We start from the raw sequence: 136,609 nt of genomic DNA, 5'->3' as shown, positions 1-136,609 counted from the left end.
CAATGTGCTGCCTCTGACTACAGCAGCTGCAGTTCTTACTATCTCTGAGTGAGCTAGAACAGGATAAAAGCCCAAAGTCAGGCATTAGCTGTTGAAGGATTTAAATATCCTATAATTCACATAGAAATATAAAAGATAGGAGCTGAGCCGATTTATCCCTCAAATTATCTCTCCATTCAATTCGATCCTGGGTGATCATCAAATTCAATACTCTAATCCCACACTCCGCCCATATCATTTTTAGCCACAAGAGCTATGTTTACTTCTTCCTTACAACAGTGTATGGACTCCAGTGGTTCAAGAAGGCAGATCATCACCATCTCCTCAAGGGCAGCTAGGGATAAGTGCTGGCCCTGCCAGTGATGCCAAATCCCACAAGTGAGGAGAAAAATGAGGATGCAGCAAAACAATTAGAGAAAGCAGTTCTGGACTTAGCTTTCAAAAATAACCTGGGCAGGGGAATGAGTGGTAGAACATTGTGGTGATAAGGATCCGAATTCAATTTGACTTAGCTTGGATTGGGAAATGGACAGAAATAGATCAAGAGGAAAGTTATCAATTGAGAAAAGCCTAATGTTACTGAACGAATACAAATTGGCAAAAATACATTGAAAACCATTACTTGAAGGTGAATCGGTGTCAGATCAATGGGAGGCATTCAAGGAGAGGATGGAAAAGACTCAGAATCTAATAGCTTTCCACAAACAAAAGGATGGAACTCTCAAACAAAGATGGGAGTAGGCCATTCAGCCCATCAAGATTGTTCTGTCAGTCAGTTAGGTCAAGCCTGATTGTCTGCTTCAATACTTTTCCCAAAGAATATTGATATCCATGTCTCTTGACCATTACCCTCAATGATTAATCTTTTGCAGCTCTATAGGGTAGGTAATTCCAAAGTTGCACCATTCACGGAATGAGGAAATTCTTCCTCATCTCATATGTACATGGCCTATCTCTTATCCTGGGAGTATGTTCCCTAGTTTTAGACTCTAGATTTGCCAGCTGAGGATACAGCCTACCTGCACCCACCCAGTCTTGCCTTGTAAGAATGTTATAAGCTTCAACAGGATCATCTCTCATTCCTTACAGAGAATACAAGCTCTATTTCTTCAATCTCTCCTCATAAATAATACCAGAATGCAAATGATTAAGCTAGTGAACATCTGTTATCTTTTTCTATTGCAAATATATCCTTCCGTAGATAAAAAAGACAAAAACTATACACAATGCTCCGGTGGCAATCTCACCAAGTTTCCATATACAACTGTAGCAAGATATCTTCACTTCTCTACTCAAATCCCCTTGTGATAAAGTTCAACATACCATTTTCCATGCTTAATAGTTGGCTGCTGGCTTTCAGCAGCTGCTGAACAGGGAGAGCAAGGTCCCTTTGGACCCTAAAGGGAGGGTTCCCTAGATGACAAGGAGAGTACAATAAGACAAAAAGGAAGCCGATGTTAGATGCCAAGGGCTCTAGGGACAGGCAACAAATGCTGGCCCAGCAAGCAGTGCCCATTTTCCACAAGTAAATTAAAAAAAACCTTAGAAACCCTTGAGAAGTCTTAAAAGTACAGGGGTGAAATTTAAAACAAGGCGAAGCAAAGAAAGAGAATGGGGAAAAATTGCCATGTAAAATCATTGAAAACCCAAGGACGTTATATAAATATTTTACAAGCAAGAGAATAACAAAGCTATCAGCTATCCCATCAGTTGCTGTAAACTGTTGCCTTGAATCAGTAACTAAGTGACTTTGTAGTAAGTGTACCAGCTGCCCTGTGCCTCCTGCAAAGATGTGAAAGAACATGGAGAAAGGAAATTGAAGAACAGCAAGTCCGGGCGAACCAAAACGAACATCACATCAAATCCTGCAGCCAGAGCTTTCTGTTTGTCTGACTGTATGTGTGTCAGTGGAGTTTAAAATAAAGGAGGGAGACTAGTAAAGCATAGGTTGCTTGTTCAAAACTGTTCACTTGTGATTAGAATTTATTTATTTGCTATAAACAATAGCCCTAGTGAAATGAAGTTATCATAATCCCAGAGGGCTGCAGTCTCATTAGAGACAGAGAATTGGTAGCAGATTTAATTTGAGGTTCACAACACCTCAGGATAGTGGTGAAGGGGTGAGATTGAGAAAGCAGGAGCTTCACGGTGACTTTAGCCAGTATAGGAATAGAACCCATGCTGTTACCTTCCAAATTGTCATGCAGTCAACTGAGCTAAATGACACCCTGACTTGTTCAGTATAGGAACCTGTTCAGTGTTTTCTGTAAATTTGTTTCCAACAGACGTGTACATCAGGGACTTTGCCTGTCTTGCTTTGATTGGTGACCCTGGGAGTGGTGGATCTTGAGAATCAGCGCACTTTCCCATTTGGGCTGTAACAATGCTGAGGTCCATCTGTCAGCACATAATGCTCTCAAGGCCCTGCGGAGACAAGAAATGAGAGACCCTGTTGGATTGTTGGCTTGGAAGACAATAAAATTATTTTGCAGAATGTCTCCACCAGAATTTTCAAGAAATACCAAGCTGTAGCTTGGCTAATAGAAAGAAAATCCTTCCCCATTAGATCCTACACACTCACTTGGAGTCTCACTGCCCCACAGCCCTTGAAACAGCTGCAGTGGATGTAACCATAGTTATTAATGATCATTCTTTATTAATTATCATTACCTTCATCTACAGCTAAAGAACCACCAATTCAATGGAAGAGAAGGTTTAGTTTACCTGAGACTTGTTGGTCTTCCAATGTAGCATTGTCATGACTGGATGTTTCAGTCTGGTACATTTTAAGGATCAGGACTCACGCTGAGGAATATTCTGAAAGAAAGGGCAGCCATTGCAGAGACACAGTTGGGAAAGATCACTATCCAAGTCCTAGCGTTCTGATGAAGAGTCAACAGAGTTGAAATGTAAACTCTACTTTCTTCCCATGGATATTGCCAGACTTGCTGAGTTTCTCCAACAATTTCTGTTTTTGTTTCAAATCACCAGCATCTGCAGTTCTTTGTTTTATTTTACAATCTAAGGTTTTTCAGCAACAGCATAGTCAGAGGCTGGAAACTGCTTAGAATCTCCTAAGCTGTATGTTTGACATGGAATATGAATTGTAAATATCAATAATGTTATAAATGTATTGTAGCACCTCAGGGTGAAACATGGAGAAGAGTTAAATTGTAATGATCTTTTGATAATATTCAAAATCAAATATTTTGAAATATAATTTCACTATTTTTATGAAAAAATATATTTTTGAAAATAATGTTATATTGGTGTCATAGTCATTTTCTGAGTAAATTAATGCATTTGTTTTCAAAGCATGCCTATTCGTGGCCATTGATCTAAAAAACGCAGCTTAATTTTAAGAGACAGATAGCAAGAATTGCAGGTGCTGGAGTCAGAGATAACACAGTATGGAGCTGGAGGAACACAGCAGGCCAGGCAGCATCAAAGGAGCTGGAAAGTTGACATTTCAAGTCAGGACCCTTCTTCAGAACCTGAGGAATAGTCACCAGACCAGAAACGTTAACTTTGATTTCTCTTCACAGATGCTGCCCGACCTGCTGAGCTTTTCCAGCAACTTTGTTTTTGTTCCTAGTTTACAGCATCCACCATTCTTTTAGTTTTTGTTCAGATTTTCATGCACATCTGTGTTTATTTGGCTAATTTCAGGCAATATGACATGAAAAGACGAAAGGAATCTCCAGGGACTTCTTAAGACATTCACCAATGTTTGAAATCAGACTGGATAAAACCCAACATTGAACAATGTATTCACTACCAGATTTAACTGAATACGCTATTCCACAGACACAGGTGTATTTTCTGTTTAAAATTCAGGCCATTCCCAATCTCAGGAGAGCCACAGATCGATCCTCCTGATAGTATCAGCAAGAAGACCCTTGATACTTGCAAGATGGAGTGGCCAGGGATTATCATAGGATCCCTACACTGTGGAAACAGGCTATTTGGCCAATCAAGTCCACACTGACCTTCCAAAGAGCATCTCACCAACATCCTCTACCCTAACCCCTGTAACACTGTATTTCCCATGGCTAACCCACTTAGCCTGCACATCCCTGGACCCTATGGTGCTATTTAGCACAGCCAATCCCACCCTAACTTGCACATCTTTGTGCTGTGGGAGGAAACCGGAGCACCCGGATGAAACCCACACAGACACAGGGAGAACGTGCAAACCCCACGCAGTTGCCCAAGGGTGGAATTGAACCCACGCCCCTAGCACTGTGAGGCTGCAGTGCTAACCGCTGTGCTACTATGTCACCCTAGTGTGGGCCAGTGAGTTTCATGTGTGTTTAAGATTTTCCACTTTCCAGAGTCATATCGTATTGAACAATAACTCTGTTCTCTCTCAACAGACTTGCCAGACTTGCCGAGAGTCTCCAGTATTTTCTGTTGTTAATAAATAGTTCCTGGACTATTCCTGCAGCAAAGACTTTATTTTGCATTTTCTGAGAATTGACTGTGGTTAGAATTAGAACCTGAAATCTTCTTAAAGAAAACAGTGAAGTGAGAAACACTTTGTTATGGTAAAGATACTGCCAGGTACTTGGCTTCAAAAGCTGATCCTCTTCAGTAATCTGCTGGCTGCGGCCATGGAGATAATGCAAATTACAGGGCACCATTACTAGGCATGACCTCCATACGGCTAATAACATATTATTAAAAAGCAGACACTGTACATGTGAGGTTAAAAGTGGAGATTAAGGACCAGAAGAATCAGCAAAAGGAAGAGATAATCTGTTATGTCTTTCGACTGCTTTTAAAATTGTAAGGGTGGTTAGAAACTTTGGGGGAAACCTACATTCATAAATGAATATCTGTCGTTTAATTAGGACACCTTAATTGAACTTAATCCAATTGATCTCACAATACGCAGTTGTTTCCTTGACTCATACTGTCAGTGTTTCCCAGTTCTTAAAATCTGAAAGAACTGCAGGTGCTGTGAATCAGGAGCAAAAACTGAAGTTGCTGGCAAAGCTCAGCAGGTCTGGCAGCATCTGTGGAGAAAAAGATCAGTTAACGTTTCAGGTCCGATGACAGTTCTGAGGAAGGGTGCCTTTCATCACCATCAGCTGCTCTCAGCACAATTAACACATTTTCACCATTAATGGTCCCTTGTAGCTGTTTTGCTTTCTCCAAGCTCACCATTATCTATTCCTTTGTCTGCCCAACTTTTGTTCTATCCCTCTGGGCTCCAATTACATCTATCCTTCACTCCCATCCCCTCATTCTCCATCCCCAGCTTCAGCATAAGTATCAGCTTTTCCTAGCTGCTTGTCAGTTCTGAAGAAGGGGCACTAGACCTGAAATGTTAACACTGTTTTGCTCTCCATTAATGCTGCCAGACCTGCTGAATTTCTTTTAGCAATTTCTGTTTTTGTTGTGCAGTTGTCCAGTAGCTGGACAGCTTCAGTTACAAGTTGGTCAGTAAGCACAGGTCATAGTCACCACGTCTTAGTGTTATATGGCATAGAGACAGACTCTTCAATCTAACTCGTCCGTGCTGACCAGACCTTCAAATCTGACCTAGTCTCATTTGCCAGCATCTAGCTCATATCCCTCTAAACCCTTCCTATTCATATACCCTCCCAAATGCCTTTGAAATGTTGTAACTGAACTAGCCTCCCCCACCCCCTCTGGCAGGTTCCATACACACACTACCCTCTATATCTAAAAGTTGCCCCTCAAGTCCCTTTTAAACCTTTCCCCTGTCACCTTAAGTCTATGGTTTTGAACCCGGGTACCAGGGAATAAAGACCTCGGCTATTCTCTCTATCCATGCCCCCCCATGATTTTATAAGCCTCTATAAGGTCACCCCTCAGCCTCTGATACTCCAGGGAAAATAACCCCAGCCTATTCAGCCTCTCCCTATAAAGCAAACCCTCCAGTTCTGGCAATATCCTTGTAAATATTTCCTAAACCCCTTCAAGTTTTTGTTTTATTCATTCAGAGGAAGAGGCATCACTGGCTAGGCAACATTTACTGCCCATCCCTAATTGCCCAGAGGGCAGTTAAGAGTCAACCACGTTGCTGTTGATCTGGAGTCACATGTAGCCCAGAACATGTAAGGATGGCCATTTCCTTCCCTAAAGGGCATTAGTGAACCAGATGGGTTTTCCCAAAAATCATCAATGGATTCATGGTCATCATTAGAGTCTTAATTCCAGATATTTATTGAAATCAAATTCTACCATCTGCCTTGGTGGGATTTGAACCCAGGTCCCCAGAACATTATCTGGGTTTCTGGATTAATGGTCCAGAGATAATACCTTTAAGCTATTGCCTCCCCTACAACAAAATCTTTACTACAGCAGAGAGAAGAGAATTGAATGCAATATTCCAAAAGTGGCCTAACCAATATCCTGTACAGCTACAACATGACCTACCAATGAAGGTAAGTGTACCAAATACATTGTTCACCATTTTATCTACACACAACTCCATTTTCAAGAAACTGTGCACGTGCACCCCTGGGTCTCTTTGTTCAGCAACACTCCCCAGGAGTTCCAACCTGACTTGTCTTTCCAAAGTGCAACACCTCGTATTTATCTAAATTAAACTCCATCCGCCACTCCTTGGCCCGTTGGCCTAATTATGTTGCACAGTCATCCCTCTTCTCAGGATTTGATTGTTCTATCAGACTTTGCTGGTGATTCATCTGAAGATTCTTCAGTGCTGGCAGAAATTCCACCTTTTCCACTCATCCTGTAAAACCAGTGTCTTATTTTCTGTTTGTTTTATGAAACGGTTCTCTTTCACCAACACAGGTAACCTCACAGATACTTTCTTCTTTTGATGAAACAGATTTCTGACAAGTCTATAGTCGCAGGTCAGTTTTTGATTCAGTCATTAATCTTTGGAATGACATTGAAGTCTTCTACTGATTGCCTTTTTTGGTTTGTCAGTTGCAGCTTTTGTGAACCAGTTTTGCTCTTGGAACCAATTGAACTGCCTCTGCTACATTCAGGATATTGAGGTCAGGGCACGTATGCACCTTTACAGTAACTTTTGATTATAAATGACACTCTCACCCTTTGTATTACAGCGTTATTTGCAGCTTCACTTCAGCATTGGAAGTTGTTTTACATGCACCGTGCAGTTTTGTCTGTAGAGGCTGACCTTCCTTCCATCATAAGGCCAGAAGTGGGGATGGTCACTGATGATTGCATAATGTTCAATACCACTTGTGACTCCTCAGATAATGATGCAGTCCATGTTCAAATGCAACAAGGTCTGGACAATATCCACATTTGGACTGACAGATGGCAAATAATGTTTGTGCCATGGGTACCAGTCAATGACCATCTCAAATAAGAGATCATTGATCCATCACTCCCTTGACATTCAATGGCATTATCGTCACTGAATCCTATACTTTCACATCCTGGGAGTTATCATTGGCCAGAAACTGTGCTAGTCCTATAAATAAAGTGGCTACAAAACCATGCCAGAGGCTGGGAATTCTGTGATATATAGTAATAGAGTTGTACAGCAGGGAAACAGGCCGTTTGGTCCAGGTATCCATGTTGACCAGGTAAGCTATATTAATCTAGTCCCATTTGCCAGCATTTGGCCCATATCCCACTAAACCCTTCCTATTCATATACTCATCCAGATGTCTTTTAAATGTTGTAATTGTACCAGCCTCCACCACTTCCTCTGGCAGCTCATTCCATACACGCACGACCTTCAGTATGAAAAATTTCTCCCTTAGGTCCCTTTTATATCTTTCCCCTCTCAACTTAAATGAATGACCTCTAGTTTTGGACTCCGCTACCCTGGGAAGAAGACCTTGGTTATTCACCCCTCATGATTTTATAAACCTCTATAAGGTTGCTTCATTCATCTCCTATGTCTTCAAAGCCTGATCATCTAAAGGGATGAAGCAGGACTGTGAATGAGTACTCCCCCCATGACTGGATGAGTTTAACTCCAACAACACTCTAGCAGCTCAATGTCATCCAAGGCAATGCATTTTTTCAACTGGTGCCCCATCCAGCAGCTTAAAAGTTCTCATCCTCCACCACAGATACATATTGGCAACAACAAACTACAAAATGCACTGCATTAACTCACCAAAACTCCTTAGTCAGCACCTCCCAAACCAGTGACCTCCACCACCTGGAGGGACGATGGCAGCAGAAACATGGGAACACCACACCCTGCAAGTTCCCTCAGTGCTGCTCACCATCCTGACTTGGAAATAGATCGCCGTTCCTTCAATAATGCTGGGTTGAAATCCAAACTGCACTGCGGAGATGTCTTCCCCATAAGAACTGGGGCACAGTGGCTCAGTGGCTAGCGCTGCTGCCTCACAGCACCAGGAATGGGTTTGATTCCACCCTCAGGTGACTGCCTCTGTGGAGTTTACACATTCTCGCCGTGTCTATATGGGTTTCCTCCCACAGTCCAAAGGTGTACAGGTTAGGTGGATTGGCCATGCTAAATTTCCCATGATGCTCAGAGATGTGTAGATAGGTAGGTTACAAGGCCATTTTGTTGGGTGAGATACTCTGAGGTTCAGCATGGACTTGTTCCGCTGAAGGGCCTGTTTCCATACTGTAGGGATTCTATGATCAATGAACTGCAGCAGTTCAAGAAGGAAGCTCACCATCATCTTCTGAGTTCCTCTCTCTGATCAGTTTCATGACTGCTCTACTCCTCCTCCCTCAATGAGTGTGATGGCAATAATGGATGTAGAGTATTTGAAGAGAGCAACAGTCATTGATTTCCTATGAGGGTAAAGGTGAAGGCAGAGGTAACAGGCGGTTTAGGTGAGGTGATGGCCTAGTGGTATTATTACTGGACTGTTAATCCAGAGGTGTGGGCAATGTTCTGAGAATCTGAGTTTTGATCCCACCATTGCAGAAGAGTCTAAAGATGACCACGAATCAAAAATTCAGCTGGCTCACTAATGTCCTTTAGGGAAGGAAATTGCCATTCTTACTTGGCCTACATGTGACTTCAGACCCACAGCAATGTGTTGACTCTTAACTGTCCTCTGGGAAATTAGAGAGGGTAATAAATGCTGGTCTCGCCAGCAGTGCCCACATCCCATGAATTAATAAAAACAAGCTGGTAGAGGAATTAATAACCAGAAGGATTTCTGGAATTTACTTTTCATTCAGAGGATGGTGAGTATCTGGACCTCACTGTCTTCAAGAAATACATTTCAATGAGCACTTGAAATAGCATACAAGACTATGGGCCAAGTGTCGAAAAATGGAAGGACAGCAGATATGTTCTTGATAGCTGGCATGGGCACGCTAGGCCGAAGGGTCTTTTGCCTTACTGTAAAACTCTATGTCCATACAGTCCACAGAAATGCGGTCGCACTCCTCCTGCACCCCAGTCTCCACTCATGCTGCATGTATAAGCAGGCCACCCAATCCACCGAGAGTGAACAACCGTCCATCCAGTTGCTTCATACACTGATCATCACTAGCCAAAACCTCATTACTAACCATCAACCCAACAGCTCCAACATCCAGTAGTCCAGTATTTGTACAATAAGAGCTGTTCCATTTGGCAGCCTGGTTATGAACAGCATCAGCTTAAGCGAATGCCATCCATGGAGGTTTAGCTGTAGGAACTGACAATATGAACTGACCCATACTCAAAGAACTTGAAAAGGCTATCAGTCAATCCAGGTAACACCCCACATACGATGCAGGAATTGCTTTTCACTTAAAAGCAAAGTTTGGTTTTGGACAGTGTTGGCAGTTATTTGAGCAAGGTAGTTCTTAACTTATTTCTAAAAATCTGATCACTGTTTGTATTTCCTATTGAATTTCTAATATACCATTTAAATTCTAAATTTTATCCAGGCTTGAACAGAATTAAAGAAACTTTCTCTTCACAGCAGCTGAGGATAGTGACATGTGGAAATCTGCTGAAATGCTGTACCTGAGCTGAGCTGACTGAGGGCATATAAACAGAAGTGTCTCAGTGTGACTTAGCACCAAATGCAATTTTGAACAGAGTGCTGGAAACTTGATAAATAAGGAAGTTAGGTGAAGAGGTGCTCCTTTGTTCTTTGCAATGTTTCTACCCTGTAGGAATTGGTCTTAACTTTACACTGGGGAAAGAAGGTAAATGTTTTGTCAGTATTTGGCACAGGGTTAAAATCTGTTCTATTCTGAAGGTTTAAAACAATACTGGAGCATGTGGTAAGGTTAAAAAAATTACATGAAAAGGAGACAATAGTTGTATAAAGTAAGTAAGTAGTTAATTAAAACACATTAAAGGCGGCAAGATTGGTGATCCATTGTAACTGTCCAATGTGGGAATAGAACATAGGACATAGCTGCAGTTAGTGTTTGCAGTTGAATAGTTTGGGCTCGGAGTTTATGATCTGAAGGCTGAATCACAGAAATTGCTGCACATCTGAAGGGGGGAAAATTCCACAGATATTTTACTCCAAGAGGTTATCACACTCTTAGTTCAAGGTCTTCTGATTCAGTCTCTGGGCAGAGACAGAAGAGTACAACTGCAGGTGAGGTAGTTAAGCAGCTCCACAGAGGTAGGAGTACAGGACCTCTGCCTCTGCAATCATCAAACACATTCCAATTTCTTCCACCTTGTTTTGATGAGAGTGAGGGTTGGATAACAGGGATTGAGACCTGAGTATTGAATTGTACATGACACAGAGCAAGAATAGGTAGTTATGAAAAGGTAGAGAGGTAGCTCTGTTAATTAATGACGGTATCAGAGCAACACAGAATGATGACTTAATTCATGAAACCAGAGGTAGATGTGGTTTGCTAGAGATGAAAAGGAAATTGGCAAGAAATCATTGTCAGAGTGGTTTTCAGGCACCCTAACTGCAATCATGTGATAGCATAGAATACTGCGTAAAAAATAATGGGAGCTTGTGAATGAGGCAGTGTCATTATCATGGAAGGTTTTACTCTACATGTAGACTGGAAAAATCAGATGGAGAAAGATAATCTGGATGAGGAGTTCATAGAATGATTCTAGGTTCGTTTTTTTTTTCAGAAAAACATGCTCTGGACCTAAGCAAAGAGAAGGTTATACTAGACCTGGTATTGTTCACCAAGAAAGGATTAATATATGCCCTTATAATGAAAGTGCCCCGTTATATTCAGTTTGAGGAAGAGGAATATGGGTCGAAGGCTAGAACTTTAAATTTAAATAAGTGCAGTTATGAAACTATAAAAGCAGAACAGGCTGAAGTAAACTAGAAAAAATATTTTGAAGAACCAACCAACAGAGGTACTGTGCAAAACTTCTAGGGGATATTTCAAATTACACAAAATTGATACATTCCAACAAAGAATAGAAAACATGTAAGGGGCAGCCTCCTCTCATCTCTGTGATTAACTAATGAAGATGTATCAAACATACAATTCTGCAAAGATAGGTGAGATAAGGACAAAATATGTTAAAAATGAACATGTTAAAAGGCAAAGATTGAAGTGATAGAAAACTATTTAGAAATATGAAAGCAGCCAGTTAGATTAGATTCCGCATAGTGTGGAAACAGGCCCTTCGGCCCAACAAGTCCACACTGCCCCTTGAAGCATCCCACCCAGACCCATCCCCTATAACCCACGGGCAATTTAGCATGGCTAATCCACCTAGCCTGCACATCTTTGGACTGTGGGAGCATGTGCAAACTCCGTACAGACAGTACCTGAGACTGGAATTGAACCCAGGTCCCTTGTGCTGTGAGGCTGCAGTGCTAACCACTGAGCCACTGTTTCTGCCCAAAATCGTAGTGAGAATGATTATCAATATTCAACTTTCATCGATGACTTTAATACCTGAGACTTTTATGCACAAAAACTAGTTTGAAGGGAAACAGTGCTGACCTAAAATAAATGTAGCGATCACCTGTCAAGCTCAGACAGCCCGCATTGCATATACAAAACTAGCTGCCTCAGGATTATCAGTTTAATCAAGAGCCTCTGAAACTCAGAGAGGCATCAAGAAATTCAATTTTCCGATTTTACTCACATCTTGTGATGATTGCCCAGGAGTGAAAGTTTACCTCTGACTATCCAACTTGAAGTGAAATGATGACACATATACCAGAATCTTCTAAGAAATGGTGTATCAGTAGCAGACTTTGAATGAAAAGAGAAGGAAGGAACATAGGATCATAGAATCAGGAGTAGGCCATTCAGACTCTCGAACCTGCTCCACCATTCAATATGATCAGAGATTATATGTGGCCTAACTCCGTATGCCTGCCTTGGGCCAGTGTCCCTTGCCTAATAAAGATTTGCCCATCTCAAATTTAAATTTAACAATTGAATTATTATTGACAGCCATTTGAGGAAAAGAGTTCCAAACCCCCATCACTCCTTGTGTGTAGAAGAGCTTTCTAATATCTCTCCCGAATCGCCTAGCCCTCATTCTTAGAATATGCTCCCAACTGGTGGAATATCCTCAACCAGTGGAAATAGTTTACCTTTCCAGCATTGGCAACATTGACAGATAACAGCAAGCCCTTAGATCGCTCGCTCAATTCCGGTTCAAAGGAGTCTCATCTTCCTTTTGGGTCAGCGCGGTGTCTCAGTGGTTAGCACTGCTGCCTCACTGCGCCAGGGACCTGGGTTCAATTCCACCTTTGGGCAATTGTCTGAGTGGAGTTTGCATGTTCTGTCTGCGTGGGTTTCCTCCAGGTGCTCTGGTTTCCTCCCACAGTCCAACGATGTGCAGGCTAGGTGGATTGGCCGTGCTAAATTGCTCATTGCGTTCAGGGATGTGTAGATTAGGTGGATTGTAGGGATTCTATATAGTGTCTCAATCTGAGAATGCATTAGTTTAGTCTTTACAGTAATTTTTGGCTATTAATCTATGAAAAAAAAACTGTAAGAAGCGTTCTTCAATTCCTATTAAATAGAACTAAGGTACTTGACAATTAGCTGTGTATGTCATAAGTTTAGAATACTAATTGGGGTGCAATAGTACATACAGTTTAAAGGAGTGAATAGGATTTAAACAAGTTATTTCCTTACTGTTGAATAATTAAATGCAAAATCCGTTAATTTCTTAAAGTTCCCATATCTGCTAAAATAGTTTCCTCTGTCAGTAATTTCATGAACTAATTAATTATTTTGATATGGTATTACTGGCTAATATTCCTATGGATGATTCAGAAGGAAATTATTAAATTGGAAACAGTTCAGAAAGATTTACAAGGATTCTTCTTGGACTGGAGGGTTTGATTAAAAGGAGAGGCTGGGACTTTTCTTCTCTGGAGTGTAGGATGTTGAGGAGTTTACAAAATCATGGGAGGCATAGATAGGGTGACCAGCATCGGTATTTTCCCTGAGGGGCAATCTTTTTGCACTGAGGTTTGTTGTTATGTGAAATGAACTACCAGAGAAAGTAGTAGATGCAGCTACATGGACAGTTATAACATTTAAAAAGATTCGGACAGGTACATGGAGAGGAAAGGTTTAGAGGAGTATGGGTCAAATGCTGGCAAGTGGGACTAGTTTAGTTTGGGGTCATGGATGAGTTGGACCAAAAAGTCTGCTTCCAGGCTGTCTGACTCTATGATGGTGTTGGCAATAAAGCGGTTTGGAGAAACCACTGGTGATTGAGAAATCAAGGTTTACCCTCAAGTCCTTACCCGAAACATCAATTTTCCTGCTCCACTGATGCTGCCTGGCCTGCTGTGTCCCTCCAGCTCCACACTGTGCTGTCTCTGTCTCTAGCATCAACAATTCTTGCTACCCTCAAGTTTTGTCACCTCTGAGGATAACAGTTAAACAGTGGAGACTCACGTTTCACTCTCAGACTCTGAAAAATCCATAAACCAAAGTTACCTTTACCTCTCTGTCTGTACCAGGTGCCACTCCTTCCCCACTTTGCGCACTCATTAACTGTGTCTTTGTGAATGTGTTAGCGAAACACCACTCTTTCGCTCAAGAAAACTTCAGAATTGGCTCACTCAATTTTATTGGTCTTACTAAGTTTATTTGAATTGAGAAAGCTGTGAGCTAATAAAAACACAACAATAAAAAAGTATTTAAACAGTGGGGAGGTGGCACCCTCCTCCCAAGCCCATAACAAATTTAGGAGCACAGTTTGTGATTAACCTGATGATTAACAATCAGAAAAGGAACTGAATTGAACCTTCAAAAACTTTTTAAAGCAAAATTACTAAAAGCTTTTTTTGAGTCCTTAATATTTAAGGTGATAGAATGTCTACGTACAATGTTAAAGCTTTCATTGAGTAAGATGAAATAACTTATGAAAAGTTGAAATGTTCTTTCTTCTGTCATGATTCCAGCTGATGGTATTACTGAACAGGTCAGAGTGAAGCCTGATTAGGATTTACATTTTGCAATTTGGTTCCTGTTGTGACTGAACAAGGCTGACGATGCCTTTTTATCAAAAGACCTTATCTTTATGACAAAGAAAATCAAAAGAGTACAAAACAAAGCTATATCTAAAAAACTTGAAAAGGCCTTCTCATAAACAGCAAAAATGAAAGTGGCTTAGTGGTTAGCACTGCTGCCCCACAGTGCCAGGGCCCAGGTTCAATCCCACCCTCGGGAGAATGCCTGCGTGGAGTTTGCACGTTCTCCCCATGTTGGTGTGGACTTCCTCCAAGTGGTCTGGTTTCCTCCCACAGTCCTAAAATATTCAGATTAGGTGGATTCGCCATGCTAAATTACCCATAGTATCCAGGAATGTTCAGATTAGGAGGGTCAGCCATGGAAAATTTGGCATTTTATGGATAAGGTGGGGAGAATGGGTCTCGGCGGGATGTCCTTCAGAGAGTTGGTGTGGACATGTTGGGCTGAATGGCCTGTTTTAATACTATAGGTATTGTATGTAAGTTCTTATTATTCCAGCAATATCTTTTACAGACACTCAATCCCAGTGAAGTATCCTCCTATCTTCACATTCTAATTTCTTACTCAACCAAAGTGCTCACAAATATTTTCTTTTGGTGATGTTTGGCACATTCACCAGAAATGATTTTCTCTATGTCTCCCTGAGACACACAGATACAGGCACGCTCACTGGTTTCTTTAACTGAACTCAAGGAAAAATGTCAGAGACTTTTCCAATGGTTTTGACTATTTTGTGGCTTTGAAACAGCACATATGCTAGTATGGGTTTTATTTTCTTCCGAACTAAACCTGCTTCTGGACACTGGTCATTCTTTCTCTGGATCCTAAAAGCTCAGCCTGGAAACTATTTTCATCAATTTCACCTGGAATCTTGTTTAGTCGTTTAGCTTATATCATACAACTTCTTGCAGAGACTGCTCTAATAACCAACTGAAAAGTAAAGTTCCGACTCCTAAAAAAAAATTGATCTTTACAGAACTGACAGCCAAGCTCTCAAATCATTACAAAATATTTTAAGTCTTCATCACACCTACAAGAATGAAAAGGGACAGTTAAGCATTTCGACATTGGATTCTTCATAAAATTACAAAATATCAAGAGGTAGAATTTTTTTAAAATTCAGTTACAGGATGAGGAAGCCACTTTCTAGGCCAGCATTTACTGTCCAACCCTAGCCGCCCAGGAGTCAACCACATTGCTGTGGGCCTGGAGTCATATGTAGACTGGACCAGGCTAGAATGGCAATTTCCTTCCCTAAAGGAAGGACATTAATACTCTGAAGGGCAGAAGTAAAACAGATGGGTCTTTCCCCAACAATTAGCAACTCTTTTATGGTCATCATTAGACCATTAATTCCAGAGTTCAGACTCCACCATTTACTCTGGTTGGAGTTGAACCTTGGTTCCCAGAATGTCACCTGGGTCTCTGGATTAACAGTCCAGTGATATTTGCACGAGACCATCATTTTACCCTAGAACTGAAAAAAAATGAAACAGATAAATTGTAACTGGAGCTGCAGTGATTAGAATTAACATTCCCACAGGGAAAAGATGGAAGAGAATTCCAGAAATGAAAAGGAAAAAGGCAGGAAAAAGAAAAAGTGAGAGGGAGGTAGGAAAGGGAAAGAGAGAATTAAAAAGGAAGGAAAATAGAAATTTAGGCAGCTGGGGCCGAGAAGGGAGACTGAAAGCAACTACAGTGAGAGAACTATCGTCAAACTAGACTTAATGACTCAGGTAATGACTGTTTTTGTAATGAAGGTCTAGGCCCGAAACGTCAGCTTTAGTGCTCCTAAGATGCTGCTTGGCCTGCTGTGTTCATCCAGCCCCACATTTCGTTATCTTGGATTCTCCAGCATCTTCAGTTCCCATTCTCTTTAATGACTGAGGTATTCAGGTTTATCGACATTATCTCTAGGTTCAGCAGGGAAGACCTGGGCACGTTCCTGATCTTTTTAGAAAGATTACTGTGGCAATTAGAAGCTAGTCCATTGTCAGATGCAGCTGTTACAGAGCAGGCTGTGAGGAAAAGCTCATGAAGTTTAGTCCTTCTTACTTAAGGAGACTGACACAAACATTGAGCCAGCAAAAAGGATTATTTTGAGTTAATGTCAGAGACAAATAGGCAGAAACTCCCACCGTGAACAGACATACCTGGAATATGACGAGTTTAAGCAGATGACTTTGGAGCAATTCATGCAGGCACTTAAAATTGAAGCAAGCTGTGAAAACCTTTGTGAGGTAGTTTTCTTTGAGGAGTTAAAAACTGCATACCATTTCAAATTCAGATTCATGTTGAGGGTGGAGTTGGTTAGCTCGGTTGGCTGAATGGCTGGTTTGTGATGCAGAGTGATGCCAACAGTGTTACCAGAAAGGACTCTCAATCTCCAACCTCTCCCCTCACCTGAGGCATGGTGACTCTCAGGAGAGAGCAGCCTTATACGCTGGTAGAATTATGGCAACTTGATTTTACTTTTCTCTTCAAGGAACAGAGGCTATCAGGGCTTAGGCAAGCAGAAATTCCTGCTGATGCCAATGAGCTAATACAGTAGATCCATAAACTCAGGGAAGCTAACACCTGGAGACCCTCTTTCTCTAATGCCTGTGCCCAAAACCGTTGCCCACTCCCATAGACTCCAGCATCCCGCTTCCCTGCCTTGACCTAGTAGTTACCTTTCTGTAGCAGCTGTCCATCTCCTTTCTGCTCATTGCTACTGTCCCAAAAGAGGGCTAGGACTCCTGGCCTGAAGAGAGTCACCCTCCTAATGAGGGGCAGAACTCCCGCTGCAGCCTATAATCACTGCAGATCAGGCTACTTCAGGGTGTGTCAAATTCCAGTTTCCTCTCTTTTAGACAATATCATAGATATGTGAAAAATGGAATTACAAATCAACTGGGGGAGGGCGGAGCAGAGGAAATGTGCAAGAGACAGTGTAAATAAAGCTTCATAGAAAATCCTACAGAGACAGAGAGAAATATGGGGAAGTACAAATACCCAAAGATGAACAGGGTTAAAAAAAAGGGAGGACAGGCAGGGATGACAGAAAAGAAAAAAGGAGAGAAACAGTTGGGACACAAGTAAGAAACTGTCCCAAGTGTTCCACTGAGTGAAATTAGTACATCTAAGGGAAAGCTATTGCTCCCATACCTTTAAAGTTGGTAAGTGTCTCCTTGGACATGACCAGTTGACCTGAAAAACAGTCATAAATTTGTACTAAATGAATAGTGATGTCTAAATGCTTTAAACTTGAGAGAGAAATCAGCATTCTCTGAGAAACTGGATACACAGTGACCTTGTTATTTGGGAAAATAAAAGCCTTTTTCCATCTGGATGCAAACTAAATTCAAGTATGCTGATAAAACAGCTCATAGGAAAAAGTGTAGACCGGTCACTGGCTGGTTTATTTAGAGAGTGAGCTTGTTACAGGTCCAGGAACAGTGGGAGGCATCCCAGGCTTGCCAATTATGCGTATCGATTTTTATTGGGAATTAATTGACTGGTAGCAAGCTGTAGCCTGTAAACAGAAAAGGAGCCCCAGAGAGGCTGGAGAAAATGAGGAAACTGAAGGAATTTCAGATGCCTTTCAGGGAGCAGTAAACTATGTCAGGATTGAAGAGGTTAAACAATGGACATGCGAATTAAACCAGCAGTAGTTGACACAGAGGCTGGGAACTAAGAGAGAGGTTCTGAGGCTCAATGGGGGGTCAATAAAACCTGTAAAGGTTTGAGATAGTCCATGAAAGGTAACTCAATTTAACAAGAACTAAATTCAAGCCAGAAGTTTCACAAAGGGTCAAACTAGAAATGGAAGGAGGGAAAAGGACCAAGAGGCCAGAAAGAACCAGTGAAGGTAACAGTGTAGAACTTGTGATCTGGTTAACAGATACATTCATGGTAAAACTACAAGAAGGTTGCTCAAATATTCCAGGAGGAAGAGAAGGTGAAGCCTCATTTAGTGGAAGGGTATATCAAATGCTTACTGTTGTGACTGTAACAAGGTCAGGCAGGTGGACCTCATAGAATATGAGTTGCCTGATTGGGGCTATTAAATTGGTCCAATCAGGGAGACCTGGCTGACAGATAAAAACAGGAATGTTGGGGGCCCTGTTCACTCTAAGGGCTGGCTCTAAGGGAGCTGGATCAGTGAGAAGGACTCTCCACATGTAAATAAAGGGTAACTGGTGATGGGAGGCCAGACTCTGGAATGATTTGACTTACTATACACCTGATGGCACTAGATCTGTGAAAATTCATTCCCTAAATGAAGGAAAGAAGGAAGGGAACACAATCCATTGCGCACATCAACGGGGAACACCAAGGACACACAGGGAGTGAAAACACAGAATTACACACAGGAAATTCCAAGGCACCGAACCAAGTCTCAAGCCTCAACCAGTCAAATCAGGTTGATGCAAAGTTATGTGAAGGTGAGGTGCAGGATGCAAGTCTAGAGATCCTTACAGGCGGCTAATCTCAAAATACCACGCAGCAAAAAACTCTGAGATTAAATTTGTGAAAGTGCCTGAATTTAGCATATGGATTATAAAATGGGCAGTGAAGGATTAAGGAAATGTGGCACAGCTAACAAACCTGGTTGCTGGATCCAAACCAGCTGAGGACAAAGAGAAAGAATGTCGAAAGTATGTTTGTTCTTGAATGGTTCTTTTAAATTGAATGTGTAACAGACTACTCACCAGACATAAAATGGAGAAATATTGGTGTGTTCTGCTCTTTGTTGTGAGGAGATGTTGAAAATGGGCTGTCCAATATTCAGTTTTCATTATTGATTATAATACATGGCTTTCATGGACTAAAAATGCTTTTTAAATAGGGATGAAGGGTCCAGGCCCGAAACGACAGCTTTTGTGCTCCTGAGATGCTGCTGTGCCTGCTGTGTTCATCCAGCCTCACATTTTATTATCTTGGGTTCTCCAGCATCTGCAGTTCCCATTATCACTTTAAAATAACACTGTTGACCTAAGATGGCTGCTGTGAGCACCAGTGCAGTACCATTGCAATTACCATTTTAAACAGGAGGCTCAGAATTTCATTGAAACAACAAGCAAATTGCATTTCTTGTTTTATTCCCCAACCCCCCCACCCCAATAATAACTGCACACATTGCAGATAAGTGGCTGCCTATGACAATCCAGCTTGAAATGAAGCAATAATAGGCACCAAAATCTGCAAAGGAATGGAACCTCAACATCAGTCTTTGCAAAAGCCAACATTTACTGATAACAGATAACACGGTGTAGAGCTGGATGAATGCAGCTGGCCAAGCAGCATCAGAGGAGCAGGAAAGCAGACATTTTGAGCCTAGACCCTTCTTCAGAAATAGCCAGAGATTACAAGAGAGTTGCAGTGGGAGAGAGATCCCCTGAGGTTTTTCTGGAGGGAGGAGGGAACTTCTTCAGGGTAGGCATCCTTAGAGGCTTCGCAGTGGGGTTAAAATCGTTTCAGAGATAGTAGGAACTTCAGATGCTGGCGAATTTGAGAAAACACGGTGTAGAGCTAGATGAACACAGCAGGCCAAACGACATCAGAGGAGCAGGAAGGCTGACGTTTCGGGCCTAGACCCTTAATAACCTCGCTTTGACATTGTTGTGAAGGCATCCACTTTGTTCAGAGAAGTAGATATACAGAGTATATCTTAAATGCTAAGGTGAAAATTTACAAAAGGACCCAGGCATTTTTGTTGAAAAGTCACTGAAGGCAAACATGTAGGAGCAGCAAGCAATTAGGAAACTGAATAGAATGTTATGCTTTATTACAAGAGCTTTGGAATATTGGAAGAATGAAGGCGAGCTTCAATTGTATAAGGGCTTGGGTTAGATCACACTTGGAGGGGTGTGTAGCTTCAGTCTCAAATAGTTATTTCTAATAAACCTGTTGGACTATAATCTGGAGTCGTGTGATTCCAGCCCAGCCCAACACCAGCACCTCCACATCATTACTATCCAGCCTGTGATGAGGCTGTGCACTCTCCTGGGCCACCCTTCGGGTTTCCTTCATTGCCTTTAATAATCCCACAGGTTTCGCATCTTTTACCACATCCTTATTCCCAGTGCCTTTCGTAAACCACCAGCGCTGTGACATTGTTTAAAGTTATTGAGAAGGTTTGTAGCTTGGCTGGGTGAGATTGGAGACTTGCTCACTGAGTCAGTAGGTTTGATTGTAAATGTTCTGTCTCCCTGCACAGCAACATTGTCAGTGTGCCTCTGGTGAAGCGTCTGTGTTCTGTCCCAATTGTTATTTATTTGCCGGGTGTTGGTATTACTTCCGATTCTGTTTCTTGGTGGTTTGTACACAGGTTCTAATTAGATGTAATAAAATGTGCGGCTGGATGAACACAGCAGGCCAAGCAGCATCTCAGGAGCACAAAAGCTGACGTTTCGGGCCTGGACCCTTCATCAGAGAGGGGGATGGGGAGAGGGAACTGGAATAAATAGGGAGAGAGGGGGAGGCGGACCGAAGATGGAGAGTAAAGAAGATAGGTGGAGAGAGTATATGTGGGGAGGTAGGGAGGGGATAGGTCAGTCCAGGGAAGACGGACAGGTCAAGGAGGTGGGATGAGGTTAGTAGGTAGATGGGGGTGCGGCTTGGGGTGGGAGGAAGCTCAAAATGTCTGCCTTCCTGCTCCTCTGATGCTGCTTGGCCTGCTGCATTCATCCAGCTCTACACCGTGTTATCTGTTATCAGTAAATGTTGGCTTTTGCAAAGACTGATGTTGAGGTTCCATTCCTTTCTCTCACCCATCCCTTCCTCCCACCCCAAGCCGTACCCCCAGCTACCTACTAACCTCATCCCACCTCCTTGACCTGTCCGTCTTCCCTGGACTGACCTATCCCCTCCCTACCTCCCCACATATACTCTCTCCACCTATCTTCTTTACTCTCCATCTTCGGTCCGCCTCCCCCTCTCTCCCTATTTATTCCAGTTCCCTCTCCCCATCCCCCTCTCTGATGAAGGGTCCAGGCCCGAAACATCAGCTTTTGTGCTCCTGAGATGCTGCTTGGCCTGCTGTGTTCATCCAGCCGCACATTTTATTATCTCGGAATTCTCCAGCATCTGCAGTTCCCATTATTTCTAATTAGATGTGTTTGTTGAAGTGAATGGTTATGGAAACGGGGTTATTAATAAGTATTGAAGCATCAACCAGCCATGATCATTGAATGGAAGGGCAGGCTCGGCAGAGTAATTCAGCAGGGGGATGGGCACAAATTGTAGTTCGACTATAGAAAAGGTTGAGAGTAGGGTAGTCTGAAATAAAGTTTCAGGGAAGGAAGATGGCACCGGCAAGCAAGAAGTTGGTTTGAAGTGTGTCTACTTCAATGCCAGGAATGTCTGGAATAAGGTGGGTGAACTTGCAGCATGGGTTAGTACCTGGGACTTCGATATTGTGGCCATTTCGGAGACATGGATAGAGCAGAGACAGGAATGGTCGCAGGTTCTGGGATTTAGATGTTTCAGTCAGAACAGAGAAGATGGTAAAAGGGGCGAGGGGTGGCATGGTTGGTCAAGGACAATATTACAGTTGCAGAAAGGATGTTTGGGGACCCGTCAACTGAGGTAGTATGGGCTGAGGTTAGAAACAGGAAAGGAGAGGTCATCCTGTTGGGAGTTTTCTATAGGCCTCCGAATAGTTCCAGATATGTAGAGGAAAGTATAGGAAAGATGATTCTCAATAGGAGTGAGAGACAGGGTAGTTGTCATGGGGGACTTCAACTCAGCAAATATTGACTGGGAACACTATAGTTTGAGTACTATAGATGTGTCAGTTTTTGTACAGTGTGTAGGAGGGCTTCCTGACACAGTATGTAGATAGGCCAACAAGGGGCGAAGCCACATTAGATTTGGTACTGGGTAATGAGCCCGGCCAGGTATTAGATTTGGAAGTAGGCGAGCACTTTGGTGATAGCGATCACAATTCTGTTATGTTTAATTTAGTGATGGAAAGGGATAGGTGTATACCACTGGGCAAGAGTTATAGCTGGGGGAAAGGCAATTACAATGAAATTAAGCAAGATTTAAGGAGCATAGGATGGGGAAGGAAACTGCAGGGGATGGCACATTAGAAATGTGGAGCCTAATCAAGGAAAAGGTCCTGTGTGTCCTAGATAAGTATGTACCTGTCAGGCAGGGAGGAAGCTGTAGAGTGCGGGAGCAGTGGTTTACAAAGGAAGTGGAATCTCTGGTCAAGAGGAAGAAGGCGGCTTATGTTAGGATGAGGTGCGAAGGCTCAGTTAGGGTGCTTCAGGGCTACGAGGTAGCCAAGAAAGACCTAAGAGAGCTCAGAAGAGCCAGGAGGAGACATGAGAAGTTGTTGGTGGATAGGATCAGGATAAACACTAAGGCTTTCTATAGGTATTTAAGGAATAAAAGAATGATGAAATTAAGATTAGGGCCAATCAAGGATAGTAGTGGAAAATTGTGTGTGGAGTCAGATGAGATAGGGGAAGTGCTAAATGAATATTTTTCGACGGTATTCACTCTAGAAAACAACAATGTTGTTGAGGAGAATACTGAGATACAGGCTACTAGACTAGGTGGGATTGAGGTTCACAAGGAAGAGGTATTGGAAATCCTTCAGAGGGTGAAGATAGATAAGTCTCCTGGGCCGGATGGGATTTATCCTCTGATCCTCTGGGAAGCCAGGAAGGAGATTGCTGAGCCTTTGACATTGATCTTTAACTTGTCATTGTCTATAGGAATGGTGCCAGACGACTGGAGGATAGCACATGTGGTTCCCCTGTTCAAGAAGGGGAGTAGGGACAACCCTGGTAATTATAGACCAGTGAGCCTTACCTCAGTTGTTGGTAAAGTGTTGGAAAAGGCTAGAAGGGATAGGATTTATAATCATCTAGAAAAGAATAAATTGATTAGGGATAGTCAGCATAGTTTTGTGAAGGGAAGGTCGTGCCTCACAAACCTTATTGAGTTCTTTGAGAAGGTGACCAAACAGGTAGATGAGAGTAAACCGGTTGATGTGGTGTATATGGATTTCAACAAGGCGTTTGATAAGGTTCCCCACAGTGGGCTATTGTACAAAATGCGGAGGAATGGAATTGTGGGAGATATAGCAGTTTGGATCAGAAATTGACTTGCTGAAAGAAGACAGAGGGTGGTAGTTGATGGGAAATGTTCATCCCTGGAGACCAGTTACTAGTGGTGTACCGCAAGGGTCGGTGTTGGGTCCACTGCTGTTTGTCATTTTTACAAATGACCTGGATGAGGGCGTAGAAGGATGGGTTAGTAAATTTGCAGACGACACTAAGGTTGGTGGAGTTGTGGATAGTGACGAAGGATGCTGTAGGTTGCAGAGAGACATAGATAAGCTGCAGAGCTGGGCTGAGAGGTGGCAAATGGAGTTTAATGCAGATAAGTGTGAGGTGATGCACTTTGGTAGGAGTAACCGGAAGGCAAAGTACTGGGCTAATGGTAAGATTCTTAGTGGTGTAGATGAGCAGAGAAATCTCTGTGTCCATTAACACAGATCCTTGAAAGTTGCCACCCAGGTTGACAGGGCTGTTAAGAAGGCATACAGTGTTTTAGCTTTTATTAATAGAGCGATCGAGTTCCGGAACCAAGAGGTTATGCTGCAGCTGTACAAAACTCTGGTGCGGCCGCACTTGGAGCATTGCGTACAGTTCTGGTCACCACATTATAAGAAGGATGTGGAAGCTTTGGAAAGCGTGCAGAGGAGATTTATTGGGATGTTGCCTGGTATGGAGGGAAGGTCTTACGAGGAAAGGCTGAGGGACTTGAGGCTGTTTTCGTTAGAGAGAAGAAGGTTGAGAGGTGACTTAATTGAAACATATAAAATAATCAGAGGGTTAGATAGGGTGGATAGGGAGAGCCTTTTTCCGAGGATGGTGACAGCGAGCACAAGGGGGCATAGCTTTAAATTGAGGGGTGAAAGATATAGGACAGATGTCAGAGGTAGTTTCTTTACTCAGAGTAGTAAGGGAATGGAGTGCTTTGCCTGCAACGGTAGTAGATTCTCCAACTTGAGGTACATTTAAGTCATCATTGGATAAGCATATGGATGCACATGGAATAGTGTAGGTTAGATGGGCTTGAGGTCGGTATGACAGGTCGGCACAACATTGAGGGCCGAAGGGCCTGTACTGTGCTGTAATGCTCTATGTTCTATGTTCTAGTCGCACGGCCTAATCCTGCTCCAGTGTTTCCTGCTTTAGAAAGTGTTTGAGTGCAATCTTTACACTTTTAAACAATAACTTTCTTCCCCAGCAGCTGCTGTCTTCTTGGAAATGCTAGTTTTATAAGGTGTAATTTTTTTTGTCCTCCTTTCCTTCCCTCTATCTCTCGTGCTCTGATTTTCTCTCCCTGCCTTATGGACCAGACAAACCTTCTCAAAATATTCAGAAGATAATCTAGGCCCTAATGTTCTCTTATTTTGAATGTAAATGTCAGGCATTGTGTTCTAAATGTAATTTGAATAGTCAAACCACTGGATTTAAAGAAAAACACACTTTGTTCATCCAATATCGTTAAAATACAAAAGAACAAGAAGGAATAAATTAACTCTATTGGAAAACTTATTAGAATAACAGATACAGTAACTATTATTAATAATCTGTTCCAATATACTAACATGCCATAAACACATCCTTGGCAAAAGACAAATTTCAGAAAACAGATTGTCTCATATACACCTCCAGTCGCACAAAGAGAACCCCCAGGTCTTGGTTGAAACAGAGAGGGATAAAAATAGCATCACTTCTTCAAGATCCCAGCAGCAACTGTTAAAAATTGAACTATAAATTCTGGTTCTGTGAGAGCTTGAGCAACCCATTCAGGCTGCTTCTATTTTTCCAATCTAAAAAACACTCCAAGGCCTACAAGCTCTTTACTCCAGTGGCCCTCGAGACAGTAAGGACCATAACTGCTGGAAGCTAGAGTCAATAAATGTGGAGCTGGAAAAGCTCCCCATCACCTCTGCCTTAAAACCTCTCTTCAGAAAAGGACAAAATACACCTCTTAAAGCCACATTATCATCACTGTCTCAACTTTTGATTTTCTCTCTCCTTACTCTAGCTGTACTTCTATGTTCTCTCTATTTCTTCCGATGTCTTTTTCTCTCCAGTGTCATGAGGGAGATACTGCAGTGAGAGTCTACTGTTGCTAATACAGTGCTCTTCCCCTCAATGCTGAATATCCAAATACAAACTACAGCACTTGACAATTGAGCCAATTTCTAACTGATATCAGTCCTTGTAACCAGAATGATCCAGTCTGGTAAAATGGGAATACATTCCCTTCTGCGAATAATGATCGCATTACAGAACAAAAATGATTTTTCTGATGCGTGAAGTATAATACACAATGTACACTAACAAGCTATTAATAGGATAATGGAGGATGTCACAGGATGTGATGTCAGGTCACATTACACTCACAATACAGAGGACTTTCTCCACGATAGTCATGCAGGAAGAGGTACATCGACCGATGAACCATTCTGGTTACGAGAGGCTGCTCTGCAGCCATCTCTTAATTCACTTATAACATTGTAATGCCTCCATGATTTGAGGAATGAAATTAAAACAATATTAAAATGCCGGTAGCAAGATGGCATCTTTCTGGTTTTAGTAATTAAGAATGTGTTTTAAATACATGAGACTGAATAGAACATTAGCTGGTTCTCCATTTATCACTTGGTCTCAGTGATGCCTAAGCAACTGTTTTGCACCATTGTGTGTTTTGGGATCATTGGCACAGTTCCCTTCTCAAACAATTATAGAAATTGGAACAGATTGTAGCTTTCACGTGAAATGATTTTGTTACGTGTGAGATTGGGTTGGACTTTCCTAATGTTTGCTGGGGCTGAGTAAGGCTGGCATGGTTAGAGTCAGTTATCAGGAGAAAGTTTGGCGGCGTGAAGCCTTTGTGGAGTTACGCAGTTGGCAGATGTTAAAAAGGTGCTATGTGTTGGCAGTGACATCTGATTTTAATTTGAGAAGATTTTGCCATATGAAGTAAGCAGCCAGAAACAGATCTATTTTTCCAAAGTTGTAATCAAATATTTCACATTCCTTTTGAACGTACAAAGCAAGAATTCCTGCTTTTGTATCCAGCTGAAACATCAGGAACATTTGAAGAAATAGTTATGATTCATCAATACAAACTAAGCTGGACTAATTACTAAAAGCTAAACGAGACAACAGATCCGAAGATACAATACTGTAACTTCTAAAACAAGTCTAAAGAGTCAGGAAACAGGCATGACAGCTCAATTGATATTGTTGCCTAAGAAAATTAACTTAAGGCTATGTTTCCTCTTGGGAATTTTGTTTTTGTCCCCTGGCTCAGTTCCAGCCTTCTGCCAGCTGCTAACATGTAGCTGCAAATTTTCTGTCTCCCTGCATCAAATCTAATGTTTCCAATTTGTTCAAACACAGTGCATTCATGTGGATCGGTGTCAGAGCGGGCGACCCCTTAGAATACAATTACAACATCCTATTGTGATAGCAGCTTGTGTTGGTGCTGCTATACCATGTTCCAGACTGAAATCTGGCTTGATAAATCAAAGTTTGTTTGACTTTGGGTTTTAACAACATGACCTTTCACTGGAAAACAAAAACACATTATTTGATTTTAACAATAGAACAGAAATACATCATTCAAGAGACATGCAAATAAAAAAGAATGAATCAAAGTATTTGTATATAACATGTTTACAGATTTCACAACACACAGGATTAATTGAATTGTATTTTACTTACGGTAGCCTTTTCCAGTAGACAAACGCCAGGGAGAATTTCCTTACTCCATCACAACTGTAGGATTGAGCTTAAATAAACTGCCTCAGCTTCAAGTGACGCATTTAGAATTTTAATCAAACAACCCTGGTCTGGAACTTGCAAATTAAACTCCTTTCACTGAGGTTACCTATTTCTTAATGGTTTTAAAACAGCTTCTTCTTCAGGAGAAATTATTTTAAACACAGTTTCAACAAGGAATCTCTCAAAACAGAAAATGAATCTGAAAGGCCTTACTGAGCTATGTGTGGTTCCTTCATGCCAAAGAAAGACTCTGGATCTTTTGAAGTAAATCCTAATGTGCTACACTGTTTACTTTGTTCACTCATAAAATCTCTCTCCCAATGAAAACAAAACTTATTAGCCTCTAAGAACTATCTCCCAGCTTATGTTTTCTAAAGAAATCATCATGGTTATGGCAATGCTTACAAATTAACCATTAACTCCCTTCATAAACACAAACCATGCCACTAATTCTAAATCCAAACTCTAAAATAAATTAAAATACATATAAAACACATCCCACATCACGATGTTGATTGTAAAGAGATGGAAACTGTTCATAGTCTCTTAGGGTGGAAACAGGCCATTTGGCTCTGCCCCTCCAAAGAGCACCCCACGCAGACCCATTCCCCTACATCTAACCCACTTAACCTAAACATCCCTGGACACTACAGATAATTTTAGCGTGGCCAATCTATCTACCCTACACATCTTTGAATTTGGGAGGAAACTGGAGCACCCAGAGGAAACCCACACAAACACATTACCCAAGGGTGGAATTGAATCTGGATCCCTGCTGCTGTGAGGCAGCAGTGTTAACTGCTGAGCCCCTGGTGCTGCCTATCTGTAGCTGCTCCTCCAATAACTATACGATAGTTAGTTTCCACTCTCGACAATTGTCTGAAACTAACGAAACAGGAGTTGCTGTTTCTGATACTTGGTGGGTTTCCAACCAGATTGCATTTTTTTTTAAAGGTAGTGAATTGTAACCCCATTTCCTCAAACTGTGACTCGAGGTAACTTGTTTGCCCATTGGCCGAACCAATTTTGAGAGAAAGTCATTAATGAAGCAACTGAAGATGGTTGGCCCTAAGACATCACTCTCTTGCAGTGATGTCTTGAGGCTGAGGTTACTGATCTACACGACCAAAACCATCTTCCTTTTTTAGCTGGGTATGACTCTAACTGGCTTTCTATTCCCCAGCACTTGGCCCATTGCCTTGTAGGCCTTGGCATTGCAAGTGCACATCTAAATACTTCTTCAATGTGAGTGTTTCTGTCTCCATCATCCTTACAGGCAGTGAGCTCCAGTCTCCCACCAACCTCTGAGTGAAGAAGTTTTTCCTCACATCTCTTCTAACCCTTCTGTGCCTTTCCTTAAATCTATGCCCCTAGTCACAGATCAATCCTCCCAGGGGAAAGTTTCTTCACATCCCCTCATAATTTTATACATTTCAATCTTAACCTCCTCTGCTTTAAGGAAAACAACCCCAGTCTATCTAATCTCTCTCCATGACTGAAATTCTCCAGCCCAAGCAACATCCTGGTAAATCTCCAATGCACCCCCTCCAGTGCGATCACATCTGGATTCCAGAACCCCACACAACATACTAGCTGTGGCCGAACCAATCTTTCTCACAGTTCCAGCAAAAATTCTGCACCCATCAACTCCGTGCCTTGCGTGTTCAACTAGTGTTAGCCAATTACAGAAACACATCAAGCAGTAGGTGTTTTGGGTTTTGGGAGTGTGAGCTGTTTAAATATGGTCCATTATCTCCCATTATGAGCAAACAGGAAACAATTCAGCCATCCCTGGGGACTTATCCATCTTCAAGGAAATCAACCCCTTCAGTGCTTTCATTTTCTTTATGGTGACTCTATGTTCAATTCCAAATTTCACTTTAATTAAAATGTCTGCATCTCTTTTGTGAAGATAGAGACAGTGTACCAGTTAAGAACCCTGCTTATACCTTCTACATTCCATGCATAGGCACCATGTAGATCTCTGACAGGCCCAGTTTTATCCTTCGTCATTCTCTTGTTCTGTTTACACATGTGAAGACCCACAGCGGAAGCGCAAATGAGTAGACATCATCCTCAAATCGAGGCACAACCAATTTATCCTGATCATGGAATATCAGAAACCCTACGGCGTGGAAGTAGGCCATTCAGCCCATCAAGTCCAAACCGAATCTCCAAAGAGCACCCCTCACAGACTCATCCCCCTTACCCTATCCCTGTAAACTTGCATTTCCAATGGCTAAGCCACTTAGCCTACACTTCCCTGGACACTATGGGAAATTCTACATGGGCAATCCACCTAAACTAAACATCTTTTGACTTTGGAGGAAACCAGAGAACCCAAGCAGATGCGGGGAGAACATGCAAACTTAACACAGGCAGTTGCCCAAAGCTAGAATCAAATCTGGGTCCCCAGCACTGTGAGCCAGCAGGGCTTAACACTGACACTGTGCTGCCTTGCCAAGCTTCACTGAGTCTCTTACTCCCTTCCTACTGTACTGGTCTTTCTCTTAAATACCACGTCGCTTTCTACACATAGCACCTATACACTTTTGCATTGAATGCATCTCATTGATATGGACTATCTGAAGGCACTTGATAAAGTTCATCATTAGAAGCACCTATCTAAAGTTGTGGGAATAATCTGGGTTTAGTTTAGAAATTGATAGAACAGTAGGAAATAGAAAGTTGAGGTAATAGGCATGTTGTCTCATTGGCTGAGAGTAAGTGGTGATTATCTGCAAAGGGTTTGCATTGGAGCTTCGATTAATCACTGTAGTTGTCAATGAGTTGGATGATGGAATATCCAAAATTGCTGATATCACAAATATAGACTGCAGTAAAGTGCTCTGATGTAAATGTCCTCTCTCAAAGAAATAGCTTGAATGAATGGGAAAATGGATTTGATGTTGGAAATTGAGGCTTTCATGTTAGGGTCTAAAAATGGAAGAGAATAAGATACTTTCTAATTGATGAAAACCTGGAAACAGTGAAGATTTTGAGTTCCAGGTACATAGATCATTATAACATCCTGAACAGATACAGAAAATAATCAAGAAGGCTATTAGAATGTTGGCCTTACTGTAGAGAGGCTAGAGTGCAAGAGGTTGGAAATCATATTCTTGTGACATAAACCCTAGTTAGACAACATGGAACATGGAACATGATAGCGCAGAACAGGCCCTTTGGCCCTTGATGTTGCGCCGACCTGTGAACTAATCTAAGCCCCTCCCCCTACATTATCCCATCATTATCCATATGCTTATCCAAGGACTGTTTAAATGCCCCTAATGTGGCTTTCCACTTCTCATAGTTGTCCCCACATCTGCTGTACCTGACCCTTTCCATACTCTTTGACCTTTCACTTGTTTTGTTAAGTTTAATAACCCCTGCTGAGCCCTCCTCTAAGTTTTCCACAATTTTCCATGCAATTGAACTCCCCATGCCACTATACAGTTTAAAGCTTTATCCACAGCCCTAGTTATGCAATTTTCCGGGGCTCTGGACTCAGCATGATTCACATGAGCCCAGCCCATTGGAATAGCTCCCTCCTTCCCTGGTATTGATGCCAAGTCCCATGAATTTGAACACAGTTCTCCAACACCAACCTTTGAGTCATATGTTTACCTCTTTAATCATGTTGACTCTGTTCCAACTGGCCATGGTTTGAGTAGGAATTGGAGATTATTACTTTTATATTTCTGATTTTTAATTTAGCTCGTAGCTGCTCATATACCCTCAGCAGAACATGTTTCCTCATTCTACCTATTTCGAACATGTCAGCTGGATCTTTTCTGGAGACTGAGAGTAGTTCTGGGCACTGCACCTTCATGAGTCTGTTTTGGTTTGGAAGGAGTTCAGTGCATTTTGAGACTGACCAATGGATCTTAAGTGTTAAAACAGAAGGAGAGGTTAGACAAATAAAGGTCATTTTCCCTGGAATTTAGAGGATTGGACATGATTTGAACCAAGTTTGCATGATATAAAGAGAAACCGGTTGGATCAATAGAGAGAAAACTACTTGTACTGGTTGGGGAGTGTGGGATTAAGCATATAGTCCAAATACTTGAGCCAGGTATGAAATTAGGAAAGATTTGTACAAAGAGAGGGTGCTAGAGCTTTGGAACACTTCTGTAAATTGCAATTCATCTAAGATCAATTGTAAATATTTAAATTTAAGTTGAAAGATCTTTGCCTCCTATCCCTGTGATATTTGGTTAACAAAGGGCAGCGTAGTTATGACATAGATCAGTTCTGATCTCACTGAATGGCAGAACAAACACCAGGACGAAATGGTTTCATTTCCAGCCCCGCATGGCAGTTGGCCCATCCTTTCTAGAACCAGCATGGAGCCCAAATCTGAACAAAAATGTGGAATTTAATATGTTGTTCATTGAAAGGTTCTCTCTCTCTCTCTCACTAAGGATAAACAAACTGTGAAAGCTGACCAAAACATCCCCTCCTGTTTACTACTCATTGTTTAAATCATATGGAAGTGTTGGTAAGTTTAAGTAACAGGTAGAATAAATAAGGGAGAACCAGTAGGTGTGGTGTATTTGATTTTCAGAAGGATTTTGACAAAGATCCTCGTAACCAGTTACTGGGAAAAATTACAGCAGATGGGATAGGGTGTAGTATATTGACATGGATCAAGAATTAGCTCACAGGCATGAAAAAGTGGGGGAATAAATGGGTCTTTTTCCAAGTGGCAGGACCATGACTTGTGGGGTACCACAAAGATCAGCTCTTGGACCCTTGGTCTTCATGGCATTTATAATTGACCTAGATGAAGGAATCATATGCAACACTTCCAAGTTTGACCCACAGTTGGAGCGTGGGGCTGCACGGTGGCTCGGTGGTTAACACTGTTGCCTCATAGCACCAGGGATCCAGATTCCATTTCACCCTGGGGCAACTGTCTGTGTGGAGTTTACACATTCTCCCTGCATCACTGTGAGTTTCCTTCGAGTGCTCTGGTTTTCTCCCAAAGCCCATAGACCTGAAGGTTAGGTGGATTGGCCATGCAAAATTGCCGCAGTGTCCGGTGCTCTGTCAGTTAAGTCGGATGCTCTTCGGACTCGATGGGCTGAATGGTTGTTTCTGCACTTCAGGGATTCAATGATTTTATAGTGTTTGCTGATGACAGGCCAAGATTGTAAGTTGTGAGAAAGATGCAAGAAGGCTTCAGGATGATTTTGACGAGATGAATGAGTGGGCAAATATATGGCAGGCACATTACAATGTGACTAAATGTCACTTCAGTGTGATAAACAGAAAGGAAGAATATTATTTAAATGATGACAAATTGGGAAATGTGAATGTACAAAGGGATCTGGGTATCCTTGTACACTAGTCAATGAACATAAGAGATGGATGGGATGATGTAGAAAGGAATTAGGAAGGTAAATGGTATATTAGTTTTCACCACAACAGGGTTTGCCCCATTGCCAGAGGATTTGAGTTCAGATATAGTGAGGTCTTAGTTCAGTTATTCAGGGCCTTGGTAGATTTGATCAACCTGCGTATGGATGGATATACCTCCGTATATCCTCCTACCTACCTAGTAGGAATGTAGCTGCGACTCACTCGACCGATGCCAAGGATAGAAGAACATTCTCAGGAAGGGTCACCAGACCCAAAACATTAACTCTGTTTTTTCCTTCACAGATGATTCCAGGTATGCTGAGCTTTTCTAGTAACTTTGTCTTTGTTCCTGATTTACGGCATCAGCAGTTCTTTTGGCTTTTATGGAAGGATGTTCATTGTGGAGAGAGTGGTTTGACTGGGCTTGTATTCACTCGAGTTTAGAAGGATGAGAAGGGATTGGATTGAAATGCATAAAGTTCTAAAAAGGCTGGACAGACTGGATGCAGGGAGAATGTTTCAGTTGCTTGAAATATTGCATCATTCAAAGGATAGTGAAACTGTCAAGTCTTCTACCACAGAAGGGCGTGGAGGTCAAGTCACTGAATGTGTTCAGGAAAGAGATAGATAAATGTTGAGATTTTAAAGGCATTGAGGGGTATGGACAGGTGCACATTTAAGATAGGGGATTAACCATGATCCTATTGAATGGCAGAGCTGAAAGGCCAAATGGCCTATTCCTGCTCACAGCTTCTAGCCAGGAATCCATCTGGATCATGTTTTATTTATGATTCGGTTTATAAAGATGTTTAAGTTAAATGTTTGGTTGCAATAACCACTGTTTACCAAAAGAAAACACGCCTTTCTATTTTAGACCTTTGCTAAACTCTCATTTCACAGACAGGTCAAAGCTGTAGATTCGACTTCCTGTTTTGAAAACACTAAGCAGCACTTTGCTGACTTTATTACAACACCAGCCATTCTCTCAGACCACCACCACCAGATTCTCCTTTGATATTGAAAAAATAGAAATAGTTAACTGCAGAGTATTCATGAAAATCTCTCATGTTCTTTTTTAAATCTGTACAAGTATTAAATGTTATCTCGGAGGAAGTTTGATTACAACAGTAACTATTTGTAGCCCATTTATACACAATGAACAGTTACAGGATCCCAAATTTTCCAACATAGGGAGAGGAGAATGATGCAGCTAAGCTCCCTAATGTACCCCTCTGAGGAAGTATGACAATTACAAATCAGAGTGGGAAGAGGCCACTTAGCCCCTCAAACCTGCTCTGCCATCCAATAGGATCATATCTGCTCTGACCTTCTTTATATCCACTTTCTTGCCTTTTCTCCTTGATTCCTCTACTGATTAAAAATCTATCTCTGCCTTAAATATACTCCTCCCCCACTACTGTGATAAGGAGTTCCATAGGCTCACAATCCTCTGAGAATAAATGCTTCTCATCTTAGTCTTAAATTTGCACTTCTTTATTCTGAGACTATGTCCTTTGGTCCTAGTCTCTCCCATGAAGGGAAACCTTTTCTCAGCATTGACGCTGACTTAAGAATTCTGTATGTTTCATTAAGATCATCTCTCATTCTTTTAATCTCCAGTGAGTAAGAGTCCCAGCCTGAATAATCTTTGCTCATAAGACAATCCATAGAAACTGGGGATCAGCCCAATGAACTTTCTCTGAATTGCACATTCCCACTGACTGAACATTTACACAGGGAATTTGAGTTTGTAATTGCTATTTTAACACTGGCCAGATTTCTGCATTTCTCTACATGACAGTGGGTAGATGACCTGAAGACTTGTATCCTAGTCTTGGTTACTACATCAACTTTCAGAATGTATCAGAGCTAGTGTAAATGCTGCTCAAGAGCAGGGCCCTAAACACAGTGGCTACAGTGTCAAAGCATTGTCATGAACACCCCGCTCCCCCACTATTCAATCCAGGTTCAGTTCAGCACACCGCCTGTTCAAACAATGTTCCAAACTCCCTCACCCCCTGCACCCTCTGCCACTAACCCCCCCCTTCCAAATCCCCCCCCCCCACCTCCCCAACTCAAACATTCACCTTCCAAAGTCCCTGGATCCTGTCGGAAGATTCAAAGTATCTGGGGTAGGGGGATGAGATTGGGTTGGGGGGAGGAGTGAGGTCCTGTGTTGACCATTATTGTGGGTGAAGGAGGTGAATATCATTAAGAATGGAGGGGGGTGGTGAACATAGTTGGGGATGGGAAGGTGCGATGAGACGAGCATTGTAGGATTTGAGAAAAGTGGGGTGGGGTGAACAACATCAGGGCTGAGGGGCAGAGTTGAGCATTTTCTCTCTCCAAGGCTGGTGAACCAATGAAATTCTTTTCCACAGGGTTGTCGAGGCTGGATTGTTAAGTATGTTCACGAATGAGGTGGATGGGGATGGAATCAAGGGTTATGGAGTAAAGGCAGCAAAGAGGAGCTCAGGACCTTCAAATCCACCATGATCTCACTGGACAGCAGGTTAGACTCGGTGGGCTGAATGGCCCACCTCTGCTCCTTTCAAATGTTGGAATTCCTACAGTGCAAAAGCAGGCTATTCAGACCATTCAGTCCACGTCAACACTCCAAACAGCATTCCTCCCAGACCCACACCCTTATCCTTTCCCACAACCCTGCATTTCCCATGGCTAACCCACCTACTGCATATCTTTGGACTGTAGGAGGAAACCGGAGCACCAGAGAAAACCCATATGGACATGGGGCGAACATGCAAACTCCACACAGTCCCCCGGTCCCTGGTGCTGTGAGGCGGCAGCGCTAACCACTGAGCCATCATGTTGCCCCTAATATAGACCTATTTACGATCTTGTGGGGTGAAGGGAGGCTGGGCAGTGATGAGGTTAAAAGCTCTCTTTGAAACCATGCAAATCAATGAGCTGCACTAAAGGGAGCTGTCTAGAGTATCCCACAACCAGTGTAACCGGACTGTCACAGTTCAGGATTCTCTTCAGGTTAATACTTAGGTTCTTTTGGCAGTTGAGAATGCAAATGCAATGTTAGCATTCATTTCAGGAGGAGCAGAATACAACAAACGTTGCTGAGGGTGTATAAGGCTCTGGCCATTTGGATTATTGTGAGCAATCTTTGGACCTGTATCTGAGGAAAGATGGATGGAGGCCAGAGGACGTTCACACAGAATGATCCTGGGGAGGAAGGTCTTGCCATATGAGGAGTTGTTGAGGACTTTGGGTCTGCACTCAATGGAGCTTAGAAGGCTGAAGGGGGGTGGAATCTGATATCGACTCTCAGACTACTGAGAAGCCTCAATAGAATGGATGCAGAGAAGATGTTTACATTAGTAGCAGGGACTAGAACTTGAGGGAGCAGCCTCAGAGTAAAGGGATGACCCTATAGAACTGAGATGAGGAAGAATTTCTTCAGCCACAGAGTGTTTAGGTTGTGGAACTCATTGGTGCAGAGAGCTGTGGAGGCCAGGTTATTGAGTGTACTTAAGACAGATAGGTTCTTGATTAGTAAGGTTATTCAAGGTTATGGGGAGAAGGCAGGAGAATGAGGTTGAGAAACACATCAGCCACAACTGAACAGCAGAGCAGATTCAATGAGCCGACTGGCTCCTATATCTTATGGTTTTATGGGCAGAGAAGGCTAAGTCCTTCAATAGTTTTAAGGCAGAGTTAGATAGCTCTGTTACTACTTTTACGGGTAGGCAGGAAATGACTGGCCAGATCAGTCATGATCTTGTCAAGAAGAGGAGTGGATTTATTCAGTGTCCGCTTCCTGCCTCTCGTTCATAGTTCACATTTCAAGCTGCTGAGAGGGTTTTTGATTAAACCGATTGGCCTGCTGAGAATGGTTAAGAGCTGGTGTGGGTCTGGAGTTACACAACTGTAAGAGACAGTGGGTTTCCTTACTTGAAGCACGTTGTCATGGTAGTGTTGACCCAACAGTGTGAGGAAATTGAAAAGTTGTAAATTTTAAAAGATTATTTTATGTTAGTTATTAGAATGCATCATGCTGCTAGATCACACATAGCTGGAGCCTGGGATAGAAAGAGATAAAACCCTATGAAATGTACCTTGCACGTTGCACAAACAACTAATAAAAAAAACAGAATAAATTGAACCAATGCACAAGGATATGGGGAAAAGCAGGGAATGGCATGGATTCATAATGCTGGTAGGAGAGCTAGTACAGACACAGTGGGCTGAATGGCCTTTTCTGTGCCTTAACAATTCTGTACAAGTGTTTACTTGTTTATAACAGTATAGTTTTCAACTCTCTTCTATCTATTGAAGACAAACATCCTCCAGTGTTGGTAATAAAGCATGGTGCTGACTGTAAGCAAATGGTTTAGTCTTGCCACCATCAGTAAGGAAGGCAGGAAAATTGAAAAGCAACAAGCTCATTCCAGTGTCAGAGAGATGCCCACAGCAGCAAGATGAGCAATGTCACCAGAAACCCTAGATGTGCTGAAGGGTGGAGATAGCCTTACCCCTTCTCGATATTAGCCATGATCGAAAGGCAGAACTCTCAATGGGCCAAATGACCTGATTCTGCCCCGATGTCTTATGGCCTAATGGACACAGTTAGCCATCCCAGTTTATGTTAAAGACATTGAAGTCCACTACGAGAGAAAACCTGCTTCTCTCACACCTTTGTGACTTTCCTACCTATCTGCTCTTCTATCTGTTTCTGATGGTTGGGAGGTCAGTAGATAACCCCAGAAATGTAATCACATTTCCTTTATTTCTAAACTTTACCGAGATGGTCTCATTTGGAAACCCTTCTCGGATGTTCTTCCTCATTATTGCAGTGATGATTTCCTTCATTAATAATGCAGTCAGTACCCTCACCTCTTTCACATCCTCTCCTATTGCATCTGAAACATCTGTACCCTGGAATGTTGAGCAGTCCTATTCTGCCTTCAACAGTGTCTCAATGATTGATCAGTGCAAGGGAATATGATCTTGCTGCAATGTTCTAAACTTATCTGCCTTATCAGTCAAACTCCTTGCATTAAAATGGATAAAATTTAGCTCTCTGGTCCTCCCTTGTGCCTTATTCTACACATGCCATCTCTGCTTTTGAACTGTCCTAGCATTCCTTCTATATCCAATTGGACCTTATTCTCAATGTTACATCTACTATGTGCACCATCCCCTGGCAAAATTCTTCTAAAACCTCCCCAGCAGCTTAAGCAAACCTCTCAGCAAGGACATAGGACCCATTCCAGCTCATGTATAACTTGACCAGCTTGTACATTTCCCACCTTTCCTAGAAACTGTCCCAATTATCCAAAAATCTAAAGCTCTCCCTCCTTCACCTTTAGCCATGCATTCATCTGACCTAACTCCCTATTCCTATACTCAGTAGCACATGGCACTGGAATCATAGAAAACCCTACAGTGTGGAAGGAGTTGGCCCATTGAGTCTACAACAATCCTCAGAACAGCATCCAACCCAGACCAAGCCCCTTACTGTATCCCCATAATCCCACATTTCCAATGTCTAATCCACTTAACCTGCACATCTTTGGACTGCATGAGGAAACTGGAAGACCCAGAGGAATCCCCACGCAGACACAGGGGAAACATGCAGATGGCACACAGTCTCCCATGGTTAAAGTTGAACCTGAGTTCCTGGTGCTGTGAGGCAGCAGTGTTAACCACTGAGTCACTGTGCTGCCCTACAGGAAGTAATTCAGAGATTACAACCTTAGTTATCTCCCAAATTAATCTACTGACTAACTCTGAGTTCCTGCTACAGGACCTCATTTCGTATTTAACTCTTGTCGTTGGTACCAATACTTGCTATGACTGTTGGCTGTTCACCACCACCACCCCACCCTCAATCAGATTGCCCTGCAGCTGCTCTGAGACAACTCTGACCCTGGCACAAGTAAGAGGGAACAGCCCTCAATAGTCTTCTTTGCTGCCAAAGAACGGCCTGTTTGGTCCCCTTACAATGGAAACTCCTATCACAAAAACTCTCCCAGACTTGCTCCTCCCCTGCAAGGGCAGCAGAAACTACTGTATTGTCATAAACTTGGCTGTTGCTGCTTTCCCCTGAGAGACCATTTCCCCCAACAGTCCCCAACACAATCTATCTGTCTGAGAGGGGAATGTTACACAGCGGACTCCCGTGCCTCCTGCTCACACTTACTAAACTCCCTGGCGAGTTCTTAGGTCTAAAGGGATCAAAGGATGTGGGGAGAAAGTGGGGACAGGTCAGTGAGGCCGGGAACCAGGACAGGTTGGACCGAAGGGTCGTTTCCCTGCTCTATGACTGTATGAAACTGTAGGTTGATCTGACACATAATCTAACATGAGGAGTTTTGCAATGTATAACATCAAATGCTGCACATATTGTTGAGCTGCGCAATACACTGTTGCTTTTTGAAGTAATAAGAGGAAAAATTCAAGACGAAGTGGCAGTGATAATCCTTAGAGTTTCTGCCTGACAATTGTACTCTGGTTGAGCTGCATGGCATTAAAAAATACTAAGTGTCAAGGGCAACAGTGGAGATAAAACATCCAGAGCCTGGGGACAGGACATATCCATCCCTCTCTGTCTCTCATCCATCCATCCCTCTCTGTCTCTCATCCATCCATCCCTCTCTGTCTCTCATCCATCCCTCCCTCTCTGTCTCTCACCCATCCATCCCTCTCTGTCTCTCATCCATCCATCCCTCTCTGTCTCTCATCCATCCATCCCTCTCTGTCTCTCATCCATCCATCCCTCTCTGTCTCTAATCCATCCCTCCCTCTCTGTCTCTCACCCATCCCTCCCTCTCTGTCTCTCACCCATCCCTCCCTCTCTGTCTCTCATCCATCCATCCCTCTCTGTCTCTCATCCATCCATCCCTCTCTGTCTCTAATCCATCCATCCCTCTCTGTCTCTCACCCATCCCTCCCTCTCTGTCTCTCATCCATCCATCCCTCTCTGTCTCTCACCCATCCCTCCCTCTCTGTCTCTCACCCATCCCTCCCTCTCTGTCTCTAATCCATCCATCCCTCTCTGTCTCTCACCCATCCCTCCCTCTCTGTCTCTCATCCATCCATCCCTCTCTGTCTCTCACCCATCCCTCCCTCTCTGTCTCTCACCCATCCATCCCTCTCTGTCTCTCACCCATCCCTCCCTCTCTGTCTCTCACCCATCCCTCCCTCTCTGTCTCTCACCCATCCATCCCTCTCTGTCTCTAATCCATCCATCCCTCTCTGTCTCTCATCCATCCCTCCCTCTCTGTCTCTCACCCATCCCTCCCTCTCTGTCTCTCATCCATCCATCCCTCTCTGTCTCTCATCCATCCATCCCTCTCTGTCTCTCATCCATCCCTCCCTCTCTGTCTCTCACCCATCCCTCCCTCTCTGTCTCTCACCCATCCATCCCTCTCTGTCTCTAATCCATCCATCCCTCTCTGTCTCTCATCCATCCATCCCTCTCTGTCTCTAATCCATCCATCCCTCTCTGTCTCTCACCCATCCCTCCCTCTCTGTCTCTCATCCATCCATCCCTCTCTGTCTCTCACCCATCCCTCCCTCTCTGTCTCTCACCCATCCCTCCCTCTCTGTCTCTAATCCATCCCTCCCTCTCTGTCTCTCACCCATCCCTCCCTCTCTGTCTCTCACCCATCCATCCCTCTCTGTCTCTCACCCATCCCTCCCTCTCTGTCTCTCACCCATCCCTCCCTCTCCCTCCCTCTCTCCCGGCTTAAAGGAAAAATATCAACACAGGAAAGACCTCGGTTCACCTGAACAGCCACTAAAACGAAGAGCTATCATCACCACAATAAACACCATGCTATCGTTGCTAGAGTTGAACCTGGGTTCCTGCTGCTGTGAGGCAGCAGCGCTAAACACCGAGTCACCGTGCTGCCCTAAATGAGGAAGTAATCCACAGATTACAACACTAGTTATCTTCCAATTTAATACTCTTTAACTCTGAGTTCCTGATGCAGGACCTGATTTTGTAATTTACTCATGTCATTGGTACCAACATTTATTCCCCTGTTCACACTTTCTCCCCACATCCTTTGACCCCTTTGGACCTAAGAACTCACCAGGAAGATTAAGCATGAGCAGGAAGCTGGGAGTCCACTGTACACATTCCCCTCTCATACTATCGTTGTTAAAAGATCCGTGAGAAAATTCTTTCCCTCATGTGGAACAGACTTTTGATCTGCAGAATGTTGTTTGCACGCTTGTCTACATTGTCTCTTCATCCATAGTATTTGTGTGAAACTGTTTGTCTTTGTTCACCTTAATCATAATTGAATGTGTGTGCATTGCAGGGGTGGGGGGGCAGTTTGAAGGGTAAAGTTTAAATTATATATATTACCTTGGTCTTCTCGCTGCTCTTGATGTTCAGTGTGTAACAATACCTAGTATTATTTCTCTGTACTGACAGAATTACTTTTATCCTGAGTCTCCTATGGGCTCAATAGCTCTACTGTTCCCCTCTCTGTTTCTGGCTTGTCACCAGCTCTCCCAAACCCAGGTGTCCATCCCGCAACCCAGCAGCAGACCAATCTAAGGTGGGCAACCTCACCTGGATCTCAGTACTTCCCAAAAGTGTATAAATTTACTTCTCTATACAAGAACTAGCAACAACCCCTAGAGTGGTGTTAAAGCAACTGTGAGCATGGAATACTTCCTAATGTTAAAAGGTTTAATTTTTAATGATCATCTTGAATGTCCACCTCATTGCTTTGGTATCAATGATGAGGTTCAGATGGCTTCATGAAACACATGATGTCTAAATGCTGATTAATATGATATTGCAATTCACTGATGGAAAGTGATTGTGTATGGTATATGGCCCAAGTTTTAATTCCTATGATGGCTCAGTGGTTAGCACTGCTAACTCTCAGTGCCAGGAGCCTGGATTTGATTCCAGTCTCAGGTGACTGGTGTCAGTGTGGGAGCACTTTGTGGTCAGTGACCATAATTCCTAGTTTTAAAGTAGTGATGGAAAACGTTGGACTGGATCTAAAAGTTAAAGCTCTAAATTGGAGGAAGTTCAATGTTGATGTTAGGCAAGAATTTTCAAAAGTTGTTTGGGGGCGGATATTCACAGGTAAAGGGATGGCTGGAAAATGAGAAGCCTTCAGAAATGAGATATGAGAAATCAGAAATGAGAGCCCAGAGACAGGATGTTCCTGTTAGGGTGAGGAGCAAGGCTGTTAGGTGCAGTGAGTTCTGGATGACTAGATCAAGAATTTGAAGGAAGCACAGCTTTTTGTCATTTATATGAATGGTTTGGATGTGAAAACAGGAGGTATGGTTAGTAAGTTTGCAGAAGACACCAAAATTATTGGTGTAGTGGACAGCAAAGAAGGTTACCTCAGAGCACAACAAGACCTTGATCAGATGGCCCAATGGGTCAAGGAGTGGCAGATGGATTTAAAGCTAGATAAATGAGGTGCTGCATTTTGGAAAGGCATATCAGGGCAGGACTTATACACTTAATGTTAAGGTCCTGGGGAGTGTTGCTGAACAAAGCGACCTTGAAGTGCAGGTTCATAGTTCCTTGAAAGTGGAGTCACAGGTAGACAGGTTAGTGAAGAAGTCATTTGGCATGTTTGCTTTATTGGTCAGTGCATTGAGTATAAGAGTTGGGAGGTCATGTTGCAGCAGTGCAGGACATTGGTTAGGCCACTACTGGAATGCTGTGTTCAGTTCTTGTCTCTCTGCTACAGGGTGTTGTGAAACTTAAAAGGGTTAAGCAAAGATTTAAAAGGTTGTTGCCAAAGTTGGAAGGTTTGAGCTCCAGTGAGAGGCTGAATAGTCTGGGGCTATTTTCTGTAGAGTGTCAGAAGCTGAGGGGTGACCTTATTGATGGTGATAGTGTTTAGTATTTCTTGGGTGGCTTCAACGTCTGAAGTCTCATTGGCTGGTGGGCTGGTCTGAGGAATAGCATTTCCAACTTTGGCACTGCTGAAGAGGACTGTGTCTTTAGATTTTAGAGTTAGTTGTCTGGCTTTCCAAGCTCTGTAGGTTGGCACAGATAACATAGACAATCCTGTTGCCAGTTGAGCTGAGGAGACACAGCTGAGTTGTTTGAGATGAATCTTAATGAAAGTCTAATTATTATTAATTAATGAACATTCTCTCCCAATATATCCAAAACCAACATCAGTCAATGGAATTGTTTAGCAAGAAAGAAGGCACAAATCAGAAATTCTTAAAAACTCAGCAGGTCTGGTAGCATCTGTGGAGAAAAGGCAAAGTTAACATTTGGGATTCAGTGACCCTTAAGAACAACAGGCCATTCCTATGGCGATGTGTTTCTGATCTCATTCCCCATGATGTATAAACAATCATCTTTATTCCTTTGCAAATCATTTTAAATCTCTGACTTTTACTTACTGATCCACTTGCTCATAGGAACAGTGTCTACCTGCTTGCTCTATCAAAATCTTCACTATTTTGAAATGCTCCTTAATCTTCTCGGCTCTAAGGGGAATAATTCCAGCTTCATTCCCTGCCCCTGCCATTATTCCAGTGACCCCTTTCACATCGTCTTCACAGTCTTGGCACTCAACCTTGAGTTTGGTGCCCAGAATTTTACACAGTATCCCAATCAAGTCCTAACCAGTGGCTTACTAAGATTTAACATGAATGAAAGAAGGGGAAAGAAAGAAAGACTTGTATTTATGCAACATTTTAATGAATAATCCTGAATGCGTGAAGAATTATGCTGACAACTAATTTAGGATTGTCACATAGGAAACTATATGTATATTAATGCACAGGGGCCCTGTGTTTTGCAGACAATGTAAATACACTGCACATGATTCAAATCAGCTAAGCAGATGGGAGCAATTCATTAACTTCTCACGACAATGTCTTAATGAATCTGAGTTAACCTGTCTGCTTTAAAATGTAAGCAAAACCTGATCTTTAACTGCCAATCCGTTCTAAGCTGATGCTTTTTCCATGGCAAAGCCTCTACCTATTAGAGCCCACTTGTCAAGCAGCCAGAACGCTGCTCTCAGTACAAATGTTGGTTTTGTCTTAAACTGGCATTCTTGCAAATTGTCCTGATCAGTGCCAGACTTAAAACTTTGCTAATATGTGTCATATTTGGCAATGGTCAGCTTCAACTATAACACTTGCCAATGTGAGGAGGCCTTCTGAAGCAATGGGCAATGTCTCTGCCTCTGGTCGAGAAGCTGGAGGTAGGAGTCCCACTTCGGGACTTGAAGATCAGGAAGGCGTCAAACAGATTACCAGCCTATAAACTGTTCCCACATACACTAATAGCAGACAATAAGAGTGGGAGAAATTCCTGGCCAACCGTGTTGCAAAAAACTTTGCAGCCTCAGCCCTCGCTGTCTGTAGCCCTGAACTACAGCGTGTTACCACTTCATCTTTGACTCGAGGACCCAATTGACTAGAAAGTCGGTGTGTATCAGATTGGTGCCAACAGCACAGATTCAATCCCTGTTCTCAGTGGATTCAGGGCCTGCTTCCTTGCCCTAGCCTTGATGGGAATTATCGAGCTACGGTTTGAGTGTACATTCAGACAGCGAATTCAAGATGAACACTTCTCACAATGATCCAATATGTCAAGGTGCCTTATAGGAACTGAATGGCTTTTTGAAATGCAAGCACCATCATAGAAAATGCCAGAAGTGAACTAATTCCCACAGATAGCAATTTAATAGTTCCAATAATTTCTTCTTGTCAAGTTGATTGTGGGTTGAATATTGGCCAGGACAGCAGGGCTAATTCCCAATGCGCTCCTTCAAAATGACACAATGAGATCTCTCCAATGCACGCAAGCAGGTAGGTAGGACATTGCTTTAATGGCTCATCCAAAAGACAGGACTTACAACAGCTTGGCGCACTATTAGGCCTGTAGTGGACTGTTAGCCTTGACTTTTATTTATAAGCACTAAAGTGAGATGAGAACACAGAACCTTGTAAGGCAGAAGTAAGTGTACTACCAGCTGAACCACAGCTGGCCCTGTGACTCTCTTGACAGAACTGGGTAAGCCATAAATTTTTTAACCTCATTGTCAACCAGCAACCTGAAAGATCTGCAGTTGTGAATTTCAACGTTCCTCTGTTCTTGTTTTGCTGGATCATTTTAGATTACCCTGCCTCTCTATGCTCTTTCAACCAAACTGTATCACTTATCCACTAGTATTCATATCTGCTGTGTGTTTGTCCATTAACCAGTCTGTCTTATCGAAATTTCCTACTACCATGTTCATCATTTACTACACTGCACATTTTGTAGCATCCTCACATGTCGGTCATTTATATACAAGAACATTGTTCATAAAGCTAAACTCCAGAGGAGATCATTGCAGATTTCTGTCCAGCCATAAAAACATCTATTCACCACTCTCCTGTGCTTCTCCCTTGGTCAAGTCTTTGTCACCTTCCCTTTATAACCTAGGCCTTCATTTTCCAAATAAATCTGTTACATTCTACTTTATGTGCCTCTCCAAAGTCCATGTACATGTACATCTACAACACTATGTTACTTTCATCAATAAACTCAATCTGTACTGTCTGTCTCTTGTTAACACAAGTGAAAATTAATTTTGCCCTTGGCAATGGTATCAAATTTCCCAAATATTGATACTAAACTGACTGGCCTGCAATTACCCCTCTTGTTGACAGGGAGCAACATTTACAATTGTCTTGTCCTTTGGCCTAATTTCCAACTCCAAGGAAGATTGAATAGTTATGGCCAGTGCTTCTAGAATCTCTGCAAACTTGCTTTGGTCAGCAGCACATGGTTGGTGCTTCCAGCCACGGTGACTTGTTAGTGGTCATATTTGCAGGGTCTGCCTGTTTTCTCCTATTGAATATCCCCATTCCCTCTACTCCCTCATAAATGGGATCCTCTTTTATGTAACAGATGCAATATCTTTTCACGGTTCTGCAGCCATGTTTTGACCAGCAACAACAAGGCTTCCTGTTTTGTCTTTAATCGATCCCACCATTCTCTTCCTGTTCAAACGGTTAGAAATGATTTTTCGGCTTGGAACTTCCTTTAGGGTCACAATAGTTCTGTCAATTGGTGCCCAGCTTCACCACAAGCGTGTCACTAAAATGCAATTTCATATTACAGGTGGTCAGAGGTAAGCGTGTCGTGGGGGCAGTGTAGAGTAAACGTTTAACTCTTCAGTTTGTGCGTGAGATGTTATGTCAGTGAGAAGACAATTGCTTACACGATGGTGGAGAAACTCTGAGAGGAGAATTGGTCTAGACCTCATGCTTAGCCAGAATATACATTGTACAGTGTAAATACATAGTTACTTAAAGTTGTTTCAGAGATAGCAGGAACTGCAGATGCTGGAGAATCTGAGAGAACGAGGTGTAGAGCTGGATAAACACAGCAAGCCTGAAATGTCAGCTTTCCTGCCCCTCTGATGCTGCTTGGCCAGCTGTGTTCGTCCAGCTCTACATCTCGTTATCGCGGATTCTCCAGCATCTGCAGTTCCCATTATTCCACAAGGGAGTTCTCCTTGGTTTCTGGCCAATGTGTATCTATGAAATAGCATGATTATCTAGTTGTTCACCTCATGGCTGTTTGAGGGAGTTCTGCTATGTATGTACTGGTTGCCACATTTCCTACATTGCAACAGAGGCTGCTCTTCAAACAACTCAAAAGCGCTCTGGCATCCTGCAGAAATAAAAGTTCATTTCTTTTTTACATGCCTCGGGCCTCATACATAAATTTCTGTGGAGCTGCATTGTACTGTGATACAGCTGGCCTCATCTCCGCGCTGCTAAAAGGCCATGACATTTTCCATCTGAAAACCAGCAATGGTATTGTATTGACCTACCGACACACTTCTCTCTCAACCAATGTGTTTCTCTGAGTCGCTGTTTGTAACTGATAAGCAGAGTTAACCATTTCTTTGTGCCTTAGTGCTACCTGGGCACCAGTGCTTCCAGTTTACAGCAAAGATTGCCTGAGTAACAAAACAATTACGTTCGCATAAAATCAGCTACTTCACACTCAGAGTCATAGATTCATATGGCATGGAAACATCCAGTCCATGATGACCATAAATCCCAAACTAAATTAGCCCTACCTGCCGGCTCCTGGCACATATCTCCTCCAAACCTTTTCTATATCATGTACTCATCCAATTTCCAGGATAACAGTGGCTCTCCACATTCTGTTCTATGCCTCAAATATACTGTGGTTGCTGGAAATCTGAAACAAACACAGAACACTACAGAAACTCACCAGGTCTGGCAGCATCTACAGAGAGAAACAGTTAACATTTCCACTCTAATATTTCACTTCACTTGGGGGAAGGCTGACTATACCAAGATTCAGCAGGATCTGAGGAATGTAGATTGGGAGAAACTGTTTGAAGGTAAATCCACATTTGATATGTGGGAGGCTTTTAAGGAGAGGTTGATTAGCACGCAGGAGAGACATGTTCCTGTGAAAATGAGGAATAGAAGAGGCAAGATTAGGGAACCATGGATGACAGGTGAAATTGAGACTAGCAAAGAAAAAAGGAAGCATACATGAGGTCTAGGCGACTGAAGACAGACAAAGCTTTGCAAGAATATCGAATGTAGAGTGATTCTGAAACGAGGGATTAAGAGGGCTAAGAGAGGACATGGGATATTGCTGGCAAACATTGTTAAGGAAGATCCCAAAGCCTTTTCATATAAAGAAAAAGAGGGTAACTAGAGAAAGGATTGGCCCACTTAAGGACAGAAGGAAAGTTACGCGCTGATTCAGAGAAAATGGGTGACCTTCTTAACGAGTACTTTGCATCGGTATTCACCAAGGAGAGGGACAAGATAGATGTTGAGGTTAGGGATAGATGTTTGCTTACTCTAGGCCAAGTTGACATAAGGAAGAAGTGTTAGGTATCCTAAGAGACATAAAGGTGGACGAGTCCCCAGGTCCGGATGGGATCTATCCCAGGTTACTGAGGGAAGTGAGAGAGGAAATAGCCGGGGCCTTAACAGATATCTTTGCAGTGTCCCTAGATACGGGTGAAGTCCCAGAGGACTGGAGACTTGCTAATGTTGTCCCCTTGTCTATGAAGGGCAGCAAGGATAATCCAGGTAATTATTGACCGGTGAGCCTGCCATCAGTGGTAGGGAAGCTACTGGAGAAGATACTGAGGGATAGGATCTATTCCCATTTGGAAGAAAATGGGCTTATCAGTGATAGACAACATGGTTTTGTGCAGGGAAGGTCATGTCTTACCAACTTAATAGAATTCTTTGAGGACGTGACAAAGTTAATTGAGGGAAAGGCTGTAGATGTCATATACATGGACTTCAGTAAGGCGTCTGATAAGGTTCCCCATGGCAGGCTGATGGAGAAAGTGAAGTCACATGGGGTCCATGCTGTGCTAGCTAGGTGGATAAAAAACTGGCTAGGCAACAGGAGACAGAGGGTAGTAGTAGAAGAGAGTTTTTCAAATTAGAGACCTGTGACCAGTGGTGTTCCACAGGGATCTGTGCTGGGACCGCTGTTGTTTGTGATATATATAAATGATCTGGAGGAAGGTGTAGGTGGTCTGATCAGCAAAGTTGCTGATGACACTAAGATAGGTGGAGTAGCTGATAGTGAAGGGGACTGTCAGATTACAGCAGAATATAGATAGACTGGAGAGTTGGGCAGATAAATGGCAGATGGAGTTCAATCTGGGCAAATGTGAGGTGATGCATTTTGGAAGATCAAATTTAAGGGTGAACTATACAGTAAATGGAAAAGTCCTAGGGAAAATTGATGAACAGAGATCTGGGTGTTCAGGTCCATTGTTCCCTGAAGGCGACAACGCAGGTCAATAGGGTTGTCAAAAAGGCATATGGCATGCTTTCCTTCATTGAACGGGGTATTGAATACAAGAGTTGGCAGGTCATGTTGCAGTTCTATAGGACTTTGGTTCGGCCACATTTGGAATACCGTGTACAGTTCTGGTTGCCACGTTACCAAAAGGATGTGAATGCTTTGGAGAGGGTGCAGAGGAGGTTCACCAGGATGTTGCCTGGTATGGACAGTGCTAGCTATGAAGAGAGGTTGAGTAGATTAGGATTATTTTATTAGAAAGATGGAGATTGAGGGGGGGGGGGTGGGGGGGGGAACCTGATTGAGCTCTACAAAATCATGAGGGGTATAGACAGGGTGGATAGCAAAAAGCTTTTTCCCCAGAGTGGGGGACTCAATTACTAGGGGTCATGAGTTCAACGTGAGAGGAGGAAAATTTAAGGGACATATGCGTGGAAAGTTCTTTGCACAGAGAGTGGTGGGTGCCTGGAACGTGTTGCCAGCGGAGGTGGTAGACGCAGACACGTTAGCATCTTTTAAGATATATTTGGACAGGTACATGGATGGGCAGGGAGCAAATGGACACAGACCGTTAGAAAATAGATGACAGGTTAGACAGAGGACCTTGATCAGCGCAGGCTTGGAGGGCCGAAAGGCCTGTTCCTGTGCTGTAGGTTTCTTTGTTTCTTTGTTTCTAAGAAGAGTCTGAGCTTCTGTGTCTGTTCTATGTCTCAGTGCCTCCAAAGTGGCAAAAATAACTTCTCACTATAGGACTTTCAACAAACCATTTCCTCACCAGCAGATAGAAAAGCAGCAGTGAACACTGGCTATTAATTAGAGATAACAAGGTGCAGAGCTGGATGAACACAGCAGGCCAACCAGCATCAGAGGAGCTGGAAGGCTGATGTTTCAGGATAAAAGGTCTAGGCCTGAAACGTCAGCCTTCCTGCTCCTCTGATGCTGGTTGGCCTGATGTGTTCATCCAGCTCTACACCTTGTTATCTCAGATTCTCCAGCATCTGCAGTTCCTGCTAACACTGGCTATTGTTACTTTTCCCTGAATTTAATGATACTAGCGATGAGTAGCAGGTCTTCTCTTGCTTTAGTTTCAGAAACCTTGAGGAATGCATGTGTGCATTTGGAGTGTAATTTACATGTAAATGCTCCTGATAGTAATATTGCCACTCACAAGGTTGTAAGCAATAGCTTCAATGGATTCAATAAAGCATAAGGGAGACATGTGGACCATTGAACCTGCCTCACTTTTTACTCAGATCATGGATGATCAGATCAGAATGTGGCATGTATATCTCCTTCAACCACAGTAGCATACTTCCCATGCTATGAGGTTGAATGGAAAACAGTTGGAGAAATTCAGACTTCAGCCATAGTGTGATCTTGGAAAGAACAGACACTGTCTCCTGTGATAATGGGAACTGCAGATGCTGGACTCCTGTGTCTGTTTTAGAAATCAGGTGCTACCATTAGCAATGATATCCTGCTGCGGAGCTGCTAATTCCACTAAGAAGGATATATCGCCTTTGCATCAAACCCACAGACTCTTGCAGATTGGAGAGTTGTGGTATTAAATATTCACTCCATATTCAGAAATCTCCTCCTGATACAGCAAACGATCCCAAAGTGGCTCCTCTTGCAACATACATGCAATTGACATGAATGGCTGAGCAAGTATCAGGTTAATGACGTCTCTTTCATGCTACAACAAAGTCAAGGAATGATGATGGTCACAGAGCCATGATTTCTGTTTTCTTGTTGGTGCCTCAGTAGCCCTGTGATTGATTAACTGGGCTCAGTTGCAGTTGGTGCTGCCTCTCTCCCCCGACCCAAAAGCCCAGCATGGGTAGCTGGGTTTGTTTGCAAACTCAGACTATCTGGGTTTTGGCGCTGCTTTGGAAAGCCAACATAAAGTTCTCTTCAGATTGCATGAAATCTGAGAAAGCTTCATCTGGCACTTTTTTGGAAAGCTAATATAAAGTCCTCTTTGGTTTGTATGAAATCTGATAAAGCTTCATCTGGCACCTTTTTTACTCACTCATAGGACATGGGCATCGCTAGTTGGCCAGCATTTGTTGCCCATCCCCAGCTGCCTTTGAAATGAATGGTTTGCTAGGCCATTTCAGAGGGCAGTTCAAAGTCAATCACATTGTTGTTAGCCTGGGGTCACAAGTAGGCATGACAAGGTGAGGATGAAAGTTCATTCTCCCTGAAGCGTATTGGTAAGCTAGATGGCATTTATTTTCTTGACAATCAGCAATAGCTTCATGGTTATCAGTAAATATTTAATTCTATTTTTTTATTGAATTCAAATTCCACCATCTGCCATAACAGGATTTGAACTTGGGTCCACAGCACATTAGCTGGGATTCTAGATTAATTGTCTAGTCATAACACCACTAGACCAACGCCTCCTCACTTGGACTATGATTTAACCTCTTATGAGCTTGTCTTTCAATATCCAATATTTACAGTTGTGGGCCCTGTGGTGGTCAGTTATAAGAGAATCAATACTTTCCCCAGTCCTTGACTTTACCAACTGAATTCTGCCCAGTCCATTATTGTGTTGATTAAAGCTAGAAAAGGGTATTCCACCCTTCGAGCTTGCTCCACCATTCATCACAATCATGGCCGATAGCCTAATCCTGCTTTCTCCCCATAACCTTTGATTCCATTCATCCTAGATGCTATATCTAGCCACCTCTTGAATACATTCAATGCCTTAACATCAACTATGGTAATGAATTCCACAGGCTCAACACTGTTTGGGTGAAGACCTGTCTTGTATTCTCTGTCCTAAACATCCAGACTGAATTCTCAGACTATGGTCCTTGTTTCTGGCCACACCCATCATCAGGAACACCCTCCCTAAATCTACCCTGTCAAGTCCTGTTCGAATTTTTTAAGTCTGAGATTCCCCGTCGTTCGTCTGAACTCCAGTAAAAAGAATCCCAACCTAGTCAATCTCTCCTCATACGTCAGCCCCGCCATCCCTAGAATCAGCCTGGTAAACATTCGCTGCACTCCCTGGAGAGCAAGAGCATCCTTCCTCAGAAAAGGAGACCAAAACTGCACACAATATCCCAGGTGTTGCTGCACAACACATCCCTGCTCCTGTGCTGGAAACCTCTCTCAATGAAGGCCAATATACCATTTGCCTTCTTTACCGCCTGCTGCACCTGATGCTTCCCTTCAGCAGTTGGTGCACAAAGACACCCAGGTCCCACTGCACACTCCCCTCTCCTAATTTACAACCATTCAGTGAGATCATAGATCTTCTGATCTTCATCAGAAATCCATCAGAATAATCAGCAGTTGCTGCTGATTGTATACAATAATGCCCTGATCTGATCCCAGTCTGGATTCTCACAGATCCTGAGGCAATATGGTATGGTTTGAAGCTGTGATGCTGGTTAATGCAGTACATGGCCTGGTCGAGACTCTGTGGGCCTGGAGTTTGGGAAGGGGTTACGGCTATCTCCATCCCTCTACATATCTGGGAAACTGTGGTAAATCTTCTTGCTCCTCTTACTGTTGCAGGCATCTCCCAGGCAATGGAGTGAGGCTCGCTGCTTTTCAAGTTTCCTGCCTCTCTTGCTGGTGGTGGCAAGAAGAAGCCATTCACAGACAGCTGGTACTGTACATTATTATCAAGCCTGGGGGTTAAAAGAAGAGAGCTGGAAAACGCACTACTATAAATGGGTAAACATTTTTGCAGAATTGTGTTGCAAAGTTAGGTGGTGTAGTGTAGATTTGAGGGCAGGATGTTAGAATCTGACATTCTGTTAAATGATGGACGGTGTGGTGTGTGGCCCCTTTAAAAAATTTCTGGCTTGGAGATTTTAAAAAAGGTATTTGTTATGAAGCAGAGGTCGATTTCCCCTCTGATAACTAAAACCAAAACACCCCAGAGAGGCTTGCCTCATCTTATTATCTGTTGAAAGAAGTGTGAAAAGTGGTATAGCTGTCTCTCATCCTCAATCTGTTATAAAGGATTGTTTAACTGAAATGAAATCCTTTCACTCACTCTACAGAAAACAAGTAACAATTTATTTATCTCATGAATAAATTAACAGAATCACTAAAAACAAACAAAAATTCCCCCTTAACTGCTAACTATTCCTGAATAAAATAAAACTCAAGTAGTGTTCTATTCAAATAAACACGAGCCCCACCTATATTAACTAAAATTTTTTAAAAATTAAAACTTAATCTCATAAAATTACAGCCAGGATGTGTGTTCCAAAATGCTCTGCTCTATCTCTCTGCTGATCCTCAGTCAGAAACACCTTTCTCCATTGAATTCTTATGCTGGGAACACCTCTTGCTGTCAAATTCTTGTTTCAGGAATATTAGCTAAGAATGCCACTATGCTTTTAGTTAGATGATTGTTAATCTGAGAGTTTAGAGAATCTTGTGAGAGCCAGTGATTTTTTTTTTCTTTTGATTAGATTAGATTCCCTGCAGTGTGGAAACGGGCCCTTCGGCCCAACAAGTCCACACTGCCCCATGAAGCATCCCACCCAGACCCATCCCCCTATAACCCACACACTCCTGAACACTACGGGCAATTTAGCATGGCCAATCCACCGAGCCTGCACATCTTTGGACTGTGGAAGGAAACTGGAGCACCCGGAGGAAACCCACGCAGACGTGGGGAGAATGTGCAAACTCCACACATAGTCGCCTGAGGCTGGAATCAAACCTGGGTCCCTGGCGCTGTGAAGCTGCAGTGCTAACCACTGAGCCACCGTGCTGCCCCCGATGGATTGTTAACTCAAGTAGATGGAATTGCTCTCGCACCAATTTTCAAATGCTCTCTTCTTCAATACAATTGATGACCTATCAATATCTTACAATAGGATTGGTCCTAGATTGTCAGAACCACAAGATTTAAATTTAATTTTTTTTAATGTCTAAGTGCCTGGTTTAAGTTAATTGGCTGATATTCAAACTGGATGCCCGGACAAGCTACTGCCTGGGTTGCTAACCATACAGCCCCCTGACAGAAATGTTTGAATTTCTGGAACTCTCTGTGCACCTGCTGCTTCTTGCACACACATTTTATAATCTCCAAGCCCAGAAAAATACATCCTAACACACACTCTTCTCCCTATCATTTAATGACTATAAAATTCTAACAGCCTGCCTTCCAATTCACAAATACACTACCCAACTTTGCAACAGCAGCACTGGCACAGACAGAGGCCATTCAGCTCATTGTGTCTGTACCATCTCTTCAAATTGCATTATGAATCCAATGGCCATTCGCCTGTTTTTCCTATACCCTTGCAAGCTGTTTCCATTTATTCTTTTTTAAATCAGTTATTTACACAATATGCAAGGTACTTTTTATGGGTTTTATCTCTTTATCTCTCAGGTTCTAGCTGCTTGTGGTTTGACTGCACCTGACCTGACAAGATACATTTTAACAACTAACATAAAAGCCGTCAATCCCTTACGTAATAATCTTTTAAAATTTACAACTTTTCAATTTCCTCACACTGTTGGGTCAACACCACCATGACGACGTGTTTCAAGTAAGGAAACCCACTGTCTCTTACAGTTGTGTAACTCCAGACCCACACCAGCTCTTAACCATTCTCAGCAGGCCAATCGGTTTAATCAAAAACCCTCTCAGCAGCTTGAAATGTGAACTATGAACGAGAGGCAGGAAGCGGACACTTAATAAATCCACTCCTCTTCTTGACAAGATCATGACTAACCTGGCCAGTCATTTCCTGCCTACGCGTAAAAGTAGTAACAGAGCTGTCTAACTCTGCCTTAAAACTATTGAAGGACTTAGCCTTCTCTGCCCATAAAACCATAAGATATAGGAGCCAGTCGGCTCATTGAATCTGCTCTGCTGTTCAGTTGTGGCTGATGTGTTTCTCAACCTCATTCTCCTGCCTTCTCTCCATAACGTTGAATAACCTTACTAATCAAGAACCTATCTATCTCTGTCTTAAGTACACTCAATAACCTGGCCTCCACAGCTCTCTGCACCAATGAGTTCCACAACCTAAACACCCTGTGGCTGAAGAAATTCTTCCTCATCTCAGTTCTATAGGGTCATCCCTTCACTCTGAGGCTGTTCCCTCAAGTTCTAGTCCCTGCTACTAATGTAAACATCTTCTCTTCACCCACTCTGTTCAGGCCTCTCAGTCTGTAAGTCTGAATCAGATTTCACCCCCCCTTCAGCCTTTTAAGCTTCATTGAGTACAGACCTAAGGTCCTCAACAGCTCCTCATGACAAGCTTGCATTCGTAGGATCATCCTAGTGAACTTCCTCAGGGCCCCCTCCAATGCCAGCACATCCTTTCTTAGATATGGGATCTAAAACTACTCTCAATATTCCAATTGCGGTTTGATCATAACTTTATGTGCCCCCAGCAGTACATCTCTGTTGTAGCCTGGTCCTCCCAAAATGAATGCTAACATTGTGTTGCCTTCCTAACTGCCTACAGAACTTGCATGTTAACCTTAAGAGATTCCTAAGCTAGACTCATAAGTCCCTTTATGCTTCAGGTTCCAAAGTCTCTCCCCATGAAGAAAATACACTTCTGTTCTTCTTACCAAAGTGTACAAGCTCTCATTCTCCCACATTGTATTCCATCTGCCACCTCTTTGTCTGCTCTCCCAGCCTGTCGAAGTGCTTCTTCAGCCTCCCACATCCTCAGCACTACCTGTACCTTCACTTACCTTTGTGTCATTTGCAAACTGAGTAACAATGCCCTCAATTCCTTTGTCCAGATCATTTACGTATAATGTGGATAGTTGTGGTTCAAACCCAGGCAACAAGTCCATCCTGTAACTCAACCATCTCCATTATCTGCCTTCTGCCAGTCAGCCAATCCTCTATCAATGGCAGTACCTTGCCCCTAACACCATAGGATATAAAGTCATAGAGATATACAGCACAGAATCGTACCTTTCGGTTCAACTCATCCATGCCGACCAGAAACCCTAAATTAATTTAGTCCCATTTGCCAGCATTTGGTCCATATCCCTCTAAACCCTTCCTATTCATATACCCATCCTGCTTCCTCTGGCAGCTCATTCCATATACACACCACCCTCTGCGTGAAAAATGTTCCCCCTTAGCTCCCTTTTAGATTTTTCCCCCCTCAATATAAACCTAGGTCATCTGGCTTTAGATTCGCCTACACTGGGAAAAAGCCCTACCCATGCCCCTCATGAGTTTATAAACTTCTATAAGGTCACCACTCAATCTCTGACATTCCAGGGAAAATTGCCACAGCCTATTCAGCCTGTCCCTATTGTTCAAATGCACCAACCCTGGCAACGTTCTTCTCTGAACCTTTTCAATGTCACAGCATCCTTGCTATAGCAGGTAGGCCAGAATTGAACACAGTATTCCAAAAGTGGCCCTAACCAATGCCTTATATAGCCGCACCATGACCTCCCAACTCCTATACTCAATGTATTAACCAATTAAGGCAAGCATACCAAACATCACCTTCACCGTCCTGTCTTCCTGCAGCTCTACTTTCTTATTTTATTTTACCAGCTTCCTGAGCAGCAGCGTGACAGACCTTCTGCAAATCCAAATAGATCACATCCACTCATTCTCGTTTGTCTAACTTGCTCATTAGTTCCTTAAGAATTCTAACCGATTTGTAAGGCATTGGCTCCACCCCCAACTCTCAGCCCTCTTTTACCATGCACTTCCAAGCCCCCCACAACATCATCCTTAATAATACTCTAAAATCTCCAAATCATCAAAAAGCTCTAAGATACATAACTTTGAGGTGGCTAAGGAAGTTGTAACTTCCATATCATTCTTTGCTTCTTCTTCGTCAGTTTAATTTGAAAAGATAATTTGGCTTTGTGAACCTGCCAAAACTGATCAAACCCACCACACTGAAAGTATTGGACACCTTCTGCAGACAATCTTGTATCCTGCATTGCTGGCTTACACCACATTGTCTGCCCTTCAAAACAATAGTTCCTGCCTTTCCCCTCAGTTTTGGAGGACTTATTGGATGAGGTTGCCATCATTGGGCTAAACCAATCTTTGGGCTTGGACTGAGCCTCAATATTCCATAGAATCACATCCTGATTAGTGCTCTTTCTTCAGCCTGCCTTGTATGTTGGGCTGCCACCTCTAATCTTTAAGTCCTATTTACATTACAAAAAATCAGAGTTATTGTCAGAGAACACTGATCACTAATTTGTCACAAATAAAATCAGCTTCCAATGCCCTACACTTAAATTGATTACCAACTATACTAAATAGTTAACACGAGAGTTGAAACCAGCAGTTGAAGTGGCTGTGTTTAATAGTGAGGCTTACATGTCTGTACTGGTCCTACAGTAGCACAGATGGGTTGTGGAAAGAACTACCTGGATATTATAGACATGCTGCCACTTCAGAGCTCACCTCATTTTAAATCTCATGAGGTGAGTCTTTAATGACTTCACATTACTCTGAGGATGCCATCAAACCATTCAGAAAACCTCCTGAGGACCTGCTCTCATGGCTTTTCTTTGTTGTCATTGAAAAGCCCCCTCTGGCTAGATATGTGTGTCTTCACTGTTGCCATCATGTTTTATCATGTCGTAGTTTGGGGTCTTCGGGTTTTTACAGAAACTCAGGCCAGCCTTCTCTAAGTTAAATCGTTTATTGTTACTTTGTACAAAATGGTATATGAGCTGTACAGGGTCAAACTTCTTCTGTGAACACTGACACATGACTACTGCGGTCACAGTGCCATCACAGCTTACCTCACAGGCTCATCTGCATATCACTGACACCAATGATCCAATGATGATTGCAAATTGTCACTGCCAATTATTACTTCACATGCTCATATTCCTGCATAGTATTAAGCCTTGTTTTAAACACTTAAATAAAAATTCTATTTTAAATTTTTTTTTACCTGATGTAATCTTTCACTGTTACCTATTTGTTAAGGGTTTTTTGCTCTTAATGCTGTTAGTGTGCACGCTCATGGGTGTCAACATGCACAGTCATTTATTAAGTCCTATCTCAGCAAAGTTCTGAGTTTAGGTGTCCTAATTTAGATTGTTCTTTGATATTCTACATTCCTGAGCAAAATCTTACAGTATGATGATCACTCTTCCTCAACAGACATGTGGCCTGCATAGTCTACCTCATTCCCTGGTATTGGGTTCTACCTTCCCGATTGGCCCGAGGACTTGTTGACTGAGGAAGTCCCTCTGAATTCATAACAGAAGTTCTTCACCCTCATCCTCTACTCCTCACATTATCACGATTGATATTTTGATGATATGAAGTTCCTCTGTATCATCATTCTGTAGTTCATGCACATCTCTCTGGGTTTCCCAGCACGTACCTTTGTATCTAAGATGGTGCTATAGGTGGCTACTAGTAAACTTTTCACAGTACTCATGTGAGCACGTGTGACATTAAAGCTCATTCAGTTCAATTCAGGTTTGCTCCTCTCTCTCTCTCACACTGTTTAAAGAATACCCCAGGAGCACAATCATACCGTTCCTGCACTTCAACTCTAACCAAATGGATTCTGACCTTGGCCCCTCAGGGACCTCCCTCTTTCAAAGGCTACATTGTTGACAACTCAAAGTTGTCTCCACATGGCTGGGAAACTCAACCAGCTGTTCCTTAAATATTTCCAAGACCTTTGTCTGCACAGATCCAGTTGGAGGTTTGCTCCAGTCTTTAATCAAGAACTTTGTGAAGCCAATTCTGAATTTGACATTTGTTGGTTTGCAGCTGTGACCTCTTGACTTATTTGCAAGTATTCTTTATTGCATCCTTTCAAATCCCAATAACTCTCACATTTAGCTTCATTTTCACTGAGCTTCGTCTTCTAGTGCCGGCCTTGTAGCTCCTCTCTGCAACATCCATAGACATCCATTATTTTTTTATTTTTAGACATTTATTATTTTTTGATTTATTTATTGTCATTTTTTTTACAAGATAGTGAAAAGTGTTGTACAGTTTTCTGATGCCATCTGAAAACACTGAAAAATAAATTTTAAAAATGGAATATAAAGGCAGAAAAATAATGGAGAAAAAGAAATAAAGTTCAACATTGCAGTCCTTATTAAATGCTCAGCCGTGGTCCTGGAGTGGCCAACCATGTATCTCCTCACTGTTGCTGGAACAAGAGTTACCATTCTCTGGTGCCATCTTGCCTTCACCAATGCTACTGCCACCATGAGCCCTCACTGGACCTTGCCAATGCGGACGCCACCAATTCCAATGGGTCTTGCACCCCCTCAGTGCCATTGCCGCTACCCAGTTCTTCACAAACACAAGAATAAAAAAAATCAAGGAAGCAAGAAGAACAAAACAAAAAGCAGACAGCATGGATGAGCTCAGGGCTCAGGGCTCTGGAGCTCTACCTCACCTCCATCTTGCTCTATTACCAAACAGATTAAGGAATGATCGGATAAGGATATGTACAATTATGTTGGGATTTGTAAAACTAGCAAGAGATTGAAGGTCTTGGACAATGGGACATAGGTGTAGGATGAAATAAAAAGGACATAGAATAGATAGCAAGAAAAATACTTCTTTTGTGGAGGATTTTGTAGCAATGGAGTCATTTAGTTTGAAACTAGATCAGGATGTCAGAACCAAAACACAATTTTTATAGATGCTCAGCAGGTCTGGCAGCATCCGTGGAGAGCATTCAGAGTTAATGTTTCAGTTCCCAAAACATTAACACTAATTTCTTTCCACAGATACAGCTAGATTTGCTGAACTTTTCTAGCTATGTTCTGATTTTGAACATCTGAGGTTATTTCAATTTCGATAGAGTTTCGGAAAAGGTTAGTTATAAATGGGTGAAGGTGTGCAAAACTAGCCCATGGGATAAGGATCACTCTTCATGTTCATGGCCAAAATAGGATTGGTGAACAGGTAAAACCAAAACACTCTACAGTATAGAGATAGTAGGAACTGCCAATGCTGGAGAATCTGAGATAACAAAGTGTAGAGCTGGATGAATGCAGCAGGCCAAGCAGCATCAGAGGAGCAGGAAAACTGACGCTTCGGATTCTGAAGAAGGGTCTCGACCCGAAAAGTCAGCTTTCCTGCTCCTCTGATGCTGCTTGGCCTGCTGTGTTCATCAAGCTCCACACCGTGTTATCTCACTCTACAGTATAGTTGTGCAATATAAACATTGTACAGCATAAACAGGACTTGCAGATACTGCTTGAGTTGCTTGTCTTGCTTGTTGATGTTTTTCTTTATTGATATGAGCTTTGCAGCCAAGGCCAGCATTTGTTGCTTTTCCTTAAGCACCCTCCAGCGGAAAGGCTTGCTCAGCCATTTGGAACCATTGAAAAGGCTCCCATTCATATCCATGTCCATTTAGCTCACACATTCCTCCCTGTATTTAACAGTCCTTTGACTTCTTGACATCAGAAATTGCACAAACAAAAGCCTCAAGGCATAAAGTTTGGCTCAACTTTATATTCATTCATTTATTGGCCTGACAACTTTCCCTCTCTGGAACTAATCCACCTTTCATTTGTCTTGGAATTTTAACGAAAACCGACAATTAAAACCTGTACAAGTTAATTTGAATTGACAGGAATTATCGGTTCAAATCCCACCACAATTTGACTGCATCTTATCATCACTCAGAGTGAGTAATTTCCAGTGTTGACCTCCTTTCATGATGACTCATGTCGTAATATCACAAATACATCTTCTGTCATTCTGATGAATCATCCAGGGTTGAACACCCCTTTACCCTTGGTTAATTCCATGCCCTGGTCAAGACTGTGTGGACATAATGTAGTTTTCATGACAGAAAGTGGGACAATCCCTATTGCAATGTGGGGGATACCTGACACCAGGATGAATGGATGTGTGAATGCTCCTTTTCCAGGCTTTTAACTGCATTATGCAATGGCTACTGCTTTGCAACATTGTCTGTGATGATGTTACATTTCATCTTATTATAAGCCAAAGTTCAGCTGATTCACACTTCTCTTCAGTTAAGCTCTTCATACCTACATAGATGACCTTAACACATTGTGTTGAATTTTGGCTATTCATATCTTACAGATTAAAGGCACATCATGGTTTTAGGTCCATATGATTTTGCAGTTCAGAGGGAGAACATTTCCTTCATTAATTTCCACACAAATAAAGGTTAAATATTATGGATGTGGATACTACCATTTCAGTCAAAGAACCTGCTGAATAGGCTTTAATGCAGCTGTTAAGGTACCAACTGGAACATTCAGGGAATAAAGGCATGGATTTTAACAAGATTTAGGGGACTGAGGCAGGTGTGTCCAACCCTTTTGGGCAACATAGTGGCTCAGTGGTTAGAAGATAGCAAGAACTGCAGACGGTGGACTCAGAGTCAACACAATGTGGAGCTGGAAGAACGCAGCAGGTCAGGTAGCATCAAAGGTGCAGGAAAGTCAATGATTCGGGTTTACATCCTTCATCAGGACTGGGGAGAGGGGAGAGAGCTGGGAAATAATGGGGGGCGGTGAGGCTGGAGGAGGTAGGTGGCATGGTGATAGGTAGGGACTAGTGGAGACTAGTCAGTGGGGAGGGTGGGGAAGAAGATGGATAGGTAGTGTCAAGTCAAGGAGGCGGTGCTGAGAGGGAGGGTTGGACTTGGGACAAGGCAGAGGGTGGGAAGATTTTGAAATAGAGAATTTCTTGTTTGGGCCATTGAGCTGGAGGCTCCCAAGGCGGAATATGAGGTGCTGCTCCTCCAGTTTGCGGGTGGCATCATTGTGACACTGGAGGAGGCCCAGGATGGGCATATCACCCAGGGAGTGGGAGGGGGAGTTAAAATGGTTGGCTACCGGAAGGTGTTGTCGTTTGTCACATACAGAGCGCAGATGCTCTATAAAACGGTCTCCAGTCTATGCTTGGTCTCACCGATGTCAAGGAGTCCACGTCGGGAGCAATGGATGTACAGGTGAACCTCTGTCAGATTTGGAAAGGTTGTCTGGGGCCTTGAATGGATGTGAGGGGGCAGGTGTAATACCTCCTGCGGTTACAGGAAAAGGTGCTGGATATGATGGGATTGGTGCGGAATGTGGAGTGGACGAGAGAGTTACACTGTGAGCAGTTCCTACAAAAAGCAGATAGCGGTGAGAGGAAAATATCTTTTTGGTTGTGGTCAGATCGCAGGTGATGGAAGATGATGCGCTGGATGTGCATGTTGGTGGGGTGGCATGTGAGGATCAGGGGGAACTCTGTCTTTATTTTAGTTGAGGGAAGGGCATTTGAGGGCAGAAGTGTGGGAAATGCAGGAGAAGTGATCGAGGGCATCATGAATTAATGGAGGGGAACCGGGTTTGTTTATAGCCTTAGGCAGAGCATGTGAAGTTTGCACATTCTCCCAGTGTCTGTGTGGGTTTCTTCCAGTTTTCTCCCACAGTCCAAAGATGTGCAGGCGAGGTGGGTTGGTCATGGTAAATGCAGTGATAGGGTAGGGAGGGGGTTTGACTCTGGGTGAGATGTTCTTGAGAGGGCCCATGTGGATCTAATGGGCCAAATGGCTGCTTATATACTGTAGGGATTCTATGATTTTATCTCTGTGGGACTCTGATGTGTACCATGACTGGCATATATGTCCAGGTGCTTTACAAACAGATCCAGCTGTTGGGAGTTATAATTTTCTTACCTAAAAGAGATGCAATAGGCAAGAAATGCCTTTTCAAAATCTTCCAAAGTTAAATGAGAATATAAATACAGTTGCAAGGACTTTGAGAGGGACATAACTACGACACACAAGGATAGAACATAGAACATTACAGCACAGTACAGGCCCTTCGGCCCTCGATGTTGTGCCGACCTGTCATACTGGTCTTAAGCCCATCTAACCTACACTATTCCATGTACATCCATATGCTTGTCCAATGATGACTTAAACATACCTCAAGTTGGAGAATCTACTACCGTTGCAGGCAAAGCGTTCCATTCCCTTACTACTCTCTGAGTAAAGAAACTACCTCTGACATCTGTCCTATATCTTTCACCCCTCAATTTAAAGCTATGCCCCCTCGTGCTCACCGTCACCATCCTAGGAAAAAGGCTCTCCCTATCCACCCTATCTAACCCTCTGATTATTTTATATGTTTCAATTAAGTCACCTCTCAACCTTCTTCTCTCTAATGAAAACAGCCTCAAGTCCCTCAGCCTTTCCTCGTAAGATCTTCTCTCCATACCAGGGAACATCCTAGTAAATCTCCTCTGCACGCTTTCCAAAGCTTCCACATCCTTCTTATAATGTGGTGACCAGAACTGTACACAATACTCCAAGTGCGGCCGCACCAGAGTTCTGTACAGCTTCACCATAAGCTCTTGGTTCCGGAACTCGATCCCTCTATTAATAAAAGCTAAAACACTGTATGCCTTCTTAACAGCGCTGTCAACCTGGGTGGCAACTTTCAAGGATCTGTGTGCATAGACACCGAGATTTCTCTGCTCATCTACACCACTAAGAATCTTACCATTAGCCCTGTACTTTACCTTCCGGTTACTCCTAAGAAAGTGCATCACCTCACGCTTGTCTGCATTAAACTCCATTTGCCACCTCTCAGCCCAGCTCTGCAGCTTATCTATGTCTCTCTGCAACCTACAGCATCCTTCGTCACTATCCACAACTCCACCGACCTTAGTGTCGTCTGCAAATTTACTAACCCATCCTTCTACGCCCTCATCCAGATCATTTATAAAAATGACAAACAGCAGTGGACCCAACACCGAAACTTGCGGTACACCACTAGTAACTGGTCTCCAGGATAAACATTTCCCATCAACTACCACCCTCTGTCTTCTTTCAGCCAGCCAATTTCCAATCCAAACTGCAATATCTCCCACAATTCCATTCCTCCGCATTTTGTACAATAGCCCACTGTGGGGAACCTTATCGAATGCCTTGTTGAAACCCATATACACCACATCAACCGGTTTATTCTCATCTACCTGTCTGGTCACCTTCTCAAAGAACTCAATAAGGTTTGTGAGGCATGACCTTCCCTTCACAAAACCGTGCTGACTATCCTAATCAATTTATTCTTTTCTAGACGATTATAAATCCTATCCCTTACAACCTTTTCCAACACTTCACCAACAACTGAGGTAAGGCTCACTGATCTATAATTACCAGGGTTGTCTCTACTCCCCTTCTTGAACAGGGGAACCATATTTGCTATCCTCCAGTCATCTGGCACTATTCCTGTAGACAATGACGAGTTAAAGATCAATGCCAAAGGCTCAGCAATCTCCTCCCTGGCTTCCCAGAGGATCCGAGGATAAATCCCATCCGGCCCAGGAGACTTATCTATCTTCACCCTCTGTAGGATTTCTAATACCTCTTCCTTGTGAGCCTCAATCCCACCTAGTCTAGTAGCCTGTATCTCAGTATTCTCCTTGACAACATTGTCATTTTCTAGAGTGAATACTGTTGAAAAATATTCATTTAGCACTTCCCCTATCTCATCTGACTCCACACACAACTTACCACTACTATCCTTGATTGGGCCTAATCTTACTTTCGTCATTCTTTTATTCCTTAAATACCTATAGAAAGCCTTAGGGTTTACCCTGATCCTATCCGCCAACAACTTCTCATGTCTCCTCCTGGCTCTTCTGAGCTCTCTTTTTAGGTCTTTCCTGGCTACCTCGTAGCCCTCAAGTGCCCTAAATGAGCCTTCACATCGCATCCTAACATAAGCCTTCTTCTTCCTCTTGACCAGAGATTCCACCTCCTTCGTAAACCACGGCTCCCATGCTCTACAGCTTCCTCCCCGCCTGACAGGTACATATTTATCTAGGACACACAGGAGCTTTTCCTTGAATAAGCTCCACATTTCTAATGTGCCCATCCCCTGCAGTTTCCTTCCCCATTCTATGCTCCTTAAATCTTGCCTAATCTCATCGTAATTGCCTTTCCCCCAGCTATAACTCTTGCCCAGTGGTATACACCTATCCCTTTCCATCACTAAAGTAAACATAACAGAATTGTGATCGCTATCACCAAAGTGCTCACCTACTTCCAAATCTAACACCTGGCCGGGCTCATTACCCAGTACCAAATCTAATGTGGCTTCGCCCCTTGTTGGCCTATCTACATACTGTGTCAGGAAGCCCTCCTACACACACTGTACAAAAACTGACACATCTATAGTACTCAAACTATAATGTTCCCAGTCAATATTTGGAAAGTTGAAGTCCCCCATGACAACTACCCTGTCTCTCACTCCAATCGAGAATCATCTTTGCTATCCTTTCCTCTACATATCTGGAACTATTCGGAGACCTATAGAAAACTCCCAGCAGGATGACCTCTCCTTTCCTGTTTCTATCCTCAGCCCATACTACCTCAGTTGACAGGTCCCCAAACATCCTTTCTGCAACTGTAATACTGTCCTTGACCAACAGTGCCACACCTCTGCCCCTTTTACCATCTTCTCTGTTCTTACTGAAACATTTAAATCCCGGAACCTGCAACAACCATTCCTGTCCCTGCTCTATCCATGTCTCCGAAATGGCCACAACATTGAAGTCCCAGGTACCAACCCATGCTGCAAGTTCACCCACCTTATTCCGGACACTCCTGGCATTGAAGTAGACACACTTCAATCCAACTTCTTGCTTGCCGGTGCCATCTTGCTTCCCTGAAACTATTTCGGACCACCCTACTCTCAACCTTTTCTATAGTCGAACTACAATTTTGGTGCCCATTCTCCTGCTGAATTAGTTTAAACCTACCTGAACAGCCTTCGCAAACTTCCCCCCCAGGATATCGGTACCCCTCTGGTTCAGGTAAAGACCATCTTGCTTGTCCCACCTACCCCAGAAAGAGTCCCAATTATCCAAGAATCCAAAACCCTCCCTCCTGCACCATCCCTGTAGCCACGTGTTCAACTCCTCTCTCTCCCTATTCCTCGCCTCACTAGCACGTGGCACGGGCAACAAACCAGAGACAACAACTCTGTTCGTCCTAGCTTTCAGCTTCCATCCTAGCTCCATGAATTTCTGCCTTAAATCGCCATCTCTCTTCCTATCTATGTCGTTGGTGCCAATGTGGACCACGACATGGGGCTGCTCCCCCTCCCCCTTAAGGAGCCCAAAAACACGATCAGAGACATCACACACCCTGGCACCTGGGAGGCAACACACCAACCGTGAGTCTCTCTCGTCCCCACAGAACCTTCTATCTGTCCCCCTAACTATGGAATCCCCAATGGCTACTGCTCTGCTCCTCTTCCCCCTTCCCTTCTGAGCAGCAGGAACAGACTCTGTGCCAGAGACCTGTGCCCCACTGCTTTCCCCTGGTAAGTCGTCCCCCCAACAGTATCCAAAACAGTATACTTATTGTTGAGGGGAATGGCCACAGGGGATCCCTGCACTGCCTGCCTTTCCTTCCCCTGACCGTAACACATCTGCCTTTTTCCTGTACTTGAGGAGTGACTACCTCCCTGTAACTCCTCTCAATAACCCCCTCTGCCTCCCGAATGATCCGAAGTTCATCCAGCTCCAGCTCCAGTTCCCTAACGCGGTTTTCAAGGAGCTGGAGTTGGGTGCACTTCCCGCAGATGTAGTCAGCAGGGACACTAGTGGTGACCCTTACCTCCCACATTCTGCAGGAGGAACATTCAACTGCCCTGACCTCCGTTCCCATTATTCTAAATTCCCAAAGACTTAAAAAAAAATAAAAAATAAACTTGTTACCTTACCAATCAGGCACACAGAACCTTTTTTTGGTTCGAGGAGGAGGATGGGTGGGAGACACCACCTGGGTAGTGTTTAGGGTAACGCAACCACACAAATATATTACCTCACTCACTCACCAGTCCCGTGTCGGCTCCTGCTCAGCGTACCTCCGCCTATTCATGAGGTAAGCTTTTTAAAGATTCAAAAACAGTGACTCACCGGCTTCCCGACAGGCTCCTGCTGCAACCAGAAATGGAAGGCACCGGCACTTGAGGTAAGCTTTTTAAAGATTCAACAACAGTGACTCACCGGCTTCCCGACAGGCTCCTGCTCCAAGCTCCTGCTCACGCTGCTGCTGCAACCAGAAATGTGTAATTGATGTGGAAGCTTTGGAAGGGGTGCAGAGATTTACTAGGATGTTGCCTTGTATGGAGGGAAGATCTTATGAGGAAAAGCTGAGGGACTTGAGGCTGTTTTCATTAGAGAGAGGGTTGAGAGGTGACTTAATTGAAACATATAAAATAATCAGAGGGTTAGATAGGGTGGATAGGGAGAGCCTTTTTCCTAGGATGGTGATGGTGAGCACGAGGGGGCATAGCTTTAAATTGAGGGGTGAAAGATATAGGACAGATGTCAGAGGTAGTTTCTTTATTCAGAATAGTAAGGGAATGGAACGCTTTGCCTGCAACGGTAGTAGATTCGACAATTTTAGGTACATTTAAGTCGTCATTGGATAAGCATATGGATGTACATGGAATAGTGTAGGTTAGATGGGCTTGAGATCGGTATGACAGGTCGGCACAACATCGAGGGCCGATGGGTCTGTACTGTGCTGTATTGTTCTACAACCTCACAGCTGCAACTTCAATACCTCAATATCTTCATGATTTCTGTATGTGCACGGCTGAAGGTTCATTGTTCAGAACCAGAGGGACGAACATTGAAGGGTTGAATGACCTCTTCACATCCTTGACCTGTATTCTCACAGCTAAACGTTACCAAGGTCTGGGATTAGATTTGTGCATTAGGCAAGTCAGGCATCATCGGTAGAAGGCCAAACTTTACTCTTCAACTTTATAGTGACATCTGAACTTCTCAACAGTATCACATCTTTACACAATAGGAAATTAGACAGCAGGCACGTTTCAGCAATGGTAGTTAGGAAGGAATTGTACACAAGTGGGTTTATTCGTTCAAAATGTTTATTGATCTTTAAATTTCTGTAAAGCTGCATTTAAAAATTCATAAGCACCAATATATCAAAAAGTTCCCAGTCCAATTGTATTAATTTATAATACACCTACTTATGATTTTAGCAAGTATTTGGGTTTGGGGTTTGGTGGCGGAAAAGTCAGGTCAGATCTCTAGGTACTCTGCTGGGTAAATGCTCCTCTGAACCATAGAGAGCAGGAGGTCTTGGGTTTGCTTCCTGCTACCTGGAACATTCAGATTCTCAGGAAGAAGAGAAACTGGGATCTACAAATGGCCTGAGGGAAGAAAGCTTACCATGGCCCTTGGTCCTAATACCTGCCAAATTACCCTGTCAGGAAATGCATGTCCATGAAGATCTGGCTTTTTATTCCTTCTTATTGATTTACTCACCAACACATACTGTGCAGGGTCATGCACCACTGAATAATAGGAAAGATACTGATGATTGGGTCACAGTATCTCACCCAAAGGAAGCATCTTCAGGGGATGAGAAAACAACAGAGAACAAAGCTACCAAAAAAGGAAACCACAGATTCTCAGCTGGCCTTGTTGAAATTCTTTCTTTCCAAACTATTCTTCAAATTAAAATCCATGTCCCAGAGGAGCATACACTGGCAATTCCCCCAGATAGGAAGGTAAATAAATACAAACTCACAAGCAAAGTATTGAATCAGCTGCAGGCCAAGAGTTTCTCTCTTGGAAATGGGGCTTACTGTTTCCAATAGAAAGGCGTTCTATAGCAAACTCCTGGCAGCAGTGTAACAGCCAGTCATCAGTGTGGGCTACTGAGATACCCAAAGATACACTACACTTTATAAATAGAGTAACAAACCACTGCAATGGTTTCGAAGCCTACCAGCGTGAGAGACATATACCAGATCACGCAACTGAAGGGTGCTGGGGAAGGAGGCAGAAAGTGTGCCATCATGATGTTTGGGTCAGCAGGGGAGTGAAGCCGATTTGTTGAGGTAGCTGCTGTTTGCCTGGCTGACATCCTCATCACAGAATCATAGAATCCCGACAGTGTGGAAATAGGTAACACCAACCCTCAGAGCATCCCACCCAGACTCCCACCAATAATCCACCTAATCTACACATACCTGAACACTACGGGCAATTTAGCATGGCCAATCCATCTAGCCTGAACATCTTTGGACTGTGGGAGGAAACCGGAGCACCCGGAGGAAACCCGCGCAGACATGGGGAGAATGTGCAAACTCCATACGGACAGTCATCCAAGGGTGGAATTGAACCTGGGTCCCAGGCAATATGAGGCAGCACTGCTAACCACTGAGCCACTGTGCCGCCCTATATTGTTAACACTTTCTGAAATGACTGCTCTGCGTTGAGCTGGCTGGGCACCTCCTCAGCTGCTGGCCACTGGCAAAGGGAAGGTTGGGTGGAGGAAGAAAACATTTGCAACTCTCACTTCTACTGCCATCCAGTGGAAGGTGTGGAAGTGTGTACTTTGCCTGATGACTGAAGGAGGGTGTGACATCCCTTTGATCAGCACAGCATCACCTATATATTGATTTGCATGTGAAAACCAGCTAAAGTACTGACTCTATCTGTGGAATATTTTTCAGCAAAACTCAGGGTGTTCAAGGGTGAGGTGGGAGGGGTGGTAACTATAATAGTAACTATACTATTAGGGAACCTGTTAACAATTTCTTTATAAATAAGTTCACATTTTTTTTCCATACAGGAAGCAGGAAATCCTCCATGACAGGAAAACAAACATCAAGAATCTGGGATAGTAGGAACTGCAGATGCCGGAGAATCTGAGATAACAAGGTGTAGAGCTGGATGCACACAGCAGGCCGAGCAGGAAAGCTGACATTTCGGGCCTTTATCCTTCAGAAAGAAGTAGGGTCTAGGCCCGAAACATCAGTCTTCCTGCTCCTCTGATGCTGCTTGGCCTGCTGTGTTCATTCAGCTCTACACCTTATCATCAAGAATCTGGATCCACCCACACAAAGCAAACATATGCTGAGTGGGTTGCCCTGTTTAGAAGCACAAATAGTGGGGATAGCTCCATTAAGCAGTCTTCACCCAGCATAACCTCTGCTTATTCAGAACAAAGATTTTCTATGTGTTTCTGCATGAGCAAACTACAATGAAAATTTGAACAATCATGGGTGAGTTTTGCATCAATTTACAAATTCCTGCATCTTTCTATCCTCTTTCCTGACCCTGCCCCTGCCAGCTTCTATAGTAAGAATACAATGATAGAGATCAAAAGGTCATGTCTGATTGCACAGGCAAAACAAATTCACTTCCTTTGTTTTCTTAAAGCTACACACATTTAGTCTTGTCTCTCTCTAATTTATAGCAAGGAACATTTCACTGCCATAGCAACAACATTCATTTTGTTCAAATGGAACCTTTCGAAGATCTATGTTGAGTGAATGAAGATCAGACTGATGGTCTGCTCACTGAAAACGCTTTCTGTTGCCAGTGTGGGTGCTTTTAAACCAGTGTACCGCAACGTGTCCGTGTGCACGTGTGTTTGCGTGTGTGTGTGTGTATGCGCGCCGTGTGTGTGAGACAGACAGACAGAGATTCTAGGCTGATTCAGTTCAAGGAACACAGGCTGCAAAGACTGACTATGCAAACAAATAATCTCTCCGCTACACCCTTCCTGCCTCTTTGAACCGTTGCAGAAGTGGGTCATCAGCCTTCAAAGCAAAAGTTAATGTTCGCTTCTGGTAGTACTCTGGGTCAGTCTGCAGGTTCTCTATGACGCTGGAAAGTAGGTGTGCACGTTCCACTATGGTTCCTGGAGCATCATAGCTAAGAGCAGTAAAGTGAATGTGAAGGTGGTAGTAGGAGGGCTGATAATGAAAGTAAATCCTCAGTTGGCTTCCTGGAATATTATAACGCTTAGAGATGGCAACCTGCAGGATTAAAAAATCAGAGTTACAGAATTGAGAACTTAAAGTGTACTTTGGTGAGCAAGATTAGATTATCAAACTTCTTTTATGAGATGTGGACATCACTGGGAAGGCCAGCATTGCTGCCTATCCCAAATTTTCAATGAAATCAAAGACTTCCTATGCCATTTCAGAGAGCACTTACAAGTCAACCTTGATATTGTGAGCTGATTCAGACTTACAAGTAGGCCAGACTGGGTAAGGGTGGCAGATTTCTCCTCTAAAGAATGTTAAAATCTTATAGCATTGGAGGAGAGGCTAGGTGTCCTTTCCTTGCTTTGACGTAGCTGTTTCATATTTAATTACCATGGTAAACATTAATTATCCAGAGTTGGCCTCTTCCCAGTCAATGAGAAGATGCTTCTTCTCCCCTCAATTTACAATTGCCTTATTCTAACAGCTGAACAAAGTTTGAAAAACTTTGAAATGGTAAACCCTGGGGAGAAAACAATCTCAGCTGTTCCATGTGCCAACACTCTCACTCTGCACACTCATCCCGCAACTATGACAATTTCATTCGCGTTCATGCTTCACAGCGTGGATAAAACTGCAATGCTCTTAATTTTTATTTCAAATCCTCCATATTTTGCTAGCAAGTGGAGCCATAGGTGAATTGGCTGGAAGCGTACACTGGGTCAGGGGTCAGGATGGGCCAGGTCAGGGTCAACTTTTGGATGTATTTGAAGAGGAAGAGAGGGCTTTGGTTGTGTGCTGGCCGAGGTGCTGTGGTGTGGAGTCACGTATGCTTTCTGGTATGGTGGGGAATCGATATCAGTAATTGCAGGTTAGGATTTCAATTTTCTAGTTACCTAAGAGTTATAGTGGGTTATTCCTCTAACCTTCCCGGGCTAACTGTTCGGCTAAGGGGTTCAGAACCCTCCAAAGTCTCTAAGTTTAACTCATAGTCGGCAATTCTTTACAGACAATTCCAAATGTCTCATTAACGCCCACAGGCTTCCTTCGCAGCAATTCCCACATAGTTAGAAACTTGAGTTTCCAAAGTCCCAATGCACATCTTTCAGGGTATGCCCTATCTCTGACTGTTCTTTTCCAGCCAGCAGCAGAGGTCTAAGGCATTTGAAAGTATTTAATTCTTTTAAATATCAAAACAAAACTTGCTTTTAGCTCAATAATGACTGTAGCTAGTCTTCCTGGGTCATTCAATGGGCTCTTCAATCATACAATCCTTACAATGTAAAAGTAGGCCATTTGGCTCATTGAGTCTATACTGTTCCTTCAAGGAGCAGCCCACCCAGACCCACCCTCCTACTCTTTCTCTGTAACCGTGTATTTCCCATGGCTAAACTACTTAACTTACACATCCCTGGACAATATAGGACAATTTAGCATGGCCAATCCACCTAACTAGCACATCTTTGGACTGTGGGTGGAAACTGGAGCATCCAGAGGAAACACGCACAGACAATGGGGAGAATGTGTAAACTCCACGTTGACAGTCGCTCAAGGTTGGCATTAAATCTGGGTCCTTGGTACTGTGAAGCAGCAATGCTTACCACTGAGACACCGTGCCATCCACAAACTGGAGCAAGTATATTGATCAGAGTTGGTGAAACAACATGGTCATAAATACAAGAGTGAATTCCACAGGAACAGGGTTAACGTGTCCCCTCAGAAACATTTAACAGACATGCAATTGAACAACAGCAAATGAACACTAAAAAAGGGGACCATGTAGACAGCACAGGCAGGGGGATCAGTATCCGGATTATTCTAACCCACAGCTGTCACAGGCAAAGCATGCATAATGACTTCATCTGAGTCGTAAACATCAGTCATTTAATTCTCTACATGGATCTCATACCTGCAAGCTAAAAGCTGGCTAATAAATGTTCACAGTGTCAACCATACATTGATCAGACAACAACATGGATTACACGGGATATATAACACAGAAATAATCCATTCAGCCCAACTAATCTATGCTGTTGATTATGGTCCACTTGAAGGCCTCCTCTTTTCTCATGTAAATCCACAATTGTAACCTTCTGCTCCACGTCCCTCAACTGCTGTGTAGCTTCTCTTGAAATGAATCTACACTATTCATTTCAACTACTCACTGGGTGATGAGGTTTCTTTTTAATTCCCTATCGGAATATATATATATATTCTTACATCTACGGCCATGAGGCTATGCTCTTGCCCACAACAGGAACTATCATCTCAGCCATCCCATTAAAATAACTGTGTAATTTTAGTTAGCTCATCCCTCAATCTTTTTTCTCCCCCAAGAAAGCAATACTGAGCAGGTCAATTCTTTCCCATACACAGTACCTTCACCATAATTAAATTTTGCAACATGCAACACAGACAGCTTGGTCACAGAGGCAGGGCTTAAGGAAAAACTTAAAAGGAGGAAAATAACAAAGGAGAAGGGGCTAGGAGAGGCAACCAGAAATAAGGAGAGAATTCTACATGAGGGCCTCTGTTTTCATTCATTCATGGGATGAGGGCATCACTGGTTAGGCCAGTATTTTTTGTCCATCTTTAATTGCCCTGAGCACACTTAAAAGTAAATTGCATTACTGTGGGTCTGAAGTCATATGTAGTCCAGATCACATAAGGATGGTAGATTTCCTTCTCTAAAGGAATTAGTGAATCAAATGGGATTTTCCCCCAACTGATAATGGTTTCATGATCACCGTTAGAACTTTAATTCCAGATTTTTATTTAATTCAAATTCCACCCTCTGCTTTAGCAGGATTCAAACCTGAATCTCTGAAACTTTACCTGGGTCTCTGGACTAACAGTGCAGCGATTATACCACCAGGCTGTTGCCTCCCCATAAAGCTGAAGCCACAAACACCAATGATGTGTAGATTAAAATTGTGAATGGTTCAATGGGGCAGAAGACTAGAGGGGAGTACAGAGCTAGGAAGATGAAAGCCAAAGGTCAGGTACCACTGGGAAACAATGAAAATTTTGAAACCAAGATGTTACTTGTCTAGGAACCAATGTAGCAAATGCTTGTCTCGCAAACACAGAAGGTGGCTGAGAGGGATGATGTTAAAACACGGGCAGCAAAGTTTTGAATTATACCATGCTCGTAGAGCATTGTATGTGGGAAACCAGCCAGTGGCACATTGGAATAATTATGTCTCGAAGTATCAAAGGCATGGATGAGGATTTCAGCAATGTATAAGCTGAGGGAAGGTTGGAGTTGTGTGATGTTGCAGAGGTGGAAACAGCTAGTGTTAGAAATGATGTGAATGTATGAAGGAGGTTTATCCTGTGACCAGATTATAACATGAAGATAGCAGACAGTCTGGTTCAGCCTCAGTCTTTTTGAAACTCACCTGTCCTTCCTGCAATATATTCTGCAACATTGATAGGTGTTCTCCTGATAGGTCCCGCAGTGACTTCAGCCCATGCCGCTGACAAATAGCGATTAGGTACAGGTCATCCACCTGCAGTATACAATGGAATTGATGAACACCTTAGATTACATAACATGTTTGGCAGACAATGGTTTAATTATTCATCATCAACAGGTTCTCCATAAAAACGGATCATTGTCCCATAAAAGCAGCAATAATCCTTGGCTTTTCCTCCTTACCACCACTGCAAGTTGACTTCTTCAAAATGTGTGCCTCACCCCCTCCACCTTCAACAGGGGGTACAAGGATCTCCTGAAACTCTATCACTGATGTTGAGACCTCTCTTCTATAATGGGTTGGCCAATCTTTCTCTAATATTCGCCCCACGAGCCCTGAAATCCTTCTCTAGTTTCTCTCCTTTCTTCCCTGACTTCCTGTACAAATTCATTTCTCCATGAGACTAACTTCTTGTTTCTCAACCCTACTCTCACTATCCAGCTGACTAATTAACGTCCTTTTGTGACCCCATAAAACCTAATATTATTATTCGTTCCCACTACTCAGGGATTATTGCTCTCAACTTGAAACCTTCCATCATCACCCACTCCTCAGAAAACTCCCTTTTAATCATAGGGGTAACAGCAGACAAAGGCTCTTCAAGCTATTGCAACCATGCCAGTCTGAAACAACCACCTTACTATTCTAATCTCATTCTTGAGAACTTAGCCCATAGCCTTTTATGCCATGACATTCCAAGTGCACATCTGAATAGTTCTTAAAGGTTATAGGGTTTCTGCCTCTACCAACCTTATACTGACAAGAGTTCCAGATGCCCACCACCCTGTGGGTGATAGATATTTTTCCTTATCAACCCCAATCCTCCTGGGCCTTACTTCAAATCTATGTCCCAGTCATTGATTTCCCCGCATTAAGGGGAAAAGTTCTTTCCAGTCCGTCCTGTATATGGCCTTCATAATTTCATGCATCTCAATCATATGCCCCCTCAGCCTCCCTTGTCCATTCTCTTCGACCCAAGCAACATCCTGGTAAATCTCCTCTCAACACCTCTGTCCTATTTCCAATGGCCTACTTCCAAACCCCCTTTCTTCACCAAAGTCCTCAAATGTGTTTATACAAGGCTGTGTCCATCTGCTCCCTGTGACTCTGAAGTCACAAATGACATTCTATATCAAGTTTTGAGAAGATTTGTAGCTCAGGTTGAGGTTCTGGATGTGAGTTTGCTCGCTGAGCTGGAAGGTTAGTTTTCAGACATTTCGTCACCATTCTAGGTAACATCATCAGTGAGCCTCTGACGAATACATTCTATATCACTTGGTAATGGCAAACTATCCATTCTTTTTCTTCAGTCTTTAACATTATCAATTCTTTCAATCCCAATCCACAACATCAAGTTGGATGGGATTCACCACTCCTGGTTTCATTCCTGTCCACCCAGAGTAAACCAGCAGAGCTTCTCTTCCTGCTTCTAGAAATGTGTCTGGATTCCTCTGGTTGTAAAGGTTTTCTCCTCTCACAATTCCTAGTTTTCTGGACTGCCCAGCAGGCTGATCCCATATCTTGCAGTCAGCCTTCTATTTAACCTTTGTTTCTGAGCTATTCATCTTCACACGAATATCTCCCAGATCACATAAGTATTTCTTGGGATCTAAAAGCATCATATCATGAAACCAATCAACCCTCTTTCAAAATACTCTGCAGTCCGCTTTGCTTTTAAAGTGACTTTGCACAAAAAAATGCTTTTATTCGGTGAATGTGGGTATCATTCTTTAGGTTGGCATTTATTGCCCATTCTCTAATTGTTTAAAGGGCATTTAAGAGTCAACCAGATTTCTGTGGGTCTGGAGCTACATGTAAGCAGATTTCCTCTCCTATAGGACATCAGTGAACTAGGTGAGTTTTTACAATGCTCAACCGTAGACATCTAGTCACCATCACGTTAGATTTTAATTCCAAGTGTTTACTAAATTCAAATTCCACCATCTGCCACGTAACACATGTTCCCCAGAACATTAGCTTGGCACTCTGGATTTTCAATGACATTAGCAATACATCTCCCAACTCCCCAGAAGAAATTATTCCCAGCACATGGGTCATCACAACAGTATTTTAGAAGACAGCCAGCAATCTCTGGGTCCAGGTTAAGAGACAAATGATTTTTCTGTACAAACATTAGTATTTGTAGTTTATATAAAGCTTACTTTAACTGGACTTCCAGCTTTGCTGACTCTGTTGTGAGGAACAAGTGCAGTAAAACCGGAGGAACACCTCACAAATTTCTCCAACTCATACATCATTCCCATGAGCTCTTAAACTAAAGTTACTTCTTTGCGCTCGGGTTCAGGGCCTTCCCACATAAAAGGGGATGGTTATCTTCACAAGAATGATTTAGGAAGATGAATCACACCTGCTCACGGTAACTAGGGCTGGACAACGTATATGGCCTTGCTAGTGCACATATCCCGATGGAACAAACTGACTCCTCATACACAATCCTACCTGTTTCTGATTCCATTTTAAGTCTGGAATCAGGAGAAAACCATCTTGTGGATCTGGATTTTCATAAATTATACGGTCAGCTTCTGCCTTCTTTTCCAGAATGTTATATACCCACTGAAAGAAAGCACATAAATCAATGTAGGAGAGCTCTGGAGACCTGAAAGACATTAACAGAAGCCACTACACATTAAAAACTGAAAGAACTGCTGATGCTGTAAATCAGGAACAAAAACAAAGTTGCAGGAAAAGCTCAGCAGATCTGGCGGCATCCGTGAAGGAAAAACACAGAGTTAATGTTTCAGGTCTGATGACCCTTCGTTAACTCTGTTTTTTCCGTCACAGATGCTGCCAGACTTGCTGAGCTTTGCAAGCAACTTTGTTTTTGTTCCATTCTACATTAACAAGCTCGGAAAACCCCTGAATGATTAAAAAAAAAGTTGAATATTATGACAGGGGTAGGGGAGGGAAGGAAGTAGCTTGTTCCTGAACGGAAGACTGAAAAACCTTTACAAAATGTCATCTACCTCCTGAGAATAAACCAAATAAATGAAATTCTATTATTTGAGATACTTGCTCTTCACATGGTGATTTTCACAGGTGGATTCAAAAACAAAGTAATATGCCATCAAAATTAGGGTGCAGACCTTTTGTTTACTACAATGTAAAATGAGTTGCATGTGCAATGTCTCCTAAACATGTAGGAGGGAAACACTTAGTGCATCTGCAATTGATCTTCAATTCATGCACACACAAACATGCCTGTATTGCACATATCATCGGTGTTTTAAGAGCTGCCAGCACTTTTAAAACTTAAAGGGTTAAAACTTAAAGGGAACATTAGCTCCTTTGACTCAAGGGGTTTTTGGATCACCTGAGCAGTCTTAATAAAGGAAAATTGCCAAGAGTGAAGCACGCTCAACTAATGGATTCCAGTGCATTTGAGTGGATATATAACCAGACAGACTCCCAGGTCACGTGATCCTCAACAGATCCTTCTCTATTTGATGCTCCTCCAGTACCAGAAACGTAAAACTAGTAGAAACATTTTCTTAAAAATAAATGTAGATGCTGGAGATTTGAAACAAACAGGAATAGAAATTGCTGGAGAAACTCCGGTCTTGCAGCATCTGTAGAGAGAAAACACAATTTTTTTGAGCCCTACGGCCCTTCTTCAGAACAAGATCTTCTGAAGCTTCCTATCCATCTCCCTGCTCCAAAAATCAATTTAATATGGTCCCCAGTTAAGGAATGTATCAGACATTAAACTGATAAAAACAGATGCTGACTGGATCTTAGCCAAAAGTTGGAGAAGGTCTGATGATGTCCATCGGTGCTGTAATTGTGCTACGTGTCTGATTCTAGAATGATTCTGATGGTACTGTGGAAACGGTAATACTTCAATTTTTAAAGTTATTGCACATCGCCAACTATCTTCATCCTCTCTCGGACACAATGATTTAGGTTTAAAATTACCTTCTTCATTTCCAAAAGTAGAAAACGCATTCAGTGCTTTAACAGGCCAGGAAGGTCAGAGCTTCATTCCCTTAAATGCCAAGGCAGTCACTGAGCTTTCAGCAATAATTCTCACTCCTATTCACAATCCAACAACACATCTTTTTGTCCAGAAAATGAGCGTGCATTGACATTTAGTGAATATTAAATCAGGATGGGCAGCCATTCACCTTGAATACGAGAGGATAATGCAAGAGGAGAGATAAGACTAACTGCCCATGATCTTAAGGCAGCATGATATTAAGTGCATGATCCTAAGGAGCTGTACCTAAACTGAGTTCAACCGAAGGGTTAAAGAGAAAGGGATTACATTTGCACCTGGCACAAAATGAAGTTGATAATAAAGTGTGAAACTGGATGAACACAGCAGGTCAAGCAGCATCTCAGGAGCACAAAAGCTGACATTTCGGGCCTAGACCCTTCATCAGAGGCCCGACTAGGCCCGAAACGTCAGCTTTTGTGCTCCTGAGATGCTGCTTGGCCTGCTGTGTTCATCCAGCTTCACACTTTATTATCTTGGATTCTCCAGCATCTGCAGTTCCCATTATCACAAAATGAAGTTGGCATGGTCACTGAAGGTTACCTTGCACCGCATTGCTGCTGGAATTCCTCAGGGTAGTAGCTGTAATGAAATCACCTTCAACTGAATTAGACCTTAATCATCATCATAAGATAGAGAAGAGTTGCTCATCAACGATTTTACAATGTTCAGCTCTATTTACAAGTCCTCTGATAATGGGGTTTCCCACAGCAATCTAAAACAAGCACTGGACAACATCCAGGCTTAAGGTGGATGTGATTGCCTGATACTTATGTTGCAATCACATCCAACAGGAGATAATGTTCTACCTCACCCTATTGCACGGCAACATCTTTTTAATGAGGTACCTGGACAACAATTTCCGTGAACCTTAATTGAACAAACCACGTCAATACTGTGATTAAACGGCATGAAGTTTGTCCTTCAGTTAGAAGTCAACACAGTTGTGAGGCAATATTTGTTACTTGCTGGGATGACTGATAGCTATAAAGCACTCTCTCAAAAACACCTAACACCACCCAGGACAACTTTCCTATTCAGCAGAGATAGTAGGAATTGTCGATGCTGGAGTCTGAGATAACAAGGTGGATGAACACAGTAGGCCAGGCAGCATCAGAGGAGCAGGAAAGCTGACGTTTTGGGTCTGGACCCTTTGTCAGAAATGGGGGGAGGGGAAGGAGACTCTGAAATCAATAGAGAGAGGGGGAGGTGATGATGGAAGGTGGATAAAGGAGCAGATAGATGCAGAGAAGACAGACAGGTCACGGAGGTGGGGATGAAGCCAGTAAATGTGAGTTCGTGAACCACTTCAACTCCCCTGCTCATTCCTTGGAAGGCATGTCTATCTTGGGCCTCCACCAGTGCTACAACGATGCCACTTGATGGGTGCAGGAATAGCACCTCATATTCTGCCTGAGAACCCTGCAGCCTAATGGTCTCAATGTGGGCTTCACCAGCTTCAAAATTTTCCCTCCCCCGAACTCATCCCAAGACCAACCCATCTTGTCCCCCCCCTACTTGGACTTCACATTCATTTTTTCCAATCTGGGATACCACGGCTGTGAAATACATCATCAATAGGCTGCATGCTACCAATCAAAATGCTTTTGTCAACAGCAGCTCCTGGCATCAGGACGGACAAGATCATGGAGGCACTAAGATTTCCAAGTTCACCCTCAAGTGCCTCACAATCTTGATGGACAGATATTCTACTGTTCCTTCAGTGTCAATGAGTTAAAAGGTTTCACTGCACCAACCACATCCTAAGAACAGATTTCCCCCCCCAGTTTAGTCACCTGACCGTACTTACATGCAAGCAATGTATGGGAAGCATCTGTGAAGAGAAAGCAAAGTTTATATTTTGAGTCTAGTGACCCTTCTTCAAAACTGAAGAAGTCACTTTTTCTTCACAGATGCTGCCATGCCTGCTGGGTTTTCCCCAGCAATTTCAGCGTTTGCTTCTAATTTCCAGTATCCAGTGTTTTTTTGTTCACAAATGGGAAAGAATATTTGCTTATGAAAAGCCCTAGAGGGATGCAGATGCCCCTAGTCATGCATCATTCCAAGTCAAAACTTTCAAGTTTCCTGGGAAGAAAATTAAAGGGCAGGGGATAAGTGATAGAACATATAATTTCACATTAGATGAAGCTGCCAAAACATTATCAACATGTGATAGACTAGCACTGGAATCGTTCATAGCAGACATTCTGAAATGACTCTGTTTCACTGTCTGCCAATTGCTAATTTGAATTACAGTGAGAGTCAGCTCCAAAGCTTGGATATTTAATCAGTAACTTCATCAAAAATATTTTCACCATGTAAATGCAGCACACTTACCAAATGCATACACACAGCTTTCAATCTATCATAGGTAGTGGTATGTTTCTTGATCAGTATCTCAGTGGGCTGTCCTGACATTTGGGGATTTGATTTCAAATTCCACCACAGCAGCTAGCAAGCTTAAACATAGTTTAATTCAATAAATTCTGGAACTTAAAATAATCTGAAATTAAGGACCCAGTAATGGTGAGTGAGTGACTACTGGGTTGCTATAAAACATGATCGTGCACACTAACAACTTGCATTGATCTCAAACATACAACCAAAAAAAATCCCTCGGTACTCCATAAAACCAAAATGAAAAATAACTGGACATGGAAAAATGAGATTAGGAGAGGCAATTAATATACTGCAATGATGTGGGTTATAAGAAAGGCTTTGGTTCAAAGGCAAAGTGAGCTATGAAGGGAATTCCAGTCTTTAGACAGGGAGAAATGTGAATTTAGAAATTCAATTTAGTATTAAGTAAGATGTTCAGCTTTCAAATTATCTGTTTTAACCTGAGATAATGACTGGGTGGATAACAGAATCCGTGGTAAGGGTGTGGAGTTTGTAATTAAGGCTAAGACATTAGCCTTTAACATTTCACTTAAGGAAATTGAGGTTCACCTTAATAGTCAAAGTGAAAGAAGAATATAAGAGTCATGAGGTAATGCCAGTTGCTGTTTAAACCACTAATTAGTCCCAAGATGAATACTGCATTTAGTTCTGCTGAAGGGTGAGATTTAGGATGTGACTGAATTAGAGAGTGTGGGCAAAAGCAGGCAAATGGAGTAAATGCAAAGTTGTTCATTTTGGAAGGGAGAGCAAAAGAACAGAATATTATTTAAATGGAGAGAAATTTCAGAAAGTTGCAACACAAAAGGACCTGGAGGTACTCGTGCACAAAATACAGAAAATTAGCTCAATGTGGACTTCACAAGCTTCAAAATCTCCCCTTCCTCCACTGCATCTCAAAACCAGCCCAGCTCGTCCTCTCCCCCCACTGCATCCCAAAACCAGCCCAGCTTGTCCCCGCCTCCCTAACCTGTTCTTCCTCTCACCCATCCCCTCCTCCCACCTCAAGCCGCACCTCCACTTCCTACCTACTAACCTCATCCCGCCTCCTTGACCTGCCTGTCTTCCCTGGACTGACCTATCCCCTCCCTACCTCCCCACCTACACTCTCCTCTCCACCTATTTTCTTTTCTCTCCATCTTCGGTGCGCCTCCCCCTCTCTCACTATTTATTTCAGAACCCTCTCCCCATCCCCCTCTCTGATGAAGGGTCTAGGCCCGAAACGTCAGCTTTTGTGTTCCTGAGATGCTGCTTGGCCTGCTGTGTTCATCCAGCTCTACACAGATTGTTACATAATTAAGCTGGAGAGGGTTTGGGGGAGATTTACCAGGATGTTGCTGAGTTATAAAGAGAGGCGGGATAGGCTGAGAATTTTCCACTGGAGCATAGGAGTTTGAGGGGTGACCTTACAGAGGTTTACAAAATAATAAGGGGTATGGATAAGAGTTAATGGTGGTTGTCTTTTTCTCTAGGGGTGGGGGGTTTCAAAACTAGTAGCCACATTTTTAAGATGTCAGGAGAGAGGTTTAGAAAAGATACAAGGAGAAACGTTTTTTTGCACAGAGTGGTTCATGTGTGGCATGAACCTCCAAAGGAAGCAATGGATGTGGGTACAATTACAATATTTAAAAGACATTGGATGGAAAAATGAACAGGAAAGGTTTGGAAGAATATGGACCAGGAATAGGCAAATGAGACTGGCTAAGTTTAGGATTATGTTTGGCATGGACTGGTTGGACCGAAGGATCTGTTTCTGTGCTCTATGACTCTATAACAAGTACACTAGGTAATCAGGAAAATGAATGTATTATTGCCCTTACTTCAAAGAAGTTGGAGCACAAGACATGGATCGTCTTTCTACAACTGTACAAGATATGCTGGGACTATCTGAAATTCTGTGAGCGGTTTTGGCCCTCTTTCTTAGGAAAATATACCATTGCATTGGAGGTAATTCAGAGAAGGTTCACTTGAATGATCCCTGGTATAGAGGGACTGTCTTATGAGCAAAGGTGAAACAAGCTGGCATCCGAAAATTACAACTAATGTACCCACTATCACCGTAGCTACTTCTTTTAGGATCCTAGGATGCAACCATCAGGTCCAGGGAACTTATCTAACTTTATCCGCATTAGTTTATCTAATTCAGGAAAACTTGTTTCAGCTGGCACCTTACAACCCAGTACTCTCAATAAACCAGCAGAAAAATTATATACCTGAAATTTAATGTATTATCGCGATTTCTATGACGTCCAAGTAGTCAGTTGAGCGTGCGAGTGAGAGGCTTTCTACTGGTAAGTTTTATTTGAGGCAAGGTTGCATTATTATTTAAATGATTTATGCTGTAAATAAAGTGCAACAGTGATGTATATACCTGCTGCATTACATTTCAATTACTTAGTGTGCCATTTTACATTGATTATATGGACGTCTTGATCAACATCTGGTCCCAAAGATGCCGGATAATAAAGATTTGCTGTACTTTGGCTTTAGTGATGGTGACGGTACTTAATTCCTTCTCCGTATTCTTTAGTGGGATGTTTGAAATAGCTTCCTCTGTAAAGAGTGATGCAAAATACCTGTTTACGTCCTCTGCCATTTCCTGGTTCCCCATAACTATTTCTCCTGGTTCATTTTCTCAGGGCCCCACATTCGCTTTTAAACTCGCTCTTCCGTTTCATATGTTTAAAGAAGCTCTTATTGTCAGCTTTTATATTGCTCACTATTTTGCTCTCGTAGTTTATTTTCTCTCTATTATCCTTTTAGTCCTCCTTTGCTGGATTCTGAAATTCTCTCAGTCTCCGGGGCTATCACTGACTTTTGCCTCCTTATAAGCATGTTCTTTCAAGCTTATACTCTTCTGAACTTCCTTGGTTTATCCCTCTCTCAGAATCTTTCCTCTTTACTGGAATATATTGAGGCCTGGCCACATAAAAACAGCAGATTTCCTTCCTGCAAAGTCATTACTGAATGGGATGCTTTTGCAACAAACAATAGTTGTCATGTTTACCATCAATGAAACTAGCTTTAGATTCCAGATATAGGGGTGCACGTGCATAGTTCCTTGAAAGTGGAACTGCAGGTAGACAGGATGGTGAAGGTGGTGTTTGGCACTCTTGACTTGATTGGTCAGTGTATTAAGTGAAGGAGTTGGGATGTCATGTAGCGGTCAGACCACTTTTAGAGTAATACGTACAATTCTGGTCACCCTTCTATAAGGAGGATGTTGTTAAGCTTGAGAGCGCACAGAAAAGATTGACAAGCATGTTACTGGAACTGGACAGTTTAAGTTCCAGGGAGAGGCTGAACAGGCTCGGTCTTTCCTGCCTGGAACATTGGAGGCTGAGGGCTGACCATATAAAGGTTAATAAAATCAAGGGGGGCATGGAGAGGGTGAATAATCAAGGTCTTTTTTTCAAGGTAGGGGAGTCCAAAACTACAGGGCATATATTTAAAGTGAGAGGGGAAAGATTTAAAAGGGACCTGAGGGACAACCTTTTCACATTGAGGATGGCAAGTGTATGGGATGAGCTGCCAGAGGGAGTGGCGGAGGCTGGTACAAATGCAACATTTAAAAGGCATCTGGATGGGTATATGAAGAGAAAGGGTTTAGAGGGATGCGGGCCAACTGCTGGCCAATGGGGCTAGTTCAGTGTGGATATCTGGTCAGTGTGACCAAAGGGTCTGTTTCTAAGCAGTATGACTCTATTTAATAATTGAATTTTTAAGATGCCACCAGCTGCTGTGGAGGAAATTAAACTCATTTTCCGAGTAGTAGCCTGGGCTCTGGATTATGCATCTACCACGACGCAACCAGATTCTTGAAGTCCATACGTGACAGATGACCTTCCCCAAATCCACATTTTGTGATGGGGTCAAATGTTAAATACTCATTTCAATCATACTCTAACTACAGACAGAATGTTGGGATCTTTAAGTAGGGCTATAATTTATATGTTGAGAGATATAATTCTGAAGTTATATCTGGCCTCGGTGAGACTTTTGGGAGTACTGTGTAATTTTAGTCTCCTCACTTAAAAACTATTCATTTAGGAAACACAGATGAAAGACTGCCGGATTCATTGCAGAACTAAAGAAGCAGAGGGTTCAGAACAAATGGGCTACCCTGGGACACACTCCTCTGAAATAAGCTAAGGACGATTTAATGAAAATATTTAAGATTTGAAGAGTGTGCAAAATGTGGACTAAGAGGTATTAAGACAGCTATGAATATCAGGAAAAAAGGGCCATTATTGCATACTAAAGATGACATTAATGGAAGTTGAGGCAAAATATTTTCAGTAAAACTCAGAATGATGAGCTGAAATAGACTGACCTGAAAGAGTTGGCAAAGGAATAGATAGGAATGTATCAGCAAATATGAATCAATGTTAGAAAATGTTAACTGTTAATATAAAATCACAAAACCCTTTGACCCATCACAGACAAACAACTCTATGTCTACAGCAGCCCCACTTTCTAGCAACTGAAATTTTATGGCATTACATTATTTCAAGAGTTCATCTGAGTACTTTTTAAATGTTGTGAGGTTTCCCGCCTCAACTCCCCTCCTAGGCGATTCATTCCAGGCTCCCATCACCTTTTCCCTTAAATTACCTCTAAACCATCTGCCTTTCACCTTAAAATTATGCACCATTGTTATTGACCCTGTTATTAATCCTGTAACAAACTGTTTGATTAGGCAGATGGACTAAATAGCTGTTGGTGCCTGGGGAAAAACAAAAAAATCAACATTTAGAAGCTCTGAAAATTTACAACAAAGAAGGAATTTAATTACAATGTGCTTGGGTCAGCTGAAAAAAAAAATTCCTAAGCCCGTATTCCATCTCTTGGGCGGTAAACCTTTAGATCCATGTCTCAAATAAATTTTGGCAAACATTAAGATTGATAAGTCCCCAGGGCCAGACCACATTTATCCTAGGTTGCTCCGGGAAGTGAGAAAGTAAGTTGCTAAGCTGCTGATGAAGATCTTTGCTTCCTCGCTCTCCACGCGAGTTGTACCGGAAGATTGGAGGGAGGCAAATGTTGTTCCTCTTTTCAAGAAAGGGAATAGGGAAATCCCTGGAAATTACAGACCAGTCAGTCTTACGTCTGTCATAAATCTATTTGGAAAAGCATAGTGTGATTAAAGGGAGTCAGCATGGCTTTGAGAGGGGGAGGTCATGCCTTACAAATCTTATTGAGTTCTTTGAGGAGGTCGCGAGACAGGTTGACGAGGGTCGAGCAGTGGATGTGGTGTACATGGACTTCAGCAAGGCATGTGATAAGGTTCCCCATGGCAGGCTCATTCATAAAGTCAGGAGGTATGGGATACAGGGTGATTTGGCTGTCTGGATTCAGAATTGGTTGGCTGACAGGAGGCAGAGAGTGGTTGTAGATGGTAAATATTATGCCTGGAGGTCACTGCTGAGTGGTGTCCGCAGGGCTCTATTCTTGGGCCTCTGCTCTTTGTAGTTTTTATAAATGACTTGGATGAGGAGGTTGAGGGGTGGGTTAGTATGTTTGTTGAAGACACAAAAATTGGAGGTGCCATTGATAGTATCGAGGGCTTTTGCAGGCTTCAGCGAGACATTGGCAGAATGAGGAGCTGGGCGAAGAAATGGCAGATGGAGTTCAACCTGGATAAATGCCAAGTGATGTATTTTGGAAGGTCGAACTTAAATGCTGAATATAGGATTAAAGGCAGGATTCTCGACAGTGTGGAGGAACAGCGGGATCTTGGTGTTCAAGTGCATAGCTCCCTCAAAGCTGCCACCCAAGTGGATAAGGTTGTTAAGAAGGCATATGGTGTTTTGGCTTTCATTAACAGGGGGATCGAGTTTAAGAGCTGCAAGATTATGCTGCAGCTCTACAAAACCCTGATGAGACCACACTTGGAATATTGTGCCCAGTTCTGGCCACCCTATTACAGGAAAGATGTGGAGGCTTTGGAGAGGGTGCAAAGGAAGTTTACCAGGATGCTGCCTGGACCGGAGGGCTTGTCTTACAAGGAGAGGTTGACTGAGCTCGGACTTTTCTCTCTGGAGAGGAGGAGGAAGAGAGGTGACCTGATCGAGGTTTACAAGGTAATGAGAGGCATGGATCGAGTCGATAGCCAGAGACTTTTCCCCAGGGCAGGATTGACTGCCACGAGGGGTCACAGTTTTACGATGTTAGGAGGAAGGTATAGAGGAGACATCAGAAGGAGGTTCTTCACCCAGCGAGTTGTGAGCACATGGAATACTTTGCCAGTGGTAGTCATGGGAGCGGAGTCATTAGTGACATTTAAGTGACTGCTGGACATGCACATGGACAGTAGTGAATTGAGGGGAACGTAGGTTAGGTTATTTTATTTTTGGATTAGGATTATTCCACGGCACAACATTGTGGGCTGAAGGGCCTGTACTGTGCTGTACTTTTCTATCTATACTAAATATCGAAAGCATTTTTTTTAAATATGAGGGTTTCTGCCTCTACCACCATTTCAGGCTTTGACACCCACTGGGTGAAATGTTTTGCCCCTCAAATTTCCTCCAATTATTTTACTAATTACTTTAAATCTAAATCTGTGCCCCATGCTTTATCTTGAATTTATCTTATTTGTGTCTACACTGAGCAGAGGTGTAGCTGTAAAATTAATAAAAGGCAAAGTAATATTAATGTTACTTTTGTATACCTCCAAATAACAGACCAGGCCATGGTTTTGGGAGATTTTGGGACAGAGCTCAAACCTGTCTGCACATCCATCCATAGTAGTCTCTTCCAAAATACCAAAAGACAGAAGGGGAAATGATTTGAAATGAAAAATACCTGAATACTAAAGGTGTGGGACTCAAGGTATGGATTGGTGATGGTTTTGTAGTCTTCTGCTGTTTCATTAACGAGGTACATCTCTTGCTTCAGATATTTCTTGATGTGCTTCTCTGTAGCTGGATATACCACCGTGGTCTTTATCTCTGTGAAGGAATGCAGGCGTTTAATTTAGAATTTGAAAAATACACTTTAAATTTTCTAAATCAATTGTCATTTGCTCTTCACTTATCATGGTATAGTTGTCAGACATGGCATTTAAAACAAAAAAGGTTCATTTCTTAGGGCAGTATTTACTGGAGGTAACAACTGTTGCACATCGTTGCTATCACCCCTGCTTTTATCTAATTGGCCAACAATGGACCGTATGCAGCCAATGGAAAAGCATTCAGCAGCTGCTAGCAATGCAAACAACCACTGCCTAGGATTATTGAGGCCACAGGTGAGTAATGGCAAGATGAGGGCTACAGGGAGAAGGGATACAGATTTCTTTTTATTGTTGGGTTGTTGCTGTTAAGGTAAATATTTTTAGCCTAACTTTCATCAGCTTAGAACCGACTGGCTCTCTGTGCCATTTCAAATGGTAGTTAAGATTCAACCACATTGCTAGAGTCATATGTAGGCCAAACTGTGTAAGGGCAGCAGATTTCTTTCCCTAATGGGCATTAGTACATCAGATCAGTTTTTACGACAATCAAGATGGATAGATGGTCACCATCAGACTACGCTTGTTTTAATATAAAATTCAGGTTCTTATTTAATTGAATTCAAATTTCCCACCGTTTGCTACTGTGGGATTAGAAACCATGTCCCCAGAACCTGGGGTTCTGGGTTACCAGTCCAATGACATTACCTCTATGCTTCCTGCTTCAGGGATGGTGACAGCAAAGGGTCTCACTCCAAACTATGATGCTTTGTCCCTTGCTTAGGCACTGAGTTCCTTTGAATGAGGGGAGCCTGCAACTAATACCAGTATGACTCATGCCTATGAGACTTGACGTTAATTGAGGCAGAGGCAAGAAGATGACTGAGTCCCCATCCGTCACCCTTTCACCTGGTTAAATATCTACTCACAAAACTTGCCAGAGGAGGGGGCATAAAATTCTAGTACAGCCTCCAACAATTCCATTGTTTAACTGCTAGTCTCACTTTGTCTGCATTTCATATGTTCATTTCCTAAATTTAGTCACGGGTGGCACGGTTATAGCCCATCCCTGACTGCTCTTGTGAAAGTGATTGTGAGCCACTTTCTTGCACAGCTACCGTCCATGTAGTGTAGGTACACTCAGAGTGCAGTCAGGGAATAATTTTCCCAGGTTAGGATGGTGTGTGGTTTAGAAGGGTACTTATAAGTGGTGGTATTTCCATGTTGTTCTAGTTGGTAGACGTTCTAGTTTGAAACATTCAATTGAAAAATCTTCATGAGTTGCTGCAGTGAATCTTGTAAAATGGCACACACTGCAGTAACTGTGGAAAGGTGGTGAAAGGAGTGAATGTTTAAGATTGAGGATGGGTGCCAATTCATGGGCTTCTTTGTGCTTGATGATATTGAATTTCTTCAGTGTTTTTGGCGCTGCAGGTAACCAGGCAAGATAGGAATGTTCTGCCATTCTCCTGATTTGTACCTTGGACATGGTCAAGTTTTGTTTGGAGCTGAAAGACAAGTTACTCGCCATAGACTTCCCAACTTCTGATGCCTCTTGTAGTCATAGTGTTTAAGAGTAATGCAAGCTGGAGAGGATTCAGGAAAGATTTACCAGGATGTTGTTGGGAATGGAGGGTTGGAGTTATAAGGAGAGGCTGCCGGATTTTGGAGGTCGAGAGGTACCTTAATGTAAGCTGATAAAATCTTGAGATGTATAAATAAGGTGAATCGCAGATGTCTTTTTCCTAGAGTGGGGGATTAGGCAGCACATTTTTAAGGTGAGAGGAGAAAGATTTAGTAAGGACATGAGGGGCAACTTTATTACACAGAGAATGGTTTGTGTACAGAATGAACTTCCAGAGGAAGTAATGGATTCAGGTACAGTTGCAACATCTAAAAGACATTTGGATAAGGACATGAATTGGAAAGGCTTGGAGGGATATGGGCCAAGAGCAGGTAGGTGGGACTAGTTTAGTTTGGCATTATGGTTGGCATGGACTGGTTGGGCCAAGGGGTCTGTTTCCATGCTCTATGACTTTACAACTCATTCATAAATTTAAATACAGTGAAAAAGTATCAACTCATTATACTTCTTAATCAGTTTCTGGCTGTAACCTAACCAAATGAACTCTAAGTGAAAATGGTGATTTGAGATCTTTGAAACTTTGAGAGATCAAGCAGCTTAAAATAAAACTGCAGTCTGGAATAGGAACAGAAAATGTTAGAAATGGACAGTTCTGAAAGCATCTATAAATAGGTAAGGCAGGTTATGACTTTCTAGTCATGGGTATTCTCATGACGTTCTCACCTTCTTATTCTCACCCCTCACCTGAGGCATAATGACCCTCAGGTTAAGCTCACCACATGGCATCTCTTCAATGAGAGGTCATGGCCATATGGTCCTCTAACTTTACTTTATTCTTCATTATTATGGATCAAACACTGATCTTAAATAACACAGTATAGCAGAAATCAGTTAAAGCCTGTTTTAGGTGCATAATCACCGAAATAACTCCACTGAGGCTAGTACCCCACCACCAACAAATCACTCTTCATTTACATATGCACAGGATTTGAACACTGTTCCGGCTTCCTCAGAGCCAGGTCTCAGAGTGAACAGAACTTCTGATGCTCCTGTTTATATCTGTCAGACAGGGCTCCCTAACTGGATCAGATTAACAGCCCCAATCAGGGGACTCATGTTCTGAGATCCACCTGGCTGACCACATTATTCTCACTGCAAACACGAGTGAGTTCAACAGAACAGGTTCAGCAAATCGGTGCTAGTAATCAACAAGATACTGCCGACCACCGGCAGCAAAGTTCTATACCATTATATTCTTTTACTGCAAAGTCACCTTATCTTGCCCTTCACAACCAAGTTAAATTATCAACACTGGTCCAATGAAGAGTGTAGAGAGCAGCCTGGGGCAGCACCAAGTGCAATAATGAATTGCCAACCCAGTGAATTTATAACACACGACCATAATGAAACAGCATACAACATCTCACTAAGTTATTCCACAAATAGATTCAATTAGAGCTCTGCAGTCCCTCCATATCCAGGTGTGAATAGTGGCACACCAGTAAAAATAAACTAAGTAAGGAGGTGCTATAAACACGTTCACTTTCAATTTCATTAGGTTGAGAACAAGCCTGTCCAAGGTAAACAGGAATCAAAGATTAGCATGCAAAACTGTCATCAAACAATTGGTTGTGTTTAGGAAAGAACACAGTTTGAGGTACAATGCACAAATGGGAAAGGAAGGGAAAACAAAACCAGAGCACTCTGGATGATTACAGACTTACAGTAAGTTGAAGCAGAAAATGGCATATCTGATAGATGCTCAATTCACAATACAGTGAGAGCCAGGAAGAATTTAGAAAGCTCAGAACAAAATCAGAAAATAAAGTAAGTGAGGCAAAGACAGTTTCAGAAGACACTGGTATCTACCATAAAAGGATATCCAAAAATCTATTACAGTCAGATAAACAATAAAAGAATCAGAAGAGGAGGGTGGGATAGATTTGGGTCCAGAAAAGTAGAAAGCATGGCTAAGAACCAAATGACTACTTCACAAAGAGAAGAACTGCCAAAGTCACAGTGAAAGAGAAGGTAGTTCAGAAATGAAATGAGCTACAAATTTATAAACAGCAGCTAACTACTGGAGTTGAGTTTAAGTTGACAAGGACAGAAATGTAGGAGATGAAATTTAATTCAGAGAAATGTGATGTCATACATTTTGGTAGGAAACAACGTGGAAAGGCAATTTGAAACAAAGGATGCAATTTTAAAGGGGTGGAGGATCAAACAGATCTGGGCTTACTAGGTTCTTAGATTGTTGAAGTAGGAGGATCGGCTTAAAATGTGTTTAGAAAGGCATAAAGGTTCTTAGTCTTCATAGAGACATTACATACAACAGCAAGCAGGTTATGAATTTATAAAAAACATTGGTGTGGTTTTCACCAGAATATCTTTTATTTATTTAATGTTTTCCTCAAATGTATTCATTTCATAGATTTATGAACTGAAACTTCTGAACTTGTGTTATGTTTTGCTTTAGGAATATCATTAATTGGTCAGTGATAGCACCTTGGAGAAAAAGCTGACAAATGAACAGCCGGTCCTTGTCAGACCCAAGCACAGACTCTCCCTCCACATCTATTCACTCTTTCATTGGCTCCTCAGTCATTATGCATGATCTCTGGGGAGGAATTCACCAAACAGCATAATTACACTTACTCCTCTTCCTTTCCCAACAACTTTCCTGGAGTGTTTCTGTCCAACATGGAAATATTAAAATAATTGTCTTTTTTTAATTGCTTATCTGTTGAGAATGATGGGAGTGAAGGAAAATACATGGTATAATGATGCAACTTTTGATGCTTCATTCTGCCTACTTTCTTATCTGATTTCCCTTTTATTAATTTCAATATGAGACCCTGAATTTCACATTTGGTGGGAATCTTATGTATGAGACGGGCACAGCAATTAGACTGTAGATTCTACTGCAATGGAACTTTTATTGTCTTTATATCCCTTAATGTCAAAATATAATCCCTTCATAATTCCTTAATGTTTGGCAACTATTTTGAGTTCATTCCTAAATACTAGAGTTCTGGAATCTATTATCTATAGTGTAAATTCCTTCAAAACTCTGGGATGAAACTCACTTGGGCTAGAAGAGTTATCAATCCTTAATTCAGTGAATTTTTCAAGTACTACCTCTGTAATAGTTTATATTTATTTAAGCTCTTCAGTTACACAAGTCCCTGGTCAGCATCACCTACAAGTTCTCAGCCAAAGAGAACATAGAACATAGAACAGTACAGCACAGAACAGGCCCTTCAGCCCACAATGTTGTGCCGACCATTGATCCTCATGTGTGCACCCTCAAATTTCTGTGACCATATGCATGTCCAGCAGTCTCTTAAATGACCCCAATGATCTTGCTTCCACAACTGCTGCTGGCAACGCATTCCATGCTCTCACAACTCTCTGTGTAAAGAACCCGCGTCTGACATCCCCTCTATACTTTCCACCAACCAGCTTAGAACTATGGCCCCTCGTGCTAGCCATTTCTGCCCTGGGAAATAGTCTCTGGCTATCAACTCTATCTATGCCTCTCATTATCTTGTATACCTCACTCACCATTTTCACTTGTAAATACATCACAATCCCTGCAATGCCACTTTGTCAAAATTCTGGAACTCTCATTTTTGGTTCACGGAGACAAAGGCTTATCTAAATTAGTTACACTCAGCATGATGAGGCAGTACCAGGAATCATTTCAAATTGTAGTAAATAGTTCCTCTAGACACACAAAAGTCACTTCCCAAAAGAACACTTGAGCCATTTGAGATCTGAAAGGTATCTGCACCAATCACTTTTTGTACGGCTTATCACACGCAAACAAAGGAGTAAGGGGTTCAAGGTTGTTTTGAGCACCTCTGACAAGCAAAGAGGGAAACAAAAACTCATCAAATGCTTGAGCTAATCAGTGAGTACAAGATCTGGCATGTTCTGACATCTGGGCAGTTAAATAAAGTACTCACAGCCCTCTGAGAGAAAATCCTTATCTCTGATATCCTCTTATTCTTAAACGAAGTCCCCCATCCCTGTCTCTTCGACAAATGGAAACATCCTCTGGATATCCAGCACCCGACCAATGATCTTCAGTAAGATTATCTATTAAACTTCAAGGGTGTAGATCAAAACTGTATAGGCCTAACCTATTCAACTTTTCTTCATTAGATAATATCTTCACCCAAGGAAAGAGGTGAGTGAACCTTCTCTGAACTGCTTCTAAAATAATATTATTTTTAAAAATGAATAAAATTCTATACACTAACCTAGAAGTACTCTCACCAAAGCCCCACACAACTTCTGTAAAATATCCTGAGTTGTATATTTCATTTCTCTTACAAAAAAAGACAAGATTCCATTTGCCTTCCTAACTGTTTGCTGCACCTACATATAATAACTAATGATTCTTGTACGAAGACACCTACATCTCTCTGTACCTCTGGATTCCAGTATCTCTCATGATTTAAAGAGCATAGTGCTTTTATATTCTGTCTGTCAAACAGGACAAGTTCACATTTACCAATGTTATACTCTGTGAGATAGGTAATGGAAATATAAAAAAAAAGACATGGAAGGACAATGCAGCAATGAAGACCTCACCTGATGAAGGAGTAGCAGTCCAAAAACTTATGATTTGAAGTAAACCTGTCGTGTGACCTCCAACCTTGGCCACCCCACTCCAACACCAGCACCTCCATATCAATGTTAATTTGACCACAGATGGTGTACTGTTTGCAGTTCTGGTTGTCACACTTTAAGAAGGATATGATTACACTAAAGAGGGTGCAGAGGAGATTTGCCAGAATGTTGCCTGGACTGGAGTGATTCAGCTATGAAGGGAGACTAGTTTGGCTGCTTTTCCTTAAAACAGAGAAGCCTGAGGGAAGACCTGATTGAGGTGTACAAAGTTATGGGAGGTACAGACAATGTAGATAGACAGAAATATTTCCCCCAAATAATAGTTTGCTAATTGGGTGGGGACAGATTTAAGGTTAGGAACAGGAGGTTGAGAGGACATTTGAGGAAATAATTTTTCTCTCAGACGGTCGTGAACATCTGAAACTCACTGCCTAAAAAGATGGTAGAGGTAGCAATCATGAAGACTTTAAAGAAGTACTTAGATGAGCACTTGAAACACCATAGCACACACCAAGTGTGTAAAATTGAATCAGAGTCGGTAGATGCCAAGGAATCTTTTTCCATGCTGTAAAGCTCTATGACTCTTAAGTTTGCCTTATCCAGGCATGCTCAGCATTGATGAACCTCCAACCAAGCAATCTCTTGGAGCAATCAAAAGAAAAACCTAAAAAGAACTTGCAACTTCTGTAAAACCTCTGGGAACTCAACTCTTAACTTCTAAGACATTAATTCACTGGGACATTCCGGAAACTCAAAACAATCGCAACTAACTCTGTAAGTTAGACTGAATCAATTGTTGCAAATGTAATACTCTCTTGGAGGAGGTGTTACAAGCTTATCTTTGCATTTGTATTCCAACAAGAGTCATGTACAACAAGACATAGAAAGATAATTAAACAAAGATAGAGAAAACACTTGGCCTGCTGAGCATGGAAATGTAGCTCACCATTCTGGCAATATAACCAAGTAATCGCTCTTCTAAGAGAGCACTCCACTGGCCTGTTACGGAGAACATGTGTGACTGCTGGCAGGCATTATTGAAAAGAATTAATACACAGATATTTTACATGACAATACATCAACATTATAAAATAAGCAGTTTTTAACTCCAAGTAAAAGTACAGGGGAAGTCGAAAGAAACTTATGCAAGGAGTCAGGAGGGCTAAAAGGGGTCATGAAAAGTCAGTGTTAACAGGATTAAGAAAAATACCAAGGCTTTTTATACATTGATAAAGAGCAAGACAGTAGCCAGGTAGAGGGTTGGCCCATTCAAGGACAGGGAAGAGCACTTATGTGTGGAACCAGAGGAAATGGATGACGTATTAAATGAGTACTTTGTGTCAGTATTTACTGTAGAGAAGGTTTTGGTGAATGATGAGTCTGGGGAAGGGTGTGTAGACAAAAGGCAGGAGATAGCGACAGAGGGAAGGGAGGAAACTGCTGGGGACTTGAGGGAAATCTTTATATCCTCACTGGCTACAGGGGAGGTCCCAGAGGATTGGAAAATAGCCAATGTTGTTCCTTTGTTTAGGAAGGGTGGCAAGGATAATCCAGCTGATTACAGACTGGTGAGCTTTACTATTGGAGAGGCTTCTTTGAGATAGGATTTATTCCTACTTGGAAGTAAGTTGGTATATTAACAAGAAACAAAATGATTTTATAAACGGGAGGTCGAGTCAGTCTTTTGAGGAAATGACAAAGATAATCGATGAGGGCAGGGCAGTGGATGTTGTCTACATGGACTTCAGTAAGGCCTTTGACAAGGTCCCTCATGGCAGGCTGATACAGAAAGTGAAGTGATACGGGGTCATAGGTGAGCTTGCAAGATGGATAAAAAAGCTGGCTTGGTCATAGAAGAGAGGGTAGCAGTGGAAGGGTGCGTTTCTAGATGGAGGACAGTGATTAGTGGCGTTCCTCAGGGATCAGTGTTTGGAATATATATAAATAATTTGGAGGAAAACGTAACTGGTCTGATTAGTAAGTTTGCCGATGACACAAAGGTCAGTGGAATTGTGGATAGTGATGAGGACTGTCAAAGGATACAGCTGGATATAGATAGGTTGGTGACTTAGGCAGTGAGATGGCAGATGGAGTTTAATCCGGAAAAATGTGAGGTAATGCATTTTGGAAGGTCTAATTCAGATGGAAAATATACAGTAAATGGCAGAACACTTCAGAGTACTGATAGGCAGAGCGATCTGGGTGTACAGGTACACAGGGTCACTGAAAGTGGCAATGCAGGTGGAGAAGGTAGTCAACAAGGCATATGGCATGCTTGTCTTCATCGGCCGGGGCACTGAGTTTAAAAACTGGCAGGTAATGTTGCAGCTTTTTAGAACCTTAGTTAGGCCGCATTCGGACTATTGTGTTCAGTTCTGGTCGCCACACCACCAGAAGGATGTGGTGGCTTTGGAGGGGGTACAGAAAAGATTAACTGGGATGTTGCCTGGTTTGGCACGCATTAGCTATGAGGAAAGGTTGGAGAAACTCGGGCTGTTCTCAATGGAGTGAATGAAGTTGAGGGGTGACCGGATGGAGGTCTACAAGATTATGATGGGGATGGACAAAGTGGACAGTCCTTTTTCCCAAAGGTGGAAAAGTCAGTTACCAGGGTCCATAGGTTTAAAGTGTGAGGGGCAAGGTTTAAAGGTGATATACTAGGCAATATTTTTACACAGAGGGTGGTGGGTGCCTGGAACTCACTGCCAGGGGAGGTAGAGGAAGCAGATATGATAGTAACTTTTAAAGTGCGTCTTAACAAATACATGAATAGGATGGGGATAGAGAGATATGGTTCTGGAAGGGTAAGGAGTTTTAGTTGTGATGGGCATAGATTTAAGGAGAGCAATGCCTTCTTTTCACTGACACAAACTGCACTGCAGTATCTTTACTTAACCATGCTGCCTAACTTGCTGAGTATTTTTAGCTTCTTGTATGTTAAATTGATTGTGACTTGCTTTTCTCTGTCTTTAAACCAGTTTTCTATTATCTAATCTGACATTGATGCCAACATTCCAAGCTTCAGTTTGTGAACCATATCTTTGGGTGATACTTTGTCAAATGTCTATTTTAAAATCCATGTGGACAATCCACGCTCAGGCAACTGTCGGTTTGGAATTTGCACATTCTCGCAGTGTCTGCAAGGGTCTCCTCTGGGTGCTCTGGTTTTCTTCCACAGTCCAAAGGTGTGCAGGCTAGGTGGATTGGCCATACTAAATTGCCTATTCAGGTATGTGTAGATTAGATGGGTTATAGAGTGATGGATCTGGGTGGGATGTCTGAGGGTGTGTCAACCTTTTGGGCCAAAAGAGTCTGTTTCCACACTGTAGGGATTCTATGATGACAATATCATTTACATCCCTTTTATTTATTCTGTGACTTCATCAATCAATGCCTTTATATTCGTCAAACATAAACAGTCTTTCCGAGTCTGTGATGGCTGTCCTGAATGAACTCAAACCTCTCCAGGTGTTTGATAATTTTATCTATTATCTCGTACTACTTTCAACACCATGGAAGATTTTTGGGTTTCTATTTATTCCTGCTGCCGTTCTATCCGCATGCTCTATTTTTATCAGTCTTATTTTTCTATTTACTTCTCCTTCCAAAAGTTTTTGGCACAGTTCTCACTTGAAGATTAAAACTGACAGGCTTTTTTTTTGTAGTTTCAGTAAATTCTATCATGGCCTTCAGTCTTTGTGAAACGTAATGTACCTTCCATCTATTAGAAGCATCTCTTCCTTAAGTGTCATTGATTGTTCCTCCATTTCGCGCCTATTAAAATTTCGTTCCATTTTGCGAGATTGTCTCTATTCTGTGATGTTAGCCTTCTTTTGATTTAGAAATGTTAGTTTCTTTCTTTGTGGCTCTTCTCCATTACTAATCTAAACCCTGTGATATATTAATCTACTTGGCTCACTGCAACCCCAGTGTCAGATTCAGCAATGCCAGGAGTGTAGTCGGGTGTGAAGCTGGGAGGTTAGCCAGAAGAAATAGCAAAGATATGGATGAGAGAGTCATTACCAGATCAGTGGTTGAGGTGGAGGTGAAGATGAACAATATTACAGAAGCAGAAACTGCAATTTTAGCAGTAAATTGGATACATGATCAGAAGCTCATCTTGAGATCAAATATGATACAAAGATTGTAAATCATCTGGTTTAGCTTTTGACAGTCGCCAGTTCAAGATATAGTGGATTGCTAGAGAATGCAGCTCATGGTACTGACTGAAAACAATGGCTCCAATCTTCCCAACATTCAGTAGCCAGATGACCTTACAGTGATCAATATGGATGTTGTAAAGGAGGATTTAGTTGGTTAATTGTTATGAAAAAAGGGAAAGCGCCTGCAGGGATAACCCCACAGAATTGCTTCAGCCATTTTGTCCATCTCCACGATTGTGTTTATTCTAACTTTTTGTAAGTTTAAAGGTCTTTATTAGGTCATTGCTCAGCCCTCTGTCTTCACAAGAAACAAGATTTGTAGTTAACAGTTGTGAATAGTTCTCTCATGCTGTTTTTAATTGAAAGATCTCATGTTACTGGGCCACAGCTGCTGCTCAAACCTCATTAATATTACAAGGTTGTCATGGTATTTCAGCTGTGTTTTCATTTACTTATAATTGGCATCAGTTCCGAGTGTTGAAAGCTCTGAACAGAAGAAAAATTGAAAACACGAAATTTACTGTAAATACTCTCAGCCATTATTCCCATGTAAGCATTATTACACAACTTTGTGTTCACTCAGAACATAGAAGTTAATCATAATTCTGTGTTTAAGTGACATCCATGTATCTACAAAAGGGGTCAACAAATAGGCATTAGGTGCTGACATGCTGGTTGATTCTTTCAGCTGAATATATTCAACTCAGCACAGTCCAGCTGATGAAACTTGGATCTCCAAGTTTTGTGAAGCTGTTAATCACTCAATCAAATTGTGATCCACTGGGGGAAGTGAGTAAATGATAACATGTTTATCTTTTTAAAATAATTTTTTCATCTCTGAAATTTATGCTGTTTCCTATAATGTCTTTCGTCCATTTTTAAACCATTTAAATAAAGGCGAAGTATCTTTAAAAACTCAGTTCTCAGTATCCTGCTGGGATAATTTAAACAGCAATTCCCAGCACTGTGAAACACAGAGGGGGCAACAATAGCAGGCAATAAAAGAGGAAAGCAGAGATGATTAAAGTCAGAGGTTGAATGCAAAATTAAAGAAAATGTGTTATTAAATCTGGCACAGAATTAGGAAGGATTAAAGGAAAGAAGCCAGAGAATTCATTAGCTTTATATTGCACTATAAAAACAGTAATTTAAAACATCTGAATCAGATTCTAGGTTGCGGGAAAGGAATAAACTTGTAAGAGTTTAGTTTTATCAAGTCAACAGATAAATTACTATGTAGATCAAACTCCAGTGTTGTAGTTAACGTGCTGGTTGCTCATCAAACAGTTGATTATAGTTATCGTCTCCTATTATCTTCTGTATCTTCCCTTCCTTAAATCTGGGCCAGCATGCAGAATAAAAAGCATTGAGATTTCAATGATTTCATGAAATTACATGTAACCTTGCCTTTCTTCTTATCTGGCATGTTACTAAAGTCTAAAGGCTTTTATTGTAGTTAGCTATTTTCTTTACAACAGGCCACCATCAGATGCTTACATAACAGTGGCAGCCAAAAAAACACTCAACATTCTGTGCACAAGCTGTGATCTCAACCCCTACCCACTTCTGCAAATTCCAACCCATATGGCATTTTGTTCCAAAACCCCGTTGAGAATTTTGAAGTCACTGAAAATTTAAGAATCTCCAAACATGTCATTTGCTTCAGCTTTTACAGTTTATAGTCACTTTGTTGGCAACCATAGCAGCGAGTTCCTAGGCTTTCACCTGTACTTCTTGGCACAAATTCATGTATTTCAGGCTACTTTTTCTATTTACATGATTGTATTTGTATTGCAGCTTCTCTCAGTGACTTTACATTCCAAAATAGTTTACGTTTAAATACTGACTGTCACAACTTCAGGGTATCTCAAAGTGCTTTACAGTCAAATAATTGCTTTAGAAGCATTGCTACTATTATAACAGAAGAAATACAGCAGCAATATTTTGCAGTACAAGGTTCCAAACCTAATAAATCAGCAACGTGATTACAAACACATCATCTGTTTTAGTGAAACGAAGCTAAGAACTGCAGATGCCTGGAGATCCAAACCAAACAAGAACAGAAATTACTGGAGAAACTCAACAGGTCTGGCAGTATCTGTGGACAGAAATCAGAATTAAAGCTTCGAGTCCACTGACACTTCATCAGTACTGAAAGCAGCTGGGAAACGGTAGTACTTATGCCAAAGTGAGAGTTGTTGATTGAGGGATAAATGGTGACTCGGAAAATGAGGACAGTTTCCTGCTGTTCTCTGGTAAAACAGAACCATGGTATATTTTACACACACCTGAGAGATTAGGTGTGAACCCTAGTTAAAAGTCTTGTTTTAAGAAACAGCATTTTCAACAGGGTAGTGCTCCCTCAGCACTAGATTGAACGTTAGTTTGGAATATTCGCCCGCAATCTCTAAAGTGGAGCCAAAGCCCACATGCTGCCAGTTTGGGATTTACAATACTACCAACTGAGCTGTGACTGCTTTACGCTTCAGACATCACAATTCAAAGCAGCAGGAGTAATTTCCTGGTTAATGGGTCAATTCTATTTGCTATTTTTGATAAATGTTACAGAAGAACTGATAATAAATTGCAAAATTGAGTACCGTCCAACGTACTATGGTCGACACACTTGACAGAACAGAAACACTATAGTCAAAGAAAATAACCAATGCAGATCATGATGCAATGGGTTTGCAATGCTTAAAAAAAAGCATATTCTGCCAAATATAACTGTAGCAAGTTTGTGCCTGCTGAGAGAGCGTCTACTGTTCTTCAGCCTGAACTCTGGCACAACCAAGACCATGGAGAATCAGAAATAGCCTGGGTGTAGTGAAGAGGAAGTTCCAGTACTAAGGAATATAACTAGATGCAGGTCAACCAAAATGGGGTGAAAAGTCAGCCATGATGTGTGAATGGTGGAAAACCTTTGATAGGAACAGAAGCAGGCTATCTAGACTATGCCTCAAATTTGAAAGGTTCTGTTGCAGCATTACTTGTATGGCACTGCATGTCACCAGCCTGCATCCAGAGGTAATCGTGTAGGTTCAACATTTAAACAGGTTTCAAATCCATAAATGATCAACGTTTAACTAGAACTATCCCTTGATGAGCAATCCAAATATGTTATCAAAAAAAAAGGAAAAGGCTTTTCACCCAGAAAGGTGGTAACGATATGGAATGCCCTGGCTGAGAGGGTAGCTGAGGCAGGTAAAGTGCTTGGTTGAGCATTTGAAGCGTCATAACATTCAAGGCAATGGGCCTAGTGCTGGAAAGTGAGACTAGTGTAGATTTATCATATTTTTGGCAGGACAGACCCAATGATCCGAAGAGCCTCTTCTGTACCGCACAATTCTATAATTTGAAACAAAAATTGCTAATTGAAAATCACTTTGACGTGAGAAAATGTAATGGGATGGGTTGTGTTCCTATCCTATGATTTTTACATTAGAACTTTTTAGGATTGAGTCTAAATGGGTCTTACCAACTATTAATAACTTACAAACTCTTTCAACTTATCTCCAGCTCACTGTTTCTCACTACTGGTTTTTCTACTTGCCTTTTCCCACTCCTGATCCACACTTTTCAAATCATACCTTAAGCTAACGTCCCAGAGTCCTCAATTGCTACTTCTGCTCTATTCTATCCCATTGACAGGGCAGATCCACTAGAGATAGCAACACAGTGGTGTACAGTCAGGACAGCGAGGTCCCGATGGTCCTCCCGTGGTTCTGGATTCCATGATGTATCATGACACCAGGACAAGCACAGACAAGGAAAACTTCTCCTGATCTCCTCATTGTCTTCCCTCCACGCTGCATACAAACTGGAAGATGCACAATGGGTGGCAAAGGCAGAGAATGTACTTTGGGTGAGGAACTTCAGTACCCATCACCAAGACTGGCTTGACAGCACGATTCTGACCAAGCTGACTAATCCAGAAAAACATATGTGCTAGTGTTGGTCAGTGGAAGTTGGTTAGGGGAAAAAAAAAGGAAAACCTATTTGACTGCTCAAGGACTACCATTTCACAGATGCATCTGTACCTGACAATACTGGTATAAGTAACCATCATACAGTCTCTTTGGAGAGAAACTCCAATCTTCAAAGGATATCCTCCACTATGTTGCATGGCACCACTACTCTGCTAAATGGGATTGATTTTAAACAGATCCAGCAGCTCAAAACTAGGCATTCATGAGGTGCTATGGGGCAATCAACAACAGAACTGTCCACCACCATCCGCAACAATTTGTTAAGCATGGCCAAGCAAAACTACTTCACATCCTAATCAGGGGATCAACTCTAGTTGCAAGGAAGTGTGCTAGAAAGCAGGACAGAACCATATTGTGCATGTGTGCCTCTGAACTGCTTCGTTAAAGTCAAATATTAATGAATTCCACAACTACGGGGCCAAATTGCTTTTTCCTACAGGTTCTTATTATGATAAACTGTTGGCCTCACTATCCGCTTACACTAAAGCTTATTTTTTTTCCTTGCCAGTGTGGACACATGCCATTCAATCTAGCACCATTAATCATTTGCACTGTAACAGGCATGATATTACAGCTGGTAGACACACTTGATGCAAACAGCAACCTGCCCAAGTACTGTATACCACCAAGACAACAAAATGTGAGGCTGGATGAACACAGCAGGCCAAGCAGCATCTCAGGAGCACAAAAGCTGCTTGGCCTGCTGTGTTTATCCAGCCTCACATTTTGTTGTCTTGGATTCTCCTGCATCTGCAGTTCCCATTATCTCTGATACTGTATACCACCACCTGGTGGCCATGATGAGTGTGTATTTGACAACAGTAACATCTTCTGACAAAGAAAAGACACTTCAGCAATACAGAATCATAGAATGGTATTACAGAAAAATAAATTGTCCATGTCACTTTTTTAAAAATCACTTTGGATGTGAACGCACTGGAGAAAGTGTTGATTTGCCAAGATGTTGCCTGGGGTAGAGGATTCAGATACAAAGAGAAACTAGATACACTGGAGTTATTTTCCTTAGAGTAGAGGAGGCTGAGGGGGTTCTAATTGAGGAGTACAATGTTATCAGGGACAGAGATAGAGTAGACAGGGAGAAACTTCTCACGTTAGTAAAGGGATCACTGTTTTAAAGTAAGGAGCAGGCAATTTAGGGAGGATTTGGGGAAACCTTTTATCAATATTGTGCCTTTACTTAAGAAAGGCTATAAGGAGAAGCCTGGGAACCATAGTCTTGTGAACTTGACATCGGTGCTGCATAAGTTATTGGAGGTGATTCTGAATATTAGGATTTACATGCATGTGGAGAGGCAAGGACTAATTAGGGTAATCAGCATAGCTTTGTGCGGAAATTGTATTACCAACTTGATTGAATTTTTTTTAGGAAGTAACCAAAGATTGATGAGGGCAGACTGATAGACATTGTTTACTGGGAATTTAATAAAGCCTCTGACAAGGGTCTGCACAGTAGACTAATTAGTAAAGTAAGATCACATGGAATTCAGGGTGAACTTGCCAATTGGGTACAAAATTAGCTTGACAGTAGGAGACAGAAGGTGGTGTTGGAGGCTTGTTTCTTTTTCAGCTGGAGGACTTTGACCGACAGTATTTCACAAGGATCGGCGCTGGGTCTACTTTTGTTTGTCATTTTTATAAATGATTCAGATGACAATATAGGAGGCATGGTTTGGGGGGATATGGGCCAAATGTAGGTAAGTGAGACTAGTTTAGTTTGGGAACATGGTTGGTAACTAGATGGACTGAAGGGTCTGTTTCCGTATTGTATGACTCTATGACCTCACCTCCAAAAAGGGTGGTAGAGGCAAGAATCAACAAAACACTTAAGATGTATTCAGATGAGCACTTGAAATGCCATTCCATGCCAGGCTATGCGCCAAGTGCCGGAAACTGGAATTAGAATAGACAGTTGTTTGATAACCAGCAGGTATATGATGAGCCGAAATGCCTATCACTTCTAAACTCCGAGTACAGACCCGAAATCCTCAGCCAATCTTCATACGATGCACCCTTCGATCCCTAGGATCGTTCTTATGAAACTCCTCTGGATATCTCCAATACCAGCGCATCTTTCCTTAGATATGGCCTTAAAACTGCTCACAATATTCCAAATGTGGTTTGATCAGAGCCTTGTACAATCTCTGCAACCCTCTCAAAATGAATGCTAAAATTACTTTTCCTTTCCTAACTGCCGACTGAACCTTCATGTTAGCCTGAAGAGAATCTTGAACTAGGGACTTCTGAGTCCATTTGCGCTTCAGATAGCCATCTAGAAAATAGTTTATGCCTCTATGCTTCATAACAAAGTGGATAATTGCATACTATCCCACATTATAATCTTACAATGCCCACTCTCCTAGTCTGTAGACTTAGCAACAACTGCAGTTTCTTGGTCCTGATCATTAATGTGTAATGTGAATAGTTGTGGTCCCAACAATGACCCATGCAGAAGTCTACCCATGATCGCTACCATCCTTCTGCCAGTCAATCCTCTGTCCATACCAGTGCCTTGCCCCCAATACCATGGCTCTTACTTCATTTAGCAGCCTCCTGTGTAGCATCTTGTCAAAAGCCTTAACTGCAAATAGATCACATCCACTGGCTCTCGTTTGTTAAACTTGCACATTAATTCCTCAGAACAATCCAACAGATTTGCCAGGTTGACTTACACTTGACAAGGTCGTGCTGACTCAACCTTACTTTACCAGCTTTATCACGTGCTTCACAATCTCATTTTAAATAACAGGCTCTAAAATCTTACCAACGACCAGGGTCAGACTAACCAGCCTATACTTTCACATCTTATGCCTTTCTTCATTCTTAAACAGAGCTGCAGTGATTCCTGAAAGATCACCACCAATGTCTCTACAATCTTCTCAGCTTTGGAACTTTGGGGTGTAGTTATTTCAGTCCAGTAATTTAGGCACCTTCAGACCTTTCAGCTTCCTCAGCACCTCCTCAGTGACGGCAACTACACTCACCTCTACGTATATTCTCAAGTTCTGGTACATTTCTGGTGACTTCCAACATGAAGACTGATGTGAAGTACCTATGTACTCCCACTGCTAGATAAAGTGTAGGGCTGGATGAACACAGCAGGCCAAGCAGCATCTTAGGACCATAAAAGCTGTTAATCTTCCTCTGCTGTTTCTTTGTTCCCCAATACAATCAGCTTTGTTTTCCAGCAATCCAAAGTCCACTTTTACCTCAGATAACAAGGTCTAGAGCTGGATGAACACAGCAGGCCAAGCAGCATCAGAGGAGCAGGAAAGCTGATGTTTCGGGTTGAGACACTTCTTCAGAAAAAGATCCTTCTTCATCCGCTTTTGTCTCTTTCTCTCTCTTAACTTTTACATATCTGAAAAAATTCTTGCAATCTTCTTCTTTACTGGTGGTTAGCTTACCCTCATATTTCATCTTCTCCCCCTAAAATTGAAGACAGGATTATTCTGTTTGGTTGTCACAGATGTGATGTGGTGAATTGTTTCCTTTTGGGTCAAAGATTTTCTATACCTCTGTTCCTGAACACCCTTTAAAATTGTATCATTTAGTTTACATTGCCTCTCTTTGTGCTTTTATGAATTAATTTTAGCTACCATGCGTATTTCAATGCCATGAGTCAACTGATGTACAAGGGTGGAAAGGAAAAGTAATAATTTAGGCTGCAATTTAACAGAAACATCACTGCATTCTTTCAGCTCACTGAACAGTGATTATCACTGGCTCAGACCTAAGACACCAGAATGGAAGCTGTCTCCAGATGTCATGAAAACCAGTTAGAATTTTTCCAAGATTACACCAGGGAGTAATTCAGCCACAGCTGCTTTTCCAGCCTCATACATTGTGGTTCTGAATTTTTAGCCCAAAATACCAAGGTTTTGGAATCACTCATTTATTAAGATTTTTGAAGAAAATAATAGGATAATGACCAGTACTATCCCATGGGCAACATACTCCAATGGACATTATTTACCTCCAGACTGTGTTTGAATATTCAATTTTAGCAACTAAACTGGTTGATAGAACTTCACAAGAATGAAATATGTTTCCTTACTCATATTTGGAACAGATCCAGGGGAAACTCCACACATAGATCAAACTGTATATTTTGTCGCTACCCTCCTCATTGCTTACAAAATTGACTTCAGAAGGACGTAGATTGGTGCTCTGAGGTACACTTCTTTGTCAAATATATTAACATTGTGGGTCAATTAGTTCAAAAAAGGTAACTGACACTGGGAAAGAAATTATATCAACATTGCTGCAACGTCAGCCCGTAGAATCACCCAGCACCTCCCTAGCTCACAATTCTGGAATATTGTTAGTTTAAAAAAGCACTAAAATAGTCACAATGGGGAAGATGCTTGAGAAGCATGGTAACGAGTTAAAACTAGAGAAAGATCAAAGAGTTAAAGGTGTATTAATTATTATAATTAATTATAATTAATCATAATTTTCAATTGTGTGTTATGCACCAAATGTTCTCATTCAGCTGAATGACATCTAATAGTAATGTGATGATGACAATAATCTCTCAGTGGTACTGGTTGAGGGATAGTGCATCATCCCTACTCTTGTTTGAATGATTATGTGGTATCTTTTACATCTACTGGCAAAACTACATTTTGTCATTTTAATCAAATAATGGTACCTCTGACAATACAACACGAGTACAGAACTGCAGAACCATCTTGATGCTGTGCTGAAATCTGGACAGGAGCTTGAAACTCAGAGGTCAAATAGTACTGCCTTCTGCACCATAGCTGATGGAACAGCAATCGCTCCAACACTAGTGACAACGGGTTCAGCTGCCTACAATCTGGAATTCCATTCCTACATCTACGATCAGGGCCTCTGAACAGTAATTCCAAAGTAGGGCACAGTATAAACCAGGAAATAATGAGAGCTTGTGAGAAGGCTACAACTGTAATTACAGGTGATTTTAACATGCATATTGATGCTTAATTTCAGCATAATGCCAGTCACAAGAAATGAACTCTTATGATAACTTAGGTTGCATCATATGGTGCATTGAGTAGCACATTTAAAGTCAAAATCCGAGTTCTCCTTAACTTGTATACATCAGAAGGTGCTGATACTCAGACCTTGTTGTTCTTAGATTGAACCCCAGTACTAGACCTTGTATGCCAACCAGTTCTGTATTTCAATATTATTCAGAAATGGACATACTATTTTTTATTCATTTATGGGGAATAGCTGGGTCAGCATTTATGGTCCATCACCAGTTGCCATTGGGAAGGTGGTGGTGGCATACCTTCTTGAACCACTGAAGTCCACATGCTATCGGTAGACCTCAATGCCATTAGGGAGAGAATTCAGTATTTTGACCCAGTAACAGTGAAGGAACCGAGATACATTTCGAAGTCACGATGACGGCTTGGAGGGGAATTTGCAGGGGATGGTGTCTGCTGCCCTTGTCCTCCTAGGTGGTAGTGGCCATTGGTTTGGAAGGTGCTGTCTAATGATCTTTAATAAATTTCTGCGGTGCATCTCATTAATGGTACACACTGCTGCTGAGAATCAGTGGTGGGAAGGGTGGATGCCAATCAAGTGGGCTGCTTCGTCCTGGATGGCGTCAAGTGGGGGGAGGGGAGGGAACCCTGAAGCCCAATGGTATCAATGTGGACTTCACCAGCTTCAAAATCTCCCCTTGCCCCACCGCATCCCAAAACCAGCCCAGTTCAACCTCTCCCCCCACTGCACCACACAACTAGCCCAGCTCTTCCCCTCCACCCACTGCATCCCAAAACCAGTCCAGCCTGTCTCTGCCTCCCTAACCTGTTCTTCCTGTCACTCATCCCTTCCTCCCACCCCAAGCCGCAGCTCCATCTCCTACCTACTAACCTCATCCCACCTCCTTGACCTGTCTGTCTTCCCCGGATTGCCCTATCCCCTCCCTACCTCCCCACCTATACTCTCCTCTCCATCTTCGGTCCGCCTCCCCCTCTCTCCCTATTTATTCCAGAACCCTCACCCCATCCCCCTCTCTGAAGGGTCTTGGCCCGAAACGTCAGCTTTTGTGCTCCTGAGATGCTGCTGGGCTTGCTGTGTTCATCCAGCCTCACATTTTATCATGTGAAAGACTGATCCAGATGGTTAGATCCCAGAGGCTTGGGAGTTTTGGCTTGGATAGACGATTACCTGAATGGCAGAAAGCAGAACATCTGGATAAGTGGGCCCTTCTCTGGGTGGCAAATTGTAACAACTGAAATGTTGTAGCGTTCAGTTCTCGGACCTCAACTATTTATAATCCACGTAAATAATCTGTAAGCAGGAACAGAGTGTAACGTAATGATACTAAATTGTTGGGAAAGCAGGCTGTGGTGAGGAGATAAAGAGTTTACAGACGGATATTGACAGGCTAGGCACATGGGTCAGAACCTGTCAAATGGAGTTTAATGTGGAGTACTGCAAGGTTGTTCATTTTGACCAGAAAGGGCAAATCATTATTTAAATGAGAAGTAGTTTCAAAGTGCATCAGTGCAGAGGCATTCATTATGCATGAATTGCAGAAGAGGGTATGCAGGTGCAGATTAGAGTAAGAAAGGCAAAAGGAATCCTGGCATTTATTGCAAAGGTGTGGATCATAAAAGAAGTGGTTACAATTATATAAAGCATTGGTGAGACCACACCAGGAATATGGTATAGAGTTCTGGTCTCCTTTCTTGAGGAAGGATGTGCTGGCTCTGGAGGCAGTTCAGAGGAGATTCACTGGATTGATTTCAGGGATGATAGGGCTGTTGTATGAACAGCAGTTGAATAGCTTCTGCTAGTACTCGCTGGATTTCAGAAGTATGAGGTGGGATCTGATTGAGGTATATAAGCTAAAGGGGACTGAGAGGTGAACATTGAACAGTTGTAACCTCTTGTGGGAGTTATGTAGAGTGAGAGGAGGTAGGTTCAAAATTGAGATGAGGAGTAACTACATTTCTCAGAAATACAGAACTGGTTGGCATACAGGTCTAGTACTGGGGTTCAATCTAAGAACAACAAGGTCTGAGTATCAGCACCTTCTGATGTATACAAGTTAAGGAGAACTCGGATTTTGACTTTAAATGTGCTACTCAATGCACCATATGATGCAACCTAAGTTATCATAAGAGTTCATTTCTTGTGACTGGCATTATGCTGAAATTAAGCATCAATATGCATGTTAAAATCACCTGTGAATCTGTAGAACACACTGTCACAGAGTGCAGTGGAGGCAGAATCAATCTATAGATTCAAGAAAGAAATAGATATGTTTCTGATGCAAACCATGTTAAAGGGCTATGGTGGGAAGGTGGGAAAGTGGAGTCGAGACCAGGAGAAGATCAGCCATGGTCATGTTAAATTGCGCAGTGGCTGAACTGCCTACACCTGCTCCCAATTCCTATGTTCCTATCACTTTCTATTTTTTGGACCCTCTTTAAAATCTGCCCGGTTGATCAAGCTTTTTCATCATTTGTCCTAATATCTCCTTATGTGGTGTCATGCTCTGCTTTATGATACTACTATGAAGTACTTTTGTATGTTTAACTACATTAATAGTGCAATAAATATGTCAGTTATGCTGAAGCTCTTTGTAAATGTTTCAAAGAAGGTTAACTGCTTTTCTGATATTTTCACTTGACAGATATGAAAGTTTCTGTCCCTTACATAGTTCAGCTAAGCACTAAGGATAAAACTGCATTGAGAAACTATTCAAATATTAACCAATGCTTGGAAATAACCTGCAGCCCAACCCTGTTTAACGTGGACAGTGAGGCTGGGCTGGACTGCACCGTACCATTGAAAGCTGGAACGGGGTGGAGGTGGTGTGTGCTGTAAATGTCATTCTTCGTCTGAAGACAGAGATCTGCATCCTTGTTCAGAAGATGTGGCAGGGTTTCCTCACAGAAAGGCGTCTTCTCTAAAATGACCACGGCATCCTGGGCTTCTCCACTGTCCTGTCCAACCTGTCATGTGAAAACAAAATTGCTTACCAAGGCTAACCGACCATAACTGGCCAAATGGAATTCATTGCTGGTCTACCAATACATAGGAAAATATGCAAGTTACGGCAGACACTGTAAATCTGAAATAAGAACAAAAATGCTGGAAATTCTCTGCAGGTCCATGCAGTTTCCATGGAGAGAGAAACAGTTAACATTTCCTGTTGATGATTTTTCAGCAAGCCTGGAAAACTTAACTTGTTTTGAGCAAATGGAAGAGAGGCAGATGATGTGATAAAGAACAAAAGGAAAAGTCTGCTATCCTTTAACAGACAGGAGAGATCAAGTTTAAAAAGTAGAGTTGGAGATGCAGGACCAAATGCAGTGAGAATGGGACAAGAAGAGAAGCAAAGAAGGGTCTAGAGGAAATGTGAATGGTCATATCATTGACAGATGCTGTCCAAAAGCACAAACAGGAGAATAAAAGGAGTAAAACCAAAACCTGCGAATGAAAAAACAAATTGGAGTCAGAGATGATGGTCTGAAAGAAACTAAACGCTGAATAAGAAATGATACAGTGTTGCCTCTTGAGATTGTGTTGAGCTTCATTTGGATGTTCCAAGAAGCTGAAAACAGAGAGGTGACCAACAATGCCCTTAGGGAGACAATTTAAGATTTTTGACTGAAAAATTGGAGGCATATTTTCAATTCAGGATGGTGAGTGATTTGGAGGGGAACATGCAGGTGGTGGTGTTTCCAAATACCTGTTGCCCTTGTGGGTGTAAGGTGGAGATTTGAGATTAAACACCATCAGAAGATCAGGCTGTGGGCTGAATGGAGGTGTTTTGAAAAGTGGTCGTCTAACCCGTGTTTGGTCTCACATTGTGAGCAGCCAAATGGGTGAATTAAATTGAATTAAGTGCTCTTAAATGGCTGCTTCACCTGGAAGGGACGTGAGATGCCTTGGACAGCAAGAGAAGAAATGGAAAGACAGATATTGCAGCAGATGATTGAGTTGTCCAAGGCATCAAACATTCAGAACAGCAGACATTCTCTTCAGAATGCAGAAAGTGAGAGGGGGGGGAAATAAATGTCGATTGTGAAGGTCATGTTAGTGGTGACTAAAGTCGCAGGGAGTGATATATTGAATATTGAAGGTTGTGGCCCCCTCTAGCTGCCAGGTATCTTGGACCCAAAATGAAGCTACTAAATGTAAATTGCTCACAAAGAAAGAAAATTTAATAGGAAAAAACTGACCAACCTATTCAGAACAACTGTTATTAAAGATTGAAATGACCGCCTTTTTTAGGCAAATAAGCATATTATCCAGTCTATCAAATATTATCCTAAATACCTATAATGTGCTGTGGGATATGCAATTGCTGGCTAACCAATAGGGGTCAGCTCAGGTTACATAAGCCCTCTCAATCACATATCTGGTATAAAACATCTAACCCCAAAAACAACATGCTATGTAACAAGAAATGAAACGGCTCAATTTATCTTGCCACCAAACTGATACTAATACAGTATGGTAAAAGGGGTGGTACAAAATGGGAAGGCATTGAGGGAGAGAAGAGGGACAGTGCACCGTGAGAACAGTGGGAGCTTCTGAGACGGGTATGGAAACGAGAGAAGGAGTTGTGGAAAAGATGGGCTGGGGTGGAAACGACAGGAAGGAGGGTGGAAAAGGGGTGGGGTGAAAAGGAGAGAGGGAGGGTGGAAAAGAGCCAAGGGAAGAAAAGACAGCCTGAAGAGCAAAGAAAGATACAGGAAGAGAGAAAGGGGGTGGTGGAGACAGAGTCCCATCAGTCACTGTTACCATACTCACATTTGTAAATAATAGCCAGGAATTTCCTCCGTGCTTGTGCCTACAATCTGGTCACAAGCAGAGAACACATCTCAAAATACCATGAGATAACAAAGTGCAGAGCTGGATGACCACAGCAGGCCAGGCAGCATCAGAGGAGCAAGAAGGCTGGCGTTTCGGGCCTAGACCCTTCTTCAGAAATGAGGGATGGAGGGTTCTGAAATAAGTAGGGATAGAGGGGGAGGCAGATAGAAGATGGATAGAGGAGAAATAGGCGGAAAGGAGACAGACCGGTCAGAGCGGCGGGGATGGAGCCAGTAAAGGTGAGTGTAGGTGGGGAGGAGATAGGGAGGACGGACAGGTCAAGGGGGTAGGAGATAGGGAGGACGGACAGGTCAAGGGGGTGAGATGAGGTTAGTAGGTAGGAGATGGGGGTAGGGTTTGAGGTGAGAAGAGGGGATAGGTGGGAGGAAGGACAGGATAGGTGGGAGGAAGGACAGGGTGGGGAGGCTGGTTTTGGGATGCGGTAGGTGGAGGGGAGATTTTGAAGCTTGTGAAGTCCACATTGATACCCCACCACCAAAGACATTTTTCCCTCCCCACTCTTATCTGCTTTCCGGAGAGACCACTCTCCGTGACTCCCTTGTCCGCTTCGCACTCCCCTCCAGCCCCACCGCACCCAGCATTTTTCCCTGCAACCGCAGGAAGTGCTACACCTGCCCTTACACCTCTCCCCTCACCCCCATCCCAGGCCGCAAGAAGACTTTCCACATTCAGCAGATGTCCACCTGCACATCTGCTAATGTGGTAACTGCATCCGCCTTTTCTGTTGTGGCCTCCTCTACATTGGGGAAACCAAGCGGAGACTTGGGGACTGCTTTGCAGAATGCCTACGCTCAGTTCGCACTAAACAACTGCACCTCCCAGTCGCGAACCATTTCACCTTCCCCTCCCATTCCTCAGACGACACGTCCATCCTGGGCCTCCTGCAGTGCCACAATGATGCTACCCGAAGGTTGCAGGAACAGCAACTTATATTCTGCTTGGGAAACCTGCAGCCCAATGGTATTAATGTGGACTTCACAAGCTTCAAAATCTTCCATCCCCCACCACATCCCAAAACCAGCCCAGCTCGTCCCCGCCTCCGCAACCTGTCCGTCCTCCCATCTATCCACTTCTCCCACCTCAAACGCCACCCCCATCTCCTACATTCTAGCCTCATCCCACCCCCTTGTCCTCTCCATCCTCCCTGAACTGACCTTATTCCCTCCCTACCTCCCCACCTACACTCACCTCTACCGGCTCCATTCCCACCTCTTTGACTGGTCTGTCTCCTCTTCATCTATCTTCTCCTCTATCCATCTTTTATCCGTCTCCCCTTCTCTCCCTACTTATTTCAGAACCCCCTTTCCCTCCCCCATTTCTGAAGAAGGGTCTATACCTGAAACATCAGTTTTCCTGCTCCTCTGGTGCTGCTTGGCCTGCTGTGTTCACCCAGCTCAACACCTTGTTATCTCAGATTCTCCAGCATCTGCAGTTCCTACTACCTCTGAAACTATTCAACCCACGCTGCTTTTAATATAACACCAGAAACCACCCCGACATCAGTCAATGAGCTTCAGTAAGAAGATGCCTGGTGTGTGCACTCTCTTAGAAACTGAACTCCACGTCATTGTTCTCTCCTTTGAAACTCGTGAGAAAATAGATATCTCACTGTATTCAGAAAATTAGATCCTGTTTGTAACCAGCTCCCACAACATAACACTATACTCACGGTTTAAGGTTAACAGTCATGAGATCCCTGAAATTTGCGCACCACGTTCTGCATCTCAGGGGTCATCTCCACAGCCCCGCTTCCCTGTTCCCATGCCCTACAGCTTCACCCTGATTCCCTACTGCCCTATCCACCTCCCTGCTTTCCCGTCCCGAAAGTCCCATCAACAACTGTCCCCTCAGCAAAACCGACTCTCCTGCCTTACTCCCCACATGCCACGCCCCTCCGCTGTAACCCCGCCCCTCCCCACTATCCCCGCCTACCACGGTAACCGCGCTCCACTATACCCGCCCACCACTGTAACCTCGCCCCGCGGCCGTAACTCCGCCCCTCCCCACTATCCCCGCCCACCACTGTAACCTCGCCCCACGGCCGTAACTCCGCCCCTCCCCACTATCCCCGCCCACCACTGTAACCTCGCCCCACGGCCGTAACTCCGCCCCTCCCCACTATCCCCGCCCACCACTGTAACCTCGCCCCACTGCCGTAACTCCGCCCCTCCCCACTATCCCCGCCCACCACTGTAACCGCGCCCCACCCCAAGATAAAGTGCGGAGCTGGATAAACACAGCAGGCCAAGCAGCATCTTAAGAGCACAAAAGCTGACGTTTCGCGCCTAAACCCATAATGTCTCTCTGAAGAAGGGTCTAGACCCGAAACGTCAGCTTTTGTGCTCCTGAGATGCTGCTTGGCCTGCTGTGTTCATCCAGCTTCACACTTGGTTATCTTGGATTCTCCAGCATCTGCAGTTCCCATTGTCTCTCCCTCACCCCAATATCCCCGCCCACTGCCGTACCTCGCCCCATACCAATAACCCCGCCCTCCACTGTAACCACGCCCCTGCAGTCAACCAGCCACACCCACAAGCGACGCCCCTCCTCCCCTGCCACAGGCCACACCCATCACAGTTGACCCCATCTCCTCACCTTGCCGTGAATGAAGATAGTTTTGTCCCGCGCGCTTTCCCGTAGTATTCTCTCCACGCGGAAACACTCCAAGTTGAAGCCACCTCTTTCGGAGCACGATGCCTCCATTGCCTCTGGCCCACTAAAGCCAAGTTTCCGCTTCTTCTCATCGGGCCCCGGCGCTAGCTCGCTCCCACTGTTTGCCATTTTCAAACCCGCAACTGGCACCCCCCCCCCAATCAACGGCAGCCTTACCCGCGCTGGCGAATGGATGATTGATTTACTCAACTACAGCCAATCAGCAGGGACTTTATTGGATTGCCAAAGACTGGTCGTTCTAAGGGAAGGGGCATAAGCACCAACTCCGGATCCTCCCTGCATGCTGCCCCCTGATGGCAGAAGGATGTTACAACTTTTCCCAGCTCTGCTTTACCCAAAGCACAGCCCTGGTGAGATCTAGCAGGTAGGCTTTCAGTTCTCCTGACACATCTGAAAAGATAACTAAGTGACGAGCTCCACCAGATATACATCATGGAATATAAGTTCCCCCATTGGGGCTGTTAACCTGGTACAATCATGGAGAGATAAAAATAGAAATTGTTGGAAAAGCTCAGCATGTCTGATAACATCTGTGAAGGGACATCCAAGTTAACATCTTGGGTCCAGTGACCCTTCTTCCTCAGAACAGTAAGTCTTGGCTGACAGATATAAATAGGAATGTCAGAGGTTCTGTTCACTCAGATAATAAAATGTGAGGCTGGATGAACACAGCAGGCCAAGCAGCATCTCAGGAGCACAAAAGCTGACGTTTCAGGCCTGGACCCTTCATCAGAGAGGGGGATGGGGAGAGGGAACTGGAATAAATAGGGAGAGAGGGGGAGGTGAATTGAAGATGGATAACGGAGAAGATAGGTGGAGAGGAGAGTATACATGGGGAGGTAGGGAGGGGATAGGTCAGTCCAGGGAGGACGGACAGGTCAAGGAGGTGGGATGAGGTTGGTAGGTGGGAAATGGAGGTGCGGCTTGAGGTGGGAGGAGGGGTTAGGTGAGAGGAAGAACAGGTTAGGGAGGCAGGGACAAGCTGGGCTGGTTTTGGGACCTATCCCCTCCCTACCTCCCCACCTATACTCTCTTCTCCACTATCTTCTCTATCCATCTTCGGTCCGCCTCTCCCTCTCTCCCTATTTATTTCAGAACCCTCTCCGACGAAGGGTCTAGGCCCGAAACGTCAGCTTTTGTGCTCCTGAGATGCTGCTTGGCCTGCTGTGTTCATCCAGCTTCACACTTTGTTGTCCTGGTCTTTCAATATTGAGATTGTGGTCCTTGGTACTAAATGTCAAGTCTTCTAAATATCTCATACATTGCAATGAGGTCTCTTGTCATTCCTCTAAACTTGTGACTATTCTGATTAATCTCTCCACATGGTACAATCCTCAAGCCAGAAATCGATCCACTGAATGTTGGCTGTACTACCTCTGACACAAGTATGACCTTGCCTAGACATGGAGGCCAAATCTGCATAGTACTCCAGCTGTGATCTCACAATGACACCTGACAATTTTAGCAAAACTTGGTACCCCTTATTCTGAGACTATACCCTCTGGTCCTAGACACTCCCGTGAAAGGAAATATCCGCTCAATATTTACCCTGTCAAGCCCCTTAAGAATCTTATCCGTTTCAATGAGATCATCTCATTCTTCTAAACTCCAGTGAGTAGACTGGCAACCTGTATAGTTTTTGCTCATAAAACAATCCCACAGAATCTTCTCTGAACTGTCTCCAAGGAAATTGTCTACCCTTAAATAAGGGGACCAAAACTGTTCTCAGTAGGAAATACTGGAAGCAGGTGGATGTCACCTGTGAAACCATACTGTTTTACTTGATGACAGTTGGAGAGTGTTCTCAGGAAAACAGGATGTGCAGAAAGAGGATATCAGAACTCAAGTCAGCAAAAGCCGAAGTGAAGGTACTTGTATATTTGAAGTAAGTTGATCTGATATTTCGTACATAGGACTCAGGTGTGGCAATGGTAATAGATGCTAGATAGCATCTTCAAAACAAAAAAAAAGCCCAATACACTTCACAGAAATTTGACACTGAGACTGAGTATGAAACATTAGGGACATGCAATGGAAAGATGAAAAGGTGCAGAGAAATATACACAAAGATGGTAGGGAGACAATAGACAATAGATGCAGGAGTAGGCCATTCGGCCCTTCGAGCCAGCACCACCATTCATTGTGGGTGATCAGCCATGGTCATAATCAGTATCTTGTTCCTGCCTTATCCCCATAACCCTTGATTCCACTACCTTTAAGAGCTCTATCTATCTCTTTCTTGAAACTATCCAGAGACTTGGCCTCCACTGCCTTCTGGGGCAGAGCATTCCATATATCCACCACTCTCTGGGTGAAGAAGTTTCTCCTCAACTCTGTTCTAAATGGCCTTCCCCTTATTTTTAAACTGTGTCCTCTGGTTCTGGACTCACCCATCAACAAAATCATGCTTCCTGCCTCCAGATTGTCCAATCCCTTAATAATCTTATATGTCTCAATCAGATCCCCTCACATCCTCCTAAACTCAAGAGTATATATGCCCAGTTGCTCCAATCTTTCAACATATGATCGTCCCGCCATTCCAGGAATTGACCTCGTGAACCTACGCCGCACTCCCTCAATAGCCAGAATGTCCTTCCTCAAATTTGGAGACCAAAATTGCACACAATACTCCAGGTGCGGTCTCACCACGGCCCTGTACAGCTGCCAAAGGACCCCTCTGCTCCTATACTCAATTCCTCTTGTTAGGAAGGCCAGCATGCCATTAGCTTTCTTCACTGCCTGCTGTACCTGCATGCTTCCTTTCATTGAGTGATGTACAAGAACACCTAGATCTCGTTGAACCTCCCCTTTACCTAACTTGACTCCATTTAGATAGTAATCTGCCTGTCTGTTCTTGCCACCAAAGTGGATAACCACACATTTATCCACATTAAATTGCATCTGCTAAGGAGGTACCAAGAGAGCTTAATGCACAGCTACCAATTGAGCAAAGAAAGAAAAAGGAATGATTAACAGGATAGAGTTACTGTGCCATCTTGAATGGTTGTAGGGCTGGAGCTGGTTAGACAGAAAGGGAGCAATGAGATCGTGGAATGATTTGAAAGCAAGGATTCTGAATGGGGAAGTAGTGAAGGTCAGTGAACACAGACATTGATGAACAGCAGCTAATCCAATTAAGGAGACAAGAGATTTAGTTGAAGGTAAATTTGCAGATAGTGCACTGACCAAGAAAGTTGAGGTGGAAGCAACTGAAGCATAGCTGAGAAGTTTTGTAGATGGGCAGATGCAGAGACAGTCAGATAGACAAAACCAGAATTTTTACTCCATTGCAATGAAATAAATGACCAATGACAGAGACACATACACGTACAATGGGGAAAAAAGTTATCTAGGCTATTACAGAAACAAATAGTTTTCAATGTTGCCCGTAAGTATTGGTTCAGTCAAGAATAACTTCATTTTCAATATCCCATCTCCTCAACAGCAGATTTCAGTCGGCGTTGTCCTTTAGTTGCTCAACAATTCCCACTTGAGTTTAGTGTTCCACTAGCAGTGTCCATATTGAACTCTGGGTCCTCTTGTGCTCCGGGTCTGAAGTCCCTCTCCGTACTACTGAGTTCCTCAAGATCTGGAGGCATAAATAGACACAAATCAGTTTCTATGTTGTGTTCCAGGTTACCATGGCCTGCTGGCTGGGTAGAATTTATGACAGGTAAAATACTACCTGGGATTAAGTTGCCAGAACACAGTTATAATGCGGCACTTAGAATTCAGATGCCTGGACTCTCTGCACCCAGTTTTATAACTTGCCTTTCCAGTTCAACATGACAAGATGCTTCACAGATGAGCGACAGAGCAATTAGGAGAGTTGACACAAAGCTTGTTTGAAAACTGAAGGTTTTTAAAGGTTGATCGCAGTGGGTAAATGGTTGACTGATAACACTGCTACTGACTGAAACTGGAATGCACCAGGAGCCTGGAGTTGGAGGACATGGACATGTGGCCAGACGGGAAGAAAAACAACAGCAATTTGGAAATCAATTGCAGTGTGAAAAGTCAGCAAAGACTAAGTTGAAGGGGCTCTCACAGGTAGGCCCGAGGGATTAAAGATAGAGCTTCTTTGAGCATCACTGGTCAGGACAGCATTTAGAATAATAATCAGAATTTTTGCAATGCAGAAGGAGACCATGTGGCCTATCATGCCTGCACTAGTTCTTCACATGAGCATCATTACCTACAAGACCAAAAGATACAGGAGCAGAATTAGGGTGTTAGGCCCGTCCAGTCTGTTCTGCCATTTGATCATTGCTGATCTGTTTCTCACTGTATTTTCCTCCTCCTCTCCATAACTTCCAACCCTTTAGTAATCAGGAACCTGCCTGTATTAAATAATGGCTCAGCCTCCACAGCCCTCCGGAGCAATAAATTCCAGAGATTAACTACCCTCTGGCTGAAGAAATTCCTTCTTATCTCAGTTCTAAAGGGTCATTCCTTTGCTCTCAGGCCATGTTCTCAAGTTCTAATTTCTCCGAATAGTGGGAGCATCGTCTCCATGTCCGCTCTAGCTGAGCTTCTCAGTATTGTACAAGTTTCTTTGAGGTTCCCCCCTCATCCTTCTACACTCTAAATACAGACCCAGAGGCCTCAACCACTCATCTGACAAGCCCTTCATTCCTGGGATTATTCCCATAAACACCAGCTCATCCTTCCTTGGATAAGGCATCCAAAACTGCTGACAACATTCCAAATGCGGTCTGACCAGTGCATTATACAGCCTCAGCAGCACATCTCTATTTTTGTATTCCAGAGAATGCTAACAGTGGATTCACCTTCTGCCTACTGAACCTACATGTTAACATTAAAATGATCCTGAACTAGGGACTCACGAGTCCCTTTGTGCTTCAGGTTTCCGAAGCCCTTCCCTATTCAGAAAATAGTCAATGCTTCTATTCTTTATACCAAAATGCAGAGTCTCACACTTTCCCACCCAGTATTCCAGCTGCCATTTTTTTGTCCACTCTACTAGCTTACTCAAGTCCTTCTGCACCTTCTCTGCCTCCTCAACATTATCCGTTTCTACATCTGTGTTGTCTGCAAATTTAGTAACAATGCCCTCAGTTCCTTTGTCCAAATCGTTAATGTAAAACAGGAATAATTGTGGTCCCAACATTGAGCCCTGTAGACCTCCACTGATCACAAAGTGCCATCCTGAAAAAGATCCTTTATCTCTACTCTCTGCCTTCTGCCAGTCAGGCAGTCCTCTAACCTTGCCAATACCTTGCCCCTAACATCATGGGCTCTTGTTTTAATTAGCTGCTTCCTGTGCAGCACTCTTGTCAAAGACTTCTGGAAATCCAACATAGATCATGTCTATTGGCTCTCCTCTGTCTAACTTTCTCAACACCTCCTCCTAAGAATTCTAACAGATTTGTCAGGCATGACCTTCCTTTGACAAAGCCATGCTGACACGGCCCTGTTTTACCATGCACTTCCAAGCACTCATGCTCAATAATGGACTCTAAAATCTTAACAACAATTAAGGTCAGGCCAGTCAGCCTATCATTTCTGATCTTTTGCCTCCCTCCCTCCTTAAACTGTGGTATTACATTAGCCATTTTCTCGTCCTCTGGTACCCTCCCACAGCTCCAGTGATTTGAGAGACCACCACCAACACCTCTCCTACCTTTTCCTCCATACTCTCGCACACTCTTTCTATCCAAATAGTCATCCAATGACCTCTTAAATGCCTTCACCGAATCTGCATCCACGATGTTTCCAGGCAGTGCATTTCACTTCTGACATTACTCGTTTCTTTTACACATCGCTTTGAATCAATGCTTCCTGTTCTTGTTCTTTTACCAGCAGAGCAGCTTCTTCCTGCACAACGATACATTGTTTGTTCTGCACACTGATCATCATGAGTCATGGGGTATCCTGGGATCTTCTAAATATATGTGCTGACAAGAATACAATTCCTAACATAATGCACTAGCTTTTCTGTTTCAGTTAAAATAGGCGCAGAATCGGGTGAATCATTTTAAAATTGTAGTTTCCCACTTTAACATTGTGGTGAATTCACTTTGTCCCCAAAGATCTTTTCACAATGGGATGTCAAAGGTTGCACACTGTTCTGACTGGCCTGCTGCTGATAGTAGCTACTCCTATTAGATCTGCTGTCATGATATGTCACATTCGTCTGCACTGCTCCCTCCTCGCCCACACACACTGTAGCTCAACTGCAACCTTTGTTACAGTGTCACCCAACTGCGCTTAGGTTAACCACTCTTTCTGCTACCCTTCACCTTGCTGATTTGGAACTTGTCATTTCTGATCGAGTGACCACCTATTGTACCCATTGCCAGTCATTAATGACCTGACAACACTAATCCCATTTTCCCAGCTTTTGGCCCACAACCCTGGAATCGATGTCAGAGCTGGTTAATACCTCAATACTACATAAGTGTTACAAGAGCTTCTGACTTAACCATCCTTTTCAGGCAGTGATCTCCAGACTTCCCACCACCTCTAGCTGAAAAACTTTTCAACTCTCCTCTCAGCCTTTTGTCTCTTACCTTAAATGTATGCTCCCTGGTTAATGACTCCTGTACTGAAGGAAAAGGTGCTGTCCTATCCAGCCTACGCAGATCCCTCATTCTTATACAGCTGTGTCAGGTTTCCTCCCAATCTTTGCTCCTCCAAGGAAACCAACCCAAGCCTATCCAATCTTTCCTCATAGCTCCAACAGCATCCTGATAAACTGTGCTGCTCACACTCTCGTGCAATCATATCCTTCGTATAATGTGATGAACAGAACTGTAACTAGTACTACAGTTGTGGTAAACCAGCATTTTAATACAGTTCCAGAATAATCTCCCTGCTCCTGTACTCAATGCCTTGGCTAATAATGGCAAGTATCCCATATGCCTTCTTGACTCATCTACCCTGCCCTGCTACCTTCAAGGATCTGTGGACATGTGCACCAAGGTCCCTGTGATCCATTCTTTACAGGGTCCTACCATTTGCCCCTGCTTTGCCCAGCTGACTAGTCTGTTAATAGCCTCCTGTGGCTTTCAGTTATTGTCCTTGATATTTACGACCATATAGATGTGTGTGTCACCCATGAACTTCTTGAACATACTACAGGGTATAAGACACAGGAGCAGAATTAGGCCATTCAGCTCACCGGTTATGCTCTGCCTTTCATCCTCCTTATATTTAAGCCTAAATCATTGATTTGCATCATGAACAGCAACGGCCCCAGCACCAAGCTTGGTGGAGCCCAGTGAAAATAGACTGTTCCAGAAATATCCTTCTACCATCACCTGCTGCTTCTTGTCTCAGCCAATTTTGGATCCAATGTGTCACCTTACCTTGATCCCACAGGCACTTAATTTCTTGACCAGTTGTGACCTTATGAAAAACCTTGCAAAACTTCATGCAGATGAAATGCAGGTGATACCCTCAGCAACACAGTCAAACTTGACATTCCCATAACACATCCATAGTGACGATCCCTGATTAATCAGTATATTTCCAAGCAATTGTGTCTCAGAGTTCTTTATGATGTCTCCACCACTGAATTAGACTGGCCTGTAATTTCCTGGTCTATCCTTTGTTGTCTTTTTTTAAATAATGGTACAACATTAGCAGTTCTGCAGTCCCCTGGCACTTCATCCTTTGATACTGTCAAGGCTGATGCAAAGTATTTGTTAAGGACTGCGCACACACATTCCGAGTTCACAGACATTATCTTTATGGGCCTTATTCTAAACCCTTGATATTATCTTGCCCCTTACATACATGAACACCGTCCTCCGAGTTTTCCTTTATTCTACCCACCAACACATTCTTGTACAGTTTCTCAGCTTTCCTAATTTCTTTAACATACCCCCAACACTACTTAATACTCCTCTGCCATACTGAACCCTTGGTATCTAAAATAAACTTCTCTCTTTGACATCCAAGTTCACCAGCTTTGGTCCCACCCTTTACTTTATTCCCACTATTAATTCCTCCAACTGCTTTGACAGTTTTATCTGCAAGTGGCTGCTCCCAGTCCACTTGGTCCAGTTGTATTTTATCTTAGTAAGGTTATCCTTTCACCAATTTAAAATTTCTATTCCAAGCCCATCCCTATCCTTTTTGCATCGCACTTTGGTAGGTCAAACCAGGGCAGGACTTATAGAGTCAATGGGAAGTGTAATAAAACAGAGATCTAGGAGTACAGCTTCATACTCTTTGGAAGTGGAGTCACAGGTAGACTGGGTGGTGAAGAAGGTTTTCTGCATGCTTGCTTTCATCGTTCGGAGCACCGAGTACAGAAGTTGGGATGTCTTGCTGCAGCTGTACAAGATGTTGGTGAGGCCACATTTGGAATACTGCATGCAGTTCCGGTCGTCCTACTATAGAAAAGGGTATTAGTGAATGAGGAAAAACAAGTCCAGAAAAGATTTACTAGGGAGATGGATGGGCTGAAAGGTTTGAGTTTATATGGAGAGGTTGGACAGGCTGAGACTTTCTCCCCTGGAGCACGGGAGACTCAGGAGCAAACTTATAAAGGTCTATGAAATCGGGAGAAGCATAGGCAAGGTAGACAGGCAATTGCTTTTCTGAGGTACGGGAGTCTAAAACTAGATGGCATAGGTCTAAGGTGAGAGGGGAGAGATACAAAGGGGCCCAGAGAGGCAATATTTTTCCAAATACAGGGTGGTGAGTGTCTGGAACAGACTGCCAGGAGTTGTGGTTGAGACAAGCACAATGTTGTCATTTAAGAAACATTTGGACAGGTACATGGATGGGATAAGCATGAAGGGATATGGACCAAATACAGACAAATGGGACTAGATAAACTGTGAAAACTGGGCAGCATGGACGAGTTGGGCCGAACGGCCTGTTTCCATGCTGTAAACCCCTGTAACTCTATGACTTTAACCACCCAAAATTTAATTGAGTTATGGCCACTATCTCTGAAATGCTCCACTGATATGCTTTCCACCTGCCTGGTGGAATTTCCAAATATTAGGTCCAGATCTCTCCTCTGTTAGGTTTGCAATATACTAGCTAATAAAGGTTCTGTTGAATGCAACTTAAAAATTTTGTTCCCTCACTACCAGGCACATTGAAATTCTTCCATATAATATTTGGTTAGTTAAAATCCCCAATTAACTTCCACTTCTTTGAGATTTGATCTTCAAGCTTTCCGTGATAAATCTGGGCCTACAGTACACATCAAAAAGCTAGTTTGTCCCTTTTGTGTTTTTTTTAAAAACTTACATCTGTAAGGCCCTATTTGTTGATCCTTCCAACAAACCACCTGTCCTCACTGCTATAATTGATTCCTTGAACAGTATTACAACTCTCAATTCTATCCCCTCACTATCTAGTTTGAATACCCTAAAACAGAGAATGTTAAGTTGCCAATCTTGCTTATCTTTCAGCCAAGTCTTGATCATAGGTATATCATAAAATGTGATTCCAGAGCAGTATTCCATTGTGAGAGTCTCTTGTCAAACAATTTGTCAGGATGCAAGAGATTTGACTGTGTCATATTTGAATCAGGGACGGGGGGTCAGATCAGGTTGAGCAAGGATTTGGAAGCCATGAGATCCCTATGCTGCAAGTGAATTCACATTACATTAATTCACATTATGTTTAGACTTTCTAGTGTAATGATTTAACATGTGTGGCCTGGCCAATGGTATAAATATTTAATAGCTAAATAACATCCAACTTGTCTCAGTCGTACATCATTCAGATGATCCTACAACCAAGGGACAAACAGACACCATGTTAACCATTTCTTGCCATGAGCACCTTTCAGCGAGGAACTTTTTTCTTTTGCAAATTACAACTTCTGCCTCAAACTCAAGTGTTTTTATTCATAACAATTAGACATCACTGGATAGATCAGTATTTATTGGCCTTCCCTAATTGCCCTTGAGAAGGTGATGGAGTGATAATCAGGATGTTGTTGATCTTGTACATGCTGCTGTCCTTGTTGTTCTAACAGCCAACGTTGAAACGTGGAGGTTGCAGTCAAAGAAACTAATACTGGTGCCTTCTAGATCTGTGGTTATAGCACAGTTTGAAGCACCTTGTATCTGCATTATCCATCCTTGAGCTTTCTGCAGACCCAGATTATCTCCCAATCTATTTTTCTTTAATTAATTTTAGGTTCACAACTGTCACAGAACAAGTTTTAACCCATAGTATAGTCATTGCCACATTTGCTTCAATGCATCAATAATGAGGTCAGGTATCTAAAGGCCTACACAATATCCAGAGTTCGTGATCAATAAAGTACATTTTGTTAAACATGGAACAAAATGGGCTTCAGATGTCTCTTAGCCTTTGTTTAAGGTCTGAGATCAAGTTAAGATTTTTGGAAGCAACTAAAGACAATCCCAAATCCTGCCCACCTTTGATGATCATCCTGGTATGGATGCATTCCGTCTCAATAGATGCCATCCCACATTTGTCTGCACTAGGTATGATATACACATAAACTGTTGCTTTAATCTGGACTAAAAACCAAACGCAAACAAAGAAAACTATTCAGCTCGTCATGCTAGTGGTTCCTTTTTAAAATAGTAATTCAATGAATCATATTCTCCTGCTCTTTCTCCACTGCCTTGAATCATTTTTCTTCTCTAAGGATTTACACAATTCTATCCGAAAAAGGTTACTATTGAACCTGATCACACCACAATAATCAGGCAACACATTCCAGATCGTATTGTTAAAAGAAACTTCTTATATCTGTGCCCTGTAGTGGTATCAACCCTCCTGCAGGTGGAAACAGTTTCACTATGCCGATGTGATCAAAACACACATTTAAAAACTTTCATTTGATTGCTTCATGGAACAATCCAGCTTCTCCACCCAGTTTCCTCAGTGTTGCATCATTCTGGGAAATCTCTTGTACCCTCTCCAACGGAGAATAATACTCTTCAGCTGCCAACAAGTAACTCAGTGGAACAAAAAGTGAAGGTATATTGAGCTATTTTTGTCTGACAGTACTTACAACGCATTATAGCAGACTTGATCTTTTGGAATCCATTCTCTTTGTCCTCCCTGACATCAATACCAAACATAAAGCGAAGTTCCAGTGGGTAATCCTTCCGTTCCAGTTGCTTACGGACTGGAATGATCCGTCCATTGGCCATGGGCGATTCAGACAGTGCCTGTTGCATCTGGTACCTGCACCATGGGTCTTTAAGAAAGCTGGGTGTGATGACCAACACCCAGCAATGGCTCTCCCTGACAGCTTGGCAAAGCTCAGAGCAGACAGCACCCCCTGGAGTGGTGTCCCTGAGCTGCAGGAAGCAGCGCAGACTGTGAGGATGCAATTCGAGGAATGACACGAGGTCCTGAACGTACATTATATCATCCTCAGTGTGACAGACACACACGTCATACTCCTTACTCCATCGGGCGCTGCTGTCAAGTTTCTGTGATGACAGTAGGCTTGTGGGCAGTGAGGTACTACAGGATCTTGGGTCTTCACGGGGGCTTTTTGTCCTGTCACTTGTCTGGGGGCTGGAGCATGGATTCAACCTGGAATTGGGACTGGAGTTCCTGTTCTTCTTGAAGTCTATGAGCCGTCTGAAGAAGCCTGTGAAGTGTTTTTTAAACATAAGACAATAAAGTTTGTTGGTGATTTTCCTTATTTTCCCTAAATTTGGTTACCTCCCCATTCCCCAAGTTACAGGTTGTCAAGGTCAGAACACCTTGCCTCCCAGCCTCACCGGGGAGTCAGACAAGAGCTTAAACTGGGAGTAAGTAATGGCCATTCGACCACTGAGACTGCACATTGAGCCTGATCTGACTTGCAGTTTCTATACATGTACACTCATAAAAGCTCCGAATCAAAGACTGCTGGAGAATTCTGGCTGAATTTGCCCCTGTCCTTCTCAAAAAAGGTACCAAGAGAAATTGTAAGACCTTTATCCTATAGCAACTGGCTTCACACATTCAGTTTTTCTAAATTTGAGAATCAATTCAGGTGGCATATCAGCCTACATTGCTCTGCAAATCATTTGTTTTAATCATTTCCTGCACAGCCTTCTACTTAATATAAAGGAGGGGTCTCAGAGTAAGGAAGGACCAGTCAGTGGCATCACTTCCCAAATCAGGAGGTTGAGGTTTCAAGACCATCTCCAGAACGTCAGTGCAAAATCTAAGTCAACAGTCTAGCATAGTACTGAGGGAGTGCTGCACTGTCTGAAGTACTGTTTTTCAGATGAAACACATATCTACTGTCTAGTGGACATACAGAATTATTGTGTGAACACAGGTTCTTCTCTGGTCTTCTTGTTAACCAACATTACGAAAGGAGATGAACTGGTCACTTTGTTATCTAAGGAAATAACATCCATTATGACATTTAAATTACTTAAATGGCTATGGAACGTTCTGCAACATCTTAAGCTCGTGAAAGACATAAGTCTCTCCGGAGGCCAGCAACTTGCTGCAAAGATTCAGATGGAGATCCGACCATCTGATAAGGAAAGGCCGCTGTCTAAGGCTTTTCTTAGAAAGTATAACAAGGGTCTACTCAGTTTCCAGGTCTGGTCATTGCCTCAAAATGAATGTAAATACTTTCCTCCAAATAGAGTAGAAAACACCTTTGTTTTACAACTTGGAGATATAAGAACAACTGATGCTGCAGTCAGAGATAATAGTATGGAGCTGGAGGAACACAGCAGGTCAGGCAGCAGAGGAACAGGACAGTTGACATTTCAGGCTTAGACCCTTCATCAGGACTGATGTTGCCTCAGCTGCTGTGTTCCTCCAGCTCCACACTGTACTGACTTTGTTTTGCAACTGCCGGGGAGCTCTGAAGAATATCAAATTCTAACGTATTGTTTGTCTTTTCTCTGTAAAGACTGTACAGAACTGTCTTGGGTCCTTTGGTCCGTATTTACTATCTGATAAGCTTGGTGTGCAGCTCAGCTCACTGTTAGTATTATTGGATTCCAATGGATAGTTCCATCTGTTTGCACGTGCTTGCATATTTTAACAAGATTCACTTACGAGCCATCTGGTGCTGAGCGCAGCACTCTCTCTTTGCCACAATGTTAAAACACAGCAGCCATTTTAATCCTCAAGGCAGACTGGGACATTTCCTTTTGAAGCTTTAGTTCTGGCCAGCAGAAATCTACTGTCCAAACATGGTTGTGTCTGTAATGAAGAACCACAGCAGCACTGATTAAAAGATTAATCGGTTGACATCTTCACATCAGTCCTCTTGTTTACAGACTGATTTCCACTGGATGCAAGTCCAGAGTGGAAACCTGGCTTTAACTTGGAACTAAAACACCAAGAGGCTTCAGGGGGGCTACATGGGAGGAAGAACATCTTTGGCAATGTGTTAGGACACTGATGGGACAGAATAGAGAGCACCTTCCTTAGGTACCAAATGAGAGCTGTACTAGCACTGGGACTCTGATATGGTTAGTACAATGTAAAATTTACAATAGATCAAATCGGTGTTGTTCCCCCCCGCCCAGGAACATTTGATAGAAATATTGAGCAGATTTATAATATACCTAATTCCATGCTAGACTTGCCCTGGGAATATGGCCCTCCCATCAATCTCAATATTTTGAATACTACGGGACACAAATGGATACTTTCAAGCCATAGATGAGCACCCACATTAGTTGTTTTATGTACAAGAAACTGAATGAGATGTACCAGCAAGATGCTTATCTGCAGTCAATAACACAACTGCAACAAAATCCATTGATGTGGCCCAAAAATAACCGATGATGATCAGTCTGGATACCGAATGCACTGGAGTCTCACTTTTGAGAGTAACTTTGTGGTAAGGGTCAGTTAGCAATCCTACAGAAGAACTCACCACGAGTATTGGTTAATAGCTATTTACAACTCTCAGCTAGCCAACAAACAGCTGACCAGAAGGCATCGGTTTCTCAACTGTGCTGAAGTGGCAGTCTTGGACAGGGAAAAGTTTCCCAGTTACCGAAACTCTTATGATTTTCAAAATGTATTAATTCATCCTTAGCTAACTCTGCTTTGAGGATAACAATGTCATCTTATTCAGTCTTTCCAACTGAAACACCTCAGCTATTAGCATCAAATCAAACAACACAAAAGCAACGTCAGTCAGCACTGGATTTTCAAAAGAGCTACTCACTTGGTCCACACATTTTTCTGTTGCCTTTTACAAAGTCTATACTCTACTGAGCGGTTCAGAACAGGGAGCTATGCACTTCCCACTGGGATACAATAGTCTCTATTTCAACCTAAATACATGTCAAGGTTGCATGCAAAATGGGTAATGTCCCTGCCTCTGAGCCAGAGCTTGGGTTCAAGTCACAGGTCAGGACCTGATGGCCAAAGAAATAGATTTTATCAAGTCCCTAAGCTGTTGTGCATCAACTGCAAATCCTTCGAACACTCACCAAAAGCAGGCAGAAGGAGAGATCCTTGGTCAGTTGAGTCACAGAAAGAAATTACAGTTTCTACCATTACTATGCCTAGCTCCAGTCTAAATAGAAAGGTGCATGTTCCACAGTATCCCAGATTCCCTGAATGAATTTTCCCTCATACATCTATGTTGTGTCAGAAATATATGTTGGGCAGCTAGAATGGTCAAAATTTGGCTTGGCTTCGAAACCTAGGTGCTGCACTCAGACAATTCACCTTCTTATTGCCCTGCCCTAAGTGCTTGCTACAATGCCCGGTAGGGAATAACAATTTCTGTATTGGAGTTAGCTTAGCGCAGGGTCTGAAGCAACAACTAACAGTGACTGCAGCAAGATGTAAAGAGGCGTTCAGCTGTACCATTGCCTGAGTCTAACCCCATGTCTGAAGGTCACAAAGGACCTGCACAACTGCCACCAAGTACTTAAGAATTAAGGCAAAATTAAGACATCAGACTCTGCTCTTGCTACTTTCTCACAGAACTCCTCAAAAAGAAAGTTGTCATCGCCATAACTCGTCACTCATCACTTGTTAAATTCAAAACCTGACATTTTCAAAACTTTCAGATTTACCTGATATTCTTGTTCCCAATCTTTCAGTAAAGGGCACTGGTTGAATTAGATGTTTTTGTCAAATTAAGACATCCATATGCTAGAATACCACCAGCCAATTGAGAATGAGCACTGTAATTTTAAGTTTTGCAGAAGTGGATGTTCAGCAGCCTCCTCTTTTTGAATGTTACAATTAACAACATGTCTAGGTGCAAGTGTGAATAAAGGAACTCCACTGTGCCTGGAACATTACAAATCTCGCTGAATTACCACACAACGTGGAGTTAAAGTACACTCTGAGCTGCTCAACCAATCCTTCCTGGTTACCCATACTATCAGTGGTCTTGGCAAGTACAGAAAAAGAATCAAGTTGTTCTATTTGGACACCAGTAGCTGCCACTATTTACCAAAAAGAAACACTGATCAAAATCCTGGAGGAACAGGAACACAGCAGTCCAGGTAGCATTGAGGAGCAGAAACATTTCTTTCTTTTATTCTTTTTAGCTGCACTACAGAGGTTCCAAGACTTCAGTAAAATCCAGTTTGATATTTCAATGCCCATCTCAGAGTGCCACACTATCAAAAGGTGTTAACTTTCAGATGAGACCGTATCTATCCACTCAGGCGGATTTTTAAAAAGGTCCTATGCCACAATTTGAAGTGGGTGAACATTGCTTCCTCAGTCAATACGACCAAAATCAAATGAATTAACCATGTATCTACTCCTTCACAGATTCTGAACCTTACTGTGACCAAACTGCTGTCACACTTGCCTAGCCAACAAAACACTGTTCATTGACCCATGAGACACAAATTGTTCCCATGTTGTAAAAAGGGTCCCTAAAACAAAATCTAATTTTTTTCCTCCTTGGAAATGGTCACCCATTTAACATTATCACAAGACTTAGAATTAAAAGGAACCAATGTCTTATCAGCAGACGACAGGGGGAATAGTATATTGTGGGTAACCTGATTACAGCAGCGTCAATGGCAAGAGGACGGTGCAGTTATTCAATGTGTCATAACGAGCAGTTGAAATCACTTACTGCAAGGAACCAGCTGCCATCTGCAGCAGCAAGAATTAGAGATTCAGCACAAATACTTCCTGAACAAAAAATTGGAAAGATCCTAATAGCTTTAGGAAGAAGTATTTAAAAACTAAATACTGAAATGTTTCTGCTGCATCTGCATATTCCCCTGGGCTTCATATGGATTCAAATGAGAGCAAAGAGAGAAATGAAATAGCATAATATAAAAATGGAGGACTCTTCAGGCAGTGTCCCTGCCTCTGGGCCAGCAGCCAAGTTCCACCTACTCCAGAGATCATGGAGTCCTACAGCACAGAGACAGGCCCTTTAGCCCAAACTGGTCCACGCCGATCAAAGTGTCTAGCCATGCTAACCCCATTTCCCTGAACTTGGCCCAAATCCTATTAAACCTTTTCTATCCATTTATTCATCCAAATGCCTTATAATTGTTGTTCATGTATTTTCTGCAACCACTGGCAGTTTATTCCATACACGTGCCATCCTGTGTTTAAAAGTTGTCCTTAGGTTCCCATGTATTCTTTCCCCTCTTAAAATGATGCTGTCTAGTCCTAGATCCCTCAACCCTGGGAAAAAGACTGGGTGCATTTACTCCATCCATGCCTCTCATGACCTCATACTTCTACACTATGCCCACTGCCTCAGTCTCCTCCACTCTAAAGAAAAAATCCTAGCTTGTCCAACCTCTCCCCATAACAGAGTCTTTCACATCATGGCAATATTTTTGTAAATTTCTTCTGCACTCATTCCAGTTTAATAACATCCTTCAATAGCAAGGTGACCAAAACTGGACACAATACTCCAAGTGCGGCCTCACCAACTTCTGGTACAACTGCAACATAACTTCCCAACTTGTGTACTCAGTGCCCTGACTAATGAAGGCCAGTGTGCCAAAAGCCTTCTTCATTTCCCTGCCCACCTGTGACACCACTTTCAGAGGACCGTGCACCTGAACTCCAAGGGCCCTCTGTTCCACTACACTCCTTAAGGCCCTACCATTCAGCATGAAACTCCTAGCTTGATTTGACTTTCCAAAATGCAATACTTCACACTCATCTATAGTAAACTCCATTTGCCATTTCCTGGCCCACTTCCCCAGCTGATCAAGATCCTGCAGCAATTTCTGATAACTTTCCTCACTGTCTACGATATTTTAGTGTCATCTGCAAACGTACTAATCAGGTCTTGTATATTCTCATCTAAATCAATGACGTAGATGCCAAACAGCAATAGGTCCAGGCCCTGAGGCACATGACTAGTCACAGGCCTCCAGTTCAGTAAGCATCCTTCCACTCTTACTCTCTGCTTCCTACCGTCAAGCCAGTTGTGTACCAATTTGTCAGCTCTCTCTGGATTCCATGTGATCAACCTTTATGGTCACTTCAGTAAAGAACTCTAATAGATCTGAGAGGCATGATCTCCCACACATGAAGCCATGCTGCCTACTCCTAATCAAACCCTTTTCTAAATGTGTGTATATGTATATCTTATCCCTCAGAATCTTAGGTCATTTACCTACCACAGATGTTAAGCTTACTGGTCTACGGTTCCCAGGTATTACTTTGCAGTTCTTTCTGAATAAGGGCACAACACTTGCTACCCTTCTGGGATGTCACTGTAGGTAACAATGATGCAAATATATCAGCAAGGGCTCCCGCAATTTCTTCTCTAGCATCTTGTACAGTTCTTCGATATAACTGGTCAGGAACAGGAGATTTATCCACCTTCATACATTCTAATACTTCCAAACACCACCTTTGCTTGTGATACGGACTGTCCCGAAGATAGCACCACTACGTTGCCCAAGTCTTCATGTCTTTTGCAATGGTAAACACAGAGGGGAAATACTCATTAAAGGAACTTGCCCGCCTCCTGCAGTTCCATATATACATGTCCACTTTTGTCCTTGAGGGGTCCTATTCTCTGTCTAGTTATTCCTTTTTCCTTTAAAATACCCGAAGAATTTCCTTGAATTCATCCTTATCTTCTCAACCAAAGCTATCTTGTGTTCCCTTTTCGCCCTCCTGATTGCCTTCTTCAGTAAACTCCTGTGTCCCCTATATACCTCCGGGGATTTCCTGGATCCCAGCTCCTTGTACCTGAGCCATACCTCCTTTTTTTTTCTGGTCAAAGCTTCAATATGACGTCATCCAGGGCTCCCTACACCTGCCAACCTTGCCCTTCATCCTCTCAGAAACATACAGACCTTGAATTCCAGCTATCACACTTCCTACTTGCTTGAGATCTCTTTGCCTGCAAACCAACTACTTCAGTCAATCCCTGCAAGCTCCTGTCTAATTCGATCAAAATTTGCTTTGCTCCAGTTTAGGACTTGAACGTGTGGACTAGTTTTGTTCCTCCCCATAACTATTTTAAAATTAACAGAACTCTGGTCACTGGTCCCAAACACACCTCTACTGTCACCTCAGTTACCTGTCCTGCCCTATTTCCCAAGAGTAGATTGAGTTTTGCTCCTTCCTGAGTATGACCCTCTGTAAACTGCTTGAGGAAACTTTCCTGAACACATTTAACAAATTACACCCCATCTAAGCCCATAACACAATGTCGGTCTTAGTCTATTAGGAAAATTAAAATCCTCCGCTGTGACAACTCTATTGTTCCTCCAAGTGCCCCCAGTCTCCCCGCATATTTGTTCTTCTAATTCCCATTGACTATTTGGGGGCCCATAATACAACCCCGATAATGTCACCATCCCCTTCTTATTTTTTAGGTCCACCCACAAAGTCTCACTGGATGATCCCTCAGTTATTTCATCTGACTACTGCTGTGATACTCCCCTCAAATCAGAAATGCAATTTCCCCTCCTCACTTTCCTCCACCTCTGTCTTGCCTAAACCACCTGTACCCTGGCACATTAAGCTGCCAGTCCTGTCCCTCCCTGAGCCATGTTTCTGTAAGGACTATAATATCCCAGTTACACGTGTCTATTCACACCCAAGTTCATCAGCCTTACCCGTCAGCCCTCTTGCATTGAAACAGATGTAATTTAATCTAAAAGGCATTCCTTACTCTGTCATGTTCCAGCCTGACCTCTCTCTTCAACTTGCTATTTCTGATTACTGTACCTCCTTCCAGCCTCGCTCTTGTTTCCCTGCTGTTTAGGATCCCACCCCCTGCCAATCTTGTTTAAAACCTCCCTTGTAGCACTTGCAAATCTACCCACCAGAATATTGGCTCCCCCTCCACTTCAGGGGCAACCTATCCCTCGAACAGGTCACCTCTGCGCCAGAATACATCCCAATGATTTAGGAATCTGAATCCCTGCCCCCTGCACCAATTCTTCAACCATGCATTCATCTGCCACATCTTCCTGTCCTTACCCTCTACTAACACATGGCACTGGAAGTAATCCAGATATAACCACCTTCAAGGTCCTGTTTTTTAAACTTTTTTCCCCTCGCTCTCCATAATTGCTCTGCAGGAGCTCGTCCCTATTTCTACCTGTCATTTGTGCCAATGTGCAGTGACTTCTGGCTGCTCATCCACCCCTTCAGAACATTCTGCAGCTGCTCTGAGACATCCTGGACGCTGGCACCAGGAAGCAACACACCATCCTGGATTCCTGTTTGCAGCCACAGAATTTCTTGTCTGACGCCTTTTCTACCGAGTCTCCTTTCACCAAGGTCCCGTTCACCTTTACCCTTTGCCACTGTGCCCCAGAGCCAGTCATAGTGCCACTGACCTGGCCACTACTGCTTTCCACTGATCGGTCATCCCCCAACCCCTCCGGCAGTATCCAAAATTGTATACTTGCTTGAGGGGAATAGCCACAGGGGATTCCCAAGCTCTCTGCCTACCCCCTTTGTCTTTCCTGGTGGCCACTCAGCTACTCTCTGCGAATGCCTTAGATGTGACCACCTCATCATAACTCTTATCCATGATGCACTCAGCATCTCAGATGACCTGGAGTACATCCAGCTCCCTAACACAGACTCCAGGAGCTGCAGCTGGGTGAACCTCCTGGGGGTGTAGTCATCAAGCACTATGGAAGTTTTCCTGAGCTTCCACATCCTTCAGGAGGAACAAGGAACTGCCCTAACCACCATCTCAAATGCTCTATGACTAAACAGGAAAGTTAAAAAGGACTTTACCTGAGTTTATCTATACATTTCGCTGAGCAGCTGCTCACCGAAGCCTCGCAAGCCAATCAATGCCTTACTTCTCACTCCAACAAATTTTCAATAACACGTCTCTCTCTCTCTCTCTCCCCTTCTTTGTTTGGTTATAGGAGATGGTGTTTTATAATGTCTCTGAACATGTTGATTGAACTAAAAACTTGAAAAAAGGAAATACAATTCATTTTAGAGGTTACTCAAGTAAGACTGCAGAAGGTAAAATTCCATTCCTGAAAATGAAACTTTTAATTTTTAAAACTTCATTCAGTAGCTAGACCAACATTTATTGCCCATCCCTAATTGCCCCGAAGGGCAGTTAAGAGTCACCCACATTGCTGTGGGTCTGGAATCACATGTAGGCTAAAACAGATAAGAACATAAGAACTAGGAACAGGAGGCGGCCATCTGGCCCTTCGCGCCTGCTCCGCCATTCAATAAGATCATGGCTGATCTTTTCATGGACGCCGATTCACTTACCCGCACTCTCACCTTATCCCTTAATTTCTTTATTGTTCACAAAAATCTACCTTAGCTTTAAAAACATTTACTGAAGTAGCGTCAACTACTTCACTGGGCAAGGAATTCCATAGATTAACAACCCGCTGGGTGGAGAAGTTCCTTCTCAATTCAGTCCTAAATCTGCTCCCTCTAAATCTTCAGGCTATGCCCTCTTGTCCTAGCTTCACCTGCCAGGGGGAACATCCTCTCTTATTTATTCCCTTCATAATTTTATATGTTTCTACAAGATCCCCCCTTAATCTTCTGAATTCCAATGAACATAATCCCAACCTACACAGTGTCTCCTCAAAAGCCAACCCACTCAACTCCAGAATCAATCTAGTGAACCTCCTCCGCAGTCCCTCCAGTGCCAATACATCCTCTTTCAGGTAAGGATGACAGTTTATTTAGAACAGTTTAATTAGCAGAACAGTAAACCAAATGGATTTTTTTCCTACCAAGTTACAATGGATTCATGGTCATTGATTCTGAATTCAAATTCCACCATTTGCTGTGGCAAGATTTGAACCTGGATCCCCAAGACATTACCTGGGTCTCTGGGTTAACAGTCAGTGATAATACCATTTGGCCTTAAAAATTGGAAGAACTGAAATGTTCCGAACACGTATCATCCAATTCAGCAATCAGATCATAAACCATTATGTGACGGTTACTGAAATTAGTATATATAAAAATAAACAGTGAAACGAGGAAGTTAAGAATTACAAGAAAACTGTTGCAGACGTCATACGACTGAAGAGTGCTTTCACTGGCAGACTTTTTTAAACATCAGCTTCAAGAGCAGTCATTTGAACAATGTCGAGGTCAGTGTCATCACTACCTGAATCCGAGACGAGGGATGGAAACTCCCAAGATTGTCGATTTCATTTCAAGTTAAAGTTTGCTCCATTCGTCTTACAACACAAGTTTAACAGATTTAAAGCATGAGAAAAACATGCACGACTTTACATTTTGGCTCAATCTTCACCAGAAATGCATACAACTTGTTGGCTTGATTCTGGCAGGAGTTACAGACTGAGGCAACGGGACAAAGAGAGACAGCTGCCCCCCCACCCCGGTACAGGGCGGACTCAGGAGGCGGGGAGTGGTCGAGGGTTTCCAGGCCAAGCCCGAGAGAGATTGCAGAGACCAAAGTGTAGCGTTGGCAGTCGCTGCTTTCGCCTCATCTAGACCCCGCTGAGGTTGAGAAGGGGCCACTAAAAACTTCCATTACACCTCGGAGCGGGGGGTAACGCGTGTGGAACCGCCCCGAGCCCATCAACACCGGCTCTAATAACCCGGGGTGGGGAGGAGAGAGAGAGGGGGGTGTGACCAAAACTCACCGAGCGTTGCTCATTTACGATCATTGGTGAACTACAAATGCCTGGAACTCTCGGAGCCTGGCGGAAAGAAAAATAAACACCAGGCGAAAACTATCAAAATCACGAAACCCTTCTGCACCGTACACAGGCAGAACAATCCATGCTGCTTTATCTGCTACTCGCAAATTGCTTTAATCCTTGCCACCCTCAAAGCAGGAAAATGCGCCGGCAGACGATAAGGACTGCAGGTGCTGGTAGCCAGAGTCCGTGAACGTAAAGCTGGAAAAACCACAGCAGAGAGGAGCATTAAGTCATACGTTTCGGGCCGACACCCTTCATCAGGTCGGGAAGTTGTTGTGATTGGTTAGTGGGAAGTGTGGAGTAAGCAGGTGAGTAGGAGGATGGGCAGGGTTATAAAAGGTTAGGGGGGGGTGAGGCATGGGAGAAGGCTGGGGGTGGAGAGACTTTGAAGCTGAAGTCAATATTGAGGCCATTGGGCTGTAAGCTCCCAAGGCAAAATATCAGGTGTTGTTCCTCCAGTTTACGTTTGGCCTCAGTCTGACAGTAGAGGAGGCCAAGGATGGACACATCACCAGGGGAGTAGGAGGGAGAATTAATGTGGATGGCAACCGGAAGGTCGGGTTGGTTGCGCTCTGCACGCCGGTCCCAGAGCTGTGTTTGGTCTTCCCGATATGGAGAAGCTACATTTAATACAAACAGCATCATCTGAGATGTAGCCTCAAATAATGGATTTATTCTTAAGTGTTCATGTTAGACATGGTTTTAAAGCAGTTAGTGTGCGTTGTGGGGTACTGTCA

General features: G+C 42.8%; 2 protein-coding genes and 1 pseudogene across 9 annotated transcripts; all 3 read right to left on the bottom strand.

Annotated features, from left to right (window-relative positions):
- Nucleotides 1–67,191: 67,191 nt before the first annotated feature.
- Nucleotides 67,192–116,580, bottom strand: dcps (decapping enzyme, scavenger). Its single transcript, XM_059639051.1, has 7 exons — nt 116,575–116,580; nt 113,749–114,015; nt 109,094–109,262; nt 86,761–86,906; nt 76,005–76,118; nt 73,467–73,577; nt 67,192–70,116 (listed from the first exon to the last, which is right to left on the bottom strand). The coding sequence occupies exons 1-7, from the start codon at nt 116,578–116,580 to the stop codon at nt 69,850–69,852; spliced, it is 1,080 nt and encodes a 359-aa protein (XP_059495034.1). The 3' UTR covers nt 67,192–69,849.
- On the bottom strand, nt 77,193–77,320 carry LOC125467081 (U2 spliceosomal RNA; annotated as a pseudogene).
- Nucleotides 115,690–136,383, bottom strand: tirap (toll-interleukin 1 receptor (TIR) domain containing adaptor protein). 8 transcript variants are annotated; one of them, XM_059638979.1, is made up of 6 exons: nt 135,813–136,383; nt 133,948–134,131; nt 126,823–126,969; nt 124,811–125,401; nt 122,023–122,189; nt 117,301–117,415 (listed from the first exon to the last, which is right to left on the bottom strand). In XM_059638979.1, the coding sequence occupies exons 3-5, from the start codon at nt 126,827–126,829 to the stop codon at nt 122,038–122,040; spliced, it is 750 nt and encodes a 249-aa protein (XP_059494962.1). In that variant the 5' UTR covers nt 126,830–126,969; nt 133,948–134,131; nt 135,813–136,383; the 3' UTR covers nt 117,301–117,415; nt 122,023–122,037. The 8 variants fall into 8 exon arrangements, 7 of the variants coding, with proteins under 7 accessions (XP_048417981.1, XP_059494962.1, XP_059494963.1 ...); XM_059638980.1 differs by lacking the exon at nt 135,813–136,383 and adding an exon at nt 135,311–135,767; XM_059638982.1 differs by lacking the exon at nt 135,813–136,383 and adding an exon at nt 135,196–135,270.
- Between the last annotated feature and the right edge of the window lie 226 nt (nt 136,384–136,609).

Source organism: Stegostoma tigrinum, chromosome 32, assembly GCF_030684315.1.
Source record: "Stegostoma tigrinum isolate sSteTig4 chromosome 32, sSteTig4.hap1, whole genome shotgun sequence".
Lineage (NCBI taxonomy): Eukaryota > Metazoa > Chordata > Chondrichthyes > Orectolobiformes > Stegostomatidae > Stegostoma > Stegostoma tigrinum.
The sequence above is the reverse complement of the archived record's forward strand: the minus strand, read 5'-3'. Positions and strand labels throughout refer to the sequence as shown.

Excerpts from the sequence above, each read along its gene's own strand:
- tirap (XM_059638979.1), bottom strand. Across the intron at positions 122,190-124,810 it reads CAAGTCTGCTATAATGCGTT|TAGGACGACCGGAACTGCAT; the intron begins GTAAGTACTGTC and ends CCTTTTCTATAG.
- dcps (XM_059639051.1), bottom strand. Across the intron at positions 109,263-113,748 it reads CTATCTTCATTCACGGCAAG|GTTGGACAGGACAGTGGAGA; the intron begins GTGAGGAGATGG and ends TTCACATGACAG. Across the intron at positions 76,119-86,760 it reads CCCACACCTTTAGTATTCAG|TGGGTATATAACATTCTGGA; the intron begins GTATTTTTCATT and ends GCTTTCTTTCAG.